This window comes from Capra hircus, chromosome 10 (assembly GCF_001704415.2).
Source record: "Capra hircus breed San Clemente chromosome 10, ASM170441v1, whole genome shotgun sequence".
In the NCBI taxonomy this organism is placed as follows: Eukaryota; Metazoa; Chordata; class Mammalia; order Artiodactyla; family Bovidae; genus Capra; species Capra hircus.
The window spans coordinates 96,746,523-96,890,701 of record NC_030817.1 but is presented as its reverse complement, the minus strand read 5'-3'; the positions used below and the strand labels follow the sequence as shown (position 1 = coordinate 96,890,701).

The 144,179-nt window shown below is 41.5% G+C and overlaps 3 protein-coding genes and 3 pseudogenes across 6 annotated transcripts in view; 2 read left to right on the top strand and 4 right to left on the bottom strand.

The window, feature by feature from the left end:
* On the bottom strand, positions 31,924 to 59,935 carry FEM1C (fem-1 homolog C). Of its 3 annotated transcripts, XM_018053727.1 has the most exons (4): positions 59,574 to 59,744; positions 58,902 to 59,143; positions 57,983 to 58,715; positions 31,924 to 34,963 (listed from the first exon to the last, which is right to left on the bottom strand). In XM_018053727.1, exons 3-4 carry the CDS (start codon positions 58,524 to 58,526, stop codon positions 33,654 to 33,656), a joined length of 1,854 nt encoding a protein of 617 aa, XP_017909216.1. In that variant the 5' UTR covers positions 58,527 to 58,715; positions 58,902 to 59,143; positions 59,574 to 59,744; the 3' UTR covers positions 31,924 to 33,653. The 3 variants fall into 3 exon arrangements, with proteins under 3 accessions (XP_017909216.1, XP_017909217.1, XP_017909215.1); XM_018053726.1 differs by lacking the exon at positions 58,902 to 59,143 and having other exon boundaries at positions 31,925 to 34,963; positions 59,574 to 59,935; XM_018053728.1 differs by lacking the exons at positions 57,983 to 58,715; positions 58,902 to 59,143 and having other exon boundaries at positions 59,574 to 59,743.
* Positions 74,428 to 75,254, bottom strand: LOC102189680 (annotated as a pseudogene).
* LOC102184726 lies at positions 89,697 to 91,758 on the top strand (annotated as a pseudogene).
* On the bottom strand, positions 107,421 to 121,351 carry TICAM2 (toll like receptor adaptor molecule 2). Of its 2 annotated transcripts, none has more exons than XM_018053723.1 (2): positions 121,241 to 121,351; positions 107,421 to 110,080 (listed from the first exon to the last, which is right to left on the bottom strand). In XM_018053723.1, the coding sequence occupies exon 2, from the start codon at positions 110,019 to 110,021 to the stop codon at positions 109,323 to 109,325; it is 699 nt and encodes a 232-aa protein (XP_017909212.1). In that variant the 5' UTR covers positions 110,022 to 110,080; positions 121,241 to 121,351; the 3' UTR covers positions 107,421 to 109,322. The 2 variants fall into 2 exon arrangements, with proteins under 2 accessions (XP_017909212.1, XP_017909213.1); XM_018053724.1 differs by having other exon boundaries at positions 107,426 to 110,080; positions 121,218 to 121,327.
* Positions 126,814 to 128,706, top strand: LOC106502523 (annotated as a pseudogene).
* TMED7 (transmembrane p24 trafficking protein 7) overlaps positions 139,140 to 144,179 on the bottom strand; it is a 10,258-nt gene continuing 5,218 nt past the window's right edge. The window contains exons 2-3 of the mRNA XM_018053725.1: positions 143,984 to 144,179; positions 139,140 to 140,581 (exon numbers count right to left, since the gene is read on the bottom strand). The exon at positions 143,984 to 144,179 is cut by the window's right edge and continues 50 nt beyond it. Of these exons, the coding sequence (XP_017909214.1) occupies positions 140,345 to 140,581; positions 143,984 to 144,179 (433 nt within the window). The 3' untranslated portion in view covers positions 139,140 to 140,344. The remainder of the gene's footprint in view (positions 140,582 to 143,983) is intronic.

Genomic DNA, 144,179 nt, shown 5'->3' with positions numbered 1-144,179 from the left:
AAGACAATCAAAAAAAGAAAAAAATCAGGGCACTGCGGGCATAGGCGATTGGCCAAATAGTCCTAAAGGAACAAAAACTTACGGCAGCACTTAAGACTCGCGACTTTTCAATCCCTAGGAGCTGCGCACTCTGTGCTCCTGGAGCACGCCTATCACCAACCCCACCCAAAGGAAAACAAATCTCTAGTCAATACTAGAACTGTTTAGTACACCCCAGGACCAGAGGCCAAAGAGTGTTTATTTAATCACTGCTGACATCACATCAACCTACCTTTCTACTTCTTTCCATGTAACCCCAACCCCGACCCCCAAAGTCCACTCCCTTGGAACTAATGTGAATAAACAAGAGAATGAAGAAAGGTATCATAGACTATCAGTTTAAAAATCCCTCAGATGGGCACAAGCATCCTTTGAATATGGCAACAAGGAGAAACACAGTTCTAGGACAAGACTGGGCTAGAATGGGACCTATAACAGAAACGGCCACCGTGGCTCCCTCCTGACCAATACACTGTCCTGGACATACACCCAAGACCTGAGGCAGGGAGGGAAACAGAAAGCAATAGGGAAAGACAGGTCTGACGCCGTATTAGATCTGTTCTTTTTACTTCAACCTTTGCACTCTGTTGCCTGGGCTTAGTCATGCTGGCTCTGTACCTTTTGTAAAAAGAATGTTGCCTATAGCCTGAATTATACAGGTAAGGCTATTCTCAAGGCTCTGACCTTTAAGAGTCCATTCACATGGCTGCTATCAAAAAGTCTACCAACAATAAATGCTGGAGAGAGTGCGGAGAAAAGGGAACCCTCTTACACTGTTGGTGGGAATGCAAACTAGTACAGCCACTATGGAGAACAGTGTGGAGATTCCTTAAAAAACTGGAAATAGAACTGCCTTATGACCCAGCAATCCCACTGCTGGGCATACACAGGGAGGAAACCAGAACTGAAAGAGACACGTGTACCCCAATGTTCATCGCAGCACTGTTTACAATGGCCAGGTTGTAAGCAACCTAGATGTCCGTCAGCAGATGAATGGATAAGAAAGCTGTGGTACATACACACAATGGAATACTACTCAGCTATTAAAAAGAATGCATTTGAATCAGTTCTAAAGAGGTGGATGAAACTGGAGCCTATTATACAGTGAAGTAAGTCAGAAAGAAAAACACCAATACAGTATATTAATGCATATATATGGAATTTAGAAAGATGGTAACAATGACCCTGTATGCGAGACAGCAAAAGAGACACAGATGTAAAGAACAGACTTTTGGACTCTGAGGGAGAAGGCGAGGGTGGGATGATTTGAGAGAATAGCATTGAAACATGTATTTTACCATATGTGAAATAGATCACCAGTCCAGGTTCGATGCATGACGCAGGGCGCTTGAGGCTGGTGCACTGGGATGACCCTGAGGGATGGGATGGGGAGGGAGGTGGGAGGGGGGCTCAGGATGTCAGTGTATGCAAAACCACTACAATAGTGTAAAGTAATTAGCCTCCAATTAAAATTTTTTTAAAAAAAGAGTCCATTCACATAGAGGTAAAAAGTTGCAGAACAGAGAATAACATTTGTTTTATTGGAGTTTTACAGGAATATCATGACCTGACCTATGTGGACAACTGCAAGAACAAAGGATTCCTACACCAAGAAGTTTGCATGTCACCCTGCTTATTTAACTTACATGCAGAGTACATCATGAGAAATGCTGGACTGGAAGAAGCACAAGCTGGAATCAAGATTGCCGGGAGAAATATCAATAACCTCAGATATGCAGATGACACCACCCTTATGGCAGAAAGTGAAGAGGAACTAAAAAGCCTCTTGATGAAAGTGAAAGAGGAGAGTGAAAAAGTTGGCTTAAAGCTCAACATTCAGAAAACAAAGATCATGGCATCCGGTCCCATCATGGGAAATAGATGGGAAACAGTGGAAACAGTGTCAGACTTTATGTTTGGGGGCTCCAAAATCACTGCAGATGGTGACTGCAGCCATGAAATTAAAAGATGCTTACTCCTTGGAAGGAAAGTTATGACCACCCTAGATAGCATATTCAAAACCAGAGACATTACTTTGCTGACTAAGGTCCGTCTAGTCAAGGCTATGATCTTTCCAGTGGTCATGTATGGATGTGAGAGTTGGATTGTGAAGAAAGCTGAGCGCCGAAGAATTGATGCTTTTTAACTGTGGTGTTGGAGAAGACTCTTGAGAGTCCCTTGGACTGCAAGGAGATCCAACCAGTCCATTCTGAAGGAGATCAGCCCTGGGATTTCTTTGGAAGGAATGATGCTAAAGCTGAAACTCCAAGACTTTGGCCACCTCATGCAAGGAGTTGACTCATTGGAAAATACTTTGATGTTGGGAGGGATTGGGGGCAGGAGGAGAAGGGGATGACAGAGGATGAGATGACTGGATGGCATCACTGACCCGATGGATGTGAATCTGAGTGAACTCCGGGAGTTGGTGATGGACAGGAAGGCCTGGCGTGCTGCAATTCATGGGGTCACAAAGAGTCGGACCCGACTGAGCGACTGAACTGAACTGAACTGAACCACCTTCCTCCCTCAGCTTGCCTTTGAAAATTCCTCACTGAAACCCTTCCGGGAGCTTGAGGTTTTGGGGTCATGAGCCACCCAGCTCCTTGCATGGCCATGTGATAAACCAGCCTCTGCTCCAAACTCTGGTATTTCAGCCTGTGAGGCCTCCCTGTGCATCACCAGCCACACTGACTCACACAGCAACAAGCAGAGAAGGAGCTCAGAGCATCAGAGGATTCTCACTAAATGGTCAGCCGCCTTAAGTTTCTAGGTCCAGTCCCCTGCTTATAAAACAGAGACCTAGGCACTGAACGTACAAAATAAATTACTTAATGAAAGCTTCACATGTGTGCAGGTAACAAGGAGGGAAGGAAGCCATCTTTAGAAGCGCAGAAGCCTACGCGTACTGACTTGTTACACATGTTGCTACTGGAAAAGGCAAAGCTGCCGAGCACTGTGACAAGCATGGTGACAACTATGTGAAAGCAAGGAAGGATTACAAGCACCCTCATGCCTGCATATGTTTGAAGTGCCCTGGAAGGGTATGTGAGTAAGTTAATGAAAGTGGTAGCAGGGACTGGTGGTGGGGGAACTGGGGATGGAGGGAAAGAGATGTGAAAGCAAAGGAAACAAAAGCTGAGATGCCCTTGTTCATAATGTTACCCCAGAGATTCATAAAAGAACAGAACATGTACATGTATTATCTATTCAAAACTATACAAGGAAAGTCAGCTGCAGTGCTGGATGTTAATAAGGATGCCCCAACCCCTGTCAGAGAATACATTCTCCAGGAAGTCAAGTCAAGCAAATGGGATATTTTAAAAGAAACTGCTGCCAAGTCCAAGCTCATTCTGCACGATAAGCCAGTCTATCCAAACACGAGCTGATGAGGCAAGGAATATGATTTCATTTTGAAAGCTGGCAGACTGAAAAAATGGCAGACTAATGTCTCAGAATAATCATCTCATGGGGTTTGGATGCCAGGTTCTCTTAAAAAACAGAGAAGGGTGGAGGTGAGGAATTAAAGTTAAACAGGCCATTAATCTTACAAAAATCCTGGAATGACCAGCCCTCTGACCTAGGGATCAAACTCGTGTCTCTTACGGGTTGGCAGGCAGGCAGGTTCTTTACCACTAGGCCACCGTGGAAGCCCAAAGTTCTGACCAAAGGCACTTTGGTTTAACATTCAAACAGAGGGGCAGGGTTCCCTGAGGCATGCCATTATGTATAAATAGTATCCTTTCAGTGAAAAGCAATAGGAAGCAAAGATTAAAGAAACAGATCCAACATGGAGTCAAAATGGGCTCTTCCCTGCAGACAAGATCACTGGGAAATCCTGAGTTAGTTGACTGATGTATGATTAATTGAGACCTGGGATTTGCTTCCAGAATTTATTTCCTTTGTTTTTCTTGCTTCCTGTTTATTTCTTATGTAGAGGAAGCAAAAAAAAAAAAAAAAAAAAAAAAAAAACCAGCAACATTATTTTCTAATATTTGGAGAAATAATTAAACATGGACAAAGGAAATTTTAAGAAGCCAAGAGGTACAAGAAAAAAGAAGTACTCAAATGCTTTAGCCAACTTCTCGGGAATTTCTTAAATGCACTCACAATGTGGGAGGGCCCCTGGAGAAGGAAATGGCAACCCACTCCAGTATTCTTGCCTGGAAAAGTCCATGGACAGAGGAGCCTGGCGGGCTGCAGTCCATGGGGTTACATGACTGAGCATGCGTGCGTGAGGGTGGAGGGAGATAGGTTGGTAGCAACAAACCGGTAGAACTAAAAAAAAAAGAAAGAAAGAAATGTGGAAAGGCAGATCTGCCAAAGAGAAAGGAACTGTGAAGGCAGGGCAAAGGTGGACGAAGACTATTATGAAAAAATCAAAACCTACACTCTTCCCAAAGAGGAAAGAAACAAGGAATTCAAATTATTGATCTATTAATGGAATACTTATCCTACACTTGTAAAAAGAAGAAAAAGAGTAGAAGGTATGTTATTAAAATTCTGAATATACCTAAGTAAATAGAGTTTTGATTAGTAAAAAGGCAAGAAAGATGATACTGTTTGAAAGAACATGGCTTCAAAACTGTTTTAAAAGATTTGTTCTTGTCTGTTAAAAATGTGAACTGAGGAATAAGAGGACACTTGGTGCTTCGCTCCAAAATAAGTCCAGGGGTTAAGGAAGCTTCCAGAATGCTACCGTGGTAGCAGATAAGAATGTCCCGATTGCCATCACTGCAATGATTCTGAGGCACCCCCAGGATCCTGGACTGGCTCCAACTGGGGCCAATCAACTGGCGCATTAAACAAGGTCTGCGGGGCTTTGAGTCCAGGAGTAGTACACAACCCCCTTCTCTCAGAAGAAACTTACCTAGGGCATCTGTCTTCATCATTCCACAGATGGACAATGTGGGTACAGAGGAAGGTGGGAGGCAAAGGAAAAGCAGGCCTAGGAGGTAACTCACTACAGGAGAAAGGGGAGAAGCAAGCAGTAACTTCTAATGACCCTCGTGGGAGTGGGGTGACTTTACAAACAGCATCTGATTTAGTCCTTACAACCACTCAGGGAGGCTGGCACTGTTCAGTTCAGTATCGCAGTTGTGTCCAACTCTTTGTGACCCCATGGACTGCAGCATGCCAGGCTTCCCTGTCCATCACCAAGTCCCAGAGTTTACTCAACCTCATGTCCATTGAGCAGGTAATGCTATCTAACCATCTCGTCCTCTGGTGCCCCCTTCTCCTTTTGCCTTCAATCTTTGCCAGCATCAGGGGCTTTTCCAATGAGTCAGAGCTTTGCATTAGGTGGCCAAAGTATTGGAGCTTCAGCATCAGTCCTTCCAATGAATATTCAGTTCTGATTTCCTTTAGGCTGGTTTGATCTCCTTGCAGTCCAAGGGACTGTTACTCTGTTTTTCAACTGAAGAAACATGTGTTGGGAGGTTAAGCACTTGCCTGAAGTCACAGCTCCTGCAAGCTGCTCTGCTTGGAAGGGGCTGGGAAGGGGTACAGATGGGGGTGGGGTAGCTCAGAATCTCCCCCCAAGTGCCTTAACCTCACTTCTATCAGAGCCAACCTAATTTCACACATGGCCTATATTCCCTTGTGCCCAAGTTAATTTGTAAGATTGTCCTACATTTCCCCTTAGAGAGTGACTCTATTTGAAGGCTCTTCGTTACCAGGGCACAAACATTTTTTCTAATGGGTACTGTTTCTGCTAATGAAGGCAGACTAAAAGCTGGACGAGGCAGGAGGGCAGTTTCTGACTCACCCTCTTTGGATTCCTCTATGAAAATGGACCCTGGGGATTCAAAAGAAGCAAGATGATCAAAGGCATGGCTGGAATACCACTCTTCAAATGGCTGAAAAACATTTGAACATGGCTTCTGTCTGACCCAGAAATCAGGCTTCTACAACTGAAATCTGTTCAGACATTCATCCAGAATATCTCTGCCTCTCCTCTCTCCCAAAGTGCCTCTGGAATCACAGAACATCTCCACTCAAATATTCCGGAACACCTCCTCCCATTGGCAAAGGAGGACCGAAGCGATCTAATTTTAGGGTCTAACAGTTGGCATGCAATTAAAACTATATTTATTATGGGCTTCAGAGGAGAATAATTTATTTATGGGTAAATTAGGATCACTGTAATACAAACATGCTCCCACGGATTGGGAATTAGCTATGCTCAACCAGGGACCGTAAGAACTCTGCCATTTTTACAATACAGGGTTCTCTGTTTCAAAACAAGCAAGAGAGCAAAGGCTTCAAGTCCACTCTATACCATCACTTCCAAGCCCTGTGGCAGGGTGCCAGTCAAGACCATATTTTAGCACTGGTTATGATCTGAGGAATTTGATCAAAGGATAAACAATCTGTGTTCCCCTTCCTGAAAAGGTATTCAGTTCAGTTCAGTCGCTCAGTCGTGTCCGACTCTTTGCGACCCCATGAATCACAGCATGCCAGGCCTTCCTGTCCATCACCAACTCCCAGAGTTAACTCAGACTCACGTCCATCGAGTTGGTGATGCCATCCAGCCCAGTGTTAAAGTTCAGAAAAGCAGACTCAGACTATTTTGGTTTTGTTTTTTGCTTTCCAAACTTGACCGACCAGAAATTCAGGCTGGAGTAGATAAGTCTCATTAGGCTGGTTTATTTTGTGTCATTGAATTAGGTAGAAGAGCATGCCTTATTATTCAAATAATAAGAAATGCCAGCAAAATAAATGAAATTGCTTATGGTGTCAAACCACAGTTCTCCCAAGAACAAGGTTTCTATAACACTCCTGTCTGCCAGTTTAGTACCACCTTTGATTTTCTGTTAAGGAGATTCTCAACCTGGTCATAGAATGTCCCCACCTTCACCACACTGGCTTTACAAAAATACATAAAGTATAGAAAAGTACCAGAAATTATATGCCCCTCTCAACTCAAAAACTATATCACAATATTTCTGTGCAGAGTAAAACGTTTTGATTTTAAACTTGTTTCTGTGTCCTCATATATGAAAAAACTCTAAAACCTAGAGCTAGGATCTAGTTTTGTAGCTCTCGGTCACCTGATCTATTTCCGCCAGCTTGAGGAACTTGTATTATTGGTAACTTGTGTCTGCGTTCTCTGGATTATGCGTTTCTGCATCTCCTTTTTCTGCCCCGCTCACGAGTATGTACTGGCCCAGGCAGAAGTGCTTCTACATGATTTACAACTAGGGCCTTTATGGTCTAACCCATTCAGCATAAGGAAACATGAGAGTTGATAATTACCCCCTCTTCCCCTCCCCCAGACTGAATACACAGGCATCCTCCTCTTGGGTCAGTCTTCATCATCACCCAACCTGTTTTATTTTCATGACAGCATTTATTACTAAACGAAATAGTCTTGTTCATTTTTTCATGTAATTGTTTAGCATCCATCTCTTCTTAGAACATGATTTCTGTGAGGTTAGATAATTTGTCTTTGCAATTCAGCCTCGTGTCCCAGCATCTAGAAAACAGCCTGGCACATACAGATATTCAATCAAAGTTGGCTGAAGGAGTGAACTCCCCAACGATTTGCTCTGTACAAAGGATTTGCTCTGAGAGTACTCAAGGTTCTGAGACTCTCCCAGGTAGAAGGAGTCTTACAAGCCACTCAGAGCTGGCACATTTTTGCTAAAGGACCGGATAGTTGTATTTCAGACTTTGTAGGCCTTCCAGTCAAGGCCATGACCACTCACGTCCGCTGCTGCCCATGAAAACAGCCCTTGGGAAGGAACATTCGTGAATGAGCCTGGTTGGGTTCCAAGAACACTTCATGCACCAAAAAAAAAAAAAAAAAATCAGTGGTGGGACCTCCCTGGTGGTTCAGGGGCTAAGACTCCAAGAGCTCTCAATGCAGGGGGTCCTGGGTTTGATCCCTAGCCAGGGAACTAAGTAAAACCCACATGCTGCAACTCAGTTTGCATGCTGCAAGTAAAGATCCTGCAATCCCGCATGCCCCAACAAGACAGGAGACCCCACATGCTGCAACTAAGACCCAGTGCAGCCAGATAAATAGATAAATACTAAAAGCAGAACAGTCAGCGGGGGGCTGGCGTGTGTGGACTCCCTCTAGACCACTGGTGTCCTGCCCAGTGACTTCCTAAGAATAGCTTTCACCAAGGGCAATAAAAGAAAATTGAAGGATGTTTCTGTGAGGCTTTTCATAATGCAAATTTTTTTCATCTTTAAAGTTGTCCTTTTTTCTGCATCTATGTCCTTCCTTACTTTTTTAGTCTTCAAAAGTATTTCTTCGGGTAAATTATGGTTGATGGTAAATTATTCACTTTGTATTATCAATATCCCCTCTTGGAAAAAGAAAATGGAATTCCATTAATGGAATTCCAAAATATTTTGGGGGGAAATTTTTCCTATCCAAGAAATGCAAGCAGCGGAGAACTACTACGGTTCAAGCCCAGAGATGTCATTCTACAGCCCAGTTCTTATTTAAGGTCAAGAGAGTCCTTTCTATTTAGGGCAAACAAAAGGGATTACTGAAAAACTCCTAGAAGTTTGTGGAATCTGGGAGTAACAGAGAACTGAACACTAGAAGAAAGCCACCCCACACCATGTGACTGTGTTGGCAGAACACAGACCTCTCTAATGCCCACTGCGCTGAATCCACATCAGCCGGGACTGAACGCTAGAAATGCTGCCCCAGCTGCCCCAAAGAGCAGATGCCTCTAGCACCACGCCTGTAAGAAGAACTGCGCTCCAGCCCACTCCCTGGCCTAGCCACTGCCTGCCAGCTTGCACGCACAGTCTCACACAGATCCCTAGATTGAGCTGAAGCAGCATCACACGCAGAGAGCCCTCGGGGCCAGGAGGGTGAGAAAGACATGCTCCGCTCTGCAGCCTCTCTGATCAGGAGTCAAGAGAAAAGGGCGTTGGAGCGCGTGCTGAGTAAACCAGTTTACGGCACCTTTCATGAGAATCGGGAGGCCCAGAGCTCTGCCCCTTTATCTATACACCTGTTCGGACTGTTCCAGAGAACAAGGAATTGTCGGCCTGGGGATCTGTAGCATAAGAACACTTCTAAAAAGAAAAGCAGCATATCCAAAGGGTGCCTAGAGGGTTGACATCATGGGAACATTTCAACGTGTTAGTGAATGCCACTTTGTATTAACAGAAAACTGAAGAACTTTTTACTCAGATAATTCAGGTCTCAAAACATTTCTGCCTGATCATTAAGGCAAAAGGTAAGAAACAAATTAAACCCCCACCCCCACCCCCCAAAAAAACTCTTAAAATCTGAATAATCACTTCAGTCATTTTTTGTACTTACAGATATCTGGGGCCCTAAATGGGAAACCTTAAAAAGATGAGTTAGCTTTGCGGTGGGAAACTAAGATGGCGCCTGGCGAAAGCGATAGGGGCGTGGTCTATGTTAAAGTTTTTGACTGGCTCTCTTGATTTCCCTGCACGTGGACAATGTGTGATCACCATAGACTCCTGTTATAATGAAGGCACCTGACGATTTGACCTTTAACGAGATTGGTGCAACTATGGCATATTACGATTTGACCTTTAACGTGATTGGTGCAACTGTAGAAAGTCCCTCGCAAAACCCCCTTGCTTGCCTATATAAACCAAGAGCTTGCTGCAACAAAGCGGAACTGCTTAGAGGGAATCTCCGTCACGTCTGGTTGTGTCTCACTCGCCGAGGGGCTGGGTTGGCAGACAGCAGGCTCACCTCTCCTCGGGACCCCTCGGCTTCGCTGGGGGAAGTTCCACTGCCTCTCTCTTTCTGCGGAGGGCCCCCCCACACAGATATATCTTGAAACCCTGCAGTTCAATAGGGTGTGGTCAGGAGCTGCTTTTTCTAAACAACGCACACACCTCTCAGACCTGCAGGGCCATGCCAATAAAGCTACCTGCCCCCTGAACACAGAGGATTCTCTTTAAACAAAGTAAACCAATGAAATCACATTAGCTTCTTTCTAACTATTAATAGATCATTACTGTGAGCTAAGAGCTGGAAACAGCACAATTATACAAGGAAAATTTGACTTCTAATGAAAGTTGTTTGATGTCGTATTAATAATTCCACTAATCAGAGACTAAAGTAAACACAACAAAGTTTCAGTAAGTGTTACACTTGGACAGTGGAATTATAATGACAGTCATTTTTTCTTTTTAACTTCAAATATATATATAGCTGTCCCTCAGTATCTGCAGAGAACTGGGTTCAGGATCCCTCCCTGGATAGCAAAACTCACAGATACTCGAGTCCCTTATCCTGTATTAAATGGCATACATAGCATTTGCCTATAACCTACGCACATCTCCTGCAGAGACTTTAAATCATCCCTAGATTATTTATAGCATGGAGGACAATGTAAATCCCATGGGAGTGGTCACCAGGGCACAAGCTCAAGTGCTGCTTTTTGATCCTTTCTGGAATTATTATTCTGAATACTTTCTATTCACAATTGGTTGGCTCTGTGACTGTGAACCTGTAAACACAGAAAGCCAACTGTATATACTATGCATATACCATCCTTTTTTTAACAGAGCGCAATTTATTACCAAGAGATATCAGTACATAGGAATCTCTTTATAATGCATTTATTATTTTTACCCCTTCATTAAATATTTATAGTTCATTAAGTTCAGGACTGTATTTAAAATATGTGAAAATGTTAGTCAGTCTAACTCTTCGCGAATATATGTGCCTAAAAAGATATTTGAGCGATCATCCTCTTCTCAAGTTCACAACTGAATCAACAAAACTGAATAGCCAAAGATGTCACCACAAACTCTACAAAAGGCATACGTGTTCTTAGAGTACTTATGTTACGAGAAACTGTTTGCTCTTGAGGAAAGAGGTGTGAATGCTGAGGTGCACCTGTAATTACTGGATGGACAAAGTTTATTATCCCATGAGGGGAGGTGGGGTCGGGGAGGATTTGAAGGGTGAACACTGCCTTGTAGTGAAGAAAATAAAGACACACCCAGAGTGGTTCCTGTTTGCCAGACCTCAGTTCAGTAGTGTCCTCCGTTTCCTAATAGAACTCAATAATCAAACACATCATTGGTGATTATTTGTGTACCAAGCCCTCTTTTGACGTGTCGCCCTTTTTTGACAACATGTCGAAAAATTATGGCCACTGCATTTTAGTGGCCATAATTTTATTTTATTAGGTTGTTTATTTAACAACCACTAGGTTGTTATAATAAAATTCCAGAGACTGAGTGCTTGTCAACAACAGAAATTACCTCTCACAGCTCTGGAGGCTGGACGTCTGAGATCAAGGTTCTGGGAGACTCAGTGTTTAGTGAGGGCCTGTTTCCTGGTACAAAGACTGGAGGCGGTCTTCTCACTGGGTCCTCCTGGGGTGGAGGGGGTGGGGAGCTCTGTGAGGTCTCTTTTCTGGGGACACCAATCCCATTCATGAGGGCTCTGCCTTACCACCTAACTGCCTCCTAAAGGTCTCACCTCCTGATACCATCACACTGGGGATAAGGTTTCAATGGATGAATGTGGGGGTGGAGGACATTCTGCCTGAGCGTCACACCCAAGTGTTTGCAAACAGCGGGCTGAAAAGACTGCCCCGCAGGGTTCTAAATACCAGAGCCAGTCCCCTCCTGCACTAGCACCACTTTTTTCTAAGAGCTTTCATTTATTCGAGTAGAAGCAAGACTTTAAGGCGGTTGGACCTAATCCTGTCCTAATCCTCTTCCTTTGGCTTCTATGACGATTCTCTCCTAGGCCTGTGGTCAATTTTGCAGTCAACGATTCTTAGTAGTGGCATCTGCGCAGTTCTGAGGCCCTTGTCTCCACCAGCACTGGAACTCCGGCAGCCTCGGGAATGTGTTTACATTCCAGGGCTTCACTCAGAGAAACCGTCTTGTTTCATCGATGTCTACATTGCAACTTGCACACGTTTTTATAAAAATGGAGCTGGTATTAGGGCAAAGCTGAGGCCACTGGCTATAAAAAGGGGATGTGTCACCAAGGAACAAAAGCAGAAGCAATGTGTGGTCCTCCCAACTACAGCATCTCCCGGGAGAATGGAGCTAATGTTTGCACAGGGATTTGGAGCTAAACCATGTGTCTCCTTTTTCCAATCTATTCACTTCTACTGACCTAAACATACGCTGAGAAATTAAAAAAAAAAAAAAGCAGCATGTCCATAGTTGGCTCAGACGTATGCTGTCAGGGTTGACAGCCTTCAGCTTTGACAGATGTCAGCTGGTGGGGCCAGAGAGGCATCTGGGAACATGCTCACCATCTGAAGCAGCCGGCAGATTTAGCAGGAAGGCCTGAGTGTCTGGTAAGTGGTTTCAGATAAACAATACTTTCATCCATCCTGACCCAGCTACCTGGGTGGCAGGTCGGTGTCCCGGGGAGAAAGAGCCTTGTGTTCCAGGACTGATAAAGCTCTCCAAACTCCACAAAGCTCCAGAACTGATGCAAGCCGTGGCAGGGGTGATCTGGCAGCTTCGCATCTGTACTGCCTGCCTGGAAGCTGACAGCTATGCAGGCTTTGTAAGGAAAACTTGTGCTCAACATGAGGATAACTGTTTTTTTCTTAGGAAACAGAGAGTCAAATTAACAGAATTTTTTCTTAGAAAGTAGTGAGCACCTTAACCTTGCAAATGTTTTAGCGGAAATCGAAAAATTGGACGGAAAGTTGGTCTTTATAGTCTCTTTCAGGGTCTTATGCTTCTTGCTGAAAAGTAGATTCAAATGCGCCATTTTTCTCTGCCACTTCTGTTCAGCTCATATACACATGCATAAGAAAGTGTTAAGTATCAAAAGTCAAGAAACCCACTTTCTTACCTGACTGTACCACTGTGATGCTTAATTTCATGCATCAACTTGACTAGGCCACAAGATGCCTGGATATTTGGTCTGTGTGTTTCTATATGTTTTGGGGTGGAATTAACATTTATATCAATAGGTTTAACATTGGACTAGTTTAACATTTTAATCAGTAAAGCGAACTGCTCTCCCTAATGTGGGTGGGCCTCATGACCCTCCCCCAAGTGAAAGAGAATTCTCCAGCAGTCAGTCTTGGGACTTGATCTGCACCAATAACTCACCCTAGTCTTGACCAGCTGGCCCTCCTGCACACTTGGACTTGCCAACCTTTTCAACTGTGTGACCCAATTCCTTATAACAAATCTCTTTCTCTAGAGACTCACAGGCTTAGAAAATGAACTTACGGTTGCTGGCAGGGTGGTGGTGGCGGGTGGTGATGGGATACTTAGGGAGTTTGGGAAGGCCATGTACACAGTTACACAGTTATATTCAAAACGGATCACCAACAAGGACCTACCATACAGCACAAGGAACTCTGCTCATGTTATGTGCCAGCCTGGATGGGTGGGGGATTGGAGAGAGAATGGACACAGCTATCTGTACGGCTGGGTCCCTTCACTGTTCACCTGAAGACCACAACATGGTTAATCAGCTATGAAAAAGTGTTAGTCGCTCAGTCATGTCCAACTCTTTGTGTTCACATGGACTGCAGTCCATCTGTCTCCTCTGTCCATGGAATTTTCTAGGCAAGAATACTGGAGTGGGTAGCCATTCCCTTCTCCACGGGATCTTCCCAACCCAGGAATCAAACCTGGGTCTCCTGTATTGCAGGCAGATTCTTTATTGTCTGAGCCACCAAGAAGCCTCGTGAATCGGCTATATCCCAATACAAGATAAAAAAGTTTACATTTTGAAATAAACAAATAAATCTCTTTCTCTACACATTCATATCCTATTGACTCTGTTTGTCTGGAGGATCCTAACAACTGTTTTCTCAGTCTCCTTTTTAGCCTCCATTTTCCATTCTAAAGTTGAGTTCTCAAGAATCTTGCCTGTGAGGCAAGACCATAGGTGAGATCTTCCCCACAGGTGAGATCAGCCAGACCCATGACTTGAAATATCATCATCTCGACAGTGATGGCTATATTTCAGCCCCAATCTCTCCCCAGAGTTACAGACTGGACTACACTTCATATTTCTTCTTCGATGTCCAATAAGATCCCAAGTGTAACATATCCCAGACACAACTCTGCCCTCTACTCCCCCCACCCCCTCCACTCACCCATCTTAGTTAATGGTACCACCATATACCTAGTTGCTCAGGCTCAATACTTAGGAGGCATCCTTGATTCCCTCTTATTCCTTCATATCTAATATTCAAAACTTTAACAAGATGTATCAGTCATATCCAAAACGTATCCCAAATCTGTCCACTATCACTTCCACCACCTTGCCTCCCTCCATCCTAGGTCCTCTCCATCTCTTCTCCCTAGAGCTGTCAGTGGCATTTTCAAACACGAATCTGACTGCATCACTTCTGTACTCGACACCCTCCTGTGGTTTTCATCACGCTCAGAATAAAATCCAAACTCCTAATCAGGGACTAATTCATGGCAAATAGACGGGGAAACAATGGAAACAGTGTCAGACTTTATTTTGGGGGGCTCCCAAATCACTGCAGATGGTGACTGCAGCCATGGAATTAAAAGATGCTTGCTCCTTGGAAGGAAAGTTATGACCAACCTAGACAGCATATTCAAAAGCAGAGACATTACTTGGCCAACAAAGGTCCATCTAGTCAAAGCTATGGTTTTTCCAGTAGTCATGTATGGATGTGAGAGTTGAACTATAAAGGAAGCTGAGTGCTGAAGAATTGATGTTTTTGAACTGTGGTGTTGGAGAAGACTTGAGAGTCCCTTGGACTACAACCCGTCCATCCTAAAGGAGATCAGTCCTGAATATTCATTGGAAGGACTGATGCTTAAGCTGAAACTCTAATACTTTGGCCACCTGATGCAAAGAACCGACTTGTTGGAAAAGACCCTGACACTGGGAAAGATTGAAGGCAGGAGGAGAAGGGGACGACAGAGGATGAGGTGGTTGGATGGCATTACTGATGCAATGGACATGAGTTTGAGTAGGCTCTGGGAGTTGGTGATGGACAGGGAGGCCTGGTGTGCTGCGGGTTATGGGGTCACAAAGAGTCGGACACGACTGAGCAGCTGAACTGAACTGAACTGAATCAGGGCCTCAAAGGCACTACACGCTCCTTTGCTCCTCTTTCTGACCTTCTGTCCTACCACTCTCCCACCTTGGTCTTCCTGCTACTTCTGGAACATCTGAGCTGATTTCCCATTGAGGACTTTACTTTTGCTGTGTCCTTTGCCCCCAAAACGGAGAAGGCAATGGCACCCCACTCCAGTATCCTTGCCTGGAAAATCCCATGGACAGAGGAGCCTGGTGGGCTGCAGTCCATGGGGTCGCTAAGGGTCAGACACGACTGAGCGACTTCACTTTCACTTTTTCACTTTCATGCATTGGAGAAGGAAATGGCAAGCCACTCGTGTTCTTGCCTGGAGAATCCCAGGGACGGGGGAGCCCGGTGGGCTGCCGTCTATGGGGTCGCACAGAGTCGGCCACGACTGAAGTGACAGCAGCAGCAGCTGCCCCAAAAATTCTGTCCATAAATCTTCACAATAGCTTCCTCCTTTTCCCGTATTCATGTGTCAGCTTAAAGCTCACGTCCTAAGAGGGGTCCTCCTTAACTACCCTATCTCCTTTACTCTCTGCCCTTTTACCCCCTAGGACTGTTGTGATTTCTTCACAGCACATGTGCTTGCCTTGAATCAGGGTGACCTCGCGACAGAATTTATACCACTTGCTTCCTGGGTCTGGATCTTAGGACCCACTTGCAGAAGAGACTGGGCTTCTAGACTACCCCAAAGTTACCAGTCAGGACCATAGGAAACTCCCGCCTTACAACCAGTTAAATCCTGACAGCAAGGACAAAGAGACAAAGGTCTCCAGAAGTGCACATAGAAGGTACGCTCTGGGCCTGATCTGGGCGTACAGACTGCATGAAGGCAGGAATGGAAGGAGAAAGCACTAAAAGCTTCAATTTAAAAAATCTCATCATCACTCACAAGTAGAGTGTAGAGCCAGTCACTGCTGCTGGGTTTCAGAGAGTGGCAGAAAAGAATGGGTATTCTGTTTTACAACCGTTAAGAAAGTGACAAGTTGCCAAGCATCTGTTTATAGAGTCCCTGACTCCTTGCCCTCATACTCATCACTCAGTCCATCAGCAGTCCTTTAAGAACCACCTGTAAGCGTTAGCCTGCGTCCTTCCATTTCCAGGCCTGTTACTGGCACCACCACCACCTTTCATCCAGACGATAGTAAGAGCCTTCTACAGGTTTCCCAGCTTCCACTCAAACAACTGATTCTCCCAACAGCAGCCAGACGTGTCATTCAGTAACAGGTCAGAACCCTCTAGTGACTTCCCATCCATCACACCCCAAAGGAGACCCAGATTCCTCCACGCAGCCATGCAGGCTGATACCATGCACCTGCCAGCCCCTCCCCGCCAGGTGCTGTCCTTGCCACCCCTGAAATAAGCAGGCTGGAGCACCCGACTCAGACCTCACCCTGCTATTATTTCTGTCTCGAACACTCTGCCTCCTGAGGCTGGTACGACTTCCTCCCTCCTACCCCTCAGGTCTCAGCACAAACAACAGACCAACCTGCAGACCAATCTTCTAAACCCCTCCACATTCCCGTCCCTACTCACTCTCCATCCCTCCACATTGCCCTTAATTTTTTCCTGCAGAGCACATAAGAATATCTGAAATTATGTATATGTCTCTCTTCAATTGGAAGATAAGCCCCCTGAGAACAGGAACTTTGTCTTTCCTGCTGATTCCCAGTTCCTATGACACTGCCTTTCACATGGCATGCTCTCCATCAATACCTGCTGGATGAATGAATTCTCCTACTGTGTTTATTTCCATGAAATATTTATGACCCCAGTTATCATAACAGAGAAACCTTACCTGAGTGCCAAAATGGCAAGAGCAGGTGTCTGAAAACGTGGTGGTATGTGAAACACAGAACCGGGTGGGCCCTGAGAGGCCCGTCATTTCAGAGAGCCTCCCACGGCACCAGACCACACGGCCACTGGTAGGCCGTCAGTACTTCCCCGACTTCTGTACCTTAAAGATCTCTGCCAAAAATTCCTATTCACTTGAGGGTATGGTAACTCAGAGGATGAAACATGAGGAAGCACCTGTTCTTTAGCAGCCAAGGGAACCAGCAATCGAGGCCTTCCAGGATATTTAGGCCTGTGTCCTGACATCACAGACTCTGTCTGATCTCCCCTCCAGTTAGTCTTACTCTGGCCCTACTTTAGTCTCTAAAAACAGAAGCCAATAGATGGGAAGTGCAGTGGCAAGAACTCTGCACTTGGAGTGAGAAAATGTAAGTCTGAAGTTGTAAGTAATGACACTCAATGGCCTTGTGACTGGTCATTTCAGATGAACTTATCCCCTTGTATGTAAAGTGGAAATTATGGCCCCGACTTGACAGGTTATCACGGAGCATCAGCAAGGTATGACTGTGACTGAGTCTAGCCCGGTGCTTGTATGGAAGTCCTCGGTGCTTGTATGGAAGTCCTCGGTGCATGCTTGCCCCCTTCAGCCTTCAAACTGTAGATCATTTTCTTTTGTCCTTCAAACACTCATAAAAAAATGATTTGGCAGGCCACACATGCTTTTAGAGTGTCAACATATAAACGTTTAAGGTTTGTTTTCTGAGCCTTACCTAACCAGATGAGTTCCATCTAGCTGCCTAGAGATACGGTCTTCTCTGGATGGTAACAGCTTTAGATTTTGAATTTGCCTTCAGTGTGTTTTATTCTCAGTGCATCACTAAAATGACAAACTGCCTTCCTCAGAATGTATTAGGAATTCTGTTTCTTAGCAACACCCCTCCCACAGGCAATAAAAGGCAGAATATAATTCCCTTTGGACATTAGGAATCTGCTCATAATACTGAAAATATGGCCAATTTCCTCTTATACGCAGAATCAGAAATCAGGTCTCCCTGTCGGAAAGACAATACAATTGGGATCCTTCAAAGCAAAGCTTTGAAAAGTTAGGCACATTTCTCATTCCAGGGCCAGCTGCTGCAGGGCTTGGTCTCACAGATATTACAGAATTTGGATGTATTAGGTCTCACAGCCTGGCTCTTCATGATTCAAAATTAAGAATGAAGCTTCTCTGATTCTAAGCTCTCTCCTCCTACTATACCTTCCAAGTTCATCTCTCAGGAAAGTACAACTTACAGGTCTCGAAAACCAGCTGCACTCTTCAGTGTTATATTCTGGATTTCAGAAAATAAAAAATTCACATTTTTGATCAAGTATAAAATAATCTCACTATACCTATTAAGTTTGTTTGAGGATTAAAATACAAATAAATCCAGCATTTGTTATCTACTATTTCACCAAAAAATACTAACAGCTACTTGCATTTATTTAAAAAAATTGTTTTATTATTATGTTATTATTAGTATCTAGTTAGCATTTAAAATAGTTTATTTACTCCTCAGAAAAACCTTGTGAGGCTGGCATTATTAACTCTCATGAACTATGGAACTGAAGCTCAAGGTCACAGAGCTAGTAACAGAGACCCATGCATCAAGTAATATATTAATTAATCTTTACACTCCAATAAATTATTTGTTTTAAATTTTGTGTTCTGCTCATCACTGCCATTGACTTGATTTGTTGAATCTAACTGAATGAATAAATAAGATCACATGGAATTTTACATTTCTTGAAAAGGCAGCATTCAGTAGCTACCTAAGAAAACTGAACATCCATAATTAACACTTAATCAACACTGTAATGGTATGTTACAAAGAAGGTATGTTGAATGAATTCACTGCAGTAAAAGATCTCCAATAAGCTTTGATTTATTTTCTAAACGTAAGTTTCTCACTCACTACCAGAGCCAAACTATTTTCTCAGCTGTTTGATAACCAGGGTAATTTACCACCTCTTCCCTGAGGCTGCAGTGTCCTGGGCTTGTGTGTAACCAGGAAACAAGCAAGCAAAACAAATGTGGTCACAATTATTTAAAGTATGTTCCCATCTGATGGACCCAATTTGGTTTAGACATCTGACCTTTGAATGGCTCTCATTTTCTAGGGCTAAAGACAGTGTTGCCATCATAACTAAATAAGTCACTCCTTGACTTGAACTCAAGCACTCTAACAAATACCCTATCTATGATGCTGTTGGCACAGTCCAACAAAGTGCATTACTTCTTAGTCATATATTTAATCATGCTTTGGGAAGGATCTTTCTCTCTTCTCTCTCTCTATATATACATACACACACAAACACATATAGTCATTTATGTATGTATGTGTATATATATTTATATTTTTATATGTGCATATTAAATGGAGTGTCTTATGGGTCAATATATAACACATATTTAATGGAATGTTTATGATGAAAGGATACATTAAATACACATTTCTTCTTTTAGATATCTGGAGATACTAGTTCACTGCTAGAGGCATACAATCATGAAACACTAAGTGCTTCGGATACATGTAAAAAAAAAGGAAGATGTATTTTGTACCCTTAAATAACCCATGAGTGAATTTTTCTAGTAAATCAGAAAAAACACATTATACAAACTCTCATCTTCCTTTTTGCCCTGGAAATTGCAGCAGGGTTTACTTGAGCTAAGCCTACAGTCTGTGACTATGAAATGAAGACTGCTCTGTGGCTCAAAGGTTTTCAGCCCCAAGTCTTGGCCTCAGCACAGGTTGCTCTAAGCAGCTTCGGTTTCTACTGTGGCAGAGGAAAAACACCGGTCACACCCAGAACAGAACTCCGTGGGCGTACCCAGGGTCTCAATTCTAATCCTATGCTTTCCTGGCCCATTAACAAAGTGCAACTGACCTCTAAGGAGCATGTCAACATAAAAATAACCTTGATTCAACTGTAATTTCTAAAACTGAAACCCCCTTAGTCGACTCTGGTACTGGTGACCCAGCACAGGACTGGAGACCATGAGGCAGGACAGGCTGGTGCGCTCAGGGCAGGCCGCTCTCACTCCAAACACACCTCCCCCACTTCTCTAATACAGAGCTGAGAAGAAAGGAGAGCGCTCCAGTTTCAGAAGTGAAGAGGGGGATGCACAGCCACAGCCTAAGTGCGTGAGCTGCTGTGACCCTGATGCGGGCAGGGATGTCTAACGACTAGCGGGAGGGCTTCGCACCCAGAGGCATCTGCTTGAGTCCCAGTCAGACAGGAAGCTGGAACTGAGCTCCACACAGAATGTAAGGAACCCAGGAGACACTCCCCTCCAGTAAAGGGGCCCTTCCTATAGGGTGCCCAAGTTGAAGATTTACTATAAAAACTTGTTCTGGAACCCCTGGAGCCCTGTTTGCTCTATGGGGCGACTCGCAAAACCCTGGACACACAGGTCTTCCACCTGCAGAAACACTGCATGCTGAAGAGAGCCACAAAACCCCGTTACAGCCTCCAGGAGGAGAGGAGGCACCCGAAGAGCGCGGCACTGGACACAGGGGAGTGGGCACGCCAGGACTACAGACGCCAGGACTACAGGGGACGACAGAGCACAAATGTGCAAAGTGCTGAGTGGGTAGACGCTGAAAACGGAATAGGAAATCATGAACGAAACAGAACTTCTAAAAGAAAAAATACAGGCATTGAAAGTTTACAACTTCATTGCTGTGTTAGCAGATTAGATAGAAATGACAGGATTAGTGAGTGGGAGAAAGGCTTAAGAAAACCAGAGCCTAGTACAGAGAGACTGAAGATTTGAGAAAAAGTAAAAGACAGGCGATCAAATAAGTCTAAAAATATGGCTGATAGGAGATCCAGAAGGAAAGAAAAAACAGACTGAGGAAGAGTCAGTACACATGGATACGTGTGTGTGTTAGTCATTTGGTTGTGTCAGACCCTTTGTGACCCCATGGACTGGAGCCCACCAGGCTCCTCCGTCCATGGGATTCTGCAGGCAAGAATACTGGAGTGGGTTGCCTTTCCCTTCTCCAGGGGATCTTCCTGACCCAGGATCGAACCCAGGTCTCCGGCATTGCAAGTGGATTCTTTACCAGCTGAGCCACCAGGGAAGCCCACTCATGGATAATTCTCCATAACTGAAGTAAGACTCTAGCCTGACTGAAGACTCATGCTGAGCCACAAGCAAGCTAAGTACATAAATCGCAGCCTAGTCACTTAAGAAGGAAACAGCAAAATGCTGAAGACAGAGAAAATCTCAGCGTAAATGAGGTTCTAAACAATAATGACCTCAATGGAACAGGGAATGGCCAAACTTCACAGCAACATTAGAGGCCAAAAGATAACGTGATAGTATCTTCAAAATGCTGAGGGACGAGCTGTCAGAGTGAGACTTGACACACAATACCCACCCCCATGGACAAAAGAATATTTAAGGTATTTTAATATGCATTTTTAAAATATCTTCAGTGCTTTACAAAGAAGACAAATTTTCCCAAAAAGAAATGGGGCCCAAGTAATGAATAGTACTATTAATAAAACTGGCAAATAAGTATATATGAGTACAAACTAAAACAACACAATGATTCATTTGGATGAGAGGGAGGTTAAACCAAGGTAGACCATTATCTTAGATTTGTAACAGCCTGGAAGACATGAGATGGCTGGATGGCATCACCAACTCAATGGGCAGGAGTCTGAGCAAACTTCAGGAGATGGTGAAGGACAGGGGAGGCTGATGTGATGAAGTCCACAGGTTCACAAAGAGTCGGACACAACTTAGCAACTGAACAAACAAAAAGACAACAAGAGCAGCTTTTCAGGTGGTTCAGCACTGAAGAATCAGCCTGCCTATGCAGGAGGCGTGGGTTCGATCCCAGGTCAGTAAGATCCCCTGGAGAAGGCAATGGCAATCCACTCTAGTATTCTTGCCTGGAAAATCCCATGGACGGAGCAGCCAGGTGGGCTACAATCAATGGGGTCACAGAGAGTCAGACACGACTTAAGAAACTAAACAACAAGATGAGAAAGGTGACGAGTTAAAACACTCCAAGGTCCTTGCAGTATGCATAGCTCTGTGACGCCAGGACTCATGCTGGACTAGTTTTCTAGGACTGCCATAACAACTTACCACAAATGGAATGAAAACAACGGTAATACCTGCTCTCACGGCTGTGGAAGCCAAAGTGCTAAATCAAGGTGTTGAGAGGGCTAGCTCCTTCTGGGGTCTCTGAGAACCTGGCCCCAGCTATCGAGGGCTGCCAACAACCCTGGGCGTTCCGTAACCTGGGGCTGCACCACGCCTTTCCCTGCCCCAGCCTCACACAGCCTTCCATTCTGTGCCCCTCTGACACCGCCTTCTCCACTCTTCCCTGGATTTAGAGCCCAGTCTAATCCAGGATGATCTCATCTCAAGATCCTTAGTTGTATCTGCAACCCTTAAGCCAAATAAGGTCACATTCTCAGGTACTGGGTGGACATATCTTTAGAGACCACAATTTAGCCCAGTGCACATGTTAAAAACAAAAAGGTAGCCATTAAAAATGTGTTTTTTTTCCTAATGGAATGCAAAACTTCCAAACAGATAGAGGGAAAAAGAAATATAGAGAACAATCTCCCTGAAGTAGGAAATGAGAAATAAAAGCTAAAAAAGCATGGTAAAATAAGATGCTAGAATTTAAGTCCAAAGGAACCAGGAAGTAAGTGTAAACAAGTTAAACTGCAATTGTTAAAAAACAACTTCAGATTAAATTAAAAATGAAATAAAACCCACATGTACTATTGTTGATCAGAATAATCACACTTGGGTCCCATTCTCTTTAATATCTTCCTCAGCAACTTAGTTTACCAAGGCAGACATTCTTATTTGATTAATATTCTGAAATCATATTCACCGGTAATAACACTAAGACCAGACTATAAACAAAGGTTACAAAATAGAAAAAAGGAAAAAAATTGTTTTCGAACCAAATTTTCCCCATTCTAGTGGTAGTTAAGGAGTTACATTTTCTGGATCAGTTTTAAAATTAACACATAGTTTTAGATGGCTTAAAAGGTTAGCAAAAGGTTAAAACTGTGAGATTTATTTTTGACCCCTCCCTCAATTGTTTTCTTCTGCCAATTCTATGTCTTAATAAAACAAAATTTCTGTAAAATTCCAGACTTCAGAGAACAGATCTTATTAAAGAACCTGGTAGGCTCTGACTGATTTTCAATCCTGGTGAGCACAAATTCTGAGTGCACAGCACGGGCCAGATTTAACAAGTTCAGAAACAAAAGACATTACTTGGAAACACACACACACATTCTCTCACTCACTCAAAGGACGGCTCCTACAATGTTACGTAAGGAAAAGGACAAACTGCGAAATAAAATACAAAGTACAAATTTTAACACAACAGTGATGTCAAAACGATGAAAATTCAGTGGGCTATGCACTTTTCCTCTAAACCTCATTTTGATAAAAAGATGAAATAGCCAGTCTTAAAAATATGAACGACTTTTTCTTTGGTGGACAATGCAACATATAAACAATTTTAATGCAAGATCTGTCTCAAATCTTTTTTCACCTAAAGTCAGAAAAACCCTCCGCCCTTCCGAATACAGCTGAAAGAGCTTCATTTGCTTCCTTAAAAATACTGCTCTTTTCAATGGCAGACTCGTATCATTAGTCTGTAAACCTTCACTCACTGCACGGCCAACACATTTACTGAATGTGTGAATTTACATGATAAAATCCTCCCAAGTTTATTTCCCTTCGGTCATAAGGACTGTTTTCGCTAAACTTTCAGTCCATTGGCAGGCTAGAGAAGTTTGAACTTGATGTCACGTTGCTGCATGCGGATGAAGTAGATGGGGTCTAAAAAGCAGTGCCTTCACTACAGATCCCATACACGGCTCTGGTGGTTACCAGCAACTCCCTTAGTTTGGCCTTTAGCACAAATAAAGTGTTTCAGTATTTAAACACAGAGAATAATTTCCTTTAATCTTTCTTAAAAAGATACACGACTTTTCTCTAAACTTGCTCCCATCTACTTCTAACAATACTCAAACATCACCTCATTTTTTAAGGCCTACTCAAAATATCAGACCATGAATTTCACCAACTAACATTTTGATTCTATTTCAGTAATCACAATTTCTACATATAACAATTTAAAAAAAAGGAAATCAGCAAAAGTAGTGAAAAGATACTGGAGTGAGCTTGGTTGAACAATCAGCTGAGACAGGAAAAAGGGGACAATTTTAGTTAGAGGTTGAATGTATATATTTTTACTTTAACATTTTATACATTATGTCTTTTATACAGTTCTTTGTTTTAGAGACCTATCTCTTCAAGAAAATTAGAGATACCAAGGAAACATTTCATGCAAAGATGGGCTCAATAAAGGACAGAAATGGTACGGACTTAAAAGAAGCAGAAGATAGTAAGAAGAGCTGGCAAGAATACACAGAAGAACTGTACAAAAAAGATCTTCACAACCCAGATAATCATGATGGTGTGATCATTCATCTAGAGCCAGACATCCTGGAATGTGAAGTCAAGTGGGCCTTAGAAACCATCACTACGAACAAAGCTAGTGGAGGTGATGGAATTCCAGTGGAGCTATTTCAAATCCTGGAAGATGATGCTATGAAAGTACTGCACTCAATATGCTGGCAAATTTGGAAAACTCAGCAGTGGCCACAGGACTGGAAAAGCTCAGTTTTCATTCCAATCCCAAAGAAAGGCAACGCCAAAGAATGCTCAAACTACCGCACAATTGCACTCATCTCACAAGCTAGTAAAGTAATGCTCAAAATTCTCCAAGCCAGGCTTCAGCAATACGTGAACCATGAACTTCCAAATGTTCAAGCTGGTTTTAGAAAAGGCAGAGGAACCAGAGATCAAATTGCCAACATCTGCTGGATCATGGAAAAAGCAAGAGAGTTCCAGAAAAACATCTAATTCTGCTTTATTGACTATGCCAAGAATCTTTGACTCTGTGGATCACAATAAACTGTGGAAAATTCTGAGAGAGATGGGAATACCAGACTACCTGATCTGTCTCTTGAGAAACCTGTATGCAGGTCAGGAAGCAACAGTTAGAACTGGACATGGAACAACAGACTGGTTCCAAATAGGAGAAGGAGTATGTCAAGGCTGTATATTGTTACCCTGCTTATTTAACTTATATGCAGAGGACATCATGAGAAACGCTGGGCTGGAAGAAGCACAAGCTGGAATCAAGACTGCCGGGAGAAATATCAATAACCTCAGATATGCAGATGACACCACCCTTATGGCAGAAAGTGAAGAGGAACTAAAAAGCCTCTTGATGAAAGTGAAAGAGGAGAGTGAAAAAGTTGGCTTAAAGCTCAACATTCAGAAAATGAAGATCATGGTATCTGGTCCCATCACTTCATGGGAAATAGATGGGGAAACAGTAGAAACAGTGTCAGACTTTATTTTTTGGGCTCCAAAATCACTGTAGATGGTGACTGCAGCCATCAAATTAAAAGATGCTTACTCATTGGATGAAAAGTTATGACCAACCTAGATAACATACTGAAAAGCGGAGACATTACTTTGCCAACAAAGGTCTGTCTAGTCAAGGCTATGGTTTTTCCTGTGGTCATGTATGGATGTGAGAGTTAGACTGTGAAGAAAGCTGAGTGCCAAAGAATTGATGCTTTTGAACTGTGGTGTTGGAGAAGACTCTTGAGAGTGCCTTGGACTGCAAGGAGATCCAACCAGTCCATTCTGAAGGAGATCAGCCCTGGGATTTCTTTGGAAGGAAAGAAAAGATTTCTTTGGAAGGAAAGAAAAGATTTCTTTGGACTGATGCTAAAGCTGAAACTCCAGTACTTTGGCCACCTCATGCGAAGTGTTGACTCATTGGAAAAGACTCTGAGGCTGGGAGGGATTGGAGGCAGGAGGAGAAGGGGACCACCGAGGATGAGATGGCTGGATGGCATCACCGACTCGATGGACATGAGTTTGAGTGAACTCTGGGAGATGGTGATGGACAGGGAGGCCTGACGTGCTGCGATTCATGGAGTCGCAAAGAGTTGGACATGACTGAGCGACTGAACTGAACTGAACTGAACTTCTAGTTAGAACATTAAAGTTACTCTCTTTGATATCTGTTACTAAATAGGCATTAAAAAAGTTGTGGGGATAAAAGGTGCTGCCTTACGGTATCTTGGGATATCGAGTCTTGACTAAATACTATAAAGCTCACAACAAAAGTAGAAAGCAAAATGTACATGACACTGTACTCTAACAGGCAAATGTCTCACAAGGATGCTGGCTTAGCCATAAAAGTACTTCATGTGCGCACTGGAGCTGAAAAAATAAATGAACAAACTGTAGATAATGGGAGTTAGGTTTGCCACTGACAGAGAAAGAAGTTCAAAGAAGCAAAGTGAGGAAGCTGTAACAAATTCCATGCTGTCAGACTGGGTGTAGGAGATGTCAGTCTGAACTCAGGTTTATTTTAAACACATACAGATACAGAAATAATTACAGATATGTGTGTTTATATGTGTTAATATACATTCAACAAGTACACCCGGCAATCAAATCTTGGATTGTAAATACCATTCTCCAATTAAGACAACAGGGCTCTAGAGAAATGGATGATTCTAGGGCTGGGGCAGAAAAAATACAACGTGAATCTGAGGTATGCTTACAGAAAGGAAGGAAGGCTAAGGAGGAGAAGAGGGGTCATGTCAAAATGGCATGGCTCCGTATGGCCAAAGCTGAAACAATCTGAGCAACAAAACAATCACAGCACTTAATTATAACACAAAAAAATAAAATATATACCCATGAGCCTATAACTGAAAAATGACTGAATGAGGGAAAAGAGACAAACTTCCTTTCCATTAGAATTAGAAATAATATACACAGACACCTCTGTCAAGAAAGAGGAGCTGAATTCCTCTCCTCCTCAAACAAGGAATGGATTTAGCAACTGACTTTTAAAGAATATCCTATGGAATAGAAAAATGTAACTCTCAGATAAAGGAACCCACCAGATACTATCTTAACCAAGTGATCAAGGTCAGTATCATCAGTGTTGTCCTGCAGGTACCACACACTCCTGATGTGATTAAGGATAAGGGCACCTCATCTCTGGTCGTATTCCGCCCCAGAAAATCACAGTCCCACTAACATCATGAGAAAACATCAGCCAGATCCAGTTCGAGGGACATTCTACAAAATATCTGACCTGCAGTCCCCAAAAACTTCAAGGTCTAAACTGTTAACAGGCTAAGGAAACACAATGACTAAATCCAATTGTGGTGGCTTAAATTTCATCCAGGAACAGAAAAAGGACATTAGTGGAAAACTGTGCATTCCAAGTAAAGTCTATAGTTTGGTATAACATTAATTTAGTATACCACTATAGCAATGTTAATTTCTTGGTTTTCACAAACAAAATTTTGATAAATAGGTACCATGTCTGTAATGTGTTAACATTAGGCAAAGCTAGATGAAGGGTATATAGGAACTCTCTGTACTATCTTTGCAACTTTTCTGTAAATCTAAAATTACTCCAAAACTTAAAAGTTTTGGTGTATTCATAGAAATAAAAATATTCTACAACTCTTACTAATTAGTGTAATTCATCTGCAAAAAATCAGAAAGAATTAAATGTATTTTATAAGCTGTTTATGTAACTGAAGTTTCCATATTTTCCTTAAAAGTTATATTTAGGTGACTAGAAGCTGTCCTAACACCAGCTATTTCAGAGATAAACAGGAATGAATAGTTACCGACTGACAAAGAACGTGGACTCATTTTGCTAACTGATTTTTTTGTGACGATTACCCTGAAAGGGCATGGAGAATATGCCTACTTTTCCCTTAACACTCCAGTATAAACAGGTCACACTCATCTAAATTCACTGTGACCTAATTCTATTTTCAGAATTGTCCAAGTTTTAGCTACAATCCATTACTTTAAGAATTTGTCTTGAAAGAACTTAAGATTGAAAACAGAAAAATAAAAAATACTTAAGCATTAACTGTGTATAACTGGGAGGTATGGGATAATTGGTTTTTTGATCATCTTTGAAAATCTTCCAGTGAGTAAAACAATCGTTTGACAACGTCTGTTACTGCAGGAATTCAATATTATTGACTGAATACTGAACTGGTATTACTTTTGCTATTAAAGAATCAAGGTGACCGACTGGATCCAAGACCCCGCAGCCACTCCTTTAAATAGGACGTCGCCCAGCGGAGGCGCCGACGACCCGTGGACAAGACACTCTAGCAGGAGCTGGTGACCCCCAGAAAGTCTGGAGACAAGGAAATTCTTGCCTACCCTGCATTAGAGTTTTCCATCCACAGCGCAGCGGGAAAGGTCTGTGAAGACCCCAGGTCTGTCCCTGGGGTTCCCAGGCAGCTTCCATCGCAGCGCGTGCGCAGTGAAGCTCCTCAGCACCACGTGGACGCCGGGCTCACGCCGGGCTGGACTGCTTGGAGGGCAAGTGGGTCCGCCTACGTGACGTCAGGACCACCTGCTCTCCACGTAGAGCCTGGCAGAACCCAACACGGACTAAATTCTAGAAATACCCACAACCTTTAAGTGCCTGCCGAGAAATTGCGGCTAGAGCAGGTCTTCCTCCACCTAAGAACCCGGGTTGCTGCTGCCCAGCCTCTTTCGCTGTTGCCTTGGTTATTCCTGAGATGGTCTGTCCTTTCTTTGATCTCTGTTAAGCTGTGTGTCATTTTAGTTTTTCAGTTGTGTTCAGCTGAGTCCTTGTAATGAACATGTTAAATATTTTGTTTTTTAAAAGAAATGTATAAAACAAACAGGTACCTTCTAACTTTTAGAACCAAGTATTATCTCAAGTATCCTTATAAACCTTTATAATCTACAAACCCATTCATTTATATGGATGAAAGTATTTTAGAAGTATCAATCCTAGGATCAATTGATATGGCTATTATGTAAACAAAAAGGGAGACTGTTAACAAAATATTCTGGAAAAGGAAAAAAATAAATAAGGCTCAAATGTCTAAAATAAATCAAGTAGACCTCACTTTAGAAAAGACATTACTGGGAAGTTTTGTTAAGTAATTTTTCAGTGATAGACCATAACACCTTTCATTCATATTTTTGGCAATGTCAAATATCTCAAACCATTCCACTCCTTGACTTACAACAAATACATTCTAATTGTTTTACTGGGGCTTTGTTTTTAAGTCCCTCAGTCATGACTGACTCTTTGCAACCCTGAGGACTGTAGCCCACCAGGCTACTCTATCCATAGGATTCTCCAGGCAAGAAAACTGGAGTCGTCATCCCATTCTCCAGGGGATCTTCCTGACCCAGGGAATGAACCCAGGTCTGCATTGCAAGCAGATTCTTTACCAGCTGAGCCACCAGGAAAATTATCTTTCATTCATATTTGGTCAGTGTCAAGTACTTTATACCACTCCACTCCTTGACTTACACCAAAATATGATTGATAAGCACCCAAATTGTTTTAGCGGGACTAAATTAAATCCTTTAACGTGAACATGTCTGAAGTGTATTTCTTTTTAAAGTTTAAATTTTCAATTTTTTAAAGGCATGGAACCGTATTTTTATTTTTTAAATCAGACTAAATTGAGATATTTAAAAACTGAATTAATTTTAGGAAAAAATATTAAGAGCCTTATAATAGAATGGAAGATAACACAGCACACAGAAACCAGTAACTTCACAGTTCTTCCATAATCCCAATATTACTCAACAAAGAATTTTCTGACAAAGTACAGAGATGGAGGGAAAAAAGGATATAATAACTTTTTTTGGTTCAAATCCTTAAAAAAATATGCTTATCCTTGTAAGTTCGGTAAGATTTCCTTTTAAGTATCTCTGGTTGTTGTTGAGAACGACCATAGGACCAAGGGTAAAGAATACTAACACTGAAAAGAGTCCTGTCAAAATGATGACAAAGACATATCCATATCTGTTATGGATAATAATTCAAATTTTCAATAATATATTAAAAATATAACAAATTCAAAATTTCAAAAGAGGAAAGCCCATATAACTCAAGATTATAATTTACGCCTGGAGTTTAGAAAGTATGCATTTCCTATGAAACTTCTTATATGAGGAAACTTACACATAAGGAAAAGATGACTACTTAAGATTTTTATGGAAGTGATACAAATAAGTTAATAAAATTTAACTTCGTAGGAATATATTTATGACATACTTCTGATACTTAATCTTAAACTCAGTTAAAAAACTGAGTTTAGCTAAAAAACAAGAGGTAAAAGCAGTCCCTCTCCCATTGATCTCACAACAAAAATCTTACTGTATCTTTAGTTTCTGTGGTTACAACTGGAAAAAAAAATAGAAATGAACTACATAAATCATCCTTGTTTTTCACACAGAAGAATAATAATAAATGCTATCTCATGAGTTCTAACTATGCATTACCAGTGGGTGTTTTTGAGACAGGAGTTCACTAAGATAATATCAATCAAGTATTGAGTTAATAATACACTAATATTTGGTGCAAATTTAATTTTATTAAATCTTACATTGAATATCATTTTCCATTGTGTGACAATTTATTGGCTGGCACCAGAATACAGTACTTTTTGGAAAAACACACAATGGGAATTGACAAAAGAGTAGGGGAACTAGTTGTTTAGTGATATGGGGGGGTAACCATGACAACCAATTAATTTTACTTTCCTTAGTATCTAACTCTAAAATGGTTAAAGGTCCAAGCAGTAAAACTGCTGTTACAATGCCCAAGAATATGGTTATTATTTCATCCAGCACCTACAATTCTGGGAAAATTACAAGGATTATTATACCTGTAAAGTTCAACCTAGGGTTTCTGCTGGGCTTATCTGATTTTAAAAAGCTACTTTTTCAAATATAACCTAAACAGTTTTCCCAAGTCACAGTAGATAGGGGTCTTGAAAATTTAAGGTTATCACTTTACAAATGAGCAATCACTTAACTGCAAAATCATCCTGGGCACCAAATTACCTTTTGCTGATGTAGGCTTATGTCCCTGTCCAATTAACGGGAAGAAAAGGACTATTTGTAAAATCCATAATCCACTTGTCTTTATAGAGTAGATTGGTATATAATCTGAGTAAAATTACCATTTCTTTTACAGAAACAATCAAGAGCGGAACATCTAAAATTCATCAGGCCTTAACTGAGAACTTTCATGGAAACATAATCATATGCATTAGTGCCAATCAACATTCCCATGCTACAGGGTACAGTAGAGAGCACAATTAGCTCATTAAGCATTAAATTACTCATCTGTTGGTTTAAAAAATAACACAAATGTAAGTTTTTTAAAAATTCAGCCTCATAATTTTGAGAATACTGACAAAGGCCTTAAACAGTGTCTGAGGTCACATTTATGAAACAACTTCCTTGAAAATAAAATGGATAATTTTGAGCTTTTAAACTGTATCCTAATTGAAATAATGCATTTCAGTTATCAAGACTGAAGAATAGTTCTAAGTTATCTGTAGTCAGCAGTGGGGAAATGGTATGTAAAGAAATCCTTGTTTTATACTCAAGTTGCACAATTCAAATTCACCTATAAAGTAGTGTGAGATGTGCCTTACTATAAGAGCATGTAAAGTCCTCCTACCCCATTCCCCAAAAAAGGACTATGAAGTCACTTAAAATCCAATTGCTCACCTTTCATCTGTAAATTATTGAGATTCACTAATGCAAATTTACTATACTTACAAAGTTTTCATTTTTTTAAAAAAAGTAGTTTATGCATATATAATTCTTATACCACAGGGTTAGAGGCAAATGACTTCAAAAATTGATGTCTGATATTTCTGGAATATTTCTCTAAATCACAAATTAGTCATAACATATGGTGGTAGTTCAAATATTTCATCAAATTTGCCCACAGTAAACAAGATATGCAAATCTATTCATCAAAAGTTTGGAGAGTAACCATTTATATCTAAACCACTTTTTTCAATGGTGAAATTAAATGTTCAGCCTAGTAAAATGAGTAAGGGTATCTTTTAAAAAATTAAACTTCAATTTTTTAACCAGAAAGTGAGTCTAAAGCTTTTTTATTTATTTATAATTCATTACAAGTTTTTTACTGAGTAAAGATGAAATAAACCTAACATGACTGTTTGCAATGACAACTCTTAATACCACTACATCCACCCTCAGAATAAAATGTCAACACAAAAATCCAAGTGATCCAGCTCATTAAACTCACAGGTAAACTGAGTTTTTCTGAAACCAATAAGGAGCTTTTTATTCAGAACAACTTTATTAAGACATTGGCAAGGCAAATACGCCATCATAAATTTTATTCTGAGTAACAATAAAGTGCTGAATGATAATTACCTGAACTTTTTTAGTACTTTTCACTTATTTTTTCTTAAGTTTAAAAGAGCCCTTTCTGTGGCATTAGCAAAGCTGTTAAAAAACAAAACAACAACAAAAAATAAAAAAGAAAGAAGGGAGGAAGCAAGGGGAAGAAAGGAAGAAAAAAAAAAGAAAGAGAAAAAAGTTAATTTTCAGTAAAGGAACAGGAAGCACTGCAATCTTTTGTGTTTAATTATGGTGACAAATAATTGAGACCAAAGTAATCCATGCAAGTTATCTTCAAAGGTATACTTAAGCTTGAAGAAAGAAAGAACACTGTTACTGACCTTTGATACTATGGCAGTAAATGGCATACTAAAATTCCTTAATTATCCTAGATGCCTAGGTCTGGCTTGGCAAGCATCATGCCACTGACATGCTTCAGCTCTTTTAGTAACTAAAAGTGATTTGCAGTTCAATTATTGAATATTTCAATGTGACCCATTAAGCTGTGTGATAAACTCTGAGGTTAAATTTAAGCAAATTCTCTACATTTAATCACATCATCGGCACAAGCAGGACAATGCTGGCGTAGCATGAAAGGTGGGTTACTTTGTGAAGAGTCTTCCTTTTACTGCATGATATATTAAGATGACAGACCTAAATCTCAACTGGGTTAATGAGTTAGAATAGATTTGCTTCCCAAATTTAGCACACAATAATTTCAGTGGATTAGAAAAAGAAATCTCAGATGTAAATAAAAAAACAACAAAAAAGCTCAAGCTCTGGTAGCTAACCTGTAGCTCTACAAATTGTCATGCTACAAGAGTACTTTCATAAAATGAACTTTGTAACATACTTAACAGTGTTTCAGAGTTGAAGCTGACCAATTGCTGCATAGAAATATGCTAACATACAACAGTCAAGTTGAAGCCCGTGCATAGAGAAGATAAAGCACTTATGGTAAACTGCAAATGGTAACAAGTCCATAAAGTTCGTACAACTTAACATGGGCCCATGAGGGGAGAAAAACTGCTCAGTAGAAATGGTTAAGTTAAAAATAAAGTGGAAACAGGAGAGAAGTTTGGAGAAAAGAGGGAAGAAGCAGAAAAAAAGACCTTCAATTGTATAAAATTCACAAATCAGAAAAGTATAAAGACACCACTGAAAAATGGTTAGTTAACTCTGTCCCAAAAACCCAACACAAACAAAACCAGAATGGATAAGCCTTTGGCAGACAATTTTAGAAACTGAATATGACATTTCATTTCTCAGTAATTCACAAACAATATATTATATGGTATATTTATATTAAATACTGGGAAACCAATCCTGTAAATTTGATGCTTACAATGCTTTAGCCAATGAGAGCACAATGGGATCAAGCTAAATGAATGCTGGTGTTATCACAACAGTGCTCATTTATGAAACAACTGTTACCAATTCGTGCTTTAACAGTCAAAATATCATCTGTGAAGTGAAACGAAGGTCTCTAGCTTTTCTGGGATGTGCCCTTTATAGTATATTCTATGATTCACTATGACACGGGCAGCAAGACACTGCAACGTGGTATGGTTTATAGGCTGGATCAAATTCTTAGCTATTTCCTTCTCGTCCAGCAAATCACTAGCAGTTTGTTTGTGCAAGTTTGTGGCATCAAAATGTGCACCTGATTTAATAAGGAGATTCATGATGTCTGGATGGTTGTTCAGAGCAGCAATATGGAGGGGACTGTTGTCATCAGAGTCTCTGACGTTCACATCAGCACCACATTCTATCAGTATTGCAGTAACTTGCAGAGATGGAAATTTACAAACAGGGTACCGCCCTACACAGGTAGTATTCTTGTCCACAGCCAGATGAAGAGGGCTGAAGTTATTCTTTCCCCTTGGATGCAGCTTAAGAAACCTGTATATAGTCTGCTTTTTGAAATGGTCCTGCTCTAGAGTACAAGGAACTTTTTCTAATAAGCAAATCAAGTGCAAAATGATGGAAAGAGCCTTATTTAACTGTAATGGGTCAGCTGGACACTGAGTTTGTTTGATAGCTCGCTCTATTTCAAGGACACTTTTGCACAGAATGCCCATAAGATCATCAAAGGTAACAGTGGTGCCCAGCAGGCCTTTAGCCCTATCCTGCAGCATGAAAGAGAACAGTTCTGCAAAAGATAATAGGCTGCTGGCGGTCATTGGGCTGAGAGGGTCCAAATTGTTCTGCTGCATATCCAAAGCATACTTCCATAGGTTGATGCATCGCTTGAAATTTCCGGAGTCTGCATAGACAGCACCTCTATATCTAATGTAGTAAGAGGTGTCAGGATGAGAAGGACCGAGAATGCGCTCTCTAATTAACAGTGCCTGCATTCTCATCTCATCAGGATCAGCAATAAGACCTTCCAGCTCTTCTGCACTGTTCACCTCCTTGGCGTAATCGTAAGCCATTATCAGTGTCTGCGGCACTGGCTTGCTAATGATGTTAGTCCTGTCACTGTACCTCATGTTCATTGCCTTTTTCCAGTACTTCAGAGCCCCAAGGAGGTCTCTTTTTTTGTCTACAAAGGTAGCTCCCAGGAGCTCCAGTGCATTGATCCGTTCTGTCTTGCTGGTCTGTGCATGGTGAGTCAGAAAATCCACAATGTTTGTGTGACCAGTCACACTTGCAGAGAGAAGGGGAGTCATTCCATAACCATCCTTTTCCATCTTGGCACAATACATAAGAAGCATCTTCATAATGTCCAAACTTCCAGACTCTGCACAATCATGCAATGCAGTATTACCTTAGAGAAGGAAAAAAGAAATAACATATTTTGAGGAACCAGGATACAATACATAAGTGTACTTTAAAATCTAAAGAAAAGTAGGCAGCTCCAAGCCACCCTCAATGAGACATACTTTAATTTGATTCCAAATAAGAAAAAAAGATCCCCAGCACCTAAAATTAATGTCTGACACACAGCAAGGGAAAAATAATATTGGTTAAGTTCTCTGAATAAATGAAATGACCAAATTAGGCATGAAAAGATTTTCAAAGTCACTAAATGAAATTCAAAATTAGTCCATGGCCCTTTTGGTATTTTTTGATAATGTTTTCAAGTGTATATTCTACAACTAAAAACTGATGAAATTAACCAGCTGTGCACTTTGCTGTCACATAGCTTTCTGAGTCAGAGTCCACATTTATAAACAAGAAATCTAGTCTATAAGTATCTAAGATTCTTCAATTTGCTTCTAGGAGTGAGAAGTTATTTTTTCAGTATTTCCAGATTGCCAAGTGAACTTCAGCTTTAGTCAAAAATATTGGTAACAAAGTACTTTCTTCAAAAAACTCCCATAAGAAAAACAAATCCACTGAAATCTAAAAAACATGTGGGTGGTTGAATATGAACTTTAAAAGGAGACATCTGAAGTGTCCTTTCATAATGCATTACTTCCCACTGTAATTTAATTTTCTTAAACATTCTTTTTAGATGTACTAAATGTTCTAATACTACCCGCTTCTTCCCACACATGGATTAAAACTGACAACAGGCACTGGCACACTAATAAAAAGCCCTGTATGGATGGAACATACTAAGACATAATAACTACTCAAGTTATTTTAGCTACCTACGTTTAATGATAAACATTCTACTTACGATCAAAACAGAAATTATCATGCAGGCCCTTGGTATTCACATAGTGTTTACAGAAAACTTCAACAGTGAGTCACTTTAGGCATGTGTGTGGAAAAGAGCTACCCTAGCTGGCTGAGACAGCTATCCTTAGAAAGACCTGCTTGCAAGGATGGTCCTTGGCTGGCATCTGGAATGCTGCCTGGTAAACAGTTCTAAGATCTAAGTTTCCCTAAATGATAAGGGTGAATTCATGCGGACTACCTGCTTTCCTTCCGGGAGGCTCAGCAGAGGATGCCTACATAACCAGCACCCAATCAAAACTCGGGCATTGAGCCTCTAATCAATCAAATGGGATTCCCTGGGCAGGAACATTACACGCTTACATTTACGTTGCTAGGAGAAGACTGTGCTCTGAATGACCTTTCACAAGAAGGACAGAGCATAAACAAGCCTGCACAAGAGTCCCCTGGACCCCACCTGTACCTTTCCTCTTACGATCCAGACTCATGTCCTTACTACATCATTGGAATAAATCTTAGCCATGAGTACGACTGCATGTTAACCCCAAACGTGGGGGTGGCCATGGGAACCCCAGGTGCAGGATATGTTCTAGAAAGTGGCTTAAATCTGAATCCTTCACATTACAAATCTACAACTAAAACTCAAAAAAAGCACAAGTTATAATAGGACTTTAATCTCTTCACAAACGTACCCTGCTTATTTGTCTTCTGTATCTACAGGGATTACATTGACAACATCTGTGTATTTATTCTGACTCAGCATTTCAGTGTCTGATAGAAGGTTTCTGCAATGTGTATAATAACCAAGCACTCAAGAGCCCAGAACTTCTGACTACTCCTGTTTATTTGCTCAAACTAGTTTCAATTAAACATGACTACTACTAAGTATATTTTTGAAAACGCTCTTGAATTAAGGATCCATAATACTTCCTTTTTTTCTAAGAAATAGTGTAATAAAGAGAAGGCTTAGATGGCATTCTTCTCCATTCACAGTAATAAAATCAAGAATAGAAATGCAGCAAATACATATATTTTGAATACACCATATGCTGAAAAAAATGGTTTTTGTTTTTAAGGACTAAGAGACTCACATCTAGTAACGGCAGCGGTAATAGTATCCCCTCTCACTAAGAACTAGAAGAGCTGAGAAGTGCATTTTAAAAAATCTGTATGACAGTAGGTAAGAGCTCATATGCAGACAACATCCAGGAGAATAAAAAAAATTAGTTAAGTCCAGAATTTGGGGAAATTTCCCCCAACGACCTCTACTGACTATGGAAGAGACAGCTGAAAAACTGAGCAGAGCTTCTGATCTTGTAGGGTTAGAGGCGAAAACTAAAGTCCAGAGCCCATTAAGAAATCCCACTACACTTCAGGGTACAGCTCTGTGGGGCTGCTCTCTAGGAGTTAAGATGAAGCACAAATAAACCCATCATCACAGGAACTGAAATGGAAATTAAAATCATCTTGATATGGAATTAAAGTAATCCAGGACTGCTGGCATATGTAATCAAAAGCCAGAAGCAAATACAAATACTACTTAGATGAAACAATTATCACACTAGGGTTCAAATTATTTATATACATATTCTTCATCTATAATGTGTGGTATCTAATCAAACATAATGGACAGAAGAGAAAATCAGGAGCCATAACACAAAAACCAAGAGAAATAAGAGCTAAGAGAAAAGCCCAACAGAGGACCTAGATAATACAGTTATCAAACACAAGACTTTGAAGTAATAATTATGCTTAGAATATTCAGAAGGATTTAAAGTTTTGAGAATTAGAAAACTGGAAACTAAAAAAAGAACATTCTAGAACTGAAAAACTCAATGGGTGGCTTTAAAAGCAGACTACACACAGTTGAATGGCAATCAGTGAACTAGAAAATAAGTCAGATGAAAATACACAGAAAGACGCATGAAAGTGAAAGGACGAAAAAGCAGGAGACTATAAGAGACAGAGGAATCGATGTCAGAAGGATTAACACACTTAAGGTCAGAATTCTAGAGGAAGAAAAAAGGCCAAGGCAAGGCAATATTTACAGAGATAAAGTCTGAGAATTTTCTGAAGTTGATCAACGATTAAGCCAGTTTTAAAAAGTTTTACAAACAAGAAGGCTAGATAAAAAAGAATCTTACACCGAGGCACACTACAGCAAAAGTGCTGAATACCAAGGACAAAGAGAAAAATCTTAAAACAAAACAACAGGTAGAAATGACCAGCAAAAGAACAGGTAGACTGATAGCAAAGTTCTAATCAGGAACAAAAGAAGCCCTAAAGCAGTAAAGGAAAATAAATGCCAACTGACTTGGGAGATATCTAAATAAATATTGACTTTAAACATTGAAACAGGGTTTGAGATGTGTATAGAAGAAAAATGCTTGATGGTAATAGCATACAAATAATGATGGTAATGAGTTAAAGTATTCTAAGATTTCTGCATTGCTTAGAAAAAGGTAAAATTAGTAATTTATGTTAGACTTTAATAAGTCAAAGTAGTACTATCTAGAAGAATCACTAAAATAATAGAGGGTATACATGCAGATAATTACTACACATCCTACAATACAGAAAAAAATTGAAAAAATGAAAACTAATCCAAATGACGATAGAAACAAAGACTACAAAATAGCCGGAAAAATAAAAATCAGTAAGTAGATTAAAACCTAAATACCTAAGTAGTTATATTAAATACAACAAACTAAATGTGCCACTAAAATACAAAAACTATCAGATTAAAAATACAAACACATAAAACTCAACTACATGCTGCTTACATGTGAAATACCTTAAATGTAAGAACAGGAAAAGGCTGATGTAAAATAATGAAAATATATATATATATCTTAGGCAAAAACTAACCATAAGAAAGCTATCTGATAGTAAAATATGAGATTAAGTAGACTTTAAAACAAAATGCATGTTTAGAGATAAAGAAACATTTTATAATATGAAATTCAAAACAACATAAAGATATAATTCTAAGCTTGTTTTCATCAAAAAACACAGCAAAATAAAGCAAAAATCAACAGAACTACAAAGAAAATCAGATAAATCCACTAATAATACATTTCAACACACCTTTCTCAGTATAGAAGACCAAAATCAGTAACGATACAGAAAATTAAATGAACACGATCAGTTCAGTTCAGTCGCTCAGTCGTATCTGACTCATTAAGACCCCATGAACTGCAGCACACCAGGCCTCCCTGTCCATCACCAACTCCCGGAGTTTATTCAAACTCATGTCCATTAAGTTGGTGATGCCATCTGTCATCCCCTTCTCCTCCCGCCTTCAATCTTTCCCAGCATCAGGGTCTTTCCAAATGAGTCAGTTCTTTGCATCAGGTAGCCAAAGTATTTTTAGGACCGATTTCCTTTAGGATGGACTTGGATCTCCTTGCAGTCCAAGGGACTCTCAAGACTCTTCTCCAACACCACAGGTCAAAAGCATCAATTCTTCAGCACTCAGCTTTCTTCACAGTCCAACTCTCACATCCATACATGACTACTGGAAAAACCATAGCTTTGCCTAGGTGGGCCTTTGTTGGCCCAGTAATGTCTCTGCTTTTTAATATGCTATCTAGGTTGGTCATAAGTTTTCTTCCAAGAAGCAAGCATCTTTTAATTTGATGGCTACAGTCACCATCTGCAGTGATTTCGGAGCCCAAAAAAATAAAGTCTGACACTGTTTCCACTGCTTCCCCATCTATTATGCCATGAAGTGATGGGACCAGATGCCATGATCTTCGTTTTCTGAATGTTGAGCTTTAAACCAATTTTTTCACTCTCCTCTTTCACTTTCAACAAGAGGTTCTTTAGTTCTTCACTTTCTGCCATAAGGGTGGTATCATCTGCATAGCTGAGGTTATTGTATTTCTCCCAGCAATCTTGATGCCAGCTTGTGTTTCATCCAATCCGGCATTTCTCATGATGTACTCTGCATAGAAGTTAAATAAGCAGGGTGACAATATACAGCTGTTATGTACTCCTTTCCTGATTTGGAACCAGTCTGTTGTTCCATGTCCAATTCTAACTGTTGCTTCCTGACCTGCATACATACAGATTTCTCAGGAGACAGGAAAGATGGCCTGGTATTCCCATCTCTTTAAGAATTTTCTACAATTTGTTGTGATCCACACAGTCAAAGGCTTTGGCATAGTCAATAAAGCAGAAATAGATGTTTTTCTGGAACTCTCTTGCTTTTTCCATGATTCAGCAGATGTTGGCAATTTGATCTCTGGTTCCTTTGCCTTTTCTAAATCCAGCTTGAACATCCGGAAGTTCATAGTTCACATACTGTTGAAGCCTGGCTTGGAGAATTTTGAGCATTACTTTGCAACTGTGTGAGATGAGTGCAATTGTGCGATAGTTTGAGCATTCTTTGGCATTGCCTTTCTTTGGGACTGGAATGAAAACCAACCCTTTCCAGTCCTGTGGCCACTGCTGAGTTTTCCAAATTTGCTGGCATATTGAGGGCAGCACTTTCACAGCATCATCTTTTAGGATTTGAAAGCTCAGCTGGAATTCCATCACTTCCACTAGCTTTGTTCATAGTGATGCTTCCTAAGGCACATTTGACTTTGCATAATGAACACTACAGAGTTTCATTTCTTTCTGGAAATGATACTTGGAGCACATATAAATATTGACTGCAGTCTAGGCCATAAAATGAGACTCACATAAATGTCTAGGGACTGAAACCACTGAATATGTTCTAAGTTCACAATACAAGTTATATTAAAAACAAATGGGACTTCCCTGGTGGTCCAGTGGTTAAGAATCCACCTGCCAATGCAGGGGGACACAGGTTCAACCCCTGGTCCAGGAAGATCCCACGAGCCACAAGGCAACTAAGCCTGTGCACCGCAGCTACTGAGCCTCTGCTTTAGAGCCTGGGAGCCACAACAGAAGAAGCTGATGCAGTGAGAAGCCCCTGCCCTAGAGTAGCCCCAGGGCACTAGAGTAGCCCCTGCTTGCCTCAACTAGAGAAAGCCTGTGTGCAGCAACAAAGACCCAGCACAGCCAAAAAAAAAACCCTAGAAAAATCTCCACATACTTGAAATTTAAAAATATACTTCTAAATAGCACATGGGTCAAAGGAGGAATCCCAAAGGATAGTAGAAAATATTTTTAGCTGGATGATATAAAAACATTAAATAAAAAATCCTATGGGATATGGCTAAAAGTATGCTTAAATGTACATTAGAAAAGAAAGGCTGTTTGAAAAAACAACTAAGTTTCCATCTCAAGAAGTTATACGGAAAAAAGTAAAGTAAGCCTAGAGAAACTAGAAGTGAATAATAAAATAAATGAAGAAAAAAGGTACCAGTGATTTTATTAACCATTGCCCTCTTATAATCTTATATTAGTAACTATGCAAAGTAGAGAAGATAAACTTGTCCTACAAACAGAAACCAGAGGAATTAGTATTAAAATAAAAATCCATGCCTCCCATTTGCCATTTCAATGTACTGCACATATCTAAGGTGGTATTTTAAATGCTAGTCATACTATACTTCTGTGAATAAGTTATTTCTAATAAAAATAAACCTCATAACAAAACTTCTACCAATCAAATTACTTTACAACTCAAAAGATTTTATGCTTCCTCTAAGGAAACAGCTGAAAATCTTTTAAGATTTCAAAATTCGACAGCATTGATTCTCAAATCATTATCTGTGAGAGGGTGAGAAAGCAACAAAGCAGAAATCTACAGTTTCAGAAGGCACGTTATGTGAAGTAAAGCTTAATCTTGGTAGTGGAAACACACATAAGAAGAAACACTACAGGAAATAGATTTTTGAAAAGAGAAATATTTCCCTACCCTACTTCTCCAGCTCCACTTCTCGTCACCTCCAGTATGAACGCTGCTCTGTGTGTCTAGCCCAGGAGCCAAAAAGTTGATCTACAAAGGACTACACAGTATTCAAGGTTTTGCAGGACATACAGTCTTTGTTGTAATCATTCAACTCTACCATATAACAAAAAGTATCCACAGGCAATTGGTTAAATTAACAGAATGGCTGTTACCCAACAAAACTTTATTTATGGACACTAAAATACAGCTTTTGTGTCCTGAAATATTATTCATTTTCTTCAACCACTAAAAAATACAAAAACCATATCTTAGCTCTCAGGCAATACAAAAGCAGGGGGTGGGCAGAATTTGACCTCTGGGGCAGTTTGCCAACACCTACTCTGACCCAAAAGACAACATCAATATCTGCTATACACAAGGCAGAGAAGCTGCTTAGCCTTCCCATCACTCGATCCTACGTTACCTCTTCCAGCCCCACAAACAGTCCTGCTTACTTCCACCTCCGTGCCTCTTAATTTTCCTGCAATATACTCCTCCTTCTTTACTGTTTAACTTTTCTGCCATGTTTCAACAGATTTTAGCTGTTCAAAGAGGCTTTCTTGGTTATACTATATTATCATTTTGAGAATGTCTGGCGAATGAATGTTTCACTCATCCTGATAAGTACTCATATAATACCTCGTGTAAGACATTACATAACATCCTGCTGCTGTTGCTTGGACTTATCTTTGTGACCCCATGGACTGTAGCCCCCCAGGCTCCTCTGTCCATGGGATCTTCCAGGCCAAGAATACTGCTGTGGGTTGACATTTCCTTCTCCAGAGGACCTTCCCAATCCAAGGATCAAACCCACATCTCCTGCACTGGCAGGTGGATTCTTGACCACTGAGCCACTGGAGAAGCCCACACAATATGTTGTTGTATTAGTTGTTCAGTTGTGTTCGACTTTGCAACAATGTAGGTTTGTAGCCTGCCAGGCTCCTCTGTCTATCGAATTCTCCAGGCAAGAATACTGGAATGGGTAGGCATTCCCTTCTCCAGGGGATCTTCCTGACCCGGGGATCGAACCCAAGTCTCCCATATTGAAAGCAGATTGTTTATTTTCTGGGCCACAAGGGAAGTAATATAATATGTTCTGGCCTCACAAATAGGTTTTCTGACCTAAATGGCTTAAAGTACACAGAGCCTGTATTTCCTTTAAATCCCAGATAGCAGTTAGCACAGTATCAAAGCTAAGGTAGATTCTTAAATTTTTAACACTAGATATCACAAAACATGATTTCAAATAAGGACAAAATAACTTTAAAAAGTAAAATCTTAGCAGGTGGATATAGTCTTTATTCTAACAAGTATACAAGCACCATACTTTCATGCCCCTGCCCTAGGAGCCCTAAAAAAATCTTCAACTTATAGCCCAGTTCATTACTTAAAAGTTTAGACAACAGGTTAAAAAAAAAAAATCCCACCAAAATCCAAAACAAAGGCCTAGTTTTATTTATTCATTTCTGGCTTCACTGGGTCTCCGTTGCTTTGCATGTGTGTTCTCTAGTTGCCACAAACAGGGGCCGCTCTTCACTGCAGCCTGCGGGCTTCCCCCAGCCCCGCTTCTCATTGCGGAGGACCGGCTCCAGGGTATACGCAGGCGGGCAGCTGCGGCACGCCGGCTCTGGAGCAGACTCAGAAGAGTGGTCACAGGGTTAACTGCTCTGCCTGTGAAACCTTCCTGGACCAGGGACTGAACCCATGCTCCCCGCACTCGCAAGCAGATCCTTATCCAGTGTGCTACCAGGGAAGTCCGAAAAGCGTAATTTTAAAGCAACTATGTCATGTCTCCAAGTCTTTTTAAATAGTATATCTTTATAAAGTTATAATCAGAAAATAGACAACTGTTTCCTGCTTTTCACCTACATCTGAGTCATTCTGTCATGTTCCGTGTACATATAGTCTACATGAACTATATAGATACTATCAATTTACATAAACACTTTGCTGATGGACATTTGCACTGCTTTAGAATTTTTACTATAAGACTAATGCCTAAAAAAACTCTAAGACTAATGCCTAAAAGACAGATAAGGGACCAGTGATTGCCAGAGGGTGGGCGCTGAGAGAATGCAAAAGGGCAATACAGGAGTTTTCCATTCCATCTGTATTGTAGTGGTGGTCAAATTACTGCTTATGTTCATCAAAACTTAGAGAACTATATACTAAAAAGGATGGATTTTATTGTACATGAAGTGTACTTTAATAAACAAATGACATAAAAATTAATCCCTACCTTAGAACCAGAAACGTGTGACAGCTTAAGAGACATCTTTAATTCATTTCCAAAGGAATCATAAAATCTTTCAAAACATTCTTTTGATTCTTTATAATTCAAAAGAATTATAAATTCCTTCAAAAGAATGCTTCTACGGTATTCCTTCTAGCACTGGAATTAACTGTAATTATATTACCTCTATACCTGGGTATCATGGCATCTGGTCCCATCACTTCATGGGAAATAGATGGAGAAACAGTGGAAACAGTGTCAGACTTTATTTTGGGGGGCTCCAAAATCACTGCAGATGGTGACTGCAGCCATGAAATTAAAAGACACTTACCCCTTGGAAGGAAAGTTATGACCAACCTAGACAGCATATTGAAAAGCAGAGACATTACTTTGCCAACAAAGGTCCATCTAGTCAAGGATATGGTTTTTCCAGTGGTCATGTATAGATGTGAGAGTTGGACTGTGAAGAAAGCTGAGCGCCAAAGAATTGATGCTTTTGAACTGTGGTGTTGGAGAAGACTCTTGAGAGTCCCTTGGACTGCAAGGAGATCCAACCAGTCCATCCTAAAGGAAATCAGTCCTAGGTGTTCATTGGAAGAACTGATGCTAAAGATGAAACTCCAGTACTCTGGCCACCTCATGCGAAGAGTTGACTCACTGGAAAAGACCCTGATGCTGGGAGGGATTGGGGGCAGGAGAAGGGGATGACGGAGGATGAGATGGCTGGATGGCATCACCGACTTGATGGACGTGAGTTTGAGTGAACTCCGGGAGTTGGTGATGGACAGGGAGGCCTGGCGTGCTGCGATTCATGGGGTCGCAAAGAATCAGACACTGAGTGACTGAACTGAACTAATACCTGGGTATCCAGAACATTTCCCCATGTCTGTTCACAAACTTTCTTTTCTTTCAGGACATGTATATTTATGTTCCCATTTCTGGGGTAAGTCTGAGTTTCAACATATAAGTACTTTATAAAATGATATATGTATATAATAGTCTGTTATATTTACTGCATATATTTTCCTTTGTTCTTTCATTCAAGAATTAGATACACTATGAATGCAAGGTCCTGTGGAAAAAATATAACAAGCTGAATTTAAAAATCAAGTTACCGTGGCCTTGTGAGTAGTCTGTGCTAAACGATATATGCCAAAGATCAGTAAGATCACATCTAACTCTTGCTAGGTAACTTCACTGATTTAAATGCATAATATCATTTGCCAGGTACTACTGAAGATTCAACTCAGGCATTTTCCCTGGGTTACATGCTTCTTAGAATCCACCTATCAATGCAGGGGACATGGGTTGGATCCTTGGTCTGCAAACTAAGATCCCTCATGACACGCCGCAGGGCAACTAAGCCCATGAGCCACAACTACCGAGCCCATGTGCCACAACTAGGGAGGAGCCTCCACCTGCCACAGTCAGAGAAAGTTCGTGGGCAGCAATGAGACCCAGCACAGCCAAAAGTTAATTAGTTAAAAATACCTATCTCCTCTAAAAAGTGAAATAAAGGGTATTTAGCATTGAAATTTAATGAATTTACCTTCAGCTAAAGAAAAAAGATTAAGAGTAGGTGACCCTTGAATAACTCGGGGATTAGGGACACCGACACTATGCAGTGGAAAATTCAAGTGTAGACAACTTACACTCAGCCCTTGGTATCCATGGTTCCTTATCCTCAGACAGTGTGTATTATAGTTATCACTGAAAATAATTCCTATATAGATGGGCCCCTGCAGCTCGAACCCATGTTGTTCAAGGGTCACCAGTACCTTATTATACAATTCTCAATGCCTGATTAAGAAAAGACAAATTTCTGAAAAAAAATAAAATTTCTGGTACTGAATTCATAATGGCAAATTTTTTATGATTTCTCAAAAGATGTGTCTATTATATGGACATTTCTATAAAATCAAACTGATGATACATAAAGTGTTAGAAGTTATTTCCAAAGAAAGTTAAAATAGTAATCATCCAAATACACTAGCTTTCAACTATATAATAACACAGAAACAGTGCTTTAAAATCATGAAGGAAGAAAACACAACCATGTTCACTGGGCTACTACAGAAATTGTATGGACCTAAAAGAAGCAGAAGATATTAAGAAGAGATGGCAAGAATACACAGAAGAACTGTACAAAAAAGATCTTCACAACCCAGATAATCACGATGGTGTGATCACTCATCTAGAGCCAGACATCCTGGAATGTGAAGTCAAGTGGGCCTTAGAAAGTATCACTACGAACAAAGCTAGTGGAGGTGATAGAATTCCAGTAGAGCTGTTTCAAATCTTGAAAGATGATGCTGTGAAAGTGCTGCACTCAATATGCCAGCAAATTTGGAAAACTCAGCAGTGGTCACAGGACTGGAAAAGCTCAGTTTTCATTCCAATCCCAAAGAAAGGCAATGCCAAAGAATGCTCAAACTACCACACAATTACACTCATCCCACATGCTAGTAAAGTAATGCTCAAAATTCTCCAAGCCAGGCTTCAGCAACACGTGAACCGTGAACTTCTGGATGTTCAAGCTGGTTTTGGAAAAGGCAGAGGAACCAGAGATCAAATTGCCAACATCCACTGGATCATGGAAAAAGCAAGAGTGTTCCAGAAAAACATCTATTTCTGCTTTATTGACTATGCCAAAGCCTTTGACTGTGTGGATCACAATAAACTGTGGAAAATTCTGAGAGAGATGGGAATACCAGACCACCTGACCTACCTCTTGAGAAATCTGTATGTAGGTCAGGAAGCCACAGTTAGAACTGGACATGGAACAACAGACTGGTTCCAAATAGGAAAAGGAGTATGTCAAGGCTGTATATTGTCACCCTGCTTATTTCACTTACATGCAGAGTACATAATGAAAAACGCTGGGCTGGAAGAAGCACAAGCTGGAATCAAGATTGCCTGGCTGGAATCAAGATTGCCGGGAGAAATATCAATAACCTCAGATATGCAGATGACACCACCCTTATGGCAGAAAGTGAAGAGAAACTAAAAAGCCTATTGATGAAAGTGAAAGAGGAGAATGAAAAAGTTGGCTTAAAGCTCAACATTCAGAAAATGAAGATCATGGCATCTGGTCCCATCACTTCATGGGAAATAGATGGGGAAACAGTGGAAACAGTGTCAGACTTTATTTTGGGGGGCTCCAAAATCACTGCAGATGGTGACTGCAGCCATGAAATTAAAAGACGCTTACTCCTTGGAAGAAAAGTTATGACCAACCTAGATAGTATATTCAAAAGCACAGACATTACTTTGCTGACTAAGGTCCATCTAGTCAAGGCTATGGTTTTTCCAGTAGTCATGTATGGATGTGAGAGTTGGATTGTGAAGAAGGCTGAGCGATGAAGTATTGATGCTTTTGAACTGTGGTGTTGGAGAAGACTCTTGAGAGTCCCTTGGACTGCAAGGAGATCCAACCAGTCCACCCTGAAGGAGATCAGCCCTGGGTGTTCTTTGGAAAGAATGATGCTAAAGCTGAAACTCCAGTACTTTGGCCACCTCATGCGAAGAGTTAGTTGACTCATTGGAAAAGACTCTGATGCTGGGAGGGATTGGGGGCAGAAGGAGAAGGGGACGACAGAGGATGAGATGGCTGGATGGCATCACTGACTCGATGGATGTGAGTTTGAGTGAACTCCGGGAGTTGATGATGGACAGGGAGGCCTGGAGTGCTGCGATTCATGGGGTCGCAAAGAGTCGGACACGACTGAGTGACTGAACTGAACTGAACTATGGGAAGGAGACTGTGGGAAGTGCTCACACATTAAAGTATGATGGTATTCGTCAAGAAGACTCATGTGAATTGCCAATCCTAAATGATGATAACTTTAAAGAGACTCGTAATTTTTGATAGCAGGCTCAAAAGAGATAGGAATTTATGCTCAGTTGTCAAAAGTACCTAACGGTGGAGTCAAGATTTTTCTAAAATTAATAATCCAAAAACATACTAGTATTCTGAGTAAGGATTAGTCTGGGCCCGAAGAGTTCCCTTGCTCCAAACCAGATGTTCAGGGATTGATTAAACAATAAATAAGTGATTGTCACCAACCACTTAAATTATACAAGAACTTCAACACAGCATTATAAATATCTCAATTTGGGTAAAACTACTTAAGATTCACTAGGATCAAGTTTTCAAAGTACTCCCAAGTAACAAACAGAATTTATCTTTTTAATGAAATGAAAAAGTCTTCATAAAAGCTATAAAATATTTAACAAGTGCAAAATGTCCATTATAATTTAAACTGCTTTTTCTAACAATATCAATTTAACAGATTCCGCTTTTCTTAAAAGTCTTCACAGGGTTCAAACTTTGTGTATGTCTTTCGTATAAGTCAAATAATGTTGTGCTTCTCAAACTTTAAAGTGAAAAACTCCAGAGATCACAGCAAAATACAGATTCTGATGCAGGTGAGCCAAGATGGGGCCAAGTGATGACTATACTCCTGGTCTTCGCTACTTCGAGCAGAAAGGAAATAGAAAAAGAATATTCATTTTCTTGTTTGCTACATAGATATTTGCCATATAGCTAACATGTCCAGTAACTATATCAAGTGTTAAGCATAGAAGTTTAAAACAGATCTGTTTTATATCATACAGAAATGAAAATTCTCCATTCCTCTTTATTCTAAATTTAAATTTTATATGCCACAGCAATAGGGTGGGTCTACTAGATTATAGTTTGATCCACAGAAAGTTTTTATCCATGTAGTAAAAGGTATCAGTAAACCCTGCAGACTATTTTAGACTATTCTTAGCAATTTTCTTAAGTCAAATTGAAGTGATCCAAAGTCAGATTTTAAAAAAAATTAATTTGTAAAAGAAAATCCAAGTTGCTCTAGACAATACCATCAAAAGAGTGAAAATCCACAGACAGGAGAAAGTATTTGTAAATCATATATCTGGTAAAGACTTGTACTCAGAATATATAAATTACTCTTCAGTTGCTCAGTCGTGTTCCACTCTTTGCAACCCCAGGGACTGCAGCATGCCAGGCTTCCCTGTCCATCACCAACTCCCTGAGCTTATTCAAATTCATGTCATGAAGTTGGTGATGCCAACTCCATTGATGATGCCAACTCATGTCCATCGAGTTGGTGATGTTACAACTCCAACAAGAGTTGTAAATTACTCTTACAACTCAGTAATAAAAAGATAAGTTACCCAATTTTAAAACATGCAAATGATAAGAAGACATTTCTCTAAAGAAGATATATACAAATGACCAATAAGCACATGAGAAGATGCTCAACATCATTAACCACTGGAGAAAAAGAAATCAAAACCACAATGAGACACCATTTCACAGCCACTAAGAAAACTATGTTAAAAAAGAAGGGGGACTTCCCTGGTGGTCCATTGGTTAAGAATCTGCCTGCCAATGCAGGGGACATGGGTTCAATCCCTGCTTCAGGAAGATTTCACATGCAGCAGAGCAACAGATCTCATGAGCTGCAACTACTGAAACCCGTGCACCCTAGAGCCTGAGCTCCGCAACGAGAGGAGCTGCTGCGATGAGAAGGCCTCGCACTGTAACTAGAGTAGCTCCTACCTGCCAAGACGAAAGCAGGCTCGTGGGCAACAACAAAGGCCCAGTGCAACCAAAAATAAATAAAGACTTATCATTTTAAAAAAGGGTCATAACATGTTTGTAAAGGTGTGGAAAAATTAGATCCCTTCTTCAATGTTGATAGGAATGCAGCGACTTTGAAAGACCCAGTTTGGCAGTTTCTTAAAAATATAGTTACCATATGACCCCAAAATTCTATTCCTACATATATGCCTGAGGGAAATGAAAAATATACATCCACAGAAGAATTCGGGCGCAAATATTCATGGCAGCATTACTGATGATAGCAAACAAGTGGAAACAACCCGAACGCCCATTAAGTGATGGAAGGATGAAGGCAGCGCATGTGCAGAACGGGCTACTCAGCAAGAAAAAGCACTGACGCTGCAAAACGGACGTCTTGAAAACACTACGCTAAGTGAAAGCTGCAAAAGACTACATAGTATGATTCCACTTATCAGAAATGTGCAGAGCAGCCAAATTTACAAAGACAGAAGTATCAGTGGTTGCCTAAGACAGAGGATGAGATGGCTGGATGGCATCACTGACTCGATGGACATGAGTCTGAGTGAACTCGAAGACGACTGCACCTGGGGGTGAAGATGGAGTGAAGGGGAGAATGGGAGTGATTATTAATGGGTAAGGGGTCTTGGGGGGGAAGGGGGATGAGAAACCAATTGTGATGGTTGTACAAATCTATGACCATCCTAAAAATCAGTGATTGTGCACCCTTTAAATGGGTGAACGGTATGTGAGTTATGTGTCAAAGCTGTTTTAAAACCAAAGTGTGTTTTTAGTAAAGTATAAGTTTCGACTGATAAAAGCAGCAATTAAAGGCTCTTTTATTGTAATAGATTCCTCTGGAAATGCACAAAAACAGTTCTCATCCTTCCTCTTTAGCCTACTGTGCTTGGCATCCATTTTTCAACCCTGCAGCTGGGGCTAAGCTGAATCTTTAAGAGAGGTCTACTGATGAAGACTGGGAGGGAGGTGTGCAGTTCAACTGCACAAAAATACTGATTTCAAGCATTTTATTCCTGTATTTGTTCCTGGTATTAGCTATTTATACCAATAGCTAATTGGTAAGGAGACATGAATTTGATCCCTGGTTTGGGAAAATCCCCTGGAGAAGAAAATGGCAACCCACTTCAGTATTCTTGCCTGGGAAATTCCATGGACAGAGGAGCCTGGCGGGCTGCATTTCATGGGGTCACAAAGGAATCAGATATGACTTAGCAACTAATCAACAACAGCAACATGTGTTAAGGGAGAGGTGGGAAGGGGGTAGAGAGGAACCCTTTAGGATATTAAAGGAGCACAGCTCCCAGCCTCATCTCCAGGGACAGAGGAACACAATGGATAGCCTACTACTGCACTCAACACCATCTACAGCTTAGCCCCACTGGGATGCCTCGTCTCCCTGAGGACACAGAGGAAGTGTGCCAGGGGATTCGGGAAGGAAAGGAATGAACAAGAAACAGCTTGGGAGTAACCTGGTCTGTGACTGAAATGTTACTGAATTTGGGATTTCCCTGGTGGTCCGGCGGTTAAGACTCCTTGGGTACAATCCTTGGTCGGGGAACTAAGATCTCACATGCCGTGTGGTGTGGCCAAAAAAAAAATTAACAAATTCAACTATTAAATATTATTATTAAATCAAAATAAATGCAGAATGTTACAAGTAGAAAATTTTAAATCCCTCTCTTTTACTCTTCTCTGCTAGCAGGTATATTTTGAGGTAACGAAGAGCTAAGCTAGAGTTCTCAAAGAGAAAAGAGAATTTCAGCTTCCAACACTCTTAAGTCCTGAGTGGAGTAGAGTGAAAGTCGCTGAGTCATGTCCGACTCCTTGGGACCCCAGGGACTATGCCGTCCATGGAATTCTCCAGGCCAGAATAGTGGACTGGGTAGCCTGTCCCTTCTCCAGGGGATCTTTCCAACCCAGGAATCAAACTGGGGTCTCCGGCATTGCAGGCAGATTCTTTACCAACTGATCCATCAGGATTTAAGTCCTGAAGTATACAAATAACCTATTTACATGGCAAGTCATTATCTTTGTCCATTACCTTATTTCCAACCATTCTTAATTTACAGTGGAGATTTTCTTTTATGCATTCTTTTTGGATTTACAGTGGGTAACCAAAAAAAAAAAAAAAAAGGATCTTTAAAAAAAATCATCTTGATTGAAATACATCTATACATAAAACTGCCTATACTGTGGGAGAGAAAGAATGCCTGGGGTTTGCTTTAAACTACTGTAGATAACAAAATAAGTGGATGAAGGAAATGTATTTTTTAACGCACACTGGCAAATGTGGATAAATGTTGAAGCAAGATGGTAAGTACACAGCAGTTTAAAGTATTCTTCTCTCTACTTTCTCCACTTGCACCTAAGTTAGAAAATGTCCATAATAAACAGGCAAATAAACTGCCTGAACTAGCTCTCTCTCAAATCCTTTTAAAGCTATTAAGGTTGGTGCGAAAATAACTGCAGTTGAACTTTGCCACTTGATACTGGAATACATTCTTAAATAAATGTGGTTATGTTATACATCATTTTAATGTGCATTTCTCACTTAATGTTTTTTGCTAATGACTTATTGTGAAGTTGCTCAGTCATGTCCGATTCTTTGCAACCCCACGGACTGTAGCCTGCCAGGCTCCTCCATCCATGGGATTTTCCAGCCAAGAATACTGGAGTGGGTTGCCATATCCTTCTCCAGAGGATCTTCCCCACCCAGGGATCGAACCTGGGTATCTCGCTTTGTAGGCAGACGCTTTTACCATCTGAGCCACCAGGGAAGTATTTTAGAGTTAGGGAAGTGATGTTAGAGAAAAAGCAATTTCAAGAAATCTTATTTGAGTTCAATATGGGTCATAAAGCCATGGAGACAACTCGCAACATCCAACAATGCATTTGGCCCAGGAACTGCTACTGAATGTACAGTGCAGTGGTGGTTCAAGAAATTTTGCAAAGGAGATGAGAGCCTTGAGGATGAGGAGCGTAGTGGCTGGCCACTGAAGTTGACAATGACCAACTGAGAGGATCATCAAAGCTGATCCTCTTAAAACTACACGAGAAGTTACCGAAGTCAGTGTTGGCCCTTCTATGGTCTATTCGGCATTAGAAGCAAACTGGAAAGATGAAAAAGCTCGATAAGTAGATACCTTATGAGCTGACCAAAAATCACAAACGCTGTATTTTCAAGTGTCGTCTTCTCTTAATCTACGCAACAACAATGAACCATTTCTCGACTGGACTGTGACATGCAGTGAAAAGTGGATACTGTAAGAAACTAGTGACGGCCAGACTCGTGGCTGGACCAAGAAGCTCCAAAGCACTTCCCAAATCCAAACTTGCACCCAAAAGAGTCACGGTCACTGTTTGCTGGCTTGCTGCCTGTCTGACCCGTACAGCTTTTTGAATCCTGGCGACACCGTTACATCTGAGAGGTATGCTCAGCAAATCGAGGAGATGCACAGAAAACTGTGATGACTGCAGCTGGCACTGGTCGACAGAATGGGCCCAATTCCTCTCCACAGCAACGCCCAACAGCATGTCACACAACCATGCTTCAAAAGTTGAACAAACTGGGCTACGAAGTTTTGCCTCATCTGCCATATTCACCTGACCTCTCACCAACTGACTACCATGTCTTCAAGCATCTCCACAACTTTTTGCAGGAAAAATGCTTCCACAAGCAGGAGGCAGAAAGTGCTTTCCAAGAGTTCACTGAATCCTGAAGCACAAATTTTTATGCTACAGGAATAAACAAACTCGTTGGCAAACATGTGTTGACTGTAATGGTTCCTATTTTGATTAATAACGGTGTGTTTGAGCCTAGTTATAATGATTCAAAATTTATGGTCTGAAGCCAAAGTTACTTTTTCACCAACCTAGTGTCTATACTTACGAGCCTATGTGAGTTTGTTTTCTGAACTGCTCTAGAGCTCCACCTGTACCACTTATTTTTCACAATCACCATCCCAATGTCTTCATGTATGTATTTCTGTACTAAAATGACTAGAAAACACAGTCCTTGCCATCAAAGAGCTCATACTCTTTCCTCTCTTAAATGCAACACATTCATTCAACAAGCTTACTGACCAAATGTCCACTGTGGTCGGGATTTCTCTAACACATGCACACAAACACCAGGTCTCTAACCTCAAAGAGCTCACAATGTAACAGAATTAGAATGTTGTAAGATAGGGTTCTCTTAAAAAAAAAACAAAACTCAGTCGTTCCTTACTGAACACATCCACCGGCTTACCACTGCATAAAGAATAAAATCAAAGTCCTTTACCAGGAAATCAATGTCCTGTAAAATTTAGCCCTGAGTGCCCACTGGTCAAAATATGTCTACTTTCCCATTTCTGTACCCTCCAAGCATATTTCTCAATGTGCCTTTCCTGACGTCATTCCTTAAGGCTTAAAAACTGTATCAGATCCCTTCTGCAGATCTGAACTCAGCAATCCTTTTAAAGCCCAGTTAACTTCTCCATGAAGCCTTTCCAGTTACTCTTCCAAAATTCTACAGAATGAATTTATACTATTCCTTTAACAGCAAACACATGTGATGTGCTCTATCTTTTCAAAGCCTCCACAACACCTTGACACAATACCTTGCCAACAGAAAATGTACAGGAATTATCTGATTACCAATTTATCCTGGATAATTAAAAGTGATCGACCCATGCCTAAGGATAGTATGTCCTCTGGGGCCAGTCTCCCCAATTCCAACTCAGAGCCATTCTATAGGTCTCTAGCACTCAATCACTTTCAGCTGCTCAATTTCCAGCTGAATTAAGGACTTAAGCTTTTCATAGATCTGCAAAGTCCTACTCTAAGCCTTTTGTTTGTTTTTGGCATTTGAAAACAAACAAAAAAATCCTCAAGAACAGAACAAAAAAACAAAAACAAAAAACTCAAATAAAAAAGGACCAATTAAAGTCAAAAAGTCAAAAATGACTATCACTATGAAATACTGAGATAAATATGGATGGCTGTAAGATGGGTTTGTCTAATTACTTCTCATTTAGGGACTCTGTTTAAATAGCAACCAACTTTCCTGTCTCAAAAATCAATTGCTATGTTAAATGGAGAAGCACATAAAATATCTGTTTTTCTCCTCTTTCTAAATGCCATGGGAACCCACTGCCCCCTCAGATAATGAGTTAGTTGGGGATCAAGTATTTCCAAAAATCTAAGACAAGAAAACACTACTGCTGCACTTACCATATTGTGGTTTAAGTATCTGCTTATGAACTGTCTCTCCAATCAAACCATGAGCTCCTCAAGAGCAGGGAATCAAGGACTGAATCTTGTCTTACTCATCTTGTAAGCTGGTGGTTTCGCTATGTCCAACTCTTGTGACCCCACGGACTGTAGCCCACCAGGCTCCTCTGTCCATGGGATTTTTCAGGTAAGAATACTGGAGTGTGTTGTCATTTCCTTCCTAACAGCCTGGCACACTCAAGGAATTCAATAAATACTCTCAATTAATGAATGAATTCCACCTTTAGGTTAAAACATGTTCAAAATGCCAACAGCCTGTTAAAAAGTAATGGAAAGAGGTTAACTAATATATTCAAATGCCAACCGCCTGTTAAAAAGTAATGGAAGGTAGAAGTCACATGAATTTTACATTTTAGCAGACCAAGCATAATCTACTGGCATTTTCTTTCTTCAGAACCATTTCCAACAGCTGACATATAAAATAAAATTTCCTAAGAAATTATTCAATTTTACCCCTAGTCTTATCAGTTTTTCCCATTTTTTGGATGAGGATAAAAAATGTGGGGGGCAAAAATCCTTTCTTGATGCTCTACCAGATCCTTCTGCAGTGCTCCTGCCTCAGTTTCAACTGGTTCCTGTTTTTCTATTACCCCAAACCCAGAAAATTAAAAAATGAAAAAAATCTGAATAGTAGATGAGAGAGTAATTATCAAAGAATGGAAGCTTCAGGATCAGAGTGGGGGAGGTACAAATGTACTTTAATCTGCTCCCAACATTCATTAAATAAGACTCACTGTCAAATTTAAAGGCACCATACAAAAATTCAAATACTGCACACAGTGATATATTATATATACGTATAATAATACATATGTTTGTTTGTATATATATGTATATAAAATTGAAGCTACATAAAACAATTTTTGGTATTAAAAAATTACATGTACCTTTAAAAAAAAGTATATTAAAAAAAAAAACTCTCGAATTAGCCAAGAGACAGCATATACATCCTCAAGTACAAAACTGTATGACGACTGTGTTTAAAGGAACAGTTTTCTTAAATACCAAAGGTAATCAAGTTAAATATTGTTCAGTTTACTAAGGAAAAATGCTCACTAAAATATGGGCTATTTACAGTACAGTTCTCCCAAATATTATACCTTTAGAAGCATAAAAAATTTAGAAAAAACAGAAGGGAAATAGTACCAGTACTCATCCCTCCAATGCCATGAGTTTAAAACATGCTCCAAATTGATTTAAATACATGAGTTTACCAACAGTCTGTACATCATTAGGTTGATGAATAAAAAGCTGAAACAAACTAAAAACTCAACAAGCCTAACATGCAGCCATTTCTTTTAACCCTTTCTATTCTAGGTATGACTTCAAAGCATTCCCAATACTAACATGGCCAATTAAGCAGTAATTTGTTCTTTCAAAACAATCATTATTTAAAAGAATGGTGACTGTTTCAGGGAAAAAAAAGTCATGCTGTCCTTTGACTCAATACCTACCTCAAAGATAATCAGAAACAATGAATCTACAAGAATGTTTACAGAAACATTTCTTATAGTGAGAAGCCAGAAGCAAAGCAATGTAAAACTTCATTAGCAGAAGAGTAAGCAGCTATTGAAATTAAACAGCTATAATTAATGCCATTAAGGATAACATTTATTAAGCTAAAAAATAGGTACAGAAGAGCGCATAAAATAAAATTGCATACATACATCTAAATGCAAAATTCAGTATCTTTAGGAGGATTATCTCTAAGTGCTGGAATTTTATGAGATTTTTATATTTGGTTGGGAAAAAAATTTATTAAAAAAATCACAATGAGACTGTATCATTTTTGTGACGAATCTTTTTTTAAAAGATTATACTAACTTCAGTAAATATATCCAGTAACTTTGTAGAGACCAGTAATTTTGAGGTTTAGCTGCTCTGAGAGGCAGTCACTAACACAATGACAAATAAGCATTCACTTTAATTCAGCAAATCCACTTATAGGTATTTACAATAGAGCTGTCTTCACAGAAGTGTGCAAAGACACACATTTGTTCAAGAACATTCACAGCAGCACTGTTTATTCTGGATGTGACCTAACTGCCTATCAACAGGGACTAGATAAATTATGCACACGCATACAATGAAATACTGTGTAGCCATGAAACAGAATGAGGCAGTTATGTGTGTTGGAGTCGAATGATATCCAAGATAAATTAAAAAAAGAAAAGAACAGTATATATCAAGTAACAAAGAAGGAAGAGGGAGAGATATACAGACAAATATACTTTTATTTGCATAGACTATCTTGAGGACACACCAAACACTGTAAATAGTGGTTGGAGATCTAGAAATGAGAGGTAGTAAGACTGATTTTTCATAGCAAACACTATAAACCAATTTGTATTGTATGATTCTTTTTTATCATGTATGTATGCTCCTTTAAATTTTATAGTTTTTTAATATTAGACAGTGAAACTTTCTATAAACAAACATATGCAAGGAAAATAACATTAAGCATCAATATTATACTATCATAGCAGTTGTTTTTAACAGTTAAAAAAACATCCTAAAAAAGTATATACAACCATAAACTTGAGCTCCTCTTTTGGACAAAGATATTTACACTGTTGCTAGTCAACAAATCCACATCTGCTTAACCTAGTCCTTGTTTTGCTCTCAGCACTGAAGCAGTTTTAAAAAATCTGCCTTCCCTCTTGCTATTATTTAATAAAAGGATTTTCTACTGGCCACACAATAAGTAGGGAATAAGGAAACAGATTTTCTTCTTTTCAGTGATATTAATCCTTCCAAGTCAGTATGGCCTGGTCTTCCCTGATGGAATAACAAATGAAATGCCTACCTAAAATAAACAGAACGATGACTCACTAAATATAGTAGTTTCTACTCCAAGGGTGTTCTAAAAAAATAAAACCTAGAATAATGTATCACATCAAAGTATATTCTGAAGTACACACAAGTCTAATCGTTCAGATCAACTGCCACTAACATGCTCTAAACTTTGGGGAACCCACTTTCCAAGAACTGGAAGTCACTCCAAATAAAAAGAGAAAATGCTGCTTAACACAGTGATAAAGGTCTTTTTTAGGAAGGGACACCTAATCAAAACAGGCCTGTCAATGTTGGCTTACTTAACACCACTGCTTAAAATTATGCCTCACACTTCCTGAAAATAAGTGGCAAACACTTAAAAAAATGAAGAAGATGAACTCACCTTTAACACTTTTCCTATTGACATCTGCCCCCTTTTCAAGTAAATACTGAGCAATCTCTTTGTGTCCTTTGTAACATGAGATCATCAGGCACGTATGCCCATGGCGGTTTGACACTTCCAAATCAGCTTTGTGTTCTACCAGGTACTTGACTATTTCCAAATGGCCATCGAAACAGGCAGCTCGAAGGGGCGTGGAATTGGTTAAAGTCGTGTTGTTGACAGACGCTCCGTGATTTAACAAAGACTGAACCACCTTCAGATGTCCTGCTGCAGAAGCGGCCCACAAAGGTGGAGCCCCCTCAATGGTTTCCCCATCAAAATTGACAGAGCCCCCTACTTCTATGGAGGCACTGCACTGCTCTAGGAGGAATTCCACCATGTCAAGATGCCCATACCTGGCGGCCATCAAGAGTGGCGTGGCCCCATTTGTTTTTTCAGAGATCAAGGAGGAAACCTCCTCTTTGGATTTGCTTGCCAACAGTTTGGTGAGAAGCCGGAGCTTGCCATCTCGAGCTGCGTTAAATACTGCTGTCTTCAGATCCATTTATGTCCAGTCGAGAGGCTGTGCCTTATTTATCCTTCGAAGCAAAGCTCCAGCTTAACTCTATCGACCCAGGCAAGAGTTAGAGGAACCAAAGTTCAGTGTTAATCACTGCACCCCAGAACGGATATAAAACCACGGAGAGTATGTTCTGTCTACTGACTTCCAACATCTGACAACCAGAGCACCAAACTAGAAAAAAAAAAAAAGGTAGCAGTTTTGAATTTTCCACAGGTAAAGGCGGAAACACTAGGTTTTCTTAATTTCTACTTCTGGGGAAGAGAACCATACTTTAGGGACTACTCCGCACCCCCCCCCACCCCGCCCCCGGCCCGAAAAAGGTGGGAAAGGAGAATACAAAAAGAGATACACAGAGACCAAATGTTTTCGTGGGAGGCAGTCTCTTCTCTATATACGGTAAATTTGACACGACAGGCAACCGGTTTTCTCGCCTCCTAAGCAGCCAAGCTTTGTTCTAGTTTTTGCTCTGCACACGCCCAGGGAGAGTACAACCGACAGAGGCAGGAGGCGCGGGTGCAGAAATGTTTCCCTTTCTCACATCTGCAGAGGAGAGCGGGCCAAGGGCGCGAGGCTGGAAGGCCCTGTCGTCGCCTGGATGGCTTTCCAGAAGAACAAAAAAAAGGTCGGACTCAACAAACTGCGGCCAGCTAACGCCGAAACCCTCACCCGAAAGGTTCTCTTCCCTTTAAAACTACTCGAGACTCAGGAAATCCGGCGGCCTCTTAGCTAACTTCATCCGCCCCGTTTTGATCCTCCCCGCCAAGGGATCCGTAAGTTCCCCAAACCACGATGGCCCCTACATAACCTTCACCTGTACCATTTCCAGATGCAGGCAGTCTCCCCCCACCCCTCAAGCTCCTCGACCGGCCGCGACCCGCTCCCGGCGGCCCGCCCAGCCCGTGGCCTCCAGCCCGCTTCCCGCATTCCGCGGCTGGGGGCGCCCTCCTTCCCCTTCCCGCCCAGGCCTCCCCTCAGGCCCCTCAGGCCGCAGCCTGGGCTCCGCCGGGCCGCCGCCGCCGCCGCCACTACCTGCCGGGGGCCAGTCCTCCCCGCCGCCGCCGGCCGTCCCTTCAAAGTGAAACTGTTGTCCGCGCCGCCGTCCGGGCCGCCCCGCTCCGCCTGCGGCCGCCCCGCTCCGCCATGCCCCGCGCCCCACAGGAATGAATCCGGCCGCGCCGCTCGCCCCGCCCCCCCACGCCGAGCCGCCTCCCGCCCTCCCAGGCTGCGCGGGCGGCAGCGGCTGCAGCGGCTGCCGCGGCGCGGATGGTGTAATGGGGCTGAGGGCCGGGGGCCGGACAAGCCAGAGCACGGCTTCACATCACTGACGCGGCAGCCTAGCCATTGGGCCCGGGGAAGGCGGCGGCCGCCGCAACTGCCTAGGGGCGGGGCGGGGCGGGGCGGGGCGGGGCGGTCCGGAAGGGGGCGTGGCCACGGCGGCGGCGGCGGCGGCCGGGGGTTGGCGGATCAGCCGCCGAGATCTCGCGGGCTTCTCCGCGCTCCGCCTTTCTGGGTGCTAGTTTCGGGGGCCTGGATCCCACGGCCACAACCTCCGGGGTGGTGGTAGCTGTTATACTCTCTTTTCACAGACATAAACTGTCTCAAACTAGTCTCTTCTACGGCTTATTCCTTTGGTGGGCCCTGGAATATACCGAGCTCGTTGGGAGGGTTCGAAAAAGCCAAACAACGCAGGATACAAACTTGAGAAAAAGATTCCTTTTAGCGGGTGTCAAACTTTATTTTTTAAAAATACAAACTCTTAACTAGGAAGATTCAAAGAGTGATAAAACTTGAGACCAGTGTAAGTCAACATGGTCGAGTTCTTGACTAAGCAATAAAACCAGGAAATGAGAGGAGGCTAAAAAGTTAATGTGAAAGAAAAGAATTACTACTTCGTACAAGAGGAAGTACACTTGTGGAATTCGTGACGTTAACACGTGGGATGTATTACACTCGGTTGAGGAGTTTAAATGTTTGGAGAATAACATCCATAATGAATCATGATGAGAAAATAGTTTTGAAAAACAATAGTCTTCAATCTCCTGGAGAACTTAAACTCACAGTTTCTTGGTACCACTGAGAAAAAGAGAGTATTAGATTATCTGACCCCTCAGTATCATAAATGTTATCAACATTATCACTTTAAAAGTAATGCAATATTAAAGACATTTTATTTTTAAAAAATCACAACTTCATTTTTTCACATTGACATTATTCAGAAGTTTATGTAGCTTCGTAGAACTGAAATAGTAATTTTCATACAACTACAAACCTTGCTTTTTCCCTTTTAATACACTCTAAATATGATCTTAATAATCATTTTTAAGTGGGGCATTACATTTGCCTCAGGCAGTCAGTATGTAAACTCAACATCACTACCCAACAATTGCAGTTAAAAATTATTACCACTGAGAAAAAAATAGAGAAGGACAGAGTAGAAAGGATGAGAGCAGCTATCAATAAAAAATTCAAACAACTAAGAGGGATTGGCTGTTTTGTCCCTAGTGTTACAGGCCACAGTTCTATACTCCCAAAGAGTAAACACCAGAGTACAGTTTCCCAGTCAAGGCCTAATCTGAGCTGACCTATCTTTCTTATCAAATTCAATAAGGTAATGTAAAAATTGACATCAGTGGTCTTCAATCTCACATGTGCATCCCCCAGGAGATGTTCAAGACATAGGTGTACGCTTAGTTTTAAGGCCACCAGATTCTGAAATCTTCAGCTTGCATCTATAGGATTTCCTAAAACGGATCTGCTGGTAAAGGAATGTAGTAAGGTGTCTCCCTGTTTCATTTCCCAACTCTTTCAAAATAGCCCTTTATTTCCCAAATGTCAAAAAGAAAGGACATAACTTTCACTCACTTAGAATCTTAAAATGGTGCATTGTTCCAAAATATAAAAACCTCAGGCAACCTCTGTCAGTTCTTAATCAGTTTAAAATATTGGACTGTACTAAGAGTATACTTCTAATAACTGAATAACAAATTCTTCTGCAAGCCAGGTGATTGATTGGCACAGCAAGTAATTGCTTACAGCAAAGTATGACCTTAAGATCACTAAGCGAGTTTATAAATTAGAAGTAGTTCAAAGAATTAAGTGACATTGATATGACAAGATATCAACACTTCTCACAACTGTATATATTAATGTAAAAACATTTTCTTAGGATTTGTAAAAATTAAAAATTGAGAAAAACATTTGATGCTAAATTCTATCTCATTCTTGTAAGATGCAGTATTTAACAACAGTTGTGTGTAATAATTGTAAAAAGTTACATGTTTAGTAATCATGAACATTTATATTTTGTATTATTGGAATACCTCATCATTACTAGTAAATATAATAATTCTCAATGTAGAAGAAAATGGAAATTTTAAATTAAAATATATTTTCAATGCAGAGAAATATAACAGGATGATCAATAAGGTACAAACAAAAATACATTAAATTAGGATAAACTCTTGAGGGATGGGGATGTGGAATGGAGTGAAAAGAAAAATAAATTACATAAAATGTACTGAAGGTGAAGAAGAGTTTGTTCATATATTTTGTAAATGGCTGATAACAGGCATAATTGCTATGATACTAGATTTCATTGGATTCATTTGAAAGAGTTACTTGCTGTGTTGTTTATTCACTAAGTTGTGTCTACTTGTTTTCAACCCTGTGGACTGTAGCCTGCCAGGGTCCTCTGTCCATGGGATTTTCCAGGGAAGAATACAGGAGTAGGTTGCCGAAATCCAGGGGATCTTCCTGACATAGAGATCGAACCATGAGGCCTGCATCAGTGAGCGGATTCTTTACCAGTGAGCCACCAGGGAAGCCCGCAATTTCCTCCATATAGGAACTTTAAAATGTCATTTTTATAATATGCAGGAAATTTCATCCTTTGGAACTGCTTAAACATAAGACAAAAAAATTTAAATGTTAACCTAGAAATATGTGGTGGTGGTGAAGACCCTCAGTCGTGTCCAACTCTTTGTGACCCCGTCGACTGTAGCCCACCAGGCTCCTCCGTCCATGGGATTCTCCAGGCATGATTACTGGAGTAGGTTACCATTTCCTTCTCCAGGGGATCTTCCCAACCCAGGGATCGAACCCAGGTCTCCCGCATTGGAGGCAGACGCTTTAACCTCTGAGCCACCAGGGAAGCACCTAAATAATATTTCATATGTGTGAACAAAAACCTCTGATTTACTCATCAACCTCCTATTGGAGGTTGTCTCCCTCTCTAAAGATTTTGGCTGTATTTGTTCTTCCAAACTTTGTTTTCAGTTTTTTGTTTTCTTAAATAGAGATAACTAAAATTCCTTTTTCTTTTTTGTGGAAAGATCTCACGTTGTGTCCTAAACACCTATCTCCTAGGGCACCTTCTATGACTGGAAAGAAAAACTGCTTTGTTTGGTTTGCTTGGTTTGATTTGGATTGCTTTGGTCACTAAGGTTTTGGATTCTGGTTTAATCAGCAATTACTGTCTTCCTGAATACTGCAGAATGCTTTTAGGGATTTAACAAGGAGAACCATGGACTCGTGGTCAAGGAGCCTGCAGGTGGTACAGGCAAGAACTAGAGAGGTAGAAGGAGGGAAAGGACCAGATGGAGCATCTGAGTAAAGCCATTCTGGTAAGTACCCAGGAGATGACAGAAAAAGAGGAAGCACTTGGAGAAGCAGAGTTAAACACCCAGTTTGTCTCTGAGGGGAAGCCTTGTGTCCTTGCATCCACAGCTCTGACTCACTGGTCTTGCCTGAGACCCAAGATATTACAAGTGCCTCTGAAGGCAACTCCTTGCAAAGCCCCCAAGACACTGTAAGCCCAGAGGGGACACCACCCCATCCTGAAAGGGTGATGGAAAAGAACTGGACTAAAAGAGAAGAGGTGTTCTTACTACTAGAACAACATGCTCAAGTTGTCTAAGCTGTGTTCTTCTTTTCATATATCGCTTTGGGATAAATTTCCAGGAGTTGGATTATGGAACATCTTTCTGGCTTCTCATACATATTGTATCATTTTCCCAAAGAGTCAGGCCAATATGCTATATTAGTGGCAGGAGAGTGTGCTAAATTCTTAAAGTTCTTGCTAGCTTGGTATGTGTAAAATAGTACATCAAAATTTCCCAAATTTGCCTAGACACCTTGTGATTTTGTGGGAGGGGGTCCATATAATCTCCTATAATTAGTGAAGTATTCCTTCCAAAGTTTTCCTTTGAAGATTTTTCAAATATTTAATTCTTGCTGCTCTCTGCTTAAACCAGAAGCCTCAATGAAAGAGTCAGCTTGCACAGTTTTGGTAAACTTTGTTAACTTGGTCTAATTTAGGGAAAGATAGATTGAATGACAAAATACTTCTTATTTTTAGTAACTAACTGAACATCAGTTTAATTCAGAAAAGTATGAAAGGAACCTACTTAAGCGAATATGAAAGTTACACAAGAATAGTACAGTAATGTATAAGCTCCCCAAACTATTTAGAAATGCCTGTCTTATAAAAGAAATCTATTAACACTGATAATTTGTTTTACCAGAGTATTCTGTGGTAAGTTCATTCATCATGTCATTTGTTACTGAATCTTGTTGTTTAGTGTGTTAGATGCTAATGAGTGTGATCCCTGCTTTCAAGGAATTCATGGTGGGAGAAATGTGGCAATAAACAGACCAGAGTGAAAGATATGTATACAACTGTGAGAGCGCAAAGGACACAGCCACTAATTCTCCTTGGGCAAATCTGAAAGGAGGTGATGGTTAAACAGGATCTTCAAGGATCGGTAGGAGGAAGCCCAGTGGAAAGGCAATGAGGAAGACCAGAAACCCCACTGAGAAACAAGGAGCTGAAAACACACGAGATGGCCCTTGTTTCTTTCTTTCTTCCCACTTCCTGCCCAGGTAGAGCGTGGAAAACTAGGCGACCTTCTGAATGTACAAAGTCTCCACTCCCCACCTTGAAGTGCATTATAATCCACAATTTCCTGTTTCTGCAGCTCAACTAGAATTTACTTTCTCTCAGTGCAGTTGTCCTAGAGGTTTTAGGAGATGTGCAGCCTGGTGAAAGTAACCTACTTCAAGCAAGAAGACATCCTTGGGGTACTAGCATTTTAAAAAGAAAACTTGTAAGCTCAAATGAATCTTAAAATTGTAGAAGTGTGCAGAGCAGAATTCTTTTAGCTGAGAAATTTCCAGACCCCCCACCACCACCCCATAGTGTGTTTCAGTTAAGCCTCTTTTTACTTCCTTGAACAGTGTGAGAAGAGGAGGCAGCAACCAGGTCACCATAGTCTGACAGTTTTCTCTGGATCGCATTATCACAAGCTAGAAATCTTGTGTTGTTGTAAAAGTGTCTGTTTCTTTGTCATTTCGCTTCCTGAAGTTGTCAGGGCTCTAACTTTCCAGGAGCAATGGATGAGAAAGATTCCAAAGATTCTTAAGATTCAGCTTCCAGCCCCTGGTAGCCTCCCCACTCACATCCCAACCCATCCCACCTGAGTATTATTTAGCAGTTCTGGCACAGAAGCTCAAGTTTCTTGAAAAGATGAGATGCAGTTGATAACTCAGAGCTGGGAATCCGTTCTGAGGATTTGGGGTGTTTTTTGTTTTGTTTTGTTTTGTTTTTTAATAGCTTAAAGAGACTCCCAGGTGTCGGACAAATGAAGGAAGCCAGAATCATCCCAGATACGAGGCCCATGTCAGCTGCACACTCCTATCAGCACATTAAGAGCTGCTGGGAAAGAGCCCCATGTGTTGATGGCCTTGGCTGCAGCTTCAGTCTGAGTCCTTCCTGAGTCCATTCCCCTGACTGGCTGCCCATGCCTGTGTGGATGTCTATTCATTTAACCAGAAGTAGCTCCACCTCACCAGTAATTCCTTGACCTCATTCCAAGGTGGCCTGATGAGTCCAGAAATTTTAACATCAACATCTATCCATTTTATCTCATCTTTATCAGTTATGGCAGAGTCCGATGACCACACCTCCTCCAAACTCCTTACACCCACATCTAAGCCATCATAGCTCAGCCGGTAAAGCGCCTGTCTATAATGAAGGAGACCCGGGTTCAATCCCCAGGTCGGGAAGATCCCCTGGAGAAGGAAATGGCAATCCACTCCAGTACTATTGCCTGGAGAATCCCATGGACAGAGGAGCCTGGTAGGCTACAGTCCATGGGGTCGCACAGAGTCGGACACGACTGAGCGACTTCGCTTCACTTCAGAGGAACAGAATCAGGCCAGATTTCATCCAGTCTTCATAAAATGGAAAATCCGTCTCCACTTGCTGTAGTAGAATGAGCCTCTACATCATTGTTTCTTAGACCCACAAACCTCAGGAATAAGAATCACCAAGGAAAGTTGTTTAAAATGAGGCTTCCTGGGCCACACTCTCAGAAATTCAGATTCACTAAGAGTTAAAATGAAGCACAAGAGTCTGCATTGTAAACACATCTTAGAAACCATTCTTATGCTCACAAAGCTTGAGAACCATGGTCTTATAAGTCCGTGTCTTCCAGCTTTCTAAAGAGATGAATCATAAGTGTGGATCCCAGCCATGCTTCCTCTAATCACATCGGTGTCTTCTCAGTAGGACTCAGTGGGCAGAAAACCTAAAACCACTATAGAATTCTTTAGCTCAGGCCCAAGCATACACCTTTATGGCTGATGTCTCCCCAGCAATGTCTCAAGAATGGCTTACTGAAGAATTAGCCTGATGAGTCCCACCCTAAGTGAAGAACCCTGTCACCACCCATACTGATATCAGACAGGCCAGGTTCTTATCAGGTACAAACATATGACACCCCACTCAAGTCTTAGGAGCCATACTTTATTGAAGAGGGATGGATGGCTTCTAAGCAGCAGTCCATCTAGGTCCCCTACCGCCCCACAGCCTGGGTCAGGGGCTCCTGCCCTCTGTCCCAGCCCTGGGGACAGAGCCCTGGATCCACTCCTAGGCTCCTGCCTGCCACACCCTGAACACCCATACGCTCTCACAGGGCCCAGGAGATGCAGTTTACTTTCACAGCCTCCACTCCTTTGGTGTTTTCATATCCTGCATCAGTTCCAGACTATTACTTCAAAGCTGCCTTCTCTCAAGCCCCCCTTCACGACTCAGGAGCCTCTGACCTGGGGAAGGCACCCAGAGCATTGAATCCAAAGCATGGCCATTGAGAGAGCACTGGGGGCTCCAGGGCTGACCATGGGTTTCTAATTTGTTCCTAAATTTCTTCTAATTTGTAAGTTTCCTTTGTTGCTAATTGTGCGTGTGTGTGTGTGTGTGTGTGTGTGTGTGTGCGCACGCGCGCATGTGTGCTGTGTGCTCAGTTGCTCATTTGTGTCCAACTCTGCAACCCTATGGGCTGTAGCCCACTAAGATCCTCTGTCCATGGGATATTTTTTGTTGCTAATCAGGACTGAAACTTGCTGCTACTGACAATACACTATAAAAACTTCCCTGATAGCTATACATGTAGTGTAGACAATACACTAAGCATGTATTTAGTACTTCACTGTGCAAGGGGTTGGGCAAAAAGGCTTTAGGATTGCTGCTTTATTTTTTTTTATAATGAACACTGTGAGTACTATTATACAGGTGGAGAAACAGAGGGATTGGGAGATTGAATAACTCAAGAAAAATCACATGATCAGTTGTGGCAGGTAGATTTGGTATCCAGATAATCTGACTCCAGAACTCAAGTTCTGAATCATGATGCTACTGGGTTAGCCAAAATGTTCATTTGTTAAGATATTGTGGAAACTTCCCTGGTGGTCCACTGGTTAAGACTTTGGCTTCCAATGCAGGGAGTGTGTGTTCCATCCCTGGTCAAGGAAATAAGATCCCACATGTCTCGGGGCCAAAAAAAAACAAAACGTAAAAAATAGAAGCAGTCACTTCCAGGGAGGTGGATGAAACTAGAGCCTGTTATAGAATTAAGTAAGTCAGAAAGAGAAAAACATATTATACATTACTATCGAACATTAACACATATACAGAGAAGCTAGAAAAATGGTACTGATGAGCCTATTTGCAGGGTAAGAACAGAGACGCAGACAAAGAGGACACAACCTCTTTGTGGACACAGCCAGGCGAGGAGAGGGTGCAGAAGAATGCAGAGAGTAGCGCTGAAATGCATACATTACCGTGAGCAAACCAGCTAGTGGGGAGCTGCTGCATAACAGGGAGCTCAACCCACGCTGTGACCACTGAGGGGTGTGATGGGAACGAGGGTGGCAAGGGGGAGCTCAACCCACGCTGTGACCACTGAGGGGTGTGATGGGAACGAGGGTGGCAAGGGGGAGCTCAACCCACGCTGTGACCACTGAGGGGTGTGATGGGAACGAGGGTGGCAAGGGGGAGCTCAACCCACGCTGTGCCCACTGAGGGGTGTGATGGGAACGAGGGTGGCAAGGGGGAGCTCAACCCACGCTGTGACCACTGAGGGGTGTGATGGGAACGAGGGTGGCAAGGGGGAGCTCAACCCACGCTGTGACCACTGAGGGGGTGTGATGGGAACGAGGGTGGCAAGGGGGTTCCAGAGGGAGGGGACAGAGGCAGACCTACGGCTGATTCATGTTGTACGGCAGAAACCAACACAACGTTGTAAAGCGATTATCCTCCAATTAAAAAAAATAGAAGCAATGTTGTAACGAAGTCAATAAAGACTTAAAAAAAAAATCAATCTTACGGAAAAACTCCAGCGAACTTTTTGGCCAGCTCAATACATGCCTCCCCCAGGTACGTTCTCAGTAATGCGTGTCTCCTTTTCAAGTTGCCACTTGCGCAGCCCCCTGGTCTCTGGGTCCTGGGGCTGAGTTTCTACACAGAGTTGGTTCCTTCAAGGTCTCTGCCTCTCTGGACCTGCCCCACAGCCTTTAGCTAGCGGGGCTGTCCCTCTACCACTGCAGAAACACCCATGAGAACAGGCCTCCACCTGGATCCTGCTCATGGTTTGTGTCCCTTAATTGCTTCCCACCTGCCTTTTCAGGCCTGGCCCCAGAACTGGACTTACTGTCCACTTGCAGATAGATTTGCCTTCAGACCTGACATGTGACCGTGTCTCACTGGAACACAAGTGGATGGCTCATATGAATTATGGTTTGCGCTGACCCCTTTCATTTTGCTGTTTCTGGCTTCTTTGAGTAAATACCACCACACCCAGGAAATTCCACTCTCTGAAACACGGCCCCTGTTATAAGCTTCCACGGGCATCCATACTAGCTTATGGCCTGGACGTCAAGCCTCAGACAGTGGTCAGTGTATATCCAGAACATTTTTGTGCCCAGGTCACTTCACTCTCAAGGTAAAAAGGCCTAGGGGTGGCTATAGCCCCAGGGTCCAGATGGCAGGCACGTGGTAGAGATACTTGACCTATTCTGTGCCTTGTTACCCATTTAGCAAAGCTCTCTTGAGCAGCATTGACAGGAACGTAGGAAAAATGTAAAAAATAGCTTGTCCAGTCTCTATTGTTTTCCGTGTGCTCTGGGTCAGGGAAGTTAGAGGAAGATAGAATTTCTACAACCGTTCTCTATGTATTGTTCATGGAGATGGTTTTTCATCAACAAGAACTTGCATGAATGAAGACTTCAAGAATGAATTTTTCTGAAGAGACAGATGTAGGTCTTCTAGAAGGTCTTCTAACCCCAGAACTCTGCAGCCTCCTTGTCTCCAAGCCCTGGTTATCTCTCTGCCACATTTTTATCATGTTAGGAGTTAGCACATCCGACAGATGATAAGAGGGCTTTAGGGGCTGACAGTTCAGTTCAACACACATATGTTGCCTGCACTAGGTTCCAAATAAGACAGAATCCCTCTTGTTGTGACCTTATAGTCTGGTGTGGGCAACACTCGAACAGGTAATTTCAACATGATGGGCAAGCCATGAGGAAACTACGCAGAGTGCTCCAGAGGCAGCCAACACCTACCAACTGTGCGTCCTTGGGCAAATGGCAACCTCTCTCAGAGCCCCAATGTCTACAGATATGAAACTGAATCAAAGTTCCTACTGCCTAAGGATTGCTCTGAGAACTAAATGTGATAACATCTGTAAAACACATAACAGCGTTTTACACACAGACGGCATGCCATAAATGGTGTCCATTAGGATGTGGAATAAGGCCAGAACCCAGAGTTCTTGTTCTATCTGTGTTTGGCTGACTGTGTCTCATTCTCCCACTACAAACTGAATTTTCACACGACCCTATCACTGTAGTAATTTTAACAACAACCCACTGTAATACTTGCCCTTGTTCACAGGAAAGACTGGACAAGAAATGATGACTATATTAGCACAAATCCACAATTGCAACTTGAAAAATACCTCAAAGAACATTTTGTGCTCACAGTGGGCCTGGGCCACTGTTTAATATGTGAAGTGTGAAATGTCTACATTATCACTGTAACTTTGCCCTCGACTTTCCCGTCTGCTGCAAATCATTAGACTAAAGATCTTCTCTCTCTTTTGTCTGTAGCAGCCTTCTTGTGGCTTTGTCTAAGGGTCACATTCAGGACAGCCTCATGTAGAAGAGGTCTCCAAGGTTGTATGCTTTAGAAGTCACTGCCAAAATAACTTCAAAGAGTCGTCCATGTACTGGACACTGGTCCTTGATTAGGTCTTAGGTGTCTCTTTTGATGTTAACAAGTACCCAAATACATGACCTTTGGTTGTTTTTTTCTTCCTGACGACATTTGACTATGCTAGAGAAAAGCTGGCTTAAGGACATGCTAGTAGGCTTTATTTAAAGCCTTACTGTAAACTTGTTTTCTCAGTTCTTTGATTTCCTTCTGTTTCTTCACTGAGATAGTCATCTATCAGATGACTATTCCTAATGGATGCTCTTTACTCCTAGAAGTCATCATCTTATGAGCTCATGGCTTGGGGAATGACTAACATAGGTGGTTAATATCATTGTGCTTAAAAATTGGGGTGCCATTTTGTTAGCTTTATAAATGTTTGAATTATGCTTACTAATATAAATATCATGCATTCCCATGTATCTGCCATGAATTCCTCAAGATATCTGAAATGCAGTCTACACCAAAAATCAAATCATTACTACAGTAACATTAGTCTAAGAATGACCCCTAGTAACCCTTACTCAGAGGGCGGAACCAAGAGCCAAGAGAGTAAAACAGAAAGTCAAGGAGAATTATTCTCCGGCTTTCAAGCCTCAGTGAGTTAGCCGAGCTGGATGTCAAAACTGCTTTGGACTGATAACTCCTTTGTGTTTTCCATTTTCACCCCATTTGAGCTGGAATGCCTGAACTGTTACCTTGTGCCTGTCCCACCATTGTATCTTGAGAGTGTGGGGGCAAACTGCTTGTCTCTATAGTCCCACAGGGCCACAATTAGAGAGGGAGTGTGCCCTAGGAGCTTCAGCAGAACCTGACTTAGATGATTTTTTTTTTTTTTTGGACTTTTGAGTTGATACTGAAAAGGCATAGGACCCTTGGGAAACTTCGGAGCAGGTATAGGTATTTTGCGTGTGAAACAGATGTGGATTATTGTGGGGGAGAGGGTAGATGGCAGTAGTCAGAATTCTACCCCAGTGTCTTTCAATCTTGTATAATCAAATCATCTGCCCCTTTAAGTGCTGGTGGAAACTAAGAATGTGATTATATCCCTATGATTATGTTAAATGTCAAAATGGAGATTGTTCAGCTGGGCCTAATCAAGGAATTACATGAGCTGTGTACAAGCAGAGAGTGGTCCCTGGCTGACAGTCAGCAAGAAAAGGAAGACCTCTGTCCGACCTCTGTCCTATAACCAGAAGGAACTGCTTTCTGCTAATGACACAAATGAGCTTGGAAGCAGGTTCTCCCTTCGTCAGGCCTCCGTAAGAGCATGCCACCAGTCGACATTTTGATTTCAACCCTGTGTGATCCCCAAGAGTGGACCAGCTCTGCTTTCCAGACTTCTGACAGACAAAACTGTGAGCTAATAAATGGGTGTTACTTGAAGACACCAAGTTTATGGTGGTTTATCACAGAGCAGTTGGAGAAGACTCTTGAGATCTTGGACTGCAAGGAGATCCAACCAGTCCATCCTGAAGGAAATCAGTCCTGAATATTCATTGGAAGGACTGATGCTGAAGCTACAATACTTTGGCCACCTGATGTGAAGAGCTGACTCATTAGAAAAGACCCTGATGCTGGGAAAGATTGAAGGCAGGAGGAGAAGGGGATGACAGAGGATGAGATGGTTGGGTGGCATCACTGACTCGATGGACATGAGTTTGAGTAGGCTCTGGGAGTTGGTGATGGACAGGGAAGCCTGGCTGCTGCAGTCCATGGGGTCACGAAGAGTCGGACAGAGTGACTGAACTGAACTGATCACAGAGCATGAGAAAACTAATACAGTTTCTAAGTATGTGTTGACCATGTACAGTGTTAAATATCCCTTTCTGTAACTGAAGTCAATTATTATTCATATCAATTTCTCGTTCAGAAGACAAAGATCATGGTATCTGGTCCCATCACTTCATGGCAGATAGATGGGGAAACAGCGGAAACAGTGGCTGACTTTATTTTTCTGGGCTCCAAAATCACTGGAGATGGTGACTGCAGACATGAAATTAAAAGACGCTTACTACTTGGAAGGAAAGATATGACCAACCTAGACAGCATATTAAAAAGCAGAGACATTACTTTGCCAACAAAGGTCTGTCTAGTCAGGCTATGGTTTTTCCTGTGGTCACGTATGGATGTGAGAGTGGGACTGTGAAGAAAGCTGAGCACCGAAGAACTGATGCTTTTGAACTGTGGTGTTGGAGAAGACTCTTGAGAGTCCCTTGGACTGCAAGGAGATCCAACCAGTCCATCCTAAAGGATATTAGTCCTGGGTGTTCATTGGAAGGACTGATGTTGAAGCTGAATTGGCAACCTGATGCAAAGAGCTGACCTATTGGAAAAGGCCCTGATGCTGGGAAAGACTGAGGGCAGGAGGAAAAGGGGACGACCCAGGATGAGATGGTTGGATGGCATCACTGACTCGATGGACATGGGTTTGGGTGGACTCCGGGAGTTGGTGATGGACAGGGAGGCCTGGCATGCTGCAATTCATGGGGTCACAAAGAGTTGGACACGACTGAGCAACTGAACTGAACTGAACTGAACTGAATTTCTCATTGTCTTATTAGTTCTGACGACAACTAACAACCACCTATTGCTTCTTTCAGACTCAATCAGATCACGTTTCTGTGTTCTTTGAGTTCCCAAGGAACTCTAATTCATTATATTTATCACGGTAATGGAACTGAATGAAATCAGAATTCTGTAGGTGGTAAGTTTCACAAGAGACTTAGATGATAACAGAACATGTGCGCACATGCTCAGTTGTGTCTGACTCTTTGCCGCCCATGGACTGTAGCCAGCCAGGCTTCCCTATCCATGGAATTTTCCAGGCAAGAATATTGGAGTGTGTTGCCATTTACATGAAGGCCAAGAATGATTGATGGAGACAGACAGAAGGGTTGACAGGCACTGTAAGTCACATGGGTATGGGAGACAGGCTAGAGGTTAGGCCAAGAGAAGATGTTTCAGAGATTCAGCATCCAGTCTAAGATATTAGAGAAATGAAGGCTCAGGGACATGAGCAAAGAGCCTGAACAACTAGGATCCAGCCTAAGAAGACACCAAGCTTCAGGCTCTAGACCAGAGGTCCAGATAACAAACTAGCAGAGAAGACATCAGATTAGGCCACCCCCAACTTATCTCAGCATGGTAAGAAGTTATACGGGAAAGGGGGAACCTGTAACCCATATAGCTGGGGGATCAACAGACATTTATCAACAAGGGTAAAGGTTTTTAAAATGTGGTTCTTCCCTCCTACACCGTTGGTGGGAAAGTAAATTGGTGCAGCCGCTACGGAAAACAGTATGGAGGTTCCTCAAACAACTAAAAATAGAATTGCCATATGATCCAGCAATCCCACTCCTGGGCATATATCCAGACAAAACTGCAATTTAAAAACATACATGCACCCCATGTTCATAGAAGCACTATTTACAATAACTGAGCCATGGAAACAAACATCCTTCAACAGATGAATAAAGAAGATGTGGTGTATATATATACGTATGTATATATACACAATGGAATACTACTCAGTCATAAAAAAGAATGAAATAATGCCATTTGCAGCAACATGGATGGACCTGGAGATGACTGTACTAAGTGAAGTCAGAAAGAGAAGGACAAGTACTATATGATATCACTTACATGTGGAATTCAAAATATGACACAAATTAACTTATCTGTGAAACAGAACGAGACTCACAGACATAGAGAATAAATTTGGGGTTGCCAGAGGATAAGGGAGTGATAAATTGGGAGTCTGTTTGGGATTAGTGAAGTGAAAGTGAAAGTCGCTCACTGGTGTCCAACTCTTTGCGACTCCATTGACGACACAGTCCATGGAGTTCTCCAGACCAGGATACTGGAGTGGGCAGCCTTTCCCTTCTCCAGGGGATCTTCCCGACCCAGAGATCAATGTGCTGCCGTCATATCCAACTTCTGACTACAGCCTGAAATATCATCAGTCTATAGGATGGGATATAGACACTAATGGCCTTTAATTCCAGAGAGCCTGGCCTTCCTTGGTCTTCTCCTCTTGAACTTTGGTTTTTCTCTGCATCCCTCTCACTGGGGCTGGCGGCACCGTCACTGAACACGAAAACTAAATAGGAACATTTCTTAGTTCCACTGTATGCCTACAACAGAGGCTCACGTGGTAGGTGATGAAGGACTTACTGTAAGGTAGCGGATTTTTAAATATACATGCTTTATTTTTAGAAGAAACAAAAAAAGAATGAAAAAGCTAAAAAAATTATGTATTAAAAAATTGCATGTAAGGAAACTATAGGAACAGCCTCTAAACCCTGTCAGCTGGTTCAAAAGCTCACAAGGACGTTATGTTATAACATATCAGGTAAGCCCTTTCCCTCGGACCTCTGATAGCCTCCGGCAGTGTCGTAAAATATTCAGTATCACGTGAAACCTCTTGTCAACTTTCAAAGCTGTGAACTCCTTTATGTCAGCTTCCACTACAAAATAATGACCTTTGGTTTCCTTCGTTTCTTCATCAATAAATCTGTGATAGAGATTTCTGGCCACAGAACTCATAGACTTCTTCGGTTGACGTAGGATCTTATATTTACTAACAACTGCCTTGTTGATTTCTTTAATAACATCATTAATGTGACAATAGGTTAAGCAGAATTTCATGTACGCAGGAATGCCATTAAACTCATCAGAAGTTATAAATGGCTTTTCTTTAATACTACTTTGTTCTTTGGGAGGCTTCTTTGTGGGTGCAGGTTCCTCAACTTTGACTGGTTCTTCAGGGTCAAGATCTGATCTGTTAACAAAGTTCTAGGTAACTGTTACTTGAGGCAAGTCGGGAGGGATGTTTTCTTTGAGATGCTCGAGATCTTTATAATCTTCTTCAAGAGATTCAAAGAGTCCCTTGAGGGAACTGTTGGTTTGTTCTTGATACTGAACTTCCAATTCCAATTTAGTTAGAAGTTCATTTACTACAATGATCTCATCTATTTTATTTAAAATGGTCTTCAAGGTAGGTTCTTTCCCACAATTTCTCAATGACAGAGTTTTTTTTTAATATTGCCAATCTTTTCATTAATATGAGAGCATAACTGTTCCAGATCTGAGGCCATCCTTTAAGCCTTTCGTGCGGGTCCGGGAGCAAAGGGCCCACTCAGTGGGGTCGCGAGGCGCCGAGAACCGCCCCCTCCCGCACCCAATCTCGGTCGGAAGCGTAGGGTCTCGAGACCGGGCTCCGGGAGCGAAACTCAAGCTGCCCGCTGGTACTCGGCGCCGCGCAGGTGCACAGCTGCACTCCATTGGTAGGCTGCAGTCCATGGGGTCGCTAAGAGTTGGACAAGACTGAGCGACTTCACTTTCACTTTTCACTTTCATGCATTGGAGAAGGAAATGGCAACCCACTCCAGTATTCTTGCCTGGAGAATCGCAGGGACAGAGGAGCCTGGTGGGCTGCCGTCTATGGGGTCGCACAGAGTCGGACACGACTGAAGCGACTTAGCAGCAGCAGCAGCAAACTATTATATATAGGATGGATTAAACAATAAGGTCCTACTGTACAGCATAGGGAACTATATTCAGTATTCTGTAATAACTTCTATGGGACAAGAATTTGAAAAGGAATGGATATATGTATGTCTGAATTTCTTTGCTATGCAAGAGAAACTAATACAATATTGCAAATCAACTATACGTTGATAAAATAAATTTTAAAAATAAAATGTGGTCCCTGAATTAGCAGTAACAGCATCACCTGGGAACTCATTGGGATTACAAATTCTCCAGCCCTGAGACCTAAGGAAACAGAAACCCTTGGAGGTAAGGCTCAGCATCTGAGGTTTTAACACAGCCTCTGGTCATTTCGATGCACAATAAAGTGTGAGAACCAGCAGTAATGCCCTCACCCTTACCAACAAGCATCTTGAAAGCCACAGAACCAGGCCCCTAGCCTAGCTTCCTCTTTCCTCAAGAACCAGCTTTCCCTATCCTCACACTAGATCCTCTCTGTCAGGACATGTGGAAAGGCTGCAACAGTCAAATGCTGTTCATTTTGCTTTGCAACTTGGATATATCATAAAGCAGATTATTGTTGAGCTGCATATATACCTATTAGTTCAAGTTTGTAATAGATTAGAAATTATTATTGTGGGAATAAATCTAAGTTAAATATGATACAGAAGAGAAGGGAAAAATAATCAGTAACTTAACGTAGCCAGGCACAAAAAATGGAAAGCAATGAGAACGACTTTGGGTAATCCTTACCCTTGAGGATGGGATATCTCACATGAAAAAGATTTTAAAATAAAAGTGTTTCAATAGTTCTTCTGAATGAAGAAAATCGTTTTTGAAACATAGATGAAGTAAGAAAATCTTGAGTTAAAAATCACGTATTAGGAGTGAGAGGGAGTATGACAGAGTTTTGTGCTTATTTAGGGGCAGTAAGTGAACATCTATTCCCTTTATCATCCAAGCACTATTTATTTTTATTTCTTTCAGAAATGACAGTTACTAACATGCTTTCATTAAGTGTCTCCTTGACTCTTCCCTGTGAAAATGTATTTTCCAACTTGTAATCCAGAAGCTTTTGTCATTATTCCTACCCCTAAGTCTTCATGGTTTATTTTTATTTTGCAACTGGCCGCATGTTATGAAAATTTTTCTAGAACTGAAACACATCAACTGCAGCTCATCTTAACTTATAATATCATTTCCTGAACAATGCTTGTTATTCTCATTATCATGGTCTTTTGTAATCACTTGTTAAATACATGAACAAGAACAGATAGAAAGGGAGACACCAAGGACAGCTGAAGATCTTTTCAAAAATAAACACCAGATTTTTTAAAAACCCAACAACTTAGAATGATAGCTGGGATTTGATTGGCAAAAAATAATTGTGAATGAACAAAACATAAAGTAGAGTATTCCTCCTTTATCTTCTGTCCAAGGATGAAGGAAGATGCGGCTAACTGGAAACTACACCCTTTCTGAGGAACTATTTTCCTGCTGTTGTGGGGGCACTCCTACTCTAACTTCCTTACATCATCCAAAAAGAATTCCAGAATCTTCCCAACATGGACCATTAATAGAAACAACAGGATTTTGCTCCTGTCCCCTTTACATTAAAGTACCATCCCAGGTGGAAGCTTCCCAGGTGGCTCAGTGGTGAAGAATTCTCCAGTGTGGGAGATGCAAGAGACTTGGGTTTGATCCCTGGGTCGGGAAGATCCCCTGGAGAAGGAAATGGTAACCCACTCCAGTATTCTTGCCTGGAAAATCCCATAGGCAGAGGAGCCTGGAGGGCTACAGTACGTGGGGCTGCAAAGAGTCGGACACAACTGAGCACACACACACACCATCCCCATACTGATTTTAATTCTGGATTTCAAAATACAGCATTACATATAGAAAAGCACATGTGCATCTAATATCACTGCATTTTTCTCTGAGATAAAAACAAAAATGACAGTCCCTCACATCCAAAATTTGCCTTATACTCACAGTGAGGCCATGTCATTCTATTAGATGTTAATCTCTCTCACAGAACATCAACCTCAAGCAAGGTTACACCAAGATCATAATAAAATGAGACCAAATAAGGTCCCTACATAATTTTGTCTAAGCACAAGCAGAAATAAAGGCACTGTTTTACCTGAAAATGCCAAACATCTCCTTGCTTGGCCAAGATGATTGATTGCTACTTATTAGCCAGTGATAACTCTATCCTCAGTCTAATCTCCCCTCTCTATAGATAAGATTGGTTGATGCCCAGTCATAGAACTGGTCTTGCTTTCTTACATCATCTGATCTGGTACAAACCCCCATCTTCTTAGCGTCTCCAAATTACTTACCCCAAGTCCCCATCCTGCAGCGCTATCCCAACACTCATTCACTGAGGTGCTCCATCATTCCCCATAATGGGTGTCCTCCCTCTCTGCACTGAGTAATAAACCCACCTTGTCTAACTGTAGGTGCATCCTGGCAGGCTACAGTCCATAGGGTCACACACAGTCAGACATGACTGAAGTGACTTAGCATGCATGCATGAGGATACCTATAATCCTTTCATACAGGTTCTGGAATGGATCTGGATTAAATGATTGATCCAGCAGCATATCTGATAGCTCAATGCTCTGGGCCAACTCAGCTGTTAATTTCTGCCTGTGTGTTCACTTGTGTCCGATTCTTTGTGACCCCAAGGACTATAGCCCGCCAGGTTCCTCTGTCCATGAGATTTTCCAGCCAAGAACACTAGAACCGGTTGCCATTTCCTACTCCAGAGGACCTTCCCCACCCAGGGGTGGAACACAAGTCTCCTGACTCTCCTGTATTGGTAGGCAGATTCTTTACCACCGCACCACCTGTGAAGCCCCCAGCTGTTACTTTGCACTAGGCTTAATCCCTTGAGAAGTCAAAGAGTATCAGTGATTTGGTTTACATATTATTTATAAGTCTAGATTTGGTCAATTTAGAAATGGTTATTTAAAAAGAGAAAAGAAAACTCTGTATCTTACTAATGATCAAAAGCTACAAAACAAAAATCACACTTAGATAACTTTGACCAAGCAGATGATAAGACCCTCTATTCTTGAGCACTTACTGTATGCAAGTATTATACTAAGTGCTTTGTACACTCTTTAGCTCATCTAGAACTCAATAAATTTGGAATACCTTTGAGTCACAGAATATCCAATTAAAAGTGGTTTAAATAAGGAAGAAAATGTACTGTCCACACCTCTCCATGATGTTAAAATGGACTCCTCTGCTCACCACCTTCTGGGAGCTCTCCTCAGCATGTCCATGGCGGCTCTTTAGGATTGCAGGTTGGCTACAGTAGTATCGGGCTTCACCGCAAGAAGTAAAGTAGATTCCTAGCATTAATTTTTATTAGAGATGAACTGTTCCTCCCCTTGATTTCCCTCTCAGGTTCCATGGGCCAGGACTTGGTCATGCGTCCAGGCCCTTGCTGTAAGGGCAGCTGAGAACATGAGCATCTGGAGTGTTCAGCTTTAGTGATTGGAGGTGAGTTCTGGTGGCATGGAAGAAGGAAGGAGAGGCAGCTATCAGATAGGAGGCAGACCGCATTCTCGGGTGTTGTTATCACCATTTTACGAAGCGGGAAATCAAAGCTTCAGTCAGTTCAGTTCAGTTGCTCAGTCGTGTCTGACTCTTTGCAACCCCATGAATCGCAGCACGCCAGGCCTCCCTGTCCATCACCATCTCCCAGAGTTCATTCAGACTCATGTCCATCGAGTCCATGATGCCATCCAGCCATATCATCCTGGGTCGTCCCCTTCTCCTCCTGCCCCCAATCCCTCCCAGCATCAGAGTCTTTTCCAATGACTCAACTCTTCACATGAGGTGGCCAAAGTACTGGAGTTTCAGCCTTAGCATCACTCCTTCCAAAGAAATCCCAGGGTTGATCTCCTTCAGAATGGACTGGTTGGATCTCCTTGCAGTCCAGATTTCTCAAGAGGTAGATCAGGTGGTCTGGTATTCCCATCTCTCTCAGAATCTTCCTTATTCTGAATGTTGAGCTTCAAGCCAGCTTTTTCACTCTCCTCTTTCACTTTCATCAAGAGGCTTTTTAGCTCCTCTTCACTTTCTGCCATAAGGGTGGTGTCATCTGCATATCTGAGGTTATTGATATTTCTCCCGGCAATCTTGATTCCAGCCAGGCAATCTTGATTCCAGCTTGTGTTTCTTCTAGTCCAGCGTTTCTCATGATGTACTCTGCATATAAGTTAAATAAGCAGGGTGACAATATACAGCCTTGACATACTCCTTTTCCTATTTGGAACCAGTCTGTTGTTCCATGTCCATTTCTAACTGTGGCTTCCTGACCTGCATACAGATTTCTCAAGAGGCAGGTTAGGTGGTCTGGTATTCCCATCTCTTTCAGAATTTTCCAGAGTTTATTGTGATCCACACAGTCAAAGGCTTTGTCATAGTCAATAAAGCAGAATTAGATGTTTTTCTGGAACTCTCTTGCTTTTTCCATGATCCAGTGGATGTTGGCAATTTGATCTCTGGTTCCTCTGCCTTTTCTAAGAGGTGAAATAACTTACCGGTAGGTATTCAGCAAGAAGATTTAGTATGTCGAACTTCAAAGCACGAACTTTATAAGGGTTTGGACTCCGAATAAAATGGACCCAGGTTTGCATCTTAGCTGTGCCTCTTGTTTCATCATTTGTAAAAAGAAATTACTGTACCACCTACTTCACTGAACTATGGCAAAGCCTAAACAGGTAATGTATTAATATGTATAAAGTATTGAGCACAATGTCTGGCCCTGTTATCACTGTTGTCTTCGCCGTCAATCATTATTAGCAATATTACTCCATTCCACTGGATGAAATTTCTATATAGGGTCAGAGTCCACGTGCTCCTCTTTCATTCTTCACAATACCAGGTAAGTGGAGTTTATACTACAACTATATTCTTACCTGGTTTCTGCCTTTCATTCATCTTAACCCTTCTTGTGAACCGTGAACTTCCTGATGTTCCAGCTGGTTTTAGAAAAGGCAGAGGAACCAGAGATCAGATTGCCAACATCCGCTGGATCATGGAAAAAACAAGAGAGTTCCAGAAAAACATCTATTTCTGCTTTATTGACTATGCCAAAGCCTTTGACTGTGTGGATCACAATAAACTCTGGAAAATTCTGAGAGAGATGGGAATACCAGACCACCTGATCTACCTCTTGAGAAATCTGTATGCAGGTCAGGAAGCAACAGTTAGAACTGGACATGGAACAGCAGACTGGTTCCAAATAGGAAAAGGAGTACGTCAAGGTGTATATTGTCAGTTCAGTTCAGTTGCTCAGTCGTGTCCGACTCTTTGTGACCCCATGAATTGCAGCACGCCAGGCCTCCCTGTCCATCACCATCTCCCAGAGTTCACTCAGACTCACGTCCATCGAGTCCGTGATGCCATCCAGCCATCTCATCCTCTGTCGTCCCCTTCTCCTCCTGCCCCCAATCCCTCCCAGCATCAGAGTCTTTTCCAATGAGTCAACTCTTCGCATGAGGTGGCCAAAGTACTGGAGCTTCAGCTTTAGCATCATTCCTTCCAAAGAAATCCCAGGGTTGATCTCCTTCAGAATGGACTGGTTGGATCTCCTTGCAGTCCAGGGGACTCTCAAGAGTCTTCTCCAACACCACAGTTCAAAAGCATCAATTCTTCGGCGCTCAGCCTTCTCCACAGCCCAACTCTCACATCCATACATGACCACAGGAAAAACCATAGCCTTGACTAGAGGGACCTTAATCCTGCTTATTTAACTTATATGCAGAGTACATCACGAGAAATGCTGGATTGGAAGAAACACAAGCTGGAATCAAGATTGCCAGGAGAAATATCAATAACCTCAGATATGCAGATGACACCACCCTTACGGCAGAAAGTGAAGAGAAACTAAAAAGCCTCTTGATGAAAGTGAAAGAGGAGAGTGAAAAAGTTGGCTTAAAGCTCAACTTTCAGACAACGAAGATCATGGCATCTGGTCCCATCACTTCATGGGAAATAGATGGGGAAACAGTGGAAACAGTGTCAGACTTTATGTTTGGGGGCTCCAAAATCACTGCAGATGGTAACTGCAGACATGAAATTAAAAGACGCTTACTCCTTGGAAGAAAAGTTATGACCAACCTAGATAGTATATTGAAAAGCAGAGATATTACTTTGCCAACTAAGGTCCGTCTAGTCAAGGATATGGTTTTTCCTTTGGTCATGTATGGATGTGAGAGTTGGACTGTGAAGAAGGCTGAGCGCTGAAGAATTGATGCCTTTGAACTGTGGTGTTGGAGAAGACTCTTGAGAGTCCCTTGGACTGCAAGGAGATCCAACCAGTCCATTCTGAAGATCAGCCCTGGGATTTCTTTGGAAGGAATGATGCTAAGGCTGAAACTCCAGTACTTTGGCCACCTCATGTGAAGAGTTGACTCATTGGAAAAGACTCTGATGCTGGGAGGGATTGGGGGCAGGAGGAGAAGGGGACGACCCAGGATGAGATGGCTGGATGGCATCACGGACTCGATGGACGTGAGTCTGAGTGAACTCTGGGAGTTGGTGATGGCGTGCTGCGATTCATGGGGTCGCAAAGAGTCAGACACGACTGAGCGACTGAACTGAACTGAACTGAACTGAACCCTTCTTGGGAGCATCAACCATGTCTTATTTATCTTTACATCTTCAGGCTCTTGCACATAGTATGTGTTCAATAACAGATTTTGAATGAAACTGTAGGTGAGGGTAGAACTAATTCTATACTGCAACAGTTTGAGAACTCTGAGTCCTATTTCTCAACCTGAGAAAAATCACCATTTCCTAGAAAAACATTTGTTTATAAATAAGTCATGATGGAAGGTCAAGGGTCAGCAGTGAATAAAAACCACACATTTTCAAGGAAAAATTTTATTCTCCCCATCTGTCCCCCCACCCCTGCAAACAAAGGGTTGCCATTGTAAATAAATCTTGTTTCATTTTAAACCCTGATGCTCTTCAATTGATTAAAAGTTGCACTCATGTGTCAACAAAATTTCAGCCCACAGTGGTTAGTTATTGAAGTCTCCAGAAAAAAAATCCATGTGTCTTATAAATTTAATTTCTTATAAAATTCAGGAAAAAAACATTTCAAAACTCAGCAATAAAAGAATTTTGGGATAAAAGGAAAGTGCATTTTCATAAATATTTCAAATAGAACCTAACAAAAGAGAAATCTTCACTTCTTCAGATTGAGTTCAAGTAAGTTTTCAGTTGTTCCCTTGTGTCTGAGAGCAGTAAACACAGCATAGGAATAGCAACAGATAGTTGACAACGTTCATCCTGAGAGCATATAAACACACAATGGGAAGCAAGTATTTCGGCGGCAGTAAAAACAGAGCAGACACATGGGCATCCTCATCTGCTCTTGATCCATATCACAATCATGTAATTAGCCTCTTTTTCATTTTGCTAATTTACAGATGGTTAAGACCATTTTTTTTTTTTTGGACAGGAAAACTGTGACAATGGTTGATTTCTCTATCACTGTTGTTATGTTTTACAAAATGTGTACAGCCAAGCACACTGGCAAATAACAAAATTATCCAGTGATTCCTTTTTTTCTAATTTTGCACATCTAATTTTAGTATTGTGTTTCTTTCATGTTTTTTCCTACGAGCCACCATTTTTGAAGCTATGTTTTTATATATCAGCTATTCAATAATGGAACCATGATTCCAGGACTTTGCAAACTCGCAGTGCCCTTCAGAAAGGCAAATATAACATAAATAAAGTGGAGGATCACTTAGTATTTATACGCTGTTCTTATTTCAGTAAATATTTTTCACCTACTGATACCCCTCCTATGCCTCCTCTTCACTGCAATCTTGTTATGAAAGCTCATTGTTAAGGATTTCATTAAGAATTAATTATTATAAAATAATCCTGCTCCTTATAGAAAAGGGGGAAATACAACAAAACACAAAGCAAAAATAAAATTAAGCACAGTCCAACTTATAGATGGCTAATGCTAACATTTTTGTTTACTGCTTGTCTTTTTTCAAAGAATATATAAATAGTACATAAACATTCAACTTTTAAAAACAAATTAGAAATATACTAATTAAACCTTTGCTTTTACATTTAAAATTGCAACTAGAATATTTATGGTAATAAATATTTATGAAAAGAAAAAATTTGACTCACTGAATGGTATTTTAAGATAAAGATTACCATAATTTAATCAAGCCTCTACTGGTAAGCATTTATATTATTTCCAATTTTTGTTGTTATGAAAAATACTATACTAAGCATTCTTATACATGCTTCTACATATCTCTAATTATATTCTTATTTTCGAACATTACTAGAATATGAATTTTTAAGGTTCTTTATATGTATTTAAATTTAAAATCCTTACTATTAATTTTAGAGACATAACCATAACACAGAGAATCAAGATGTCTGTCCAAGTCCTAAAATAGAAATTTTTGGTGCACTTATACAAGGCCCACTTTAAATCGTTGGCACATAATGCATTCAAAAGCTTGATATTTTTTGTTAAAATCTTCCAGAATGGTACCCATGTTCAGCTCAGCTTGGTTCAGTTCAGTCGCTCAGTCGTGTCCGACTCTTTGCGACCCCATGAATCACCGCACGCCAGGCCTCCCTGTCCATCACCAACTCCCGGAGTTCACTCAGACTCACATCCATCGAGTCAGTGATGCCATCCAGCCATCTCATCCTCTGTCGTCCCCTTCTCCTCCTGCCCCCAATCCCTCCCAGCATCAGAGTCTTTTCCAATGACTCAACTCTTTGCATGAGGTGGCCAAAGTACTGGAGCTTCAGCTTCAGCATCATTCCTTCCAAAGAAATCCCAGGGCTGATCTCCTTCAGAATGGACTGGTTGGATCTCCTTGCAGTCCAAGGGACTCTCAAGAGTCTTCTCCAACACCACAGTTCAAAAGCATCAATTCTTCGGCGCTCTGCCTTCTTCACAGTCCAACTCTCACATCCACACATGACCACAGGAAAAACCATAGCCTTGGCTAGACGGACCTTAGTCGGCAAAGTAATAGCTCTGCTTTTGAATATACTATCTAGGTTGATCATAACTTTTCTTCCAAGGAGTAAGTGTCTTTTAATTTCATGGCTGCAGTTACCATCTGCAGTGATTTTGGAGCCCAAAAATATAAAGTCTGACACTGTTTCCACTGTTTCCCCATCTATTTCCCATGAAGTGATGGGACCGGATGCCATGATCGTTTTCTGAATGTTGAGCTTTAAGCCAACTTTTTCTTGGCATAAGATAGTGCTAGACAGGAAGACACACGTCAGAGATCTTTATCATCAAGATACCATATCTTTTTATCATAGTAAGTGAAATAAATTAGAGAAAGACAAGTATCATGTGATATCACTCATATGTGGGATCTAAAATAATGATACAAATAAACTCATTTTCAAAATAGAAACAGATGCACAAAGAAAACAAACTTATGGTTGTTGCCAAAGGAGGGCGAATGGAAGCACAAATTGAGAGTTTGGGGTTAATAGGTACACACTGCTATATATAAAATAGATAAGCCACAAGGACTACTGTATAGCATGGGAAATTATATTTAATATCTTATAATAACCTATAAGATAATATATTTAATATCTCAATATATAAGCACTAGATAATTGTTATATAATTATATGCAATTACAAATCATTAATTATATATAGTCATATATAATTATATTTACTACAATTCATTTATGTCATATAATTTAATAATATATTTTAAATTATAATTATTATATAGTAATTATGTAATTCTTACATATTATATATAGTATATATACTATATGTACTACTATTTATACTATATATACTATAACATAATTATACTATAATTAATTAGTAATTATAGTTATGTTTATTATATAACTATATACTATATTCAGATATTAAATATACTATCTTGTAGGGTATTATAAGATATTAAATATAATAGCCCATGCTATATAGTAGTCCTGTTGCTTATCTATTTTATATATAGTAGTAGTGTGTATTGGAGAAGGCAATGGCATCCCACTCCAGTACTCTTGCCTGGAAAATCCCATGGACGGAGGAGCCTGGTAGGCTGCAGTCCATGGGGTCGCGAAGGGTCGGACACGACTGAGCGACTTCACTTTCACTTTTCACTTTCATGCATTGGAGAAGGACATGGCACCCCACTCCAGTGTTCTTGCCTGGAGAATCCCAGGGACGGTGGAGCCTGGTGGGCTCTACGGGGTTGCACAGAGTTGGACACGACTGAAGTGACTTAGCAGTAGTGTGTATCTATTAACCAGAAACTCTCAATGGAAAAGAATCTGAAAAGAAATACATATATGTATCTGAATACATGTATATTGTCTATATATATGCAAGAAACTAACTGGCACCCCACTCCAGTGTTCTTGCCTGGAGAATCCCAGGGACGGGGGAGCCTGGTGGGCTGCCGTCTATGGGGTCGCACAGAGTCGGACACGACTGACGCGACTCAGCAGCAGCAGCAGCAGCAGCAGCAGCAGCAGCAGCAGCAGCAGCAGCAGCAGCAGCAACCATTGTAAACCAGGAATACTGCAAAAAAAGATATCAAATCTTTGTAAACTAAGCCATACTGTAAGGCAGTCCTAATAAAAGTAATGAAAGGATTTTTGAATATACACATATTTTAATAACAATGTTAAAATTAGTATTTCATATTCATATGAAATATGACAGTATAGGAAAAGAAAATTCTTAAAACAAAGAGTGAAAATGGTGACTAGCCTGTTTGGATATTAAAGCATATTATAAGGTGACAATAATTAAAACCGCATGAAGGTCGTCCTGCAGGCGGCCGGAGGCTGAGGAGCCTCTGAACCCTGGAGGGAGAGAGGAGACTGAGGGAGTGAAAGCCGAGCGGAGCAGGAGGGGACGCGCTGCGGGGCTTACCGAGCCGGGTGAGGTGGCAGAGCTCAAAAGGGTTCTTCAAGAGATCCAGAGCAGGCTCCTGCCTTCGGCCTCCGCCCCCCGCCCCCTTCCCCGGTCCCGGTCTCTCCTTCGCAAAGATGTCAACACGGCAGTAGCTGACACTCCGCGCCTTTACTCGACGCCGGAGGACCTGACGGACGCTGACGGGCCTGGGAGTAACTTCCTGGAGACGCCATGTTTAGTCCACAGACGGTGGGCCTGGGCTGCGCGCGCCTCACCGCCTGTGAGGTTCGCATGCCGACCAATCGAAGGACTCGTCAAACTGAAGCATCCTGTGTACAACGACGCTGCAGTGACTGTGAGTGGCTGAAAAATGAGCTGCAGCGAGACAGCAAGGTTGTAGTACCACCACTCCCTGGGAAAGCCTTGAAGCGGCAGCTCCCTATCCGAGGAGATGAAGGGATCTCTGAGGAGTCTCTTATTGAAGAAAGGAGGCAGGGCCTGCAATTTATTAACAAAACTGCTGGGCACCCACTGGCTCCGAACGAACGCTGCCTACACAGGTTCCTGCAGGAGGAGGCAACTGACGGGAACTGTCCCCGGGAAGGTGCGCCAGTAGGAGCCCCTCTCACCACTGGCCCTCTACTTTCCTGCTGAACTGACATTGGTTTTTGCACGAAGCCTCTCTCTCTCTTATCTGAAGTTGTCTGCCCATCCCCTGGCCGGATAGACTGTCTGGCGTTGTGTCCCTTGGTACCTGACTATACCGCAGGCACTCTACTAGGATCCTCTTCTCTGAGGAGACGTGGGAAACCACAGGCAGATGCCCTCTGCTTGGAGTTGGGGAGTGGATGGGGGTATTGGACTGGAAGGCAATTTCTTGGGCATTTACCCATACCAGAAGGCTAACCTGGGGGTGGGGGGTGGGGGGGTCTTATGCTGGTGGGGCACTTGGATACATATTGATGCTGCAAGTCCAGGGGCATTTTCTTACTCTTAGGTTTAACCAGGAATGATGAGCAGGGAAAGACCCTGCCTTTCCTACCTGCATGAACTTTTTCCTTTGGGGAAGGTGGAAGAGACCCCTGAAGCTCTCATTTTCTCTAGGCCTTTTCCCAGTTTTCCCAAGAGATTCTTTTGCTATACTTTCTCCCTTGTAACTTTTCATAGCAGTAATTCTAGAGTCTAAGCAGTCTGTTTTATTGAGCAAGGTGTGTGGGTTTTTTGAGCCCATCATCATGGCTGCTTCAGAATCAGAAGAAAGCCACAGGAAAGTCGAGGAGATCCTGTTGGCTAGTCTCTCCTTTGTGGCTCCCCACTCTGGCTGCCTGTTTCTTGCTCACCAGCAGGTCAGTATGGGCTGCGCCAGCAGCTCTCACTCCCCAAGCCCTTGCTACTTTTATGGGTTAGCTTTGCAAGTTTGGTGGCTTGAAGGCTGGGGGAAACTCACCACTGCCAGATTAACTCCTTGAAGTGTGGGAGTGGATCATTTTCTAGGTACCTCCCAGTGGTAGGGAAGAACATCACCACTCTCTTCCTTCTGTTAGGTAGGTAGAATAGGGAAAAGGAGTCCAAAGTGGCGGTGGCTAAAAGACAAGGAAGGGAAAAGCCTGCGAAAATAGAGCAAAGGAAGGTCCAAGGACCGGAGTGAGGACCTCAGGTAAAACAAACAACACTCCTGGCTGGCCCAATTTACATAGGACAGGCCCAGGGAGAGAAAAACATATGAAAAGAAGAGCCAAAGCTAGCTCTCTCTCTCTCTCCTGTGCACTGGGGCGCTTGTCTCTTCGCATCTTTGGAGAGACGTGCCCTCACGCCTCGAAGATGGATTTTCCTGCTATCTTGTAAATAAAATAGAGCTGTAACACTGATTTGTCTAAGAGCTATAACACGGTCCATTCGAGACCTGAGAGCTATAACACGGTCTATCCAAGACCTGAGAGCTGTGACATGCCGAGGGGGCTTTAATGTCCGTCATTCCAAATCTTTGTTGTGACGAGACAAAAACCGAGGCGCATACACTCGCATGACACTTCCATTTTCCCTCCTCCCACCCCCATGCTATTTAGTGCTGCCACAAAGTAGAAACACAGGAACAAACCACAGCCTGACTTCTCTTGAGCACTTTGAGCTGTTGAATGGGGCTTAGGGCCAAGAGGTGTCGCTGCCCTCCCCAGCTTGGTCACAGGGTTATTGAACTGCCTGTGCTCGTTTCCCATGGAACCCCAGCATTCTCCCCAGAAGCTGAGCTAGGGTTAGCAGCTGGGTATAGATTTCCTATCTTAGTCTGAAGCAGCTTCTTGAGGCTGGCAGCTTTCCTGGGCTTCTCTCTGGGAGGTGATCTTTGGTTTGCTGGGGCCTGATGTCTATCCCAAGTTGTAGGATGGGAGTAGGTTTACTCTGGTGTCAGGTCAAAAGTGGGGGCTCTTTGCTTATTAGGCTTCCTATCATGGAACGATTGGAGTTCTTTATATAATCTTGGGGAAAAGGATTACTGATTCTGACAGAGAGATTGAGGATTGGATTTTAATATGGGGTTTGCTGCTGCTGCTGCTAAGTCGCTTCACTCGTGTCCAACTCTGTGCAACCCCATAGACGGCAGCCCACCAGGCTCCCCCGTCCCTGGGATTCTCCAGGCAAGAACACTGGAGTGGGTTGCCATTTCTTTCTCCAATGCATGAAAGTGAAACGTGAAAGTGAAGTTGCTCAGTCATGTCTGACTCCTTGCGACCCCATGGACTGCAGCCTACCCGGCTCCTCCATCCATGGGATTTGCCAGGCTAGAGTACTGGAGTCGGCTGCCATTGTCTTCTCCAATATGGGGTTTACATCCATGTAAATGTTGAAGTTTCCTGAGACAAACCAGCTCTCTGGCTGCCTGGCCTAAGCAGCCCCTAGAGAGAGGCTTTGCTCCCTTTCCCAGCTTTCCAGTGTTGGTGGTGTTGCTGCCTTTTTCATCTGTATCTGTTATTGACTATTTGTTTTTAAAGATTCCTTCTTTCATTGTGCACAAGTGCTGAGAGCCTTAAGGCCCCATTTTTGCTGTGTATATATCCTGACTCGGGGCTTTTATTCAGCAAACTGTTCATTCTTCTGTCAGACAATGTCATATTCAACTCTGTTCATGTTAAAGCACTGTGAAGCCAAAAAAAAAAAGAGAGAGAGAGAGAGAGACCTGGAGCACCCACATGGCCCGCATCCAGCCCACACTCAGGTCTGTCGATGATTGTAAACAACATGGACCATTCATGGAGAAGCTTGAAACTCACATCTGCAATCATGACCTAGAAATTGTGCAACTTTCATTTATTAGGGCTTTGTGGACTCTATAATAGAACTGCTGAAAGTGAGAAGCCCAGGAACTCAAACATCAAGTGACAGATACTAATAGAAAACTGCAACATGAGGGAAAGGAATTGGTAATAGCAATAGAAGAGCTGAAGCAGTGTCAACTACAACAGAGAAATGTTTCTGCCCCTGCTGATAAATTAATTTTTTGTCTTCTAGTCCTGGAGATGTATAGCAAACTGAGGGACCAGATGAAAACTAAACGGCATTATCCTGAACTGAAAACTCTGGAATATAGGTAGAACATACCTGTCTGCCTCAAGTAAGCCACTATTGATTCTGCAAGGTGAGGGTAGACAATATCCCCAGGCTTTCTAGAAGAAACTAAGGATGTGTCTATGTTTGATCTCAAAGACTTTCTAGAGTATTCGCAACCTTCAGACAAAACTGGAGAGACTGCCGCGAAGCAAGCTCAACAAAAAAGAAACCTGGATAACATTATCTTGCAACAACCCAGAATAGAAAAATCTAAGAAAGAAGCATATACAATTTTTGGATACAGAGATAGAAAGCACTAGCCCCAAGTCTGAACAGGATTCAGGAATTCTGGATATTAAAGATGAGGAAGATGATGAAGGGACCCAAGATTTGGTTGATTTCTCTCCTGTTTATCAATGTCTACACATATTCTGTCCTGGGGGCCTGGGAAACATTTGAGAACTACCAAAAACAGAGGCAAAAACAGGCTTGTTTGCTGCTCCAGCCTCTGTCTAACACGCATAAAACTTTAGATGGCTACAGGAAATATTTCAATCAAATTGTCAGCTTTTTCTTTTGTGAAGATCACATTTTACATACAATGCAGGACTTGGTAAATAGAGCCCACATTGGTGAACTGTGGGAAATGGCACTTTCAAAAACCATCGCAGCACTCCGTACTCGCTCATCTTACTGCTCTGATCCAAACCTCATGTTAGATTTCAAGAACCTCACTATGCTTTTTGTTGACACTTCAGGTGTATGGTTTTCCTGTAAATCAGTTTTTTGACATTCTGCCAGAAATCAGAGACCAGTATAGTTAAACTTTGCTAAAGAAGTGGTCGGACATTTTCAGAAACATACTTGATTCTGACAACTACAGTCCTGAGATGTATAAAAAGATGGTAGGACAATTCCCATTCCAAGATACAGAGCTGGAAAAGCAACCATTTCCAAAAGTTTCCATTTTTTGAATTTGTGCCAAGAGCATACAACCAAATTAAAGAATTTATCTACGCCTGTCTGAAGTTTTCAGATCTTCATCTGAGCTCAGCTGAAGTTGATGACATGATTTGTAAATCTATAGACCCGTTGCTGACTAGGACTCTAAGCAACTCTCTGCAGAATGTCATTAAAAGGAAGAATATTGGATTTACTGAGCTTGTCCAGATTATTATCAATACAACACACCTGGAGAAATCCTGTAAGTACTTGAAAGAATTTATCAATATCACTAATGTGCTTCCAGGGACAGTTCATGCTACCAAGCTGTATGGCACCGTGACTTGTAAGGTTGCCAGACATGCAGCTGAAGAAGAGATTTATACCAAATGAAACCAGGAAATTGACCAGTTTCTACAGCTGGCTGGCTATGATTGGATGACAGGAAATTTGGGCAGCAAAGCAAGTGATTACCTAGTAGACCTCACTGCCTTTCTATATAGCACCTTTGCTATATTCACACACCTTCCTGGAAAGGTGGCCCAGACTGCATGTATGTCAGCTTGCAAGCATTTAGCCACTTCTTTGATGCAACTTTTGCTGGAAGCTGAAGTACGGCAGCTCATCTTGGAAGCATTACAGCAGGTCAACTTGGATGTCAGAGAATGTGGACAGTTGGCCAGATCTGGCCCGGTGTCTGGGTTCCAGGAGGACACGCTGCAGCTGGCCTTCATCGACTTGAGAAAAGATCCTGGAGAATGACACTCAGTTCTCCCACAAGGAGGCTTCTTTTTTCTCTTCCTGATTTCTCCTTCCCACCAAGTTAAGACACTAGCTAATGAGCATTTAGGTGCTTCGAGTTCAAGGAGGCAGAGGATAATGGCTACAGAAGCGGACTTTGCTATCCTCTGCCATCCCAGGTCAACTTCAAACATCCTTGAAAATACTGTAGAAACTTCCTGATCCATATCTAGAGGCTCAGAAATGAGAATGCAACTTCCTGACATTACTATTCAGAGAAGAATTATTTTGTGTTGAATCTTCATTCTACTCAGAGTGGGGATGCTTCTTTCTTTATTCCTCTGTGTGTTCTTTCTCAAGGAGAGATAGCGATCATTTCAGTTACCTCTTCAGGAGTCTTAGCCTAGACCAAGTTTCCTCTGTGCCACTTACTGTGATGTCAGATTCAGGAATTATTTAACTTGACCCATTAAGTGACCGGACACTTTGCTATCATGTCAGATATGGATGGTGGTAAGGATGAACTGACACTTCTTTCTCATTATACTCACCTAAAATGCTGCCTATTCCCTGAGTACAGGCAAGCACTGCAGAGATTCCCTATCAGCCAGAAACTCAACTGTGCAAATTTGCATCAACTAATGCATTTGATAAATACAGTACAGTATATTTAAGTATGCTTATACAGTGAAGAATACAGTTTACCAGTCAAAAATCAATGAACTAGGTTTACATGGATCAATGTGAATAGATCTTGAAACCATATATTTTTTTCCCCTGGGGTATAGTTGCTTTACAATTGTGCATTAATTTCTGCTGTACAACAAAGTGAATCAGCTATATGTGTGCATATGTCCCCTCCCTCTTGGACTTCCCTCCTGCCACCACCCCCATCCCATCCAGGTAGATCACCACAGAGCTCTAAGCTGAGCTCCCACTATACAGCAGGTTCCCACTAGCTATCTGTGAAAACAAAATTTTGAATGAAAAAAGTGAGTTACAGAATGTTGTATGCAACGTCATATATGTAAAATAAAACACAAAATATTACCATAAAAAAGTATGATAAGTATGCATGAACAGAGTCACAGATTAACAGGAAATAATATAAAGTCCAGGAATAGACCCAAAATACATACATGAACACTTAATATATGATAAAGGTGAATTTAAAACTATTGGGGAAAGATAGATTATCACAAAAAGGTGCTAGAGCAGCTAGAAAAAAAGGTAATTACACCAACATCTCATATTTTACACCAAAATAAATTCTGTAGTGGTCAAAGATTATAATGTAAACAACAAAACCACAGAAGTATTAGAAGAAACCAGATTATAATCTTTAATAATCTTCACATGTGGAATCTGTCCTAAGCATAAAAAAAGAGAAAAAAGATCAGATGAAAGGTAATGATAAATTCTATTATTTTCAAATAAAAAATAGATCCATGGGGAAAAACAAGCAAAGTAAAAACCAACATTCAGAAAAATATTTGCAGCTTAAGTCACAGACAATGGCTAATTTATCCCACACATGAAGATCTCCTATTAAATCCATGTGAAAAGACCAATAACTCAATAGAAATTTGAGCAAAAGGTGTACAGATAGTCCACAGAAAAGGGAATACCACAGACTCTTCAGTTCAGTTTTGTTCAGTCGCTCAGTCATGTCCTACTCTGTGATCCCAAGGACTGCAGCACGCCAGGCCTCCCTAACCATCACCAAATCCCAGAGTTTACCCATATTCGCGTCATTTGAGTCGGTGATGCCATCCAACCATCTCATCCTCTGTCTTAGACCTATGAAAACATGTTCATCCTCACTTTTTGAAAAAATGCCAATTTATACCTGGATATATATATTTTTTGAGAGCTTATTTTTTACTTATTAAATTGGCAAAGATGAATGCATTTAGTGACATTTTCTTAGCACAGGCTGGGAAAACAGTGGTAGTATAAAAGGACACAAACTTTGTGAAGAGTACTTTGACAGTACAAAATCTACCAAAGTCCATATGCGTATATTTATTGACCCAGCAAGTCTACCACTCTTTTACATTAGTGATATAGTCATTCACACTTGTACAGAATTTCATATACATTGAAGGTTGTTTATTATAGGAACACTGCAATACAAAGGTTGAAAACAACCTAAAAGTCCATCGTCACGGGCTGGTTAAAATAAATGATACACTGAAGCAATGAAATATTAGGACAGTCAAAGAGAAGAATAAAAGGAGAAGGCTCCCCATGTATTGAGATGGGATGACTGCTGAGATAGATCGATAACTGGGTATGGATAGATAGACATAAAATTATTTACATATGCACATGTGTTATTGATTGCATATGTATCAAGTATCTCCGGAAGAGAACACAATGAGCTGGGAATATTAATAGACTTTGAAAATGGAAACTGGACTGTTTCATTGAAACTTCTGAATTTTTAAGCATTTGAACACACTATCCTAAAAATTAAATAGAACTACATTAAATTTCTAAAGTTGAGTAGGTTGTTACAATCACAGAAAACAGCTTGGGTCCTAATGAGTTAGTCCCAAGAAAAATAAAGGAAATATCTTAGCAAAAGGTCAGTAACCAGGACCTATTGTTCCCCAAAGCTCTCAACTGTCAGGCAGTCTGAATTATCTACTCCCCATACCAACCATCAGTTCAGTTCAGGTCACACAGTCGTGTCTTTGCAACCCCATGAATTGCAGCACAGCAGGCCTCCCTGTCCATCACTAACTCCCGAGTTCACTCAAATTCATGTCCATCGAGTCGGTGATGTTATTCAACCATCTCATCCTCTGTCGTCCCCTTCTCTTCCAGCCCCCAATCCCTCCCAGCATCAGAGTCTTTTCCAATGAGTCAACTCTTCGCATGAGGTGGCCAAAGTACTGGAGTTTCAGCTTTAGCATCAGTCCTTCCAAAGAACACCCAAGACTGATCTCCTTTAGAATGGACTGGTTGGATCTCCTTGCAGTCCAAGGGACTCTCAAGAGCCTTCTCCAACACCACAGTTCAAAAGCATCAATTCTTTGGCTCACAGCTTTCTTCACAGTCCAACTCTCACATCCATACATGACCACTGGAAAAACCATAGCTTGACTAGACGGACCTTTGTTGGCAAAGTAATGTCTCTGCTTTTGAATATGCTATCTAGGTTGGTCATAATTTTTCTTCCAAGGAGTAAGCTTAATTTCATGACTACAATCACCATCTGCAGTGATTTTGAAGCCCAAAAATATAAAGTCTGACACTGTTTCCACTGTTTCCCCATCTATATTTCCCATGAAATGATGGGACCAGATGCCATGATCTTGGTTTTCTGAATTTTGAGCTTTAAGCCAACTTTTTCACTCTCCTCTTTCACTTTCATCAAGAGGCTTTTTAGTTCCTCTTCACTTTCTGCCATAAAGGTGGTGTCATCTGCATATCTGAGGTTATCGATATTTCTCCCAGCAATCTTGATTCCAGCTTGTGCCTCTTCCAGCCCAGCGTTTCTCATTATGTACTCTGCATAGAAGTTAAATAAGCAGGGTAAAAATATACAGCCTTGACATACTCCTTTTCCTATTTGGAACCAGTCTGTTGTTCCTGTTCTAACTGTTGCTTCCTGACCTGCACATAGATTTCTCAAGAGGCAGGTCAGGTGGTCTGGTACTCCCATCTCTTTCAGAATTTTCCACAGTTTATTGTGATCCACACAGTCAAAGATTTTTGGCATAGTCAATAAAGCAGAAATAGATGTTTTTCTGGAACTCTCTTGCTATTTCCATGATCCAGCAGATGTTAGCAATTTGATCTCTGGTTCCTCTGCCTTTTCTAAATCCAGCTTGAACATCAGGAAGTTCATGGTTCACGTATTGCTGAAGCCTGGCTTGGAGAATTTTGAGCGTTACTTTACTAGCTTGTGAGAAGAGTGCAATTGTGCGGTACTTTGAGCATTCTTTGGCATTGCCTTTCTTTGGGACTGGAATGAAAACTGAGCTTTTCCAGTCCTGTGGCTACTGCTGAGTTTTCCAAATTTGCAGGCATACTGAGTGCAGCACTTCCACAGCATCATCTTTCAGGATTTGAAAGAGCTCAACTGGAATTCCATCACCTCCACTAGCTTTGTTCGTAGGGACGCTTTCTAAGGTCCACTTGACTTCACATTCCAGGATGTCTGGCTCTAGGTGAGTGATCACACCATCGTGATTATCTTGGTCATGAAGATCTTTTTTTGTACAGTTCTTCTGTGTATTCTTGCCACCTCTTCTTAATATCTTCTGCTTCTGTTAGGTCCATACCTTTTCTGTCCTTTATCGAGCCCATCTTTGCATGAAATGTTCCCTTGGTATCTCTAATTTTCTTGAAGAGATCTCGAGTCTTTCCCATTCTGTTGTTTTCCTCTGTTTCTTTGCATTGATTGCTGAAGAAGGCTTTCTTATCTCTCCTTGCTATTCTCTGGAACTCTGCATTCAGATGCTCATATCTTTCCTTTTCTCCTTTGCTTTTCACTTCTCTCCTTTTCACAGCTATTTGTAAGGCCTCCCCAGACAGCCATTTTTCTCTTTTGCTTTTCTTTTCCATGGCGATGGTCTTGATTCCTATCTTCTGTACAATGTCACAAACCTCTGTCCATAGTTTTCAGGCACTCTATCTATCAGATCTAGGCCCTTAAATCTATTTCTCACTTCCACTGTATAATCATAAGGGATTTGATTTAGGTCATACCCAAATGGTCTATTGTTTTTCCCTACTTTCTTCAACTTAAGTCTGAATTTGGCAATAAGGAGTACATGATCTGAGCCACAGTCAGCTCCCAGTCTTTTTTTGCTGCCTGTATAGAGCTTCTCCATCTTTGGCTGCAAAGAATATAGTCAATGTGATTTCGGTGTTGACCATCTGGTGATGTCCATGTGTAGAGTCTTCTCTTGTGTTGTTGGAAGAGGGTGTTTGCTATGACCAGTATGTTCTCTTGGCAAAACTCTATTAGCCTTTGCCCTGCTTCATTCCGCATTCCAAGGCCAAATTTGCCTGTGACTCCAGGTGTTTCTTGACTTCCTACTTTTGCATTCCAGTCCCCTATAATAAGGACATCTTTTTTGGGTGTTACTTCTAAAAGGTCTTGTAGATCTTCATAGAACCATTCAACTTCAGCTTCTTCAGCATTACTGGTTGGGCCATAGTCTTGGATTGCTGTGATACTGAATGGTTTGCCTTGGAAACGGATAGAGATCCTTCTGTCGTTTTTGAGATTGCATCCAAGTACTGCATTTTGGACTCTTTTGTTGACGATGATGGCTACTCCGTTTCTCCTAAGGGATTCCTGCCCGCAGTAGTAGATATAATGGTAATCTGAGTTAAATTTACCCATTCCAGTCCATTTTAGTTCACTGATTCCTAGAACGTCAATGTTCACTCTTGCCATCTCCTGTTTGACCACTTCCAATTTGCTTTGATTCATGGACCTAACATTCCAGGTTCCTATGCAATATTGCTCTTTACAGCATCAGACCTTGCTTCAATCACCAGTCACATCCACAGCTGGGTATTGTTTTTGCTTTGGCCCCATCCCTTCATTCTTTCTGGAGTTATTTCTCCACTGATCTCCAGTAGCATATTGGGCACCTACCGACCTGGGGAGTTCCTCTTTCAGCATCCTATCACTTTGCCTTTTCATACTGTTCACAGGGTTCTCAAGGCAAGAATACTGAAGTGGTTTGCCATTCCCTTCTCCAGTGGACCGCGTTCTGTCAGACCTCTCCACCATGACCCGCCCTTCTTGGGTGGCCCCACACGGTATGACTTAGTTTCACTGAGTTAAGACAAGGCTGGGGTCCTAGTGTGCTTAGATTGACTAGTTTTCAGTGATTATGGTTTCAGTGTGTCTGCCCTCTGATGCTTCTCACAACACCTACTGTCTTATAGGTTTCTCTTACCTTGGACATGGGGTATCTCTTCATGGCTGCTCCAGCAAAGCGCAGCCGCTGCTCCTTACCTTGGACGAGGTGTATCTCCTCACAGCCGCCCCTCCTGACCTTGAACGTGGAGTAGCTCCTCTCAGCACTCCTGCGCCCACACAGCCACTGCTCCTTGGACATGGGGTTGCTCCTCCCGGCCGCCGCCCGTCCTCAGGCATGGGGTAGCTCCTCCTGGCCGCTGCCCCTGACCTTGAACGTGGGGTAGCTCCTCTCGGCCGCCACCCCTGACCTTGGGCGAGGGGTGCTCCCCTTGGCCATGCCGCGCGGTTCGTCGCCGCTGGTGCACTTAGGGCTTCATATATAATATAAAGCAGTGTTAATTATATTTATATTATACATTAGGGCTTCCCTGATAGATCAGACAGTGAAGAATCCACCTGCAATGCAGGAGACCTGAGTTGACCCCTGGCTTGGGAAGATCTCCTGGAGAAGGGCAAGGCAACCCACTCCAGTATTCTTGCCTGGAGAATCCCATGGGCAGAGGAGCCTGGTGGGCTACAGCCATGGGGTCTCAAAGAGTCAGACATGACTGAGTGACTGTCACACTAACCATGTCACAGAACACTAACCAATGCCAGAACTTCCCCAATGGTTCAAATGGCACAATCGGGCCTCAAACTGCCCTCACTTTCATCTCCTTGGTGGAAGAGAGAAATGAAAAAGCTACTGCAGTGCACACTGAGACTGACCAATGAACGAATGGCTGGGAAGCTTCCTGTTCTCTAGCTTAACATAAGACACAGTGAAACAAAGTAATGGAGTTCCCAGGGTCATTAACTACTAGTTCTAATATCACCTCCCCTTTAGAGCACAGCCTCTGAGTTCTCTCCCTTGGCTCCACTCTAGTGACTGGATGTCTGACAGCCATCAAGGCAGGGCTGGAGGAGGCAAGGAGATGAGGCCCACGAAGATGGAGTTCCTCTTTACAGATGTCTTTTTTTAAGCTGAAAGCAATACATCTGTTCTTGTTTAAGTGGCAGATGGATTGTTCCTTACAAAGAAAAGTGAACCCATCTGGTCTGGAAGGGAAAAAACAGAGCAACAGTCAAGATCTGGATCTATGCACTTATTGAATAGCGTAGCCATCAGCCATGAATAGTGGGCTAAGTCAGGATGAAAGTGCTTTCCTCCTCTCTGAAGCACTTTATCTGTATTTAACCCATTTATTAACTTTTACAACAAATATAAGATATAGTCTTTTAATTTCATGGCTGCAGTCACCATCTGCAGTGATTTTGGAGCTCAAAAAAATAAAAGTCTCTCACTGTTTCCCCATCTATTTGCCATGAAGTGATGGGACCAGATCTTACTTTTCTGAATGTTGAGCTTTAAGCCAAGATTTTCACACTCCTCTTTCACTTTCATCAAGAGGCTCTTTAGTTCTTTACTTTCTGCCATAAAGTGAAAAAGTGAAAGTGAAGTCACTTAGTCATGTCCGACTCTTTGCGACCCAGTGGACATCATGCTCCTCTGTCCATGGGATTTTCTAGGCAAGAGTACTGGAGTGGGTTGCCATTTTCTGCCATAAGGGTGGTGTCATCTTCATATATGAGGTTATTGATATTTCTCCTGGCAGTCTTGATTCCAGCTTGTGCTTCTTCCAGCCCAGCATTTCTCATGATGTACTTTGCATAGAAGTTAAATAAGCAGGGTGACAATATACAGCCTTGATGTACTCCTTTTCCTATTTGGAACCAGTCTGTTGTTCCATGTCCAGTTCTAACTGCTGCTTCCTGACCTGCATATAGGTTTCTCAAGAGGCAGGTCAGGTGGTCTGGTATTCCCATCTCTCTCAGAATTTTCCACAGTTTATTGTGATCCACACAGTCAAAGGCTTTGGCATAGTCAATAAAGCAGAAATAGATGTTTTTCTGGAACTCTCTTGCTATTTCCATGATGTTGGCAATTTGATCTCTGGTTCCTCTGCCTTTTCTAAAACCAGCTTGAACATCTAGAAGTTCACAGTTCACATATTGCTGAAGCCTGGCTTGGAGAATTTTGAGCATTACTTTACTAGCTTGTGAGATGAGTGCAATTGTGCGGTACTTTGAGCATTCTTTGGCATTTCCTTTCTTTGGGATTGGAATGAAAACTGACCTTTTCCAGTCCTGTGGCCACTGCTGAGTTTTCCAAATTTGCTGACATATAGAGTGTAGCATTTTCACAGCATCATCTTTCAGGACTTGAAATAGCTCAACTGGAATTACATCACCTCTACTAGCTTTGTTTGTAGTGATGCTTCCTAAGGCCCACTTGACTTCACATTCCAGGATTCTGGCTCCAGGTGAGTGATCACACCATCATGATTAACTGGGTCGAGAAGATCTTTTTTGTACAGTTCTTCTGTGTATTCTTGTCACCTCTTCTTAATATCTTCTGCTTCTGTCAGTGTCCAAAATCACTGCAGATGGTGATTGCAGCCGTGAAATTAAAAGATGCTTACTCCTTGGAAGGAAAGTTATGACCAATCTAGACAGCATATTAAAAAGCAGAGACATTACTTTGCCAACAAAGGTCCATCTAGTCAAGGCTATGGTTTTTCCAGTAGTCATGTAGGGATGTGAGAGTTGAACTATAAAGAAAGCTGAGTGCAGAAGAATTGATGCTTTTGAACTGTGATGTTGGAGAAGACTCTTGAGAGTCCCTTGGACTGCAAGGAGATCCAACCAGTCCATCCTAAAGGAGATCAGTCCTGGGTGTTCACTGAAAGACTGATGCTGAAGCTGAAACTCCAATACTTTGGCTACCTGATTTGAAGAGCTGACTCATTGGAAAAGACCCTGATGCTGGGAAAGACTGAGGGCAGGAGGAGAAGAGGACGACAGAGGATGAGATGGTTAGATAGCATCAATGGACATGAATTTGAGCAAACTCTGGGAGATAGTTAAGCAGAGAGGAGCCTGCTATAGTTCATGGTGTCACAGAGTCAGACACAACTTAGTAACTGAACACCGCCAATTTGTCTCTATAGGCCACTATCTCATCAAAATGTACGGCATTCTATTTCATGGTATTAATAATTTTCCTGGGTCCAGAAGATCCGCTGGAGAAGGGATAGGCTACCCACTCCAGGATTCTTGGATTTCCCTGGTGGCTCAGATGGTGAAGACTCTGCCTGGGATATGGGAGGCCTGGGTTTCATCCCTGGATTGGGAAGATCTCCTGGAGAATGGAACAGCTACCCATTCCAATATTCTGGCAGGGGGAATTCCATGGACTGTATAGTCCAAAGGATCGCAAAGAGTATGACACGACTTCGCGATTTTCACTTTTACAGTATGATCTAAGCATTGCTTATTTAACTTATATGCAGAGTACATCATGAGAAATGCTAGACTGGAAGAAACACAAGCTGGAATCAAGATTGCCGGGAGAAATATCAATAAGCTCAGATATGCAGATGACACCACCCTTATGGCAGAAAGTGAAGAGGAACTAAAAAGCCTCTTGATGAAAGTGAAAGAGGAGAATGAAGTTAAAGCTCAACATTCAGAAAACGAAGATCATGGCATCTGATCCCATCACTTCATGGGAAATAGATGGGGAAACAGTGGAAAGTGTCAGACTTTATTTTTTGGGGCTCCAAAATCACTGCAGATGGTGACTGCAGCCATGAAATTAAAAGACGCTTACTCCTTGGAAGAAAAGGGATTTCTTTGGAAGGAATGATGCTAAAGCTGAAACTCCAGTACTTTGGCCATCTCATGTGAAGAGCTGACTCATTGGAAAAGACTCTGTTTCTGGGAGGGATTGGGGGCAGGAGGAGAAGGGGACGACAGAGGATGAGATGGCTGGATGGCATCACTGACTCAATGGATGTGGGTCTGGGTGAACTCCGGGAGTTGGTGATGGACAGGGAGGCCTGGCGTACTGCGATTCATGGGGTTGCAAAGAGTCGGACACGACTGAGCGACTGAAGTTTACTGAACTGAACTGAAGCATCACAAAAATAATTTGTTAGAACTAGGCCGTTATGAAACTCATATGTGAATATCCTGTATTTGTCTCCTTTAGTGTTTCATACATTGCTGAACAACCTTTTTGTTCTAAATACACACACACACACATACACACACACATAACTATGTGTCCGAAAGCTTTGTGACAGTAATTTTCCTAAAACAAATGTGATTCCCACTTATAGGGTCGCTCTCTTTTTTCTTTTTGGAAATTTATTTTTTTATTGGCCACATATCAAGGTTTGCAGGATCTTACTTCACTGACCAGAAATCAAAGCTGTGCCCCTTGCAGTGGAAGCACAGAGTCCTAAGCACTGGAGTGCCAGGGAAGTCCCTCTCATTTTCTTCTTCCCTCTAAGTCAAAGCAGCGTTTCATTTAACATAGATAACATCTGACACAAGCAAAGAAAGCAAATAAAATCAAAGCAGAACAAAAGTCTAAAGCAAACCTCAGGACAAAATTTCCATCCCAAAGACTGGAAACATGAGCTAGACAGCAGCATAGTGGAGTTAGGACATGGATTCCCTGACTCCCAGTCAGGAGTTACTCATACCAGGCAAAGAAGACTAAAAATAGGGCCAGTTCACCATGTCACTTCTTGTTTTTACTCAGAAACTGTCATGATTTTCTCTTTGTACTAAAGACCTCTCCAAAGATTCTCCACCTTGAGAAAACAGACAGATCCATTAAGAAGTCACATTATGGAGCCTAAAAATGACCAAGACTTGCAGCCAGACAGCGTGATAGTCTGAAAACTCCGTTAACTACCAGCTCTTGATCTTGGCTAATGACTTACGTCTCCAGCTTCAGTTTCCCAGAACTCTTATTGGACACAATAAGACCATTTAGAAACAGGGGTCCACTGGAGATAATGAAGGAAGTGTCTGACACAGTAGGTGATAAAAAATGAAACCTACTAGTACCAGCATATGATTGATTCCACTGATTTCCCTTTTTTCATTCCTCAAATCTTTGCATGTGGAAGGAAATTCTCTAGCATTTAACATGACTGTAAGTATCTGCTAACTTAAAAAATGACTATCAACTAATTCAAACACACACAAGACCATGGAAAATAAAATAACCATCATCCATGTGTATCCCCATTAAGTTTAGTGTCATCTCATACTTCATAACTATATAAATGGCATCAGACTGTCCACATTATTCTACAGTTTACTGTACCCTCCTCAACATTAGGGTTTGGGGAGGTACCTATGTTGATATTCGTAGCTCTGTTATTTTAAATGTGCTATAGTATTCAACTGTATGAACCTCCCATCACATATTGCTGTGCTCTACTGAGGGACATTTAGATTATTTCCAATATGTATACATTTTTTACTATTCAAAGAATATTACAACAGACATCTTTCTCACATGTGCATCTTTGGGTACCTGTGGGAACTTCTCTGGGGTACAAATATAGAAGAGGGGTTGCTCGGTTCACACGATATGCACGCTTACAACAGTATTGACTGCCAAATAGTATTCAAATCATCACAGAATTTTGTTATTGCCACTTATGGGGTTTTGTTTGTTCATTCTTTATTGAGCTTTATTTTATATAGCATAACATTTATCCATTTAAGGTGTACAATTCAGGTTTTTAGTATAGTTGCAAAATTGTACAACCATCACCCCAACATAACTCTAGATTCATGTGACAGTGTTTTTATTTATAAATATACTTAAAACAACTGTAAAGTTGGTAATGTGTCTCAGTCAACATAACTGTGGGAATCCCTTGGGACAAGCTCGTTTGTAGAGATTTCCTTGTTTGAAACCTGTATTTTGGAGGAGGTAACTGGAAGGCTGGAAGGAATATTTTCAATTAGATTACGAAACTGCTTAAAGGCAGGTTCTTGTTATTTGTTTAAAAAAAAAAAAGCATTCCTATTTATTCACCTCAGAGTAAAATGACTCAGAACTGACTCTATTTGGAGAGACAGGAGGCATGATCTACCAAATAAAGGAGCTCTTTTCCTCCATAACTATTCTCACTCCTGCCAGAAAGGGAGGGAGGTGTGAACTAGGGCAGAAGATGGAGTAAACCATGAGGAGGCTGGGACACTGGCAAAGAGGAGGGGAAACCGGCATCTTTTATTTTTCTCCACAGGTTAACTTAGCTTTTCATCAAGTCATTTTTACACTCTTAAGTTATTAATTAATGGCACTTCCAAGTATTGTTTACTCCAACTCATACTTAATGTGTTAACTGACGATGTGGGTTGCCGAGTATGACTTGGAATGCAAATTTACATAAGAATATCGTTTTCATCTAGCCACTAAATGTTCTGACACATTTCTTTTTCCTTGGAGTCTCCTGCGAAACACCAGTTCCACGGACAAAACACGGGTTCTCCTGTATCCACTCCTTTTGGTCACTGCTTTAAAGATGTCGATATTCATTTTCACAGCTTTGCTTCTTCAGGTGCTTGGCAGCTCGCTGAACTTTCCTCCTCCCCTTCAGACCTTCCCACGAGTACAGAGGGCACAGTCGTGTTCAGCGACAGCCCATCAGAAGACAGACCAGGAGCCTAAGGCTGTGATGAGGGGGAAAGGCCCAGACTCAAGGCTGACACCTAGGGCAGACATGCTAAAGCTCACCTCGCTAGCCACACAGGCCTGGGGTTTAGAGAGGAGTGCAGGGGATGAGAGGACCCAGGGAAGTTGTCTCCGTAACAAGCTCCCTCCATCCTTACACCAGGAGGCCTGAGGCCCTGGCAGGAGGTTTGGGCCCACACCAAGGCTCCACTAAGGCTTTAGGGATCTGCAGAAGCGAAGGACCCGGGACGGAAGTGGGAAACAGCCCTGACCTGCACTGGAAGATTAAGTCCAGCAAGCAACCCTGAACTCAGGGCAAAAATCCAGTCAGGACAGGAAGCTGAACAGCAGATGAGCACCCTTCTCAGGGGAAACAGTCTAAGCAGCTTTAAGCAGCCTGTAGGCAAAATGATCCCGCCAATCCTGAGCTCTAGAAGACAGCTGAGTTAAAGGGGTTACCCTGCTCCAATGCAAATATATGCAACACTTACGTACCTCTTCTGAGCCTGAGGAGCAACAAAACACGACTGAAGGCCTCCCCTCCAGGGCCATTCCCAACTGGCTCCACAGTCTATGGTCCGACCTCCTTGTGTGCCATGGGCCCTGTCCCCAGCCTCCTCCACACCCACACCTGTAATCTACACACCGGCTGATTAGGGCCGGCTTCTCAAAGCTCAGAGCCTGGAAGGGAACAGAACTGCACACGGAAATAAGGCCCTGCTTCCTCTTTATTTAAAATCTATTCCTTACAAGTTGCAAGAGTTCTAAGAACAAGGTTGTGGGTAATTATATTTGCCCTCTGCCCCTTCCCATGTTACAGAGTAAATGTGTATAGGCCACAATAGTTCTAGTAGGACAGAAGTGGTATGGCAAGTCATATACTCCTCACTATTTGAGTACCTCACATGTATTTAATTTAACCCCCAAAATAACCCTACCAGGGAGGCATTACTGTCTTCATTTTTGGATGAGAACACCAAGACCCAGGAAGATCACAATTTGTAGAAGACATAGGTCTGATTCAATCCCAAAGTTCATTGCAGCACTATTTACAATAACCAAGACATGGAAGCAACCTAGATGTCCATTGACAGATGAACAGATAAAGTTGTGGTACATTTATACAATGGAATATTAGCCATTAAAAAGAATGACAAAATACCATTTGTAGGAACATGAACAGGCCTAGATATTATCATACTAAATGAAGTAAGCCAGACAAAGATAAGTATCATATAATATTGCTTATCTGTCGAATCTAAGGGCTTCCCTGGTGGCTCAGCTGGTAAAGAATCTACCTGCAATGCGGGAGACCTGGGTTTGGTCCCTGGGTTGGGAAGATTCCCCTGGAGAAGGCAACGGCTACCCACTCCAATATTCTGGCCTGGAAAAATAAATACAAGTGAACTCATTTCCAAAACAAAGACTCACTAGACACAGAAAACAAACATGGTCTGTTTTCAAATAGGAAAGCGGAATGGGAGAGGAGAACTAGGAGGTTGGGATAAACATATACACACTATACATAAATCAGATAATCCACAAGGACCAATTATATATAGCACAGGGAACTATCTCAGTATCTGTAAAAGGCATCTGTAAAGATGACAGTGTAAATACTCAAATACCACAGAACTGAGAATAAAGACACACAGTAAACATTGATGGGTCAGTGGCTAAGAATCCACTTAGCAATGCAGGGGACACCGGTTCAATCCCTAGTCCAGGAAGATCCTGCATGCTGCAGGGCAGCTGAGCCCATGTACAGCTGCCGAGCCTGTGCTCTGGAGCCCACATGCAGCAAGTGCTGAGCCCACAGAGAGCAGTCGCACTGCCCGCGCTCTGCAAGAAAGCCCTGCACTGAGAAGCCCCCACAGTGACTAGGCCGTAGCCCCTGCTCTCTGCAACTACAGAAAGCCTGTGTAGGACAATGAAGACCCAGCACAGCCAAAAATAATTTAGAAGATACAAAGTAAACAAGCGAAACCCCAGGCAGTCTGACTCCACAGCAGTGTGGTGGTGAGAGGAGGTGATGGGCAGGGTCCACCTGGATGCAGGTGGAGAAAATTTTAAAATAATAGTAAAACCAATTAGAAGTCAGATGACTTTTTATTATCGCCATGTATAAACTATTGTCAACAATGCAATGAATAAATATTTTTCCCCACTTGGGTGAAACCACTCCCGCCATCTGATTCAGCTGGATGCTCCAATGTCTGTACCTGATAGGCAGCAATGGTACAACTCTTAAGGAAAACTCAGCTGGAACGCCGAGGATGGCAGAGCAAAATGATGGACAGACTCTGGTTTTTAAAAAAATTATTGCAGTAAAATGCATATATAACTTACCATTTTAAGCATGCAACTCAGTGGCAATAAATACACTCACAGTGTTCGGCAACCATCACCACGATCCATTTCGAGAACGTCATCATTCCAAAGATAAAACTTCATACCCACAAAACCTGATTCCTGTTTTTCCCCCTCCCCGGCCCCTAGTCACCTCTATGTTTCTCTATGAATTTGCTCCTCTAGGCACCTCATGTAAGTGGAACCATACTCATCCTTTTGTGTCTTTCTTCCCGTAGCTCCATGTTTTCAGGATTCCATATTATAGCATGCATCAGAATTTTATTCTTTTTAAGGTGGGATAATACTCCACTGTGTCTAACACTGGGTTTTTAATGAATCTTTGAGGCACATACCTTAGGGGACCTCTTGCTAAGTCAGACAGTAAGTTTACCCTATAGTGCCGGCCATATGGCATTGGCTTTTCTCTTACAGCTGAAAGAATCCTGACACACGAGACACAACTCGGGTTCTTCTGTGACGCTCCAGGGTGAGCGATGAGGCCCACAGACACTCAAAATGGATATTCTCCTGCACGTGGCAAAATTTTACCAAATTTCCCTGTGTGTAAGTCTGAATCTACGCATGCATACACGTGTGTACACACTCACATGACAAAGGCCACGGCTTTACCTTTTTATCCTGTTCTTTTCATAACCCCTTATTACAACTGTTAATTGCAACATAACCAGTTAGTCAGCACTTAACATTTTTCTTCATCATAAAAAATGTATTTAACTCCAAATCAAGTGACGACATTGTGCTTGGTGATCTGTGGAGAAGTACAGATTGAGGCCTTCTTTTCAAAACACTTTTCTACAATCTTCACTCACACAGGAAATAATCAAGTTTAGGCAAGGTAAAGAATAAAAACATTTATTTAAAAAACACCATCCAGCGTCAATTGCTCCAACTTTGGCAGGCAGGCAGGCAAGGGGGAGTGGTTACTGTTTTATTTGTATATGAACCTGGAGATGCAGGAAGCAGTATAGCAACAACAACAAAATGCTTATCATTAGAACTGAAAAAGAAAAGTGAGTAGTCAGCTCCTATGACAGAAGGGAACTTTTAAGTCACCATGCAATGAGAAGAATCTTATCTTTAATAAGTACTAGTAGCGGGGGAGGTCTGACTGACTTGCAAGATTATGAAACATGTTGGTTCATGACTGTGAAGAGGCGGACTGCAGAAGGCTGTGAGCAAACCCCAGTGTTAGCAAGGGGATACGGAGAAGTGGGGATAAAGAGAAAGAAAAAGAGGGCAGAATGTTTCTGCAGCAAAGGTCTCTAGAAAAAATTTTTTACTTAAAAAAAAAAATCTAAGTATGCATTGTAATATTTTTCTGTAACTGTAAGAGTGTAATGGGTAGCATTAGAAGTCAATTATGCTGTAAACATATACAATATCCTTTCATTGTGAGCATATACATGAAGCCTCCTGCATCTATTAAATCATAAATCACATTATAAAATTCTATCATTTGTTTGCTTGTTCCCTTTCCTGGTTCCTCGTTGTTCACATTCTGGGAGAGGACAGTGCCCTGTGCAGATTTATCAATCCAATCCTTTCTTTTCACAGATGAAGGAGGGTAGTAGCTTGCCCATGGTCACATTCCTCCTCAGTAAAAAAGACTGGAAAGAACCAGGTGCTCTGATACCCTATCGGGCGCTTTTCTCACTACAGCATGACGGGACCCAGTCTCTCCCATTCCTGGTCTGCACTTGATAGTTCTCCATCAATCTCTGCTGGGGCAGAAGGGCTGTGAAAGAGAGGAACTGGTCTGCTTGGAGCCTCTGATTCGCTATCACTGTGGGACAAGAAACCATAAAATGCATTTCCCACTTCAAGTCTGAAAGTAATCTACAACATACACACACACACACACACACACACACACACACACACACACACACACTCAGGCTACTGAGAAATATTTCCTTGATAAAGTACTGTGCAAGACAGGAATTTTTAACTGCTTGCAAAGGAGAGGTTACTGATTTTAAAGAAGAACATCTGGCCAAGGATACATACACCTTTCAGAAGCTCTTCAAACAAAGTTCTGGGCATAGCCGATGACCAACGTAGAGAGCTGCTGGCTCCAGAGGTCATGTCCACACCAGGCAGAGTCCTAACCACAGTACCAACAAATGTGGTGGGAACTGCCTGCAAATATATACACTGCAGCAGAAAGGGAAGGACATTTGACTGGATTCTTTTAAGGAGCCCCACCACTGCCGCATCTATTTTGGGTTTCACACTTATCAGCACTCCACATTCTCAACGTTCTAGCCTGGCTGTCCTCGTGTCTGGGTGGCAACACCGGGAGTGCTTCATTACAACATTCGTGAGAGGTACCTCGAAAGGCAGGCTGGTCAGATGTCTCGAGGTCGTTTTCTCCTGTGTGTCCTTTGAGAACAAAATCAAAGGGTAATTAACTGCATTTTTTAAATGTCTAAGTTTTCATTCAAGTTCAATATAAGAAGATGAATTTAAAATATCCTTTGTAGTAATCATGAACCAGGAAAACTGAGAGGAAACAGAGCTCTTGAAACTCTGAAGATTCCCAGTTTATGGAAACATCAACAAATACCACAGTTTTACAGACAGTCCTGCAGAAATTTATCTTTCTTGGGCTCCACAGGTTTCTGTAAGAGGAAGGTTCTCCTTCATTGAAACTTCTAGGAACTTGTTTTCGCAAGTGAAGATAAATCCTTTGTTTTACAAAACAAGAGTCTGTCGTGTGTTGTGTGTGCTGTCTCAGGCAACAGATTGCCTTTGTACCATATTTCTGGTCTCCTTCCATATAGCTTGCTGTATCCTGTACACAGACTCCTGAAAAATCCTTTCCACCTGGGTAGGAAAGCCACGACTTTCTTCCTCCAGGGCGTTGATGGTCCGTAGAGCAAAGGGAGTTCTCTCTCGGGGCAGGGGCTTGTTCAGGGGCCGCATAGGGATGACGGAGTTGTACTTGTGCTGCCTGTTAACGGAGTTCATGAGGGACGAATAGAACTGGAACTTACACCAGGTGTCCCTTAAGAAGTTTTCAGTCAACAGTAAGATAGTCCAGGCAGACCCGTTGACAGCATCATCCAAGTTCTGTAAATGCTGTCTGCCACATGGCATCTCGGCAAAGATGATTCCAGGCTTGATGCCAAAGTCGTTTTCCAGCAGGCTCTGGACTCGGAGGGCTTCGGCTGTGTCTTCTTCAGCGTGCAGTATCACAAATTTGAGGAACACCTCTTCTTCTGTGTCCTCTTCAGGGCTCTCCTCCACTCCCTCCTGCTCCCCTGCTGGCATCTCTGCAGTAGTGCTGCACACAGCATCACCATGCAGGGAGATGTCTTCAGATTGCTTGGAATCTGACGTCTGAGGGCTTTGACTAGTATCCACACTCTGGCTTTTACCCCAGGGCACAGAAAGATGGCAGGGATCCGTTTTAGACTTTCCGATACCCATTATAAAGATCCGAGTCAGAAGAGGAAAGCTTTATTTATCTCTCAGCATTTCATTTCGTTCTAAAAGGAGAAATAACAAAGCAGAAGTACACTGTAAACTCAATCAAAACATTAAAAGTGGAAAATTTCATTCAACCTGAAAAACCTCAGAAGGATTCTAACATAAAGTTCTTGAAGAAAGAAGTGCCAAACAGATCACTGGGAAATGAAATCACTTGTGTTTTTTGAGCTTCACAAGGGCTACTACAGGTAGTCAAGGCTAAGTTGAAGAGGGCCCAGTTTAATACAACAGGAGACATTTGGAAATTTTAAATGGTACTATATTCACTCTATAAACTTCCATATTAAAATAAATTACTTTGGTATTTAGTGAAAAGGTACCCTATCAACTCTAACCATATGGAGTATAAATCCAAATTCTTTATTCTAACAAATTATTGTGTAGACTAGAAAGAGCAAAACCTAAAGAAACAGAATATTCCAATATTAAATTCAAATTTTATTTTTGTATCAAACACAAATACGAAACAATACAAATATCGTAAAGATGGCCAGTTATGGGAAGAAAAAATAAGAGAATTTTCTTTCTAATGTACTTAAGGAGGGAAAGGTTTGCCACTGTCTCTGAATAGTGAAGGAACTGCTGGCTGCCACCTGTCATCGATTCTGTCTGTACGCCAGGTCTGGATCCACAGTACACCACGCCAGCCACCAAGCGGCAGTCTAAGGCATGACAGCCCTCCAATGCTACATACATACGTCCCAAATAATAAACCTAAATGAATTCACTCTCTTTCTTGGTTAGGAGTTATTGCTTTGTTATTATATCATGAAAAAATTTTACTATGCAAAAGTGCAGAAAGACGCTTCCCCTGCATTAAAAATAAGTTAAACTATTCAACCTATTTAAAGTGTCAGTTAAAATAATCTTCACTTACTCATTAAAATAGGTTTTTAAACAGACTTAACTTCATTATCTTATACACTAGTTGCTGCAGGTGAGGGCATGTGAAATAAGATGGCAGATTTTTCTAAGACGTGTCAAAAACCTCTAGGGAAAATGGTGTGTCAACTTAGATTGCAAAATTTTTGAAATAAATAAAAAATAAACAGGTGGTGCTAATGGTAAAGAACTTGCCTGCCAATGCAGGAGACATAAGAGACATGAGTTCAGTCCCTGGGTCAGGAAGATCCTCTGGAGAAGGGAATGGCAACCCACTCACTCCAGTATTCTTGCGTGAAAAATCCCATGGACAGAGGAGCCTGGTGGGCTACAGTCCGTGGGGTCACAAAGAGTCGGACATGACTAAAGCGACTTAGCACACATGCGAACAACGAAAGGAAAAAATTACACTCTGGATAAGAATTACAATTTTATGTCTCATTTTTCTTAAATGCTGGTTGGCAGAAAAGAGCAAAACACTCCAGAAATCTATGATGTGCTGTCCACCTTCCAAGCACTGCTACCCACATCCACCTGAAGCAGACCAGCAAGAAGCAAATCAGTGACAATGTCTGAAAACTTCTTCTAATTTGGGGAGGGAGAAGGAAATGGCAACCCACTCCAGGACCCTTGCCTGGAAATTCCACGGACGGAGGAGCCTGGCAGGCCACAGTCGATGGGGTTGCAGAGAGTTGGACATGGCTGAGCAACTTCACTTAAAGTAAGGAGGCAGCCAAGAGGCAAAGATGCAGGAAGTTTTTCTGTGCTGGAGATCTGCCTTTCCCATCACCACGGGATCCAGAGACGGGGAAGAGGTCCAGCTTCATCACAGGGCTTCTCCAGGCTGGAAGGTGTGGGGGAGAGCCTGACCGTGCTCACCCTGAGCTAATTAACTCCATCAACAAAAAGAACAGAAGGCAGGCAGGGAATGCGGAAAGGAACAGGGAAGGAAAGAAGGCTGGGGAAGAGAACCCTGCAAAGCCTTGTCAGCGCCTTCCTCCCCATCACAGCCAGCCAGCACCAGGGTTCAGACACTTAGGTTTCTGCTTCTTCCCCTCAGCTCAGTGGGAGGACAGTGGAGGTGGCCGCTGGGGAAAGGCACATAGGATCGCTTACAGGAATAAAAATGTGTATTTATACATCTTTAATTAATTTTTTTGGAAAGGCACATTTTGAAAATATTTATATTGAAAAGTCTCACTGCCATCCTTATCTTCCCCATTCATCCTGCTATCCCCATGGCCTCCTACTAGTGACTACTTTTATTAGTTTCTCCTATATTCTTCCAATATTTCCTTATACATATATCTATATATTTCTTTCCTTATTTAAAAAAGTAGCATTGTATATACATACACACTGCCAGAGTAATAGACAGGCAACTGCTTTTTCCCTTAATAATATAACTTCAGAGCCTTCCATATTACATACAGAGAAACTCCACATAATCTCCCAACATGTGAACGTATCCTAATTGTCCCGTTCTCGACTATGTGATTTGTTTCCAGTCTACAATTATGAAAATGCTGCAGTGAATAACTTTGTATAAGTGCCAGTTCATCTACATGCAAGGTCATCTGTAGAATAATGAGCCCCAATGGGATTTTTATATCAAGACAAATATATTTGTCACAGTGATAGATCTGGCCAAACTGCTCTCTGTAAGACTGAACAGTTTTTTGTTTTGTTTTGCTTTTAACTTGACAGAATGACATGCCCACCTCCATTCCATGCCCCAGTAAAGATCTAAGACCAAAACGACCAATTACTATTGACCATAGCCCAATGGAGCTAATCACCAGGGCAACAGAAACGTGGAAAGATACAACTTAAACTGAAGTTCTGTAGGGAAGAGCAACAGGGCCAGGATCAGGAGAGTCAGGCAAAAGCAGGTGCCAATGCAATCCCCCACATTTAACAGGAGTAAGATGAAAAGAACTGAATGGCATCTATGCATACTTGGCAAGTATGCAAAAATATTACAGGAAGTAAGAAAGAATATAGAGAAGAATCATAGTAGGCAACAGACAAATACAAATTTCCATTCTCATGAAGATTACGCGCTTTGGAATCAGACTGCATGAACATAAATCCCAGCCCTACTATAAAAAAACAATTGCAAGACTTTGTACAAGTTACTGTATGTGTATCTCTGTGCTTTGATCTCATTGTGCATTAAATGGTGATTAATTATAATATCTACCTTTAAGGTTTTCAGGAAAATCAAATGGCTTAGAAGAGTGCTCCATAAATTTTTAGCTGTTAATTTTGTTATTAAATACATAACAAAGGAGCTGAAGAACACTTTACAGTTTTACTTTAGTAACAGAACGCAGAACTAAGCTGTGTGCATACAGAGGGGTGAATGGCTGCGGGAGAGGATGTCAGCAGAACTTCCCTTTGACTATTTCATTATTCTCAGGAAAAGAGGAAGCAAAACTCCTTCCTTAGGACTGCCCCAAACCTCAGTCTGTAGCATAAACAAAACTTAAATGACAGAAGATGGAACCTGCTGGGGTGAGGCTATGGTGTCCACAAGGTTATTATTTTTCTTTATGCTTCTGCATGCTAAATCGCTTTAGTCGTATCCAACTCTTCGCAGCCCGCCAGGCTCCTGTGTCCATGGGATTCTCCAGACAAGAATACTGGAGTGGACTGCCATTCCATCCTCCAGGGGATCTTTCAGACCAAGGGACTGAACTGGCCTGTTGCCTAGTTCCCATGTGCCCTCGTGCCCCCAGCAGAAGCCTTCTGTGGTTGGAGGAGGGTCAGGGCAACACCCAGGGGGTCCTATCCCACCACAACCTCTCTTCCTGCAGAAACTTCCGAGGACGTTCCTTGGGGTGGTTACAGCCAGCCCTCTCTGCCCTGGCCCTAACTCAAAACTGAAACATCAGTGTGAATTTCTCATTCATACAAAGCTTACTTTCCTCACGTAAGCCTTGACACAGTTAATTGTATGTGTCAGCTGGGCAAACCTACAGTGCCTAGTTGTTTGGTCAAACATCAGTCCAGATGTCGCCCTGCAGGTATTTTTAGATGAGACTGCATTTAAAGCAGTAAACTTTAACTGTAAAAACACCGAGTCACTGTGCTGTCTAGCTGAATCTAAGACTGTAAATCAACTGTATCTTAAATTTAAAAAGTAAATGAATAAGGCAGTAAACTCTGAGTAAAGCAGATTACTCTCCTTAGTGTGGGTGAGACTTAGCCAATAAATGAAGACCTTAAGAACAATATTGAGGCTTCCCCAAGGAATTCTGCCTTGGGAAGGCAACAGAGAAATTCCACCTGAATTTCCAGCCTTCAGATGCAAGACTGCAAAGTCAACTCCATCTGAGTTCCCAGCCCTGCCAGTCACAAGAGCCAATTTCTTAAAGTGAACCTCCCACCCTTCCTCCCTCTCTCCCTGTGAAACCTACTGGTCCTGTTTCACTGAAAAACCCAACTATAACCCTCCATAAAACTTTGCTGCCCTCAGAATTAAGAGTTACTGTTTGCTATTTAAAAACATTTTGCCAACTTCGAAAGAGAGACTCCCAAACAACAGGAAGTGAAACAATGACCAGTAATAATTTGATAATAAAATACATATTGATCCACAATTTTCAACCTGTCCTTGTGTTTACCACTGAAAATGCTTATGTTTAAATCACTGCCTCTGAAATTTAATACATTTAACGAACATTTAGGCCTCTAGTACTTGGCTCCTTCAGCCCTGGAGAAACTTTAAGAGTTGTTTCTCCTATCTGAATAGCACCATCTTGTGGCAAATACGTACAAAATTAGTTTCTTCGCTTAATTAACAGGCTTTGTCATTACTAATAACTGTAAATGTTGTTGAAAACCTACTCTGCACCAAGCCCTGATGTGTTTTAGGGATGTGGAGCCAGTGTGCGGAGACAGGACTCACTGCACCGGTGCTCCCGTCAGGAAACAGCTGCTACCGGAGCACTCAGGATGGACACTGCAGCAGGGAGCACTCGCATCAGGACGGCTGAGAAGGGACAGTTTCAGGCAGTGGGAGCAGCACTTGCAAAGACACTTGAGGCACCAGAGGGCACAGCGTGTTAGGATCGCTTTGCACTTGGTGTTCAGAAGCCTCAAGTCCATATGCAGGGATGGGAGGGGGACAGGATAGTGTTAGACATCAGGATAGACAGACAGCAGGAGTAGAGAGAGTAAGGAACCTAGAATATTCGGCTCAGGATTTTGAACTTGTTCCTGTGGGCAGGCAGAGAGCCCCTGGCAGGTGTTAAGTAGGGGAGTGACATGATCTGATTTGTTTTAGATAGGTTAAGATAGTTGGAGTAAGGAGATGAAGCCTGAGGGCTGTGAGGCTGTGGACAGGAAGAGTAATCAGGTGAGAGGCTGCTGCAATAACCTGGGTGAGAAAGCAGAGCCCTCAACCAAGTGACAGCGGAGGCAAAAATGTGCAGGGGAGAGGAAAGCTTAGCTTAGAGGGACAGGAGAAGCCGGACAGCTACAAATGGAGACGGCATCATTAGGAGGAGGGAAACTTGGGATGCCTGGAAAGAGAGGGAACCGGCTGGCATAGAGAAAGAGGATGAAGAAGTGTGTGGGGACTTCTTAGGGCTGAGCCGTCTCTTGGTCACTGGGCAGCCTGTCTCTCTCCTACTCCCCCTTTCCCTGTGAGGATGGGAGCCACCAAATTCTTCAGGGCGCTAGGTCTCAGGGTAATGTCTGTGATGAACACTGCAGATGACGTGGTAACCTATAGGACTCTGGGATTTAGCATCTTGGGAGAAAGTGAGCACACTTGGTTTTCAGGAGGCATGGCTGCATTATATCAGAAGAGAGCGCGCTGCTCTTCTGGTCCTTGTCTGGAGGTTTAGGAATGGAAAGAAGGGAAGGTATGGATGTAAGGGGCATTCTGTAGCAGGTACACCAGATGGGCTCAACCAAATTTATGCCAACTTCCTTTTAGTGAACCTTCCTGTACTACAAGTACTAAAAGCTGTATTTCCCAGACTTCCTTAAAGCTAGGGTACTACTGGGTGTAACTTATGTTCTGCCAACATGTCTGAGTTAAATATGAAGGGAGGCAGAGCATGAAGCAATACTTTGCAGAGCTGCTGTGATTCAGGAGCTGGCAGCATGCAGAGCTGCAGGAGGGTTCACGGTTTTGGCAAACGTCCCTGCTCCACTAGACTAGTTCTGCTGGTGATGTTCTGAGGTGTTCCCAGAAACTCAACCTGGAGCCTAGCTCTTCAACTCGCCCAATGATAGTGTACATTTTGTAATATCCGCCACTACATACCTTTCTGCTTAAACCAGCTTGAATAGATTCTGTTTTCTGCAACTAAACTGTAATTGATACAGCATCCAAATCCAGGCCAGGGAGCTACAGCAAGTCAGCAGCAAAACTCAGCACTGCCGTCTGTTTTTGTGTGTTTCACTGGAAGACAGCCACACCAGTCATTCATGTACTGTCTACAGCAAATTTCACGCTAAAGAGGCAGAGGTGAGCAATTCCAGCGGGAGCCGGATGGCCCAGATGGCCCAGGATATTTATTGCCAGGACATGACAGAACAGACCTGTGCTGGTTAAGATGAGGAACATGCAGACTTTTCCATCAGATCCACACCCTGAAAATACTTTAAAGTCCCCACTAGGGTGATCAATATGTTCAGGAATAGGATGGGTAGAATTTGAATCCACCTGATCTTTACTGCAATAACATTTACTGAAGGTCAGGTCAGTTCAGTTCAGTTGTTCAGTCGTGTCAAACTCTTTGAGACCCCATGAACTGCACCACACTAGGCCTCCCCATCCATCACCAACTCCCGGAGCTTACGCAAACTCAGGTCCATTGAGTTGCTGATGCCATCCAATCATCTCATCCTCTGTTATGCCCTTCTCCTTCTGCCTTCAATCTTTTCTGGCATCAGGGTCTTTTCCAATGAGTCAGCTCTTCGCATCAGGTGGCCAAAGTACTGGAGTTTCAGCTTCAGCATCAGTCCTTCCAATGAATATTCAGGACTGATTTCCTTTAGGATGGACTGTTTGGATCTCCTTGTAGTCCAAGGGACTCTCAAGAGTTTTCTCCAACACCACAGTTCAAAAGCGTCATTTCTTTGGCGCTCAGCTTTCAACTCTCACATCCATACATGACTACTGGGAAAACCATAGCTTAAAATTGTGTGGCTGCTGAGTGGAGAATGAATCAGCCTGACCAGGAGTGGCCATGGAAGGCCAGTTAGGAAGGAGCAGTGTGGTGGGCTCGGGGAGAGATGCTGATCTAGAATGAAAATGCAGTAAGGGGGGCAGCGGAACATTTTGAGATGTGTTTTGCAGGTTGACTTGGTGACAGCTTAGAAGTCAAAGTGTAGGAGTGGAGGGAACAGTGTCAGTGATTGCTGAGGTGACTGGGCAGATCGATGGTGCCGTTTTCCATGGTGGAGAAGTCTGGGGAAATAAGGTAGAAGCTACCTCCCAGACCAGCAAGGAAGGCAAGTTAAAAGTACAGTGCAGTGCATATTATAAGAGATATGAGCAGGATATTATTGGCAGGTGGAAGAGACATGCTTAACTCAACCTGGGGATAAAACAAAATTTGTGCAGTCGCTCAGTCACATCCGACCCTTTGCGACCCCATGGACTGTAGCACGTCCGTATTCTGATTGGGTCAATAATTTATATAATAAGGCTGTTAAAGAGTTGTGTTGGGCTGTCCCTCAACCTGAAAAATTGTTAATCTTATATTTGGAATTTTATGATTCATTCGTTCATTCAAAAGGTATTGTTGAATGCTGACTGTTACAAGGCTCTGGCGATACAGGGACAAGAAAGAACTGGTGTTACCCCAGTAGAGTTTACAGGCTGATGGGAAAGATGAGAACCTAAGCAGATACTCACACCATAGTAATTAACTGTCATGTGATGAGTGCCGTGAAGGGAAGATGCAGGGTGCCAGACTCCTGAAGATGCCTAACCTTTCTAATGCCAGAGCTGGAACCTAAAGTGGAAAATACAGGCCCTGGTTTACTTTGACTCTTGTAAGTATCAATGGGTAATAGTTGATACAATTAATCCTTTCATTTAGACTGGGCCTTCTCTATCCTTATGGATTCTATGGAACTCCCGCAAAAAATGAATAAATGACAGCTGACCTTTCATGCAAAGATGGGCACCATAAAGGACAGAAATGGTATGGACCTAACAGAAGCAGAAGATACTAAGAAGAGGTGGCAAGAATACACAGAAGAACGGTACAAAAAAGATCTTCACGATCCAGATAATCATGATGGTGTGATCACCAACCTAGAGCCAAACATCCTGGCATGCGAAGTCAAGTGGGCCTTAAGAAGCATCACTACAAACAAAGCTAGTGGAGGTGATGGGATTCCAGTTGAGCTGTTTCAAATCCTGGAAGATGATGCTGTGAAAGTGCTGCCATCAATATGCTAGCAAACTTGGAAAACTCAGCAGTAGCCACAGGACTGGAAAAGGTCAGTTTTCATTCCAATCCCAAAGAAAGGCAATGCCAAAGAATGCTCCAGCTACCGCACAGTTGCACTCATCTCACACTCTAGTGAGGTAATGCTCAAAATTCTCCAAGCCAGGCTTCAAGAGTATGTGAACCATGAACTTCGAGATGTTCAATCTGGATTTTAAAAAGGCAGAGGAACCAGAGATAAAATTGCCAACATCTGCTGAATCATCAAAAAAGCAAGAGAGTTCCAGAAAAACATCTATTTCTGCTTTATTGACTACACCAAAGCCTTTGATTGTGTGGACCACAACAAACTCTGAAAAATTCTTAAAGACATGGGAATACCAGAACACCTGACCTGCCTCTTGAGAAATATGTATGACTATTTTAAATATTTATTCAAACATCTGAAATCCAAATTCTGACATGAAAGAAAAGTTTTTTCTATTCTTTTAAAAGAGAGGAAGGTAGGATATACACTACTGATAATATCACAGAACTAGTTGCTTGGATTAAAATAGGAAATAAACATTATAAATTAAATGATCTTTTATTCCCCAACAGCTCTTTGAGAAGATGAAAATATTGCTTTTTATTTCCAGTCCCACATATTTTAAAGAGAGAATTGAATTTTGTTATGCAAACTTGATATTCTGTGGTACTGGCTTAGTCACTACACAACTTAAAAATGCATATAATAACCTCTGAACAAGCACCTTCATTTTTCTTCTTCCTGTTATGACGACCTGCTTCTGGAACCATTCAACAAGGCTCCAAGTCAGAGACTACTGCTTCCCACTGAAGAAAAGAAATTGGAAAAGAAAATATTGCATATTCTTTCCAGTAAATGGAGGATTTTTCTTTCATTTTCTATATTTCAAAATGAGAACAGGCCTTAAAGCGCAAATCTTCTCCAAACCAGAAACACCATTTTATAAAAACGCAGACTGTAAGAGCAAACTGTACATTTTGTCAAAATGAGACTTGGGAGAAAGACGCTTGTGCTCTTTTAATATTAGAGAGCTTTAGCAACCAGTAATGATTTAAAAGTGCCATCAGCTTCACGCGATATTAGAGTACTGTTCGGTATCTAGCAGCCACTGACCCAGACAGTAAGGGTCGAGAGGATGTCATCAGGACTAAGGCAGTAATCCTTCAGAAAGCCGGAACAGGGGAACGGGTAAAGTGAAGGTGTACAGCCTGCGACCGTCCAGCAGAGACCCCTGCAGGCAAGGAGGATGGAAGCAAAATCAAAGCCACTCCAGCCCAGTGAGCAGGTGGGGGAAGCCGGAGAGACGGCCAGGAAAGCAGTCAGGGGTGTGATGACACAGGGTCTGTAGCCACAGTCAGAATTTTGTTTTTATGATTCTGATGAGAAGCCACCAGAAGGTTCTAAGGAGAGGGGAAAGCTCTGACTAGATATTTCTAAAACTAGCTGCTGTTTGGAGAAACACTGAAGACAAGAGCAAGGGTAGAGGCGGGAAGATGTGATCAGTTGTCACAGTCTTCTGGGCAAAAGAGGATTGTGGTTTGTGTTAGAGAGCGCATAACTTATGATAGGATTTGAGCTATCTTTCCAAGGCAGAGTCAACAGTTCGCTGGATGCTTGGATGTGGGGTCTGAGCTGAAAAGAGGAGTCAAATGACAATCCCTAGACTTTCAGCCTCACTGGAGGGCAGGAACATTTCCTGTGATAAGGAAGGTAAATGAGAGAACAGAAGAGAGGACTGGGTGGATGCCTGTCAGTAATTCTTTTGGAACATACTATATTTAAATGCCCATCAGACTTCCAAGTGGACATGTTAAGCTAGATACTAGATGTTAATCTAGAGCTCAGGAGAGAAGTGAAGCTAGAAAGAAAAATCTGGAAGTCATCAGCTTATAGATGGTATTTATAGTCATGAAAAATGGCTTGGGATAAAAATTGCCTTGGGAGAAAGTAACCAAACACCGTAGCAGTCTAACTGTGGTGGCTGAGAAGAGAAGAAGCCTGGAGACATAGAAAGAGTGGCGAGGGAGGTGGAAGGACATTCAGAAAGTGGTGACCTGACAGCCACATGAAACAAAAAATATCGAGGAGGGAGCAAATAACTGATTCATAGGAGGTGAAAACTCGCACAGATAACTATTTATCAGGAGGTATTTGTTAAATGAATAAATTTTTAAAATATCACAGGGAGCAAATGACTCTACAGATGAGGTGCAAAAGATCCAATACACAGCTGGACATCTGAGGAATATTCATTTTGCTTCAGGAGGAGGAGGTAAGTCATTACTCTGTATCTGCTCATCTACTTTTTGATTTCAGTGAGTTGCTTAACTCCATCTATAACCAACACATTACTTACGATGTTAAAACGGGCCATATTTTTAAGGATTTTTAAAGTTTACTGCCATGAAAAACTGGATAGGTCCTAACAAACAATACTGAAAACGAGCTCACCGCTTCCAGCCCTAATTCTTTTCATCCAAATTAGCTTTTGGACAAGGTCCCAAATAAGCAAACCAAAACCAAAACTTTCAGCACAGACTCAAGCGTGCCTGGGGGAGACTCCCACCAGGAGAACTGTTAAGCCTTCTGAGACGCTGGGCTCTTTGCTTAGGGTTCTGAGATTTCTTAAAAAAAAAAAAAAAAGGTTTTCTAGTTAAAATGAAGCTTCAAGAAAGGTAGAGTTTCGAGAGGGATTCTCCCCTCAGAGGAAGGCGACTCAGCCGAATAGACGGCAGGCTCCCCCACCCCCCGGCTCCCCGAGGTGGCGGCCCGCCCAGCGCCCGACCCTCCCAGGCCCCGGCCCACCCGCGCGGACGCCGGCTACTTGCCGGGGAGGTGCGCTGCTCCGAGCCCCACGGCGACGTCTCCCTCGCCCGCCGAGCGCTCCGCGACTTCCGGTGGGCGGGGGTCGAGACGGCCGGGCGGCGGCGCGGACCCGCCCCACGCCCGCGGCACGAGCGCGGCGCGCGGAAGTCCGGGGGCCGGCGCGTTCCGCCCCTCGGGGGCGCGCCGCCGCTTAGCCGTTTACGGGTCCACCCCACCCGCGGGGAGGCCGAGGTGCATCAGGCTGGAAGTCTTCGGGTGGCGGCGGGAAGGAGCCGGCCGGGACGGCGAAGGAGAGGAGCTCGCGCAGGGGAGTTCAGCCCGCACTCCTGCCTTGTTGTTATTGTTTTTTAAAGGCCCGCGAGAGCCGACTTGGAGGCTAGGAGGGAAGAAGGGCTCCACTGTCTCTTCCCTGCAGACCTGGGCGCTGGGGTGGGAGCTGCAGCCGCGGCCTCTGCGTCTACCCAGCGCGCCCAAACACAGCCTGCAGCAAGCCCCGGGGCACCCAACAGAAGCCTCTAGACTATAAAGGAAAGAAACAGCCAGTTTCACCCAAACTCTCTAAGACCCTCCTCGAGGTACAGCGACTCTCCAGTTCCTCCAGGTTGGTCCCTTGACGTTTCCTTTCTCTTTGGGGTTCTCTCACTGACTGCTGCAGCAATCAACCACATCCCTGGTTAGGGACGGTGGCGCATCAGTAACCACCCCCCGCCCCCCAAACGCACACACGCACACATGCCGGGCCCAAAGCCAAAGCCACCTTGAGAAAGATTCCTTTCTCAGATTCTGTATCGCAGCGGAAACGCCACTGCCCGGTCGTGTCCGACTCTGCGACCCCATGAATCGCAGCACGCCAGGCCTCCCTGTCCATCACCAAATTCCGGAGTTCACTCAGACTCACGTCCATCGAGTCAGTGATGCCATCCAGCCATCTCATTCTCTGTTGTCCCCTTCTCCTCCTGCCCCCAATCCCTCCCAGCATCAGAGTCTTTTCCAATGAGTCAACTCTTCGCATGAGGTGGCCAAAGTACTGGAGTTTCAGCTTCAGCATCAGTCCTTCCAAAGAAATCCCAGGGCTGATCTCCTTCAGAATGGACTGGTTGGATCTCCTTGCAGTCCGAGGGACTCTCAAGAGTCTTCTCCAACACCACAGTTCAAAAGCATCAATTCTTCGGCCCTCAGCTTTTTTCACATCCAACTCTCACATCCATACATGACCACTGGATAAACCATAGCTTGACTAGACGGACCTTTGTTGGTAAAGTAATGTCTCTGCTTTTCAATATACTATCTAGGTTGGTCATAACTTTTCTTTCAAGGAGTAAGCGTCTTTTAATTTCATGTCTGCAGTCACCATCTGCAGTGATTTTGAAGCCCCAAAAAATAAAGTCTGACACTGTTTCCACTGTTTCCCCATCTATTTCCCATGAAGTGATGGGACTCGATGCCATGATCTTCGTTTTCTGAATGTTGAGCTTTAAGCCAACTTTTTCACTCTCCTCTTTCACTTTCCAGAGGCTTTTTAGTTCCTCTTCACTTTCTGCCATAAAGGTGGTGTCATCTGCATATCTGAGGTTATTGATATTTCTCCTGGCAATCTTGATTCCAGCTTGTGCTTCTTCCAGCCCAGCGTTTCTCATGATGTACTCTGCATATAAGTTAAATAAGCAGGGTAGGAAGAACAAAAAACAACCAAGTAATCTAAGATGATGAAAAGCCAGATCGTAATCCTACCATCTCTCAGGCTTCCAATCCTAATCATACCCAAAGACCCCAATTCAGAAATCACATACACGACCACCACCCCACCTCCCCTATCCTGTATGCGGGCCCTTTTCAGGCAATCCCTACTCACTGCTGAAGGAGAACTCCATTAGGAAACCTCAGAGAAGACAATGAATAGTAAACTGGAATTGAAGGCCCACTCATGCGAAGAGTTGACTCATTGGAAAAGACTCTGATGCTGGGAGGGATTGGGGGCAGGAGGAGAAGGGGACAACAGAGGATGAGATGGCTGGATGGCATCACCGACTTGATGGACGTGACTTTGAGTGAACTCCGGGAGTTGGTGATGGACAGGGAGGCCTGGCATGCTGCGATTCATGGGGTTGCAGAGTCAGACACGACTGAGCAACTGAACTGAACTGAACTGAGCTGAACCTGGATCTCCGGGGCTTCCCTGGTGGCTCAGCTGGTAAAGAACCCGCCTGCAATTCAGGAGACCCAGGTTCCATCCCTGGGTTAAAAAGATCCCCTGGAGAAGGGAATCCCCTGGAGGAGGGAACCCACCCCCGTATTCTTGCCTGAAGATTCCCATGGACAGAGGAGCACCTGGATCTCAGAGGCTTACTACATACAGGTAGAGCTAGGTTATTTTCTCTCCCTCTCCCCACTACCTAACATCAGGATGGACCATCGAAGGTGGCACTGGCTGACTATTTACTTGGTGAAATGCCCTAATAGGGCATTTGTCAACACAAGCCTATGTCAACACAATTCATTATCCACCGACAGCCCGGTTTTCCTCCACCCTGTTTCACCCTTTCAGGTAAATAGTGGCCTCCCTATTCCTAACCCTGATTTTGGTGTTGACCATCTGGTGATGTCCATGTGTAGAGTCTTCTCTTGTGTTGTTGAAAGAGGGTGTTTGCTATGACCAGTGCATTTTCTTGGCAAAACTCTATTAGCCTTTGCCCTGCTTCATTCCGCATTCCAAGGCCAAATTTGCCTGTGACTCCAGGTGTTTCTTGACTTCCTACTTTTGCATTCCAGTCCCCTATAATGAAAAGGACGTCTTTTTGGGGTGTTACTTCTAAAAGGTCTTGGAGGTCTTCATAAAATCATTCAACTTCAGCTTCTTCAGCGTTACTGGTTGGGGCATAGTCTTGGATTACTGCGATATTGAATGGTTTGCCTTGGAAATGAACAGAGATCCTTCTGTCGTTTTTGAGATTGCATCCAAGTACTGCATTTCGGACTCTTTTGTTGACGATGATGACTACTCCGTTTCTTCTAAGGGATTCCTGCCCACAGTAGTAGATATAATGGTCATCTGAGTTAAATTCACCCATTCCAGTCCATTTTAGCTCGCTGATTCCTAGAACATCGACGTTCACTCTTGCCAACTCCTGTTTGACCACTTCCAATTTGCCTTGATTCATGGACCTAACATTCCAGGTTCCTATGCAATATTACTCTTCACAGCATCGGACCTTGCTTCTATCACCAGTCACATCCACAGCTGGGTATTGTTTTCACTTTGGCTCCATCCCTTCATTCTTTCTGGAGTTATTTCTCCACTGATCTCCAGTAGCATACTGGGCACCTACTGACCTGGGGAGTTCCTCTTTCAGTATCCTATCATTTTGCCTTTTCATACTGTTCACGGGGTTCTCAAGGCAAGAATACGTTAGTGGTTTGCCATTCCCTTCTCCAGTGGACCACATTCTGCTAGACCTCTCCACCATGACCCGCCCCTCTTGGGTGGCCCCACGGGCATGGCTTAGTTTCATTGAGTTAGACAAGGCTGTGGTCCAGTGTGATTAGATTGACTAGTTTTCTGTGAGTATGGTTTCAGTGTGTCTGCCCTCTGATGCCCTCTTGCAACACCTACCATCTTACTTGGGTTTCTCTTACCTTGGACGTAGGGTATGTATTCACGGCTGCTCCAGCAAAGCACAGCCGCTGTTCCTTACCTTGGATGAGGGTTATCTCCTCACTGCCGCCCCCCCAACCTTGAACATGGAATAGCTCCTCTAGGCCCTCCTGCGCCCGTGCAGCCACCGCTCCTTGGACGTGGGGTTGCTCCTTCTGGCTGCCGCCCCTGGCCTCGGGCGTGGGGTAGGTCCTCTCAGCTGCTCTGCGCTGTCGCAGCCTGGCACTCTCGGCTGCTGCCCCTGACCTCAGAAGTGGGGTAGCTGAAACTCCAGTACTTTGACCACCTCATGTGAAGAGTTGACTCATTGGAAAAGACTCTGATGCTGGGAAGGATTGGGGGCAGAAGAAGGGGACGACAGAGGATGAGATGGCTGGATGGCATCACTGACTCGATGGACATGAGTCTGAGTGAACTCCAGGAGTTGGTGATGGAGAGGGAGGCCTGGCATGCTGCGACTGATAGGGTCGCAAAGAGTCGGACACGACTGAGCGACTGAACTGGACTGAACTGTCCCTAACCCTGGTACTTTTGTTGCCTTCATTTTCTCTGGCAATCTCCCTTTGGCAACTGACAAACTTGACCACTGTCTCCTCCAGATACTCAATTTCCTTGATATTAACAACCCAGGGAGACTTCATGCTCATCCAACTTGTTAAAATTCTCTTTCAGTTTTTTTCTGCCTGTTCCTCTTCCTCTGACAACCCTTCAAATCACTGCTTTCCAAACCTTTTCATTGAAATAACATTAATGACAAAGGTGATAAACATTTACTTCCCCAGTCACCACCCACATTACACGTGTAAATAAACCTTAAGTGACTCATGTCAAGGACAAATTGAATAGCCTCATTTTAGGTTTTAAGTTGCTCCAAATTTTGCATTGTTCTTCATAAATATTCACATGCTGTACTAAAATTTCAAGTTGGTCACAAGTTTAAGTTTTCTTCTCAAATTACCCTGTACAGGTTTCAAGAAAACACACCTATCACTTATGCCACAAGTATGAATTATTTAGTGTCTTCTATGTGCTAGGCACTAGGGATACAATGTGTACAAGACAGACATTGCCCAGTGCTCATGGAGCTTTTGCAGCCTAGAGCAGGAGACAGACAAGGGGCGCTGTTTACAATTCAGATCTACTCACTGAAAAGAATGGATGAATGAATGGAAGAAAGCAGAGTCAAGTGGGGAGTGCTAATTACGTCAGTAAAGGGATGGCTTCTTTGACATGTAGGATGTTTTTCCTGTGGCTTCACACCCCTGAAACCCTTGTCATTCCTTGTGGGTGTTTTCAGGATGTTGATCCACTGTCCTCTTTCACTTACTCTGCCATTTCCCTGGATATCTTACGTATGTCCAGCAGACTCACCTCAGTCAGTAAGGGCATAAATGATTTGTACATGATTAATGAACTTGATTTCATTAACATATACAGATTATGGCACTTAATGCAATTTCAGAATATTCTTTTCAGATACATACCGAACATTAACAAAATCAGATCATATTTTTGGCCACTGAGAAAGTCTCCACAAAGCCAAATCAAAACAAATCAAAAGACTGAAAAAAAATGAGTATCTACACTAACCACTAATCTGGAAAACAAAAGCAAAAAGAAAAACAAGAAAAGCTCCTGTATGTTTGGAAGTTAAAAGGCAGACTTAAAAATATACCATGGATCAAAACATCACAACATGACTCATCAAGTATTTTGACTTGAATATGACTAAAAATACTAAATATCAAAACTTGCAGGATGCAGATAAAATATGAGAGGAATTTCTGTTCCTAAACACACGTCAGAAAACAGCAGGGAGTCACTTATCTGCACAACCACATCAGGCAATCAGGGAGCAAGCTGTTTGTTCTCTTCCCGCCATCTTGGGCCCTGTGGGGGCCTGCTGGGAACACGACTTTTAAAATGACGAATACGTCTGGCAGGCTGTGGTCCAAGGCCATCTTTGCTGGCTATAAGCAGGGTCTACGGAGCCAGAGGGAACACACAACTGTCTTGAAAATTGAAAGTGTATATGCTCGAAATGAACTGAATTCTATCTAGGCAAGAGATGTGCTTATGTGTACAAAGCAAAGAACACACACACTGATGCCTGGGGGGAAACCTAATAAAACCAGAGTAATCTGGGAAAAGGTAACTCACGCTCATGGAAACAGTGGCATGGCTCCTGCCAAATTCCAAAACAACCTTCTTACAAAGGCCATTGGACACAGAATCTATGTGATGCAGTTCTCTTCAAGGATTTAAACTTAAGTAAATCAATAAAAGTGTGGTTTAAAAAAAAAAAATCAGGGAAGAAAAAAACCCAGGGAATGAAATCCAAATAAAAAGACAGAAAAAACAAAAATAAGGCCAGAAATTAAAGAAACAGGAAAAAATAACAGAGGACCAACAAGAGCAAAATGTGGTTCTTTGAAAAAGATTAATAAAATTAATAAGCCACTGGTAAAACTAAGTAGGAAAAAAATAAACAGAAGATAGAGATAACAGTATTAGAAATAAAAAGGAAATATCACCACAGGTCCTAAGACATTTAAAATGTGAAAGATACTAACAGCTTTGTTCCTATCAACTAGGTGAAATAAACTGGGGGAGGCAGTTGCCCATGCATCTCTTGTGTTCCTCTCTGCCTTAATAAGTACATGCAAGATCCTGGCTACCATTTACCTGAGCCATTTCTCAGGGCAGCATGTGCACTGGGCAAGCATGAGATATGAGGCAGTCGTCCTCCACAGAGGACAAGCAGGCTTCCTGCCTGCTGTGAGTGGTGGATCCCTTCAGCTCGGTGCTCCTCAGGTGTGACACAGGCCGTTGCATACACGCTGAAAGTAGTGCTGCTTGCTGTGTCACGAGCGATAAACCCTTTTTTCTGATCCAGGAGTTGTGTCTTCTGCCAGAATCCATCAAACAGTAACAGGCATTGTATGTGGGTAAAATCAAATCCCAGACCTGACAAAATGGATAGGAGGCACGTCCAGTGATTCCGAAGATACCATCAAATTCTCTCCGCTCAAAACAAATGTAAACTGGACCAAAGTCAAAAACTATCACTCAAGGGCTCCGGAAGTTGACCAAATGCAACAAGTTGATAATCATTTATTCACTGAAAAATCCTGCTGAATTCTGGGTTGGAATCTGTGGCATTCTTGCCAGGAACTAACTGTTCTCATCTCCCGACCCTCGTACACACCTCAGCTTTGTTGGGGCAACAGTGCTACCACTGTGAGGCCAACAAGGCCAGGAGCCCAAATACTGCTCTCAGTCAAGTCCACACCTGGTGTGCTGTCATAAAAACTGCAAACTTGGGAGGACATAAATGGGGAACGCTCACAGGTGGTAGCCTGAAGTCGTGGCTCATGTGAGGTGTACAGACCAGTGGACTAGCCAAAAATCTACAGGGAGATTCTGGAGATGAGAGAACCCACTGAAGGTCAAGGTCAGCTCATCACTTACCTTTGCATGACTGGAAGGTTACATGAACACAGGGAGAAACACGCCTGCCCCTGCAGATATCTGTGTTTGAACCCTGGTTCTAGCACTAACTGTGTGACCTTTGGCAAGTCAGTTTAATCATTCTGTGTGTCAGTTTCTTAATCTGTGAAGTGGGAAAGAGCAGTGTTGAGAGGAACACATAAATTATATTGGATGCAGGACACAGTGCAGCAGGCATATCGTGTTACTAAAGTGTGTACTGTTTGGTTCAATTCAGTTCGGTCACTCGGTCGTGTCTAACTCTTCACCATCCCATGGACTGCAGCACGCCAGGCCTCCCTGTTCATCACCAACTCCCAGAGTTCACTCAGACTCACGTCCATTGAGTCGGTGATGCCATCCAACTGTCTCAACCTCTGTCGTCTCCTTCTCTGGCCTTCAATCTTTCCCAGCATCAGGGTCTTTTCCAATGAGTCAGCTCTTTGCATCAGGTGGCCAAAGTATTGGCGTTTCAGCTTCAGCATTAGTCCTTCCAAAGAATTTTCAGGACTGATTTCCTTTAGGATGGGCTGGTTGGATCTCCTTGCAGTCCAAGGGGCTCTCAAGAGTCTTCTCCAACACCACAGTTCAAAAGCATCAATTTTTCGGTGCTCAGCTTTCTTTATAGTCCAACGCTCACATCCATACATGACCACTGGAAAAACCATAGCCTTGACTAGACAGACCTTTGTTGGCAAGGTAATGCCTCTGCTTTTTAACATGCTGTCTAGGTCATAACTTTTCTTCCAAGAAGCAAGCATCTTTTAATTTCATGGCTGTAGTCACCATCTGCAGTGTTTTTGGAGCCCAAGAAAATAAAGTCTGTCACTGTTTCACCATCTACTTGCCATGACGTGATGGGACCAGATGCCATGATCTTCGTTTTCTGAATGTTGAGTTTTAAGCCAACTTTTTCACTCTCCTCTTTCACTTTCATCAAGAGGCTCTTTAGTTCTTCACTTTCTGCCATAAGGGTGGTGTCATCTGCATTTCTGAGGTTATTGATATTTCTCCCGGCAATCTTGATTCCAGCTAGTACTTCATCCAGTCCAGCGTTTCTCATGATGTACTCTGCATATAAGTTAAAGAAGCAGGGTGCCAATATACTGCCTTGACATACTCCCTTCCCTATCTGGAACCAGTCTGTTGTTCCATGTCTGGTTCTAACTGTTGCTTCCTGACCTGCATACAGATTTCTCATGAGGCAGGTCAGGTGGTCTGGTATTCCCATCTCTTGAACAATTTTAGTTTGCTGTGATCCACATAGTCAAAGGCTTTGGCATAGTCAATAAAGCAGAAGTAGATGTTTTTCTGGCACTCTCTTGCTTGTCCAATGATCCAGCAGATGTTGGCAATTTGATTTCTGGTTCTTCTGCCTTTTCTAAATCCAACTTGAACATCTGAAAAGTTCATGGTTCACGTACTCTTGAAGCCTGGCTTGGAAAATTTTGAGCATTACTTTACTAGCATGTGAGATGAGTGCAATTGTATGGTAGTTTGAACATTCTTTGGCATTGCCTTTGGGATTGGAATGAAAACTGACCTTTTCTAGTCCTGTGGCCACTGCTGAGTTTTCCAAATTTGCTGGCATATTGAGCACAGCACATTCACTTTTTTTGCTTGTTTACTGTTACTACTTCTCAAAATGTTACTACTTCTCAAAGTGTTTTAAAAACACTTGCATCAGCATTTTGGGGAGGTGTCCAAGATTCAGTCCAGGTGTACTGAATCAAAGTCTTAGAGTCATGGGAAAGAACCTGAGAAAGATGTTTTTTTTACAAGTTGACTAAGTGATTCTTATACCACCAATATTTGAGAACTATTGTTTTTAGGTAAGATTTATATTATAGTTTTATGCTTGGGGTCTTTGTCCATGTGCCTTGTAGGTACAAACTATCATATTTACTTCAGTATCCTCACTGCCAAGCACACAGTAGGTAGTCAAACATCTATAAAATAAGAGAAAGCTTTATTTAAAGTCAGTCAGCATCCAGCTCTGCAATTCCCACCATGCAGAATAAATTACAAATTAGGCTTGGAATTTAAACCTTTGCACTAATATAAAAAAGCTAAAATTACTCTTATAGAGCAGTGATTCTTTAATAAAACTTTGTGAATCATGAACTCCCAAAAATGTGACAAACACTATAAACTCCCTTCAGAAGACTAAAGATATGTTAAAACTTGCAAATAATTTTAAGGGATTCACCTCAGGTTAAAAAAAATCTCATATAAACACTGACTTATAAAAACTCTGTTTCTTAAAACAAAACACTAGGTTCTTATTTATCACTGAATCCCTATTACTAGAAAAAAGGATAGAGCGAGCATATTTGGCACTAAATAAACATTTGCTTAATGAATAAATGAGTCACTGGCCAAAGGATGTTATCATCTGGAACTCCTTGAGTCACCCAAGGGTGACATGCAATAGAGAATGAAAGCACAGAGACTGTATATCTTATTCATGACTGAGTTGTAACCTAGAACTTCTACAAGTGGGAAATGAAAAAAAACAGGTCATTTGGACCAGTGTTTCCACTTAAGCTGAAACATGAGGAAACACAATAAATACCTTAAGACATAGATAGAATTCACCCTGTCAAATTCAGGAAGTTTGTACCCTCACTCCAGGGTAGCGCCCTTGGGCGCCAGTCTAGAGCAATAGGTGTCTCACCACTTTTGGTGGATACCTAACCCAACCTTTGTCTTTCCAACTCTTGTTGATGAAAATACAACTCTGCTTCTCAACTTATTTCTCTAGACTGGTAGCCACCCCATGGCAAAAGAGGCTTTACTATTAATATTTCCTGAACTCAAACTAGAAAACAAGAAAATCATAAAAAGCTGCAATCAATGAAACAGACATTAAATATATACCAAGGAAGACAATGGATTTGTGACAACTGGTAGACAGGATAAAGAAGTCAGTCAAACAGAGAAAGGCAAATACTGTATTTCACTTATATGTGGAATCCAAAAAACAAATGAATAAACGAAACAGAAATAGGCATAGATACAGGTAATAAACAGGTGGTTGTCAGAGGGAAGAGGGATGGAGGGATGAATGAAACAGGTAAGAGAAATTATGGGGTACACATTTCCATACAAAATAAATGAGTCTCTGGGATGAAGGGTACAGTGTGGGGAATACACTCAGTAATAACAAAACATGTTTGTATGGTGAGAGCGGGCAGCTAGACTCATCATAATGACCATTTTGCAATGTACAGAAATACTGGATCACTATGCTGTGCGCCAGGATTGGTCACAGTGCTGCAGGACAGCAACCAAACCACCTCATAGAAAGAGGTCAGATCTGTGGTCACCAGAGGCAGAGATGTCCTTCTCAGGGGCAAGAGGGGACTGAATGAAGGTGGGCAAAAGGCATAAACTACCAGTTGTAAGATAAATAAGCACTAAGGATGTAAAGTACATTATCAATATAATTAACATTGCTGTATATTATACATGAAAGTTGCTAAGAGAATTAAGAACTCATTAAGAATTCTCATCACAAAAATTTTTTTAAAATTTTTATTATATATCTATATGAGATGAGGGGTGTTCACTGAAATTACTGTGGTAATCATTTCACGATATATGTAAGTCAAATTCTGCTGTACACCTTAAATTTATATGGTGCTGCATGTCAATTATATTCCAATAAAAACAGAAAAAAATACCAGCTCTTTGGATTAATAAAAAAAATAAAAGTGATAAACCTCTGGTAAGATTGGTCAAGTTAAAAAGAAAGAAGTACAAATATCTTATGTAATACACGGTGGTATAAATTTGTATACTACATATAGCAGTATTAGGAATGAAAAGCAGGATGTCAGTACAGATCTGGCATAAAATTAAAAAAGGAAGGAATAATATTGTGCTAATAAATTTGAGAATGTAGATGAAATGGACAGACTTTCAGGAATATTCCATTTATCAGTATTATATATTAATAGAAAGTCTTACTAATTAAAAAAAAAATGAAGTCAGCATCCCACAAAAACCACACCAGACTCCAACCAAGCAAACTTCACCTTAGTTTTGTAGTAAAACATTTCAGGAAGAGTGATGCAAATCTTACAGAAGCTCCTCCAGAAACTAGGAAAAGAAAGCCACTCTCTAACTCGCTGTATATGGATATGTAACCTTGATAAACCAAATCCGGCTGTCAAAACTAACATCACATCATGACCAGACTTGTTCTACTTCAGAAGAAGGTTGGTTTAATAATAGGAAAGCAATTCTCTGACCACATAAAAAGAGTCAAGAGAATAAAGGCGGCAAACAATCATCTTCCTCAATAAATTCAGAAAAAAGTTTTTGATAAAGTTCAACAGCATTTAGATCATAAAAAATTCTTTGCAAACTAAGAATAGAAGGGAAATTTCCCAATTTAGTAAAAATCCCATAAACTGTCTATGGATACCTTGAAAGCATGCCTATAGAACAGAAACAAAGCAAGAATGTCTGAAATGGCTTCTATTCAGCATTGTAGTGGAGGTCTCTGGCCAACGTAATTAGACAAGGAAAACAAAAGAAAGGTGTGAGAAACAGGAAGAAAATCTGTCCTCACTTGCAGATGATACAACTATATATAGAAAAGTCCAAAAGAATATACAAATTACGAGAACTGACAAAAGAATTTAGCAAAGTGCTGAATAGACGAATCAATCTGAAAGTTGTGTTTCCACATATCAACAACAAATGAAAAATAAGCAATTTAAGGATTATAATAGCATGAAAAAATATAAAGAAAACAAGATTAACTTAACAAAAGTATACGGAACTCATATATGAAGATGCTTACAAATCTTTATCAAAAGCTCTAAAGACCGTAACAATGCAAAGAGGTTCATTCAATGAAAAATGCACTATTAAAAAGAGGAAATTGTTCATACACTAAATACAATTTTTAATCAAAATTCTAACATTTTGTTTTGAAATTTTTATTTTGAAATTTGTGCAACTCTGAACTTTGTTTAAAAGTGTAAAGCACAGATTACAGCCAATATCTTAAAGAACAAGGTAGAAATATTTGTTTTACCAATATCAAGAACTGTTAAAGCTTAATAATTAAGAAAGGATGTTACTGGTATATGAACAAGATGTTAATGGAATAAAACAGAGCCCAGAAATAGACTCAGATAAATATGGGCACTTAACAGATGAAAGATTTGGCATGGCAAGTCAACAGAGAGATGAGTTTTTAAGGGGTAGGGGAACGAACCTGTTCACCTACCTTATCCCAAACAAAAAACTCAATCCAAGTAGAAGACAAAACTATCATATTTTAGAACATAGTACAGAAGATATTCATGACCTCAGGATAGAGAAGTATTTCTTTAACAACGCAGTAAAACACCAACAAGCCCAGAGGGATGGTACGGGGAGGGAGGTGGGAGGGGGGTTCAGGATGGGGAACACGTGTACACCCGTGGCGGATTCATGTTGATGTATGGCAAAACCAATACAATATTGTAATTAGCCTCCAATTAAAATAAATAAATTTAAATTAAAAAAAAAACACCAACAAGATGGGAAAAGACTGATGTATTTCACTAGAAGTAGAAAGATAAACACGAACTGTGAGAAGATATTTGAAATAGTTATAACCAAAAGATTAATCTCCTGAATATATAAAGGAATCCTGTTAATCAAGACATTCAGTTTTTTTTTAATGGGCAAAATATCTGAACAAGGACTTCACAAAAGAGGAAATCCATGTGGTAGACAAACCTGTGAGGAAAAAAATACCTTCACAGAAATATGAAGCAACAATGAGGTTTGACAGCAGTTTCTTTAAAAATATACACATATATCTAGAAAAATAACTGAAAAACATCAAAATGGATAACAGACTTCTGGGTGGGCTTTATTCTTTGAATCATTATTTCTCAAATTCTTTCTTTGGCTGCATCAGGTCTTAGTTGCAGCACGTGGGATCTAGTTTCCTGACCAGGGATTGAAGCCGGGCCCCCTGCGTTTGGAGCACGGAGTCTCAGCCACTGGACCGCCAGGGAAGCTCCTCTCAACTTCTTAAGTGTTGCTTTTACAACATTACAAACCCAGGAGACGCTAAAGTTTTAAAAGTCTAACAGCACAAACATGGAACTTTCCATTGTTACTGGTGAAAGCACTAATTGATACTATGGCTTTAAAAAGTTAGACGTCACCTAGTGAACAAGACACACACAGTAAGCAAACATCCCACTCCTAGATGTATCCTCTAGAAAGTCACTTAGTCGTGTCCAACTCTGTGACCCCATGGACTGTACAGTCCATGGACTTCTCCAGGCCAGAATACTGGAGTGGGTATTCTCCGGGGGATCTTCCCAACCCAGGGATCAAACTGGGGTCTCCCGCATTGCAGGTGCGTTCTTTACCAACTGAGCTATCAGGGAAGCCCTGGTATTCTCAAGGGATGATACATATGTGCAAACAGGACGTAACATACAAAAATGTTGATAGTGGCTTTAGAATAGCAAAAATCTAGGAACAATTCAAATGCCATCGTGTAAGAAAAGATCATAACTTTAGTATATTTATAAGATGGACTACTACACAGTAACGACACTATAGCTATATGCTTTACCATGGATGACTTTGCTAAACAAAGTCACAAAGGAATATATGTAACATCTAATTTATTAAATAGAATTTAATATTCCATTAAACTTCATTTATTCATGTTTACTTCTGCCTGGTTTTTTTGGGCATTTTTCAGGAATGTAGACATCAGTACTATTTGGAGTATGGTCCAGTGACCACACTGAACTGTTGCTGATGAGGAGAGAAGCACGTGAGTAAGCATGCACAGAAAGCAAGCAATCAGGCAGGCTGACAGCAATTTGATATTAACAAAATATTCAAACACATGATTTTGTATTTACTAATAAAAAACCGAGTTTGTGATTACTTGGAAAATTTTTTAAAAGTTCAAGAAGAACTAGCATATATAACTAGTAAAAAGAAAATATATTTTCATTATAAGTGAAACACTGGTTATCGCTAATGAAGAAATAGTCAGGAAAGGATACACAGAGCCTTTTATGGTGTTGGCAATACTACATTTCTTAATCTGAGCATGGGTTATTCAGTATGTGCTTTATAATTTTATTTCTCTTTAGGCTGTACATGTTTAATACCCTGTTTACAATTTTTTAAAGTTTTAAAAATTTGTTATAGACAATACCAATTCTTTAAAAATATATACATTAATCTGTAGAAAAACTGAAATACATCAAAGTGGATGGTGGATTACTGGTCACTTTTACTCTCTGAACCACAGTTTCTCAAATGAAAGACATCAAAGTGGATGGTGGATTACTGGTCAGTTTTACTCTGTGAACCACAATTTCTCAAATGAAATACATCAAAGTCGATGGTAGATTCCTGGTCAGTTTTACTGTATGAACCACAATTTCTGAAATCCCTGTGTTCCCTTCTCTTTTTAAGGTAGTAGTGAGTGAGTGAGTGAGTCAAAGTTGCTCAGTCATGTCCAACTCTTTGCGGCCCCATGGATGTTACAGACCACGGAATTCTCCAGGCCAGAACACTGGAGTGGGGAGCCTTTCCCTTCTCCAGGGCATCTTCCCAACCCAGGGATCGAACCCAGGTCTCCCGCATTGCAGGCGGATTCTTTACCAGCTGAGCCACAAGGTAATAGTAGTCACTAGTAATTACAGCACTAAAAACAGATTATGCCAGACCCTGTGTTATTTCTAGATTTCAGCAAACATCCTAATAATGCTAGCTTGTGGATAAAGTGGAGAAATGTAGACTGAAAAATAGCACATACTGTGGTTTAGGGATAACATCCCTGTATTTTCCTCCAGAATTCGGAAAACCACCAAGATGGAGAAGTTATTCAGGAGATCACCTTTACTAGTAACAACATATTTTTTTTATCTATACCAATAAATAGACATCCCTGATTTAGAGATTAATTCAACTGCTGGCCCAGCTAGACAACCATGCTCCCTCCCGACTTTGGAAGAGAACAAAGCAAAATGCTGTGGGAAGTCTTTTGATCTATTTATTTTCTTGCTCCTTTAGCACCCTGTAGGTATCTTAGAAACCTCAAGTTCTTCCTGTTTCACGACTTACTAACATTAGTTCCTTATATAGCTATCTCATCTCCCCCAACTGTTATGTTCCTGGAAGTCAGATTATCTTACTCATTTTTGAAACTCCTAGCAGATTATTATGTACACGATGGACTTCTGTATTTGTTACATATTATTTAAGAGCCGTATGAGCTTAGGTTACAGTAAGAACTTTAAGAACTAAAGAAAGATCAAGAGATTAAATTGGACCAATGACAAAAACACAGCTATTATTAAGCACTTGTATATGATAGACATGGAGCCTAAGTGCTTTATAATAAATATCTCATTATATTCTCATTGTAGTAGAAATAACCTTAGTAACAAATGAAGAAAAAGAAATATATGGAGTTAACAAGATCATTTGTGTGAGATCACCCAACCATGATCTGATCTTGTCTATAACTCCAAAACCAAAGCACTGAACCACTACTGAGGTATATTGCTAAGCCTTCAGAGATCTACTCTTCAGTGGTATTTGTAGGTACTACGGCATAGTGGTTGAGAAAGAGGGGTCTGGAACCACAGTGCCATGGCTCATATATTTTGCTAATTACTGATACAGGCAGGTTTCTTAACCTCCATTTCCTCATTTGTAAAATGGGAATAACATCCTTACTTCAGAGGATCACTGCAAAGATGCAATGGGTCAACACAAGTAAAAGACTGATGTTAACCTGTATTACTGTTATTTATCTGCTACTTTTGTAGACTTGTGCCTAGGAGCCAGAGTGTCCCCCATGACATTATAAAGGGGGAACAACATTGAGAAAACTTGATATTATACAACCAAATGTTACCTTACCTAAAAACTAAGCAGCACTTTAGGGAACTGAAGGCTAAACTTCCTTTCCCAACTTTCAGTAAGAAAACCTAAAAGAAGGTTAAAAAGTGAGGTGATTAGAGGTTGTATTCCTTTTCTTTAACTTACTTTGTTGGTCAGTCTATGTTCCAATGAAATATGAAATAAATTATCACTCTCTTGCTACAAAACTGCACTCCAAGGTCTAAGTTGCTAAGGAGCTTTAAAAAGACTTAAATCTTGACAGAAATAAGTGAAGTCAGTTTGTTGAAAGATTTTTTTTTTAATTCTACAAGAATTGATTGGTACAATCCTGCAGAACCAACATGTGTCATTTAGACAAATTTCTTTTCTTTTCAAAAGTAAATGAAAACGCCCTCTAAATAATTTATATATCAATTTGTTTAATTTTTGAAAACAATAGCCAATAGGGTCTGCTTTGTCCTGTTTAACCATAAATGTTACAAATTTACAAACTGAAGCAAAACTGGATAGTAGAGATTCAAAGGAAATCTTTAAAAGAACTTAGAGCAATTTTAATCGCTTTTCAGTCAACTGTGTTTTCAAAGTTGGTTACCATCAAGCCAGGATGAAAGCTGTGAACCCCAGACCATCTGCTTCTTTAATAAAAAGAATGTTTAGATTATTAGCAAAGTAGTATCTTTAAATGTTATCTTCACACAGTTGGAATTTTAGTATAAATTTGCATATCAATTCCCTTTCCATTATTTATTCTACTTTAAAAAGACATACAGCTAATGATGTTTAAATAAGTATTCTGAGCCGTGTATCCATATAGAAACATCTGAGAAATTCAAACTGCAGCAACAAGTTATGAACGGATTAAAGAAAAAAGATGAGCTATAAATTATACAGGAGAAGGAAAAGTTCTACTTAATATTCATATCCAGGTAGATATGTATTTTCTAATTTTTATATACATACCTAGTTGAAGATAGACAAGCCATCACACTGTAACCAGTTACAGACTAGACTAAGTCAGTACTATTTTCTACAACAGGTAACAGTGGTGATTTAAAACTTTTTAATATACCTCAATAGTTTTATCACAAGTTATTTGTGGTAACAGTCTTTAAATATCATTAAGTTTAGATAGGTACAGATTAAATAACTATTATCTATGCCAAATTTGGCACTTTGATGATACCCAACTCTGCTTAATTATGGTGTAACTATCTGAACACAAGAGCAGGCAGGCAACCTGAAAAGGACATTCAACATACGCTCAGGCTTATCACTTTAACAGTACTGTTTAAAATCTGCAAATCTAAATACAGAGGGACACTTAAAAAGCTGCAGGACAAGAACCCCAACAGAGAAATCTGTAAAACCTTAAACTTCAGTTCTTAATCCATTGATAAATATTGTTGAAGGAGTAGCTATTTGGTCTTCAAACATTTTAGAAGCACAGGGTTGGAAGTATGTTCATCCTTTGCTGCACTGTAGCACTTTAAGTTAGCAAGCCGGACACCCTGAATTCATCTTGCTCTTACGTGCAGAAGTGTATGTGCATTTTAAGACAACTTAGAATTAGGAGCTAACTTTTAGTAGGTGGCGGTTAAGTGACCGAAATTGCTGTCCAATTCTGTAGTACCACATACCAAAGTCCTAAAAATATGCCAGTCATGTTCAGCACTCATCACTTTTAGGTGGGGGAGAGAAATATGGCAAAAAGCAGTCATAATTTTTTTTTTTTTTAAACAGCATAAGAGCTTTAAACACAACTTTGCATCATCTTGTATTCTATCCTAGAATACCTGGAACAAAATCTTATTTCAGTCAGCTCAACTTATGCAAGTTATAAAATACAAACACAGACTAAATCCTATAGTGTACAGAAAATGCACTATTTAATACTCATTAAATGCAGTACAATCAATGAAGATTATCAAATAAGAAACACACACACAGCATTCTAAATTTTTAAATCATCTTAGGGCTGCTAAATCAGAGATTGTAGAAATTACATGTGCAAGACAAAAAACAAACAAACCCCAAAAAACAGAGAAGAAAAAGAAAGAAAAAAACCAAAGAAACTAACTTCTCAGTGCATCACACCCACCAGAATAAAATGTATGGCACTGTTACAACTTTTATATGAACAACTGTCAATTAAAGCTAGGAGTGACTCTCGATATTAAAGCCACATTAGAGCAAGAATCAGCCAATTCAACGTTTAATGAAACAGATCACCTTTTTTCTTTGTAAAAGCACTGAAAATGTAATGTGTGCTGATAACTCACTACAAGTTTTCTCATGTCATTTGCTCCCCATTGTAGTGTCTTAATTTATTCTGTGATTGTTCTACCTGTTAACAGTCTGATTTTTAAGGTCTCTGTAAACTCTGTTACTGAAACATACTAGTTCCTGTGTGGTAAGAATGTCTCTATGAAAAGAAGGACATATCTGCTCATAGATCATAGAATAAACCCAAACAACAAGAATGACATTTTCCAAGCTACTGAGAAATAAATTAAACCATGATGTGTCAATTTAAAATTATATCAATATTAACTAACATTTCTATGGTAGATTTTTTCCTCATAAAATTAAACAATGCAGAATAGGGCTTGGGCTACAGTTAATCACATTTGGTTTCCTTAAAAACAAAACTTTATTTACTATAAACAACTAAAAGGTAATTTTCTTCCTCCACAACACGTTGACATTAAATTGAAGGCTTTGTTTAAAATATCCACTGCTTACAAGAAAAGTAGTTTTAAAAGGATAAGAGGAATCAAAATTACCAAAGTTTAGTGTGTGAAGAGTAGATAGAAACAACCCAGAAAAGTATAGATCCTTGTGTTGAATATTTATGAATAGCCCAAAATAAGTCCCAAAGTTTTTCTACCTTTACAAATAAAAAAAGGTGTCCTTTCCACAGCTTGGGGATATGCATTATACATCCCCCCCGCCCCCCAACAAGTGTATGAGTAAGGTCCTAAAAATGTTGCCATGTCAAGCTCTTCGGCACCTAAAATCAATTGGAGGACAGCAATATTACAGCGGCAATGGTGCATCAATTCTCAAACTACGATCCAACGCGAGTTGTTGTGGTTCTTTTATCGGAGAAGAAGCTTTTCAAGAGGAATACCTGCCCTATGCTAACCACCAGGAGAATGAGGGCTTCTCCTACTGACCAGTAGGCCACTCTCGTGTTCAGATCCTCAGCTCTGCTTCGGCCTTGAGCTTCTCTCAGTCGGAAGTGAGTCTGATAGTCAATGACAGATTTCAGAGCTTCATGAATTGAAACACAGGCAGATTCCATCTAAAGAGAAAGAGTTTCAGTTAGTAGGTTTCATACTTTCTGCGCACCCCATCCAGCATATCCATCGTTTCTTTCGCTGTGACCGCAAGTCCTCATGTGACTAACATTCACTGAACTGGCCCTCGTTCACTCACTCACTCACGTCAGTGGCCCTGGCAGAGCAGCCCTTTCACTCACTCCCACTAGGATGACTGGCAGCTGCTCGCCCCAAACTGGAGCGCGGCAGCTGCGGCATCTGTGAGGTGGCGGGCGGATCGTGAACAGCAGAAGAGACACAAAGCAGCGAAGGCTGGTGGCGACAGAATTTTAAGGCCAGGTTCTCCAAGAGGAAGAATTAGGAGGAAGAGAATGACAGGTCAGTAAATTTGACCAACAGTATGCATATGAGTCAAAGTCCAAGTATATTCAAAAATGAGCGAAATATGGCGTAAAAGCAGACTGTCAGCCAAAGTTATTTCAAGTTTCTTAAAAACAGCTGAAAACTTCAAAGTGGGAAGTTTTCCCCCACACTGACCACTTTGCTAGGTAAGTTTCTCCCTCATTCCAGTCAACAAAAACAATATATATGTTCTCAATGGGACCTAAGTCTTATTTTCACTGTGAGTCGGTGGGCCTTCATCTGATGACATCTTACCTTTTTCTACATTACACTGTTTGCTTGAGAAGGGTTAAGAGTCTAATTTCTCTGGTTGTTGTATACAAACAACTAGTTTAATATTTTTCTACTGCTGAAAATTTAACCCTGGTATAGTGAGATACAGGTTTTATTATATTATACTTATTTTACATCACAAACCACATATTAGGAGTTTTTAAAAAATTAGTTTGTTGTAATTTTAATAAGACATTAGAAAATAATTTAAGCACTTAATAAAGTTCTACCAAAAAGTAGAAAAGGAATAGTTACAAAAATATTTCAGAGAAAGTTTCTTTAAAAAGTATGAGAAATTAGGAGGTCTACAAATTGAATTTACCGATTAGAAATCTCATACTTTTTTGCTTCTTGTTTTTTTTTTTTTTTTTTGGTTCCTAAGAATGGAAGATCACCATGTACTAAAATGAATGATTTCTAGGTTTTAGTAAGAGGTAGACAGGTGCTTCTAGCATTTCTTTGCTTTCCATGTAGTCTCAAAATGATGAACAGTCTAAGAATTCTTCCTCTGAAAAGCATGTATAAAAACAAGGATTTGACACAAGTTCAGAGCATTCAAGGGATTCTTGAACCATGACAAAAGGGCACAGGTTAAGAATTACTGAACTAGAGAAAATCACAGAAATTAAAGAACTACTTATGTGGATTCATACAATTTTTGAGGTAGTGTTAGTTTTTTATTTTTCATTCTACCTTCAAAATGGAAATGTTCTCATGTCTTAAAAAGTATAGAGATTAGTATGATGAACCCCATGTCAATAATTAAACACGGCTAATCTTACTTCACCCATCTTCCTCCCCATTCCAATTAAAGTATCTCACATATTTTACCATTTCAGCTATACTTCTACATTTCATATTTATTTCTGAAAGGTAACAATTTAAAAAACATAATCCCAGTGGCCCTGTAATACAGAGTAAAAATAACTCCTTAAAAGTTATCAGGTATAAAGCCAGTGGAAAGCCCTGACCATCTAGTGGCTAGGGCTTGGTGCTCAGTGCCTTGGCCAGGGTTCGACCCCTAGGAGGGAGCTAAGATCTGCAAGTCACGTGTCACGGCCCAGAGGAAAAAGGCAGACAGTGTTCAGATTTCCCCAAACACCTCAGCAAAGTCATTTCCAAATCAGAAGGCAAACAAGGTCAGTATAATCATTTAGCTGACATGTCTTTCAAGTCTTCTTTAATCTTTCGGTTCTCTTCCTGTTTTTTTACCCCCTGCCCATCTACTTGTTGAAAATTCATCTGGGTCCTCTTTCCATCAGTATTTCCCACTTCCTGGATTTTGTTGATTATTCCCCCTGGTGTTCCTCTATCCTCTGTATTTCTTATAATTTACGGTTAGAGCCACAGACTTCATGGGATTCAGTTATTAATATTCTGACTGGGAATATCACACAGGCAATGTAATGGACTTACTGCATTTTATCAGAAGACATGCTAACAATCTAGTTATCTCTGCATTTGTGAATGATGATTAGATTTAGGGGATATCAGATCTGTTATAAAATTCCCCACCAGCCTTTATATATGAACACCATTGACTTTAGTCATTCTATTTATTAATGGTGAAAAAATGGTGATTTAGCAAAACACTACCATTTATTTGGCCATTTCTCAGCTGGTAATTTTTTAAAACTCTATTGCATTAACATCTGCTTTATAGGAGACTTTTTAAAAGTGGAAAAATGGAAATAAGAGCTTAAAAATATGATACAAATAAAGGATGTTAAGTGATCCTAAAAGCATTTATCTACTTAGGTTTTTAAAGCAAGCTATTGTATTATACAAATTAAAACTGCTGAAGTTGAGTTATAAACAATGGCCCCCCAAAAACCCTTTTTACAAAGTGCTGTTCACACATGATGCTAACATAAAAAGAACATTACTAAAAATATGAACATCTGAACACATCTTATTAATGTTTATAATAGGTTTATGAATTAAGGCTCTAACACACTCTTAAAAAGTGCCTCTATCACTATGTGATCTTGGTCAAGACACTACCTGGAACCTGGAAACATGGAAATTCAATTTAAGGTTTTAATAGGAAAGTGGTAAATAATTATTTTGAAAACCAAACTGAGTATCTTTTAGACATACTCTAAGCTCATACTGTATTTAAATCAGAAATAAAATAGCCCTTCTCATCACCTGAGCAGTATTTGCTCACTGACTCAAAATTTCTCTTGCTATCTTTCTCTCATTAAGCTCTTCTTCAAAATAAAACCCAATTTAGCTACCTTAACTATTTTTGATTTTTGTTAGATGACTTACTAGTAATCTTTACTATTTAACCTTCAGGTACAGCAAAAGTTATTGTAACAGCAGTCTGCGAACACTAAATTGTATAAAAGTGTGTGTATGCAAATATATACATATGTATATACTAATTATGGCATCACTTTGCTTCCACTTATGTCAACCTGCTAAGTTACAGTAGCAACATTCCTCCATGAATTACAGAAGATGCTTCAGAATGTTGGAGCACTGTTTAGGCTTTTAACATTCCTTTGTCAAGGATGTTTCTACCAAAGTGATCCTCTTATTTTAATGTCTATTTTCTTTTCATAAAATACTTTAACACTGGTCTTCACTAAAAAAGTCTGAAGTTCTCTGTGAAATGCCTAATATACTGTAAGAGTTAAGATAGGTCTTAAAGATTGTGTTAAAGTCACAAGATTTGGTGTTTCATCAATGAGTTAATGCATGTTAAATTATGCCATTTCCCCCCTTTAAACATGACTTATTACCTGGGTAAGAGCACTGACTCGGTTCTCACTAGGAAACAAAGGTGGGTCTTCTCCAACTTGAAAATCAAAATATACAGTTTTATGTGTGAAAGTAGAAAATTCATTGCTAAAGCAAAATTTGTATGTCCCGTTTTTGGAGGCTGTGAAGGTGTAACTATCATACTGTTTCTTCATCTCCTTGTAGAGCACATTACCA

Coding starts and splice junctions, on each gene's coding strand:
- TICAM2 (XM_018053723.1), bottom strand. CDS start 110,021: ATGGGTATCGGAAAGTCTAAAACGGATCCCTGCCATCTTTCTGTGCCC.
- FEM1C (XM_018053726.1), bottom strand. CDS start 58,526: ATGGATCTGAAGACAGCAGTATTTAACGCAGCTCGAGATGGCAAGCTC. Junction 34,964..57,982: donor CAATAGGAAAAGTGTTAAAG/GTGAGTTCATCT, acceptor TCCTTCTCTAAG/GTAATACTGCATTGCATGAT.